Below are 144,179 nucleotides of genomic sequence, written 5' to 3' on the forward strand. Positions count from 1 at the left end.
ATTAATCCAAATTACCCAAATTCTGTGCTGATTCCTTTCTATATATATTTGTATAGGGGTTAAAGCTCCAGTTTTCTGATACAGAGCTCCGAATCTCCTGCATAGCCATAACAAACTTTTGTCTGCCTGCTGCCCCCGCTCAAAGATGACTGCATACATGTATACATTGTAGTCAATAGTAAAACAGTATGCGGTGAGCTCATAAGCTCCCTCTAGTGGTGGCTTCAAGCACATGCTTTACAACACATGATGGGTATGCTAGTCATGAGCCGCAGGATGTTGCCGCATCATGATGAGCATACTCCATGCTGATCGAGTGAGCACAGCAAGTGTACCCGTGCGAACAGGAGCGGGACAACAACTGTAATACACAGCCACAGCCTCCTCTAATGGTGGAGATCAGAGAAACCGCTGATCTCTACCGTTAACCCCTTGAATGCTGTGATCAAAGCTAGTCGCAGTATTCAGTTGAAAGATGAGAAGGGTGCAGTCACATATATCAGTTGCATCAGCATCAGTTATTTTTTGTCTCTCAAGTGATTACAATTGATGCAAAAACTGATGCAAAAATGTATCAGTTGCCATTAGGCTTTTTCACAATTTTCAACAAAACCATCAGTTGTCATCAGTTGTTACCATCCATTTTTAACATCAGTTTTTACCACAATGGTCCACCAAAAAGGTTGTATAGGGTCTTAAAATGTGCCAATTTTATCAGAGTGGTGCATAGCTTGTGATGGATTGGATACATGATAGATTAGATACTTGTTGTGTACCTTTGGGTTCCTAGAGCACTGGGCTGACTTTTCATTGGGGTACAAACTGTATTCTGCAGATGATTTGCACCTAAATGGAAGGGGGTCCGCTGTGCTTGGGGAGAGAATTCTAGCTGGGGTGGTGGAGTATTTAAACTAGGGCTGAGGAGGGAGGTCAATGTAGAAAATAAAGGGGTAATTAGGTTAGAGAGCGGTCAGACTATATTGGTGGGGGGAGAAACAGACTGTGGGGAGAGGACTAGACAACAGGATAAGGAGATCCTTTTGTTACAAAACAGCAGTTTAAATAAAAAAAGCCCAAATGTCAAATCACATTTCTGATAATAAAAGTGAAAACTGAAAGGCAAGTTAAAGTGTATGTTCACAAATGCCAGACGTCCAGAAAGCAAAATGGGGGAACTGGAGGCCTTGATACTGGAAGAAAATATAGATATAGTTGGTGTTGCTGAAACATGGCTGAACTCTTCACATGACTGGGCTGTAAATCTACAGGGTTTTACACTGTATCGGAAAGACAGGACAAATAGGAAAGGTGGTGGTGTATGTCTGTATGTGAGAAGTGATATGAAGGTGGTGGTGTATGTCTGTATGTGAGAAGTGATATGAAGGTGGTGGTGTATGTCTGTATGTGAGTAGTGATATGAAGGCAAGTGTGAAAGAGACAATAGTGGGTGAATACTGTGAGGAGTTTGAAATCTTGTGGGTGGAACTAGAAAGGGAGGTAAACACTGAAAAAATTACTGTAATGACAGGGATAGGGAAACAGACAAGTGCGCCCTAAACTACCCGCCACTCAGTCCCTGCCTACTTGCAACGACCCGCCCTAGGCGACGGGGTACAACTGGGCGACGAACCTTACACTCAATAAGTGCACGACAGACAACCAGACAAGGAAACACAGAACAAAGGGAAACGGGGCAGTTGCCCACGGCAACACCGTGAGCAACAAGAGTAGTAAACGAGCCGAGTCAAACCAGGAGAGTACGAGGTGCCAAACGCAGAGCAGGAGAGTAGTGAACAAGCCGAGTCAAACCAGGAGTGTACGAGGTACCAAACGCAGAGCAGAAGAGTAGTCAGTAAGCCAGGGTCAATACGAAGCAGGGACAAGTAATTCAAGAAGCTGCAGCAGGGCCAGGAAACCAACAGAGAAGAATCACAAAAAAAGGAGGAACAGGAAAGGCAGGTATAAATAGACAGAGGGCGGGAGCTAGCTCCGTCTGGCCAGGCTGCGATAGGCTCTCCCACTCCAAAGCCTGCCAACCTGAGTGGTGGAAGATGGAGTCAGTCTCACAGACATAGAAGCAGGTGCAGACTGATTACCTATGGGCGTGGATACAGAAACTGTGCCTGGCAGATCCTTAAAGGAACAGTGTCACCACAATTTTTTTTTTAATATGTTAAAGATGTTAGTGCTTTATTAAAAACGTTTGGATTCATTTGTGTGTTTGTGTGTTACTTTTTCTTATTTTTACACTTTTTCTTCCCTATGGGGGCTGCCATTTTTTTTTCCATTTCTGTATGTGTCGATTAACGACACATACAGACATGGAATATGGCAGCTCCAGTCCCATAGGGACTGCGAACGGGGCCCGTTCCATCACCTAACATGTACGCCGCTGTGTGAGAATGGCGCATGCGCCGCTCCCACACAGTTCAATTTGAAATGCGCGCCGTCTGGCGCCATTTTCCTGTGGACCGGAAGTCGCGGCCGGACAGTAAGATTACTACTTCCGGTCGCGGCTTCCGGACTTGTGCACATGGAGCAGCGGCAGCAGACGGAGCGGATGGACCGGAGGGAGCGGCGGCGACTGGAGCAGGTAAGGGATTTCTATGTATGTTTGTGTTTCAGTGTGTGTTTACTACTGTATGTAAACCTTCTACACTGTGTGTTAGCTCAAAAAATGGCGACACACAGTGTAGGAGGTTAGATCGTTCAAACCCCTCGTTTCTCCCGGCACTAGCCAGGATAAAGGAGGGGGGATGCTGAGAGCTCACTAGAGCGAGGGCTTTTTACCCAATTTTGCAGCATAAAGCAATGTGGTTGCTTTACCACATGCAATGCTGCAATTTTGGGAATGGCTCCATCTAGTGACCAGCAATGGGAAATATTATAAATTAGAATCCAATTGAATCCAATTTATAATATTTCCTGACTCGTGAAAAAAAAAAAAAAATTAGAACAATGTTTAATCACCTATACACTAATTGTTTAACTAAAAAAAAAAAAAACATGTTTTGCTGGCAACACATTCCCTTTAACAGTACCCCCCCCTTTTATGAGGGGCCACCGGACCCTTTCTAGATGGACCTGGTTTATTGGGGAAACGAAGGTGGAACCTCCTGACCAATACCCCAGCGTGAACATCCCGGGCGGGTACCTAAGTCCTCTCCTCAGGCCCGTATCCTCTCCAATGGACCAGGTACTGGAGGGAGCCTTGGACCATCCTGCTGTCCACAATCTTGGCCACCTCGAATTCTACCCCCTCAGGGGTGAGAACGGGGACAGGAGGTTTCCTCGAGGGAGCCAAGGACGGGGAGCAGCGTTTAAGGAGGGAGGCATGAAACACATTGTGTACTCGAAAAGATGGGGGCAACTCCAGTCGGAAGGAGACAGGATTGAGGACTTCAATGACCTTGTACGGCCCTATAAACCGGGGAGCAAACTTCTTGGACGGGACTTTAAGGCGCAAGTTCTTTGACGATAGCCACACCAGATCCCCGACCATAAACAAGGGGTTAGCAGAACGTCTTCTATCTGCCTGAGTTTTTTGTATGCTCTGGGACGCCTCACAGTTCCCGATGAACGACCTCTACCTCAGGATTGTTGGAACTACCAGGTGAAACGGAGGAGAACCGTGGATTAAACCCAAAATTATAGAAAAAGGGGGAGACCCCTGACGAGTTACTGACCCGGTTATTAAGGGAAAATTCGGCGAGGGGAATGACTGAGACCCAATCATATTGACAGTCAGAGATAAAACACCTTAAATATTGTTCTAGAGACTGATTAGTTCTCTCGGTTTGGCCATTAGTTTCAGGATGGAAGGCAGAGGAGAAGGACAGATCAATCTCCAACTTTTTACAGAAGGCTCTCCAAAACAAAGAAACAAATTGTACCCCTCTGTCAGAAACAATATTGACAGGGACCCCATGGAGACGCAGGATGTGTTTGACAAACAAGGTAGCTAACGTCTTAGCATTGGGTAGTTTTTTGAGGGGCACAAAGTGGCACATCTTACTGAAGCGGTCTACTACAACCCACACCACCGACTTGCCTTGAGATGGAGGCAAATCGGTGATAAAATCCATGGAGATATGGGTCCAAGGTCTCTGGGGAATGGGCAAAGAACGTAGTAAGCCCGCTGGTCGGGACCTGGGAGTCTTGGACCTAGCACAAACCTCACAAGCGGCGACGTAGGCCTTAACGTCTTTAGGCAACCCAGGCCACCAATAGTTTCTGGCAATGAGGTGCTTGGTACCCAGGATGCCTGGATGACCAGATAGTGCGGAGTCATGATTTTCCCTAAGTACCCTTAGCCGGAATTGCAGGGGAACAAACAGCTTGTTCTCAGGAAGGTTCCCGGGAGTTGAACCTTGATCAGCAGCAATTTCAGAGCCTAAATCAGAATCAATAGAGGAAATGATTATACCTGGAGGCAAAATACAAGCAGGATCTTCCTCCGAAGGAGGGCTGGCCATGAAGCTATGCGACAGTGCATCAGCCTTAATATTTTTAGACCCAACCCTATAGGTAACCAAAAAATTGAATCTGGTAAAAAATAACGCCCATCGAGCTTGTCTCGGGTTTAGCCCCCGGGCCGATTCTAGGAAAACCAGATTCTTGTGGTCGGTAAGGACCGTTACCTGGTGCCTAGCCCCCTCCAGGAAGTGGCGCCACTCTTCAAATGCCCATTTAATGGCTAAGAGTTCGCGGTTGCCAATATCATAGTTACTCTCAGTGGGCGAAAACTTCCTGGAGAAGTAGGCACAGGGACGGAGATGGGTGAGGGACCTGGTACCCTGGGACAAGACAGCCCCCACTCCCACCTCGGACGCGTCAACCTCCACGATAAATGGCTCCATTTGGTTGGGCTGAACCAACACCGGGGCCGAGATAAAGCACTTCTTAAGGACCTCAAAAGCCTGGACAGCCTCAGGAGGCCAGCGGAGGAGATCAGCACCCTTGCGAGTGAACTCCGTAAGAGGCTTAGCGATGACCGAGAAGTTAGCAATAAATCTCCTGTAATAATTAGCGAACCCCAAGAAGCACTGTAACGCCTTCAGGGAGGCAGGTTGGACCCATTCCGCCACAGCCTGGACCTTGGCGGGGTCCATGCGGAATTCATGAGGAGTGAGGATTTGACCCAAAAATTGTATCTCCTGCACCCCAAACACACATTTTTCGGTCTTCGCAAACAGTTTGTTTACCCAAAGGACCCGGAGCACCTTCCTGACATGTTCAATGTGGGAGGACCAGTCCTTGGAAAACACAAGTATGTCATCAAGGTACACTATAAGAAATACCCCCAGGTAATGTCTTAAAATCTAATTTATGAAATTCTGGAAGACCGCGGGAGCATTACACAACCCAAAGGGCATGACGAGGTATTATAAATGACCTTCGGGTGTGTTAAACGCAGTCTTCCACTCATCCCCCTCTTTGATGCGGATAAGGTTATACGCCCCCCGTAGATCAAACTTAGAGAACCATTGGGCCCCCTGAACCTGATTAAAGAGATAAGGAATCAAAGGAAGGGGATACTGGTTCCTTACAGTGACCTTATTCAAGTTATGGTAGTCAATGCATGGCCTAAGACCACCATCCTTCTTCCCTACGAAGAAGAAGCCAGCACCTACCGGAGAAGTAGAGGGGCGAATGTAACCCTTGGTCAGGCATTCCTGGATATACTCTCTCATGGCTTCACGTTCGGGACAAGAGAGATTAAATATCCTACCCTTAGGGAGCTTAGCTCCTGGTACCAAATCGATAGCGCTATCGTATTCTCTATGAGGAGGCAACACTTCGGAGGCCTACTTAGAGAAAACATCAGCGAAGTCCTGAACAAACTCAGGTAGCGTGTTCACCTCCTCAGGGGGAGAAATAGAATTAACAGAAAAACATGACGTCAAGCATTCATTACCCCATTTGGTAAGATCCCCAGTATTCCAGTCAAACGTGGGATTATGCAACTGCAACCAGGGAAGGCCTAAAACCAAATCGGACGATAATCCCTGCATTAACAGTACAGAGCACTGCTCCAAATGCATGGAGCCAACAAGGAGTTCAAAAACAGGGGTATGCTGGGTAAAATAACCATTAGCAAGAGGAGTGGAGTCGATACCCACTACCGGGACAGGTTTAGGCAACTCAATCAAAGGCATAGCTAGAGACATAGCAAATTCCACAGACATGATATTAGCAGAAGACCCTGAATCCACGAAGGCACTGCCGGTAGCAGATCTACCACCAAAAGAGACCTGAAAGGGAAGCAAGATTTTATTACGTTTCATATTTACGGGAAATACCTGTGCGCCCAAGTGACCTCCCCGATGATCACTTAGGCGCGGAAGTGTTCCGGCTGCTTATTCTTACGCCTAGGACAGGTATTCACTTGATGCTTGTCGTCCCCACAATAGAAAAAGAGACCATTCTTCCTGCGGAACTCTCTACGTTGTTGGGGGGACACGGAGGGCCCGAGTTGCATAGGTACCTCCGAGTCTTCCGTGGAAGAACGAAGCAACGGAACCTCGGGAGGCATCATGGGGAAGTCAGAGGAGAAAACACAAAAACGTTCACTTGGTCGTTCCCTGAGACGTCGGTCAAGTCGTACCGCTAAAGCCATAACCTGGTCTAGGGAGTCAGAAGAGGGATAGCTAACTAGCAGGTCTTTCAGGGCGTTCGACAGACCCAACCTAAACTGGCACCTTAAGGCAGGGTCATTCCACCGAGAAGCTACGCACCACTTCCTAAAGTCAGAGCAATACTCCTCAACAGGTCTCTTACCCTGACGTAAGGTCACCAGCTGACTCTCGGCAAAGGCAGTCCTGTCAGTCTCGTCATAAATGAGTCCGAGAGCAGAAAAGAAAAGATCAACGGAGGGAAGTTCAGGGGCGTCAGAAGCCAAGGAGAAGGCCCATTCTTGGGGCCCTTCCTGGAGCCGGGACATAATTATACCCACCCGCTGGCTCTCAGAACCTGAGGAGTGGGGCTTTAAACGAAAATAGAGCCTACAACTCTCCCGAAAGGAGAGAAAAGTCTTCCGGTCCCCTGAGAACCGGTCAGGCAACTTGAGGTGGGGTTCAAGAGGTGAGGTGAGGGGCACTACCATGGTAGCATCAGGCTGGTTGACCCTCTGAGCCAGGGCCAGGACCTGTAGGGAGAGACCCTGCATTTGCTGAACCAGGGTCTCAAGGGGGTCCATAGTGGTGTGAGGGACCAGGGTAGAGTAGGTATATGGGCTTGTGACTATGTAATGACAGGGATAGGGAAACAGACAAGTGCGCCCTAAACTACCCGCCACTCAGTCCCTGCCTACTTGCAACGACCCGCCCTAGGCGACGGGGTACAACTGGGCGACGGTCCCTACACTCAATATGTGCACGACAGACAACCAGACAAGGAAACACAGAACAAAGGGAAACGGGGCAGTTGCCCACGGCAACACCGTGAGCAACAAGAGTAGTAAATGAGCTGAGTCAAACCAAGAGAGTACGAGGTGCCAAACGCAGAGCAGGAGAGTAGTGAACAAGCCGAGTCAAACCAGGAGTGTACGAGGTACCAAACGCAGAGCAGAAGAGTAGTCAGTAAGCCAGGGTCAATACGAAGCAGGGACAAGTAGTTCAAGAAGCTGCAGCAGGGCCAGGAAACCAACAGAGAAGAATCACAAGCAAGGAGGAACAGGTAAGGTAGGTATAAATAGACAGAGGGCGGGAGCTAGCTCCGTCTGGCCAGGCTGTGATAGGCTCTCCCACTCCTAAGCCTGCCATCCTGAGTGGTGGAAGATGGAGTCAGTCTCACAGACATAGAAGCAGGGGCAGACTGATTACCTATGGGCTTGGATACAGAAGCTGTGCCTGGCAGATCCTTAACAATTACTTTTGGTGTAATCTATAGACCCCGCAATATAACTGAGGAGATGGAAGGTTAGCTATATAAACAGATGGAGCGGGCTGCACAGGCTGGTACTGTAGTAATAATGAGAGATTTTAATTTCTGAGATATTAATTGGTGTCATGGTTCGGCTTCAACTGCAAAGGGGAGACATTTCCTCAACCTGTTGCAGGAAAAATTTATGGGCCAGTTTGTGGAAGACCTGACTAGAGGTGAAGCTCTGTTGGATCTGGTCATTTCTAATAATGCAGAGCTTGTTGGGAATGTCAATGTTCGTGAAATCCTCGGTAACAGTGATCACAATATAGTTATATTTTACCTATACTGTAAAAAACAAACGCAGGCTGGGAGGGCAAAAACACTTAATTTTAAGAAAGCCAATTTCCCCAGGATGAGGGCCGCAATTCAGGATATAGACTGGGAAGAACTAATGTCAAATAATGGAACAAATGATAAATGGGAGATTTTCAAATCTACTTTGGGTAATTGTAATGCAAAATTTATTCCTATAGGTAACAAGTATAAACGACTAAAATGAAACCCCACATGGCTTACACCTTCTGTAAAAGGGGCAATACATGACAAAAAAAGGGCATTTAAAAAATACAAATCTGAGGGTACAGCTGTAGCCTTTGTAAAATATAAAGAGCTTAATAAAATCTGTAAAAATGTAATAAAATTAGCAAAAATACAAAATGAAAGGCAGGCGGCCAAGGATAGTAAAACAAATCCCCCAAAAAATCTTGAAGTATATAAATGCAAAAAAGCCAAGGTCTGAACATGTAGGACCCCTAGATAATGGTAATGGGGAGTTGGTCACAGGCGATCAAGAGAAGGCAGAGTTACTAAATGGGTTCTTTAGCTCTGTATATACAACAGAAGAAAGAGCAGCTGATGTAGCCGGTGCCAGTGCTGTTAATATATCAGTTGATATACTGAATTGGATGAATGTAGATATGGTCCAAGCTAAATTAAATAAAATAAATGTGCACAAGGCCCCGGGACCAGATGGGATACACCCTAGAATTCTTAAAGAGCTTAGTTCAGTTATTTCTGTCCCCCTTTTCATAATATTCAGAGATTCTCTAGTGACTGGTATAGTGCCAAGGGACTGGCGCAGCGCAAATGTGGTGCCTATTTTCAAAAAGGGCTCTAGGTCTTCCCCGAGTAATTATAGTCCAGTAAGCTTAACATCCATCGTGGGGAAAATGTTTGAGGGGCTATTGAGGGACTATATACAGGATTATGTGACAATAAATAGCATTATAAGTGACAGCCAGCACGGTTTTACTAAGGACAGAAGTTGTCAAACTTGCCTAATCTGTTTTTATGAAGAGGTGAGCAGAAGTCTAGACAGAGGGGCCGCTGTGGATTTAGTGTTTTTGGACTTTGCAAAGACATTTGACACTGTCCACTATAGACGTCTAATGGGTAAATTAAGGACTATAGGTTTGGAAAGTATCGTTTGTAATTGTATTGAGAATTGGCTCAAGGACCGTATCCAGAGAGTTGTGGTCAATGATTCCTACTCTGAATGGTCCCCGGTTATAAGTGGTGTACCCCAGGGTTCAGTGCTGGGACCATTATTATTCAACTTATTTATTAATGATATAGAGGATGGGATTAATAGCACTATTTCTATTTTTGCAGATGACACCAAGCTATGTAATATAGTTCAGTCTATGGAAGATGTTCGTGAATTGCAAGCGGATTTAAACAAACTAAGTGTTTGGGCTTCCAGTTGGCAAATGAAGTTTAATGTAGATAAATGTAAAGTTATGCATCTGGGTACCAACAACCTGCAACCTGCAAGCATCATATGTCCTAGGGTCTCAAGCTACACTGGGGGAGTCACTTGTTGAGAAGGATCTGGGTGTACTTGTAAATCATATACTAAATAACAGCATGAAATGTCAATCAGCTGCTTCAAAGGCCAGCAGGATATTGTCGTGTATTAAAAGAGGCATGGACTCGCGGGACAGGGATGTAATATTGCCACTTTACAAAGCATTAGTGAGGCCTCATCTAGAATATGCAGTTCAGTTCTGGGCTCCAGTTCATAGAAAGGATGCCCTGGAGTTTGAAAAAATACAAAGAAGAGCAACAAAGCTAATAAGGGGCATGGAGAATGTAAGTTATGAGGAAAGATTAAAAGAATTAAACATATTTAGCCTTGAAAAAAGACGACTAAGGGGGGACATGATTAACTTATATAAATATATTAATGGCACATACAAAAAATATGGTGAAATCCTGTTCCATGTAAAACTCCCTCAATAAACAAGGGGGCACTCCCTCCCCGCAGGAGCTGGTCACAGCAGGAAAAGTAGATGGCTTTAAAAAAGGGTTAGATAATTTCCTAGAAGAAAAAAGTATTAGCTCCTATGTGTAGAAATTTTTCCCTTCCCTTTTGCCGTCCCTTGGTTGCACTTGATGGACATGTGTCTTTTTTCAGCTGCACTAACTATGTAACTATGTAACTATGTAACTATGTCAGGGCTCTCCTTCTCTGCTCTGGCCTTGGCGCTACACTGAAGTCTGACACACACATTGTAATGTTACGTGTGTCATATTCAGTGCAGCACCAAGGCCTGCACCAAGAGGGAGAGCCCAAAAGGCAGTTGCTGTCCACTGACCTCAGATCAAAACTTCGAAGCAGCCATGTGAGCCTGAAAAGACGTCAAACACTAGTCAAAAGTTCAGGTAGTTGCTAGTTTTTGGCGCCTTTACAGCTACACAATCCCACCCCACATCTGCTACCCACCCAACACCATGCATGGATTGCTGTTGTTTCTATTCACACAACATGGTTCGGGTGTTGGCCATTAAAAACAGCCATGTAGGTCTGTTTTTGACGGCCGTTTTGCATCTGTTTTGTAACCGTATATAGTGCTACCCCACTTCCCCTGTAGATAGCGCCACTGAAGCTCCCTCTAGCAGCGGAATCCACGGCCTGAGCATTGCCGACGCTGTGGCCGGCGAATCCTTCCGCGAGGTGCCCCTGACGCCACTGTCCATATATGGACAATGACGTCAGGGGTTACTTCCTGAACAGAATCCCCGGCCACAGCATTGCCGACGCTGTGTCCGGGGATTCCCTTACGGAGAACCCCCTGACGCCACTGTCCATATATGGACAGTGACGTCAAGGGTCACTCTCTGAACGGAATCCCCAGCCACAGCATTGCCGATACTGTGGTCGGGGATTCCCTCATGGAGGACCCCCTGGCGCCACTGTGCTTATATAGACAGTGACGTGAGTGGCTACTCCTTGAGCGAAATCCCCGTTGCCGACTCTGGCCGGGGATTCCGCTCCAGCAGGATCCCCTGACATCAATGTCCATATATGAACAGTAACCTCAGGGATTATCGTCAATAGGGTTTCCGCTCAATCAGTAGCCACTGACATCACTGTCCATATATGGACAGTGATGTCAAGGGCATGCCCGAGCAAAGCGCTTAAAGTAGCGCTGTGCCCGGGGAATCCTCGGCGAGTGGAGGAGCTCCCTCTGCTCCTCCGCTCTGAACTCATTCTGAAGCTGGGACCTGATGGTTTTCCTGCTTCAGTATTAAGTTCAACTGCGTCTGCGTCCTGAGGACGCAGACACATTTTGAATACTTTTAGGGGTGCACTTTCTAAAATGGGGTATTTTATAAGGGTTTCAAATATATGGGCCCCTCAAAGCCACTTCAGTACTGAACTGGTCCTTGACAAAATAGCCTTTTAAAGTTTTTTTGAAAATTTGAGAATTTGCTGCTAAAGTTCTAAGCCTTGTAACGTCCTAGAAAAACAAAGGACGTTCAAGAAAGGATGTAAACATAAAGTAGACATATGGGAAATATAAACTAGTAAGTATTTTATGTGGTATTACTATCTGTTTTACAAGCAGATTCATTTAAATTTAGAAAAATCATAATTTTTGCAAATTTTCTCTAAATTTTGGTGTTTTTCACAAATAAGCAATGAATTTATCGACCACATTTTCCCACTAACATAAAGTACAATATGTCACGAGAAAACAATCTCCGAATCGCTTGGATAGGTAAAAGCATTCCGAAGTTATTACCACATAAAGTGACACATGTCCGATTTTAAAAATATGGGGCTGGTCCTGAAGACCAAAATGAGCTTGGTCCTGAAGTGGTTAACTTGGTTGGGTTACTACAAATTCACGTAACGTCAGTATTGTATTTTGTACAGTTGTATTTATTATGCCACTATTATTAATAAGTTGTAATATATTTAGTATAGAAGCTAATTGTGACATTTCAGCAACGAAAAGGTTAACTTTGCCCTCAGTGTGGGCACGCATCAGTATCCGTTCTCTGATTGGCTGGTTGGTTGCTCCCGTCTATCGCATACTATGTTCCTATTGGTCTGTAGACTTGTCCATCTTTGGTACGCTCCTCCCTCTCTGTTAGCGTTATGAATGATTTTTACCACGGACATCACACAGGACGGAACATGGAGCTCTCCTATCAGACGATAAAGACTGCGTCCCAGGCCAGAGAGGCGGTAAGACGCCATACTGTAACATAGGCTATGACTAGCCGGCTGCTCAGAATGTCCGCTTCTGATATAAACCAGAGGACTGCTGGAATAGGCTGGGACTTGTAGTCTCATAAGTGCTGCAGCGTTGTAGGTTTTTTTTTTCAAGTCTTACATAATATTACCGTGTTTCTGTAAAGTTTCCCCTGGTTCTCATGGTAACAGAACAGGTGTTTGCAGCGCTTCCGGTTGTAGCTGTACGCATGCGCAGTGAGGTCACGGCTGGAGGCGTCGCCACCTTGTGGCTCAATAACATAGCGGTTCTGTAGTCATCCGGTTTTTTACATTAATAACTTGGATAAAAGTCATTTTTTGCCGTTTTTTTTTTCTTCCACCATTTCTCTTATTCTCTAAATATTACGTCTGAGTAAATGTTCTGATATTGTTTTAACCCCTTCCTACCGCAGTCAGTTTTATTTATTTCTCTTTTTTTTCTCTTGCGTTTCCAGAGAGACTTTTTTTTTTTTTGAGGGACCAGTTGTAGTTCTATTGTACCATATAAAGTACTGCGAAAGTTTTAAAAATAATTTGTGGAGTGGAATGAGGAATACAGCAGCAATTCCTCCGTTGTATTTTACCGGATTCAGGCCAGATTCAGACGAACGTGAGCGTCTTGCGCACTCAAAAACCGCGGCGTTTTGCGTGCGCAAAAGGCACTTGACAGCTCCGTGTGTCAGCCCAGTATGATGTGTGGCTGCGTGATTTTCGCGCAGCCGCCATCATTATGACAATCCGTTTGGATGTTTGTAAACAAAAGCACGTGGTGCTTTTCTGTTTACATTCATTCTTTTACTGTTATTGCGCGAATAACGCTCGTCCCACGGAAGTGCTTCCGTCGGTCATGTGTGATTTTCACGCACCCGTTGACTTTAATGGGTGCGTGATGCGCCAAAAATGCCTAAATATAGAACATGTCGTGAGTTTTACACAGCGGACTAACGCTGCGCAAAAAAACACGGACTGTCTGCACTGCCTCATAGACTTGTATTGGTCGGCGCGAGCCGCGTGAAAACCACGCGGGCTGCACGGACGCAAATCACGCTCGTCTGAATCCGGCCTCATCCTGTGGTAAAAATGACGTGTTGTTCTGCGGGTCAATGTGATTATTGCGATACCAAACTTATATCGTGTTTTTTTAAAAAAAAAAGCTTTTTTGTTTTTCTGTCGATAGAGCGGTGTAAGGCCCTGTTTACACGGAAACCGCGCCAAAAAACGGCTGAAAATGCCTCCCAATGATTTCAATGGGAGGTGGAGGTGTTTTTTTTTTTTTCCCGTCATGAGGGAAAAAGAAGCGTCATGCCCTTTCTTCGGGCGTTTACGTCTGTGACCTCCCATTGACATCAATGGGAGGCAGAGAAAGCGTTTTTTTGGCAGTGTTTTTGGCCGTGGGCGAGAAAGGCCGTGAAAAACGCGGCAAGTGGTGTGCAGGCAGAGCAAAATCCACATCAAAATTCCATATTGAATTTTGAGACTGAACTTTCTGGCTACAAAAAAACTGTGTGAACAGGGCCTTAGGCAGTGTCATTTTTATTGGCGCTACTTTGGGGTACGTCCAGACTTTTTCAGCACTTTTTATTCCATTTTTGTGGAAGACGAGTTGACCGCTTTTTTTTTTAGAGCGTTCACAGTGTGGGGTAATTAACATTAGTATTGTATTAGTTGCGATTGTTACGGACGCGGTGATACCAATTATGTTTCTTTTTTTATTGTTTACATTATTTTATGGAACAAAAATGGGAAAAGCTTTTATTTTTTTGTACATTCTTAAAAACTTTTTTGAACTTATTACGTTTTTGTTTTTTTTTCCGTCCCACTTGGGGGATTTGAACACATGATTAAGTTGGATCGCTTGCACCGTATTGTGCATTTTGCCTCTGGTAAAGCCTAATCGGAGGACCAAGATGGCAGAGCTGGGGGCCTACAATAGGCCTCCAGCTGCCATGACAACCCAACAGCACCATGCTATAGTGATACGGGGGGAAGGGGTTGAGACAGAGGGGACCTTCCCGGTCTAACGTCTTAGATGTCACGGATGCTATTGACCATGGCATGTAAGTGGTTAAAAGGCTGTGATCGGAGAGAGTTGTCGGCTTACGTTTATGGCCTATTGATCTCTTTGAGGAACCCTCTATCGCTGCTTCCCTTCCACACATACGCGCGCAGACAGCTTTCGGCTCACATCCTTATTAATGGGCCTCTCGGGGTCTTTGTCATTTTGATGACAAGAATAGCGCTGCATACTGTAATATTCTCGCATCAAAAGTGACCGAAACCCCAACAGATGCTCTGGTTACATATATAAACAGCCTTATCGATTCACAAATTATTTAGTCATTTCATAGCCAAATCCTGCTCTCACAGCTGCAGTTTGTTACAATGTATCCTTGTAGGCCAGAGCTTTTATCCTGGAGTCCTGGACAGGAGATTTGTGGTGCTGCTATCACATACCTGCTCTAATACATTGTAACCAACCTTCTACTTTGTGCCGATGACTAGACTCGAACAGGTTTTCAGCATCTGAATGTTTCCATTCACTGAAGCAAGCAGAGACGTATATTAGACATTTTCAGAACTTTCGTTATACTACGATTAAAGCGTCAGTTACATAAGTATTATTTCTATACATTGTTTATCATTTTTTTAAATGTATTTTATGTCCCTTTTGGAGAGACGGATGTTTTATAGAAAAGTCACTGCAAGTGTCATGATAGCCTCGCCCCGTTAAACCCCCACCTTACAGCGAAGGTGCAAATTGAAATGACTGAGGATGCAATACAGCCACTGACCTATAGGGGGCAGCTCACCATTCTGTCCTACAGTCAGAATGACACAGGTTTTGTTGCCACTTTACATGGGGTCGGGTTCTTTGTATTCATGTTAGGACCGTAGCCTGGCTACAAGAACGTGGCCTCCATTGTGTGCTGACAAACCTCCCCGGCCTCTGGTAATCCCTGATATTTGCAAGTGTTTCTTTTATTTATTCTGTCACAAGAGACTGTAGCGAAGTTATAGACGGAGATGACTGAAACGCTAGACCGTCATCTGCTTTTAAGCCGTTACATGGAGAACAAGGATAATAACTTGTTCAGTAAACACCCTGTAGGTACAACGGACAATGGCGGCCATGTCAGTAGGAAACGAAACATATACACGAGACTGTGCCTGAACTAGGGGCACTGTTCACATCTGCATTGCGGCTTCTATTTACACAGAAGTCACGACCAGATCCATCCATTGACGTAGAATGGGTTCCGTCTCGGTGTCTGTCAGTTTTGCGGAAAGAATAGCACTGTATGTAACGCGATTCTTCTCCTTAAAGGGGTTATGTGGGGACCGAAAATTGTTATCAGTGTACTCACTGCAGTATGTGCGTATACTGCTAATATACATTCCGGTCCCCCATCACGCTGGTTCTGAGATTTGAAATAGGTTTTTACGGCACTTCCTGGGGATCGGAAGTCTAGTGGCACAGTCTAACTTCATGATGACACGACTGGTCGTCATGTGACCGGCCCCGCTGTACCTTATGTAATTGCTTTACTACTGCTACAGCGCGACGGGGGACCGGAATGTATATTAGCAGTGTACTCGCGTAGTGCAGGTAGTACACTGCTAATAATTTTCAGTCCCCACATAACGCGTTTAGGCCGGATTTACACGAGCGTGTGCGTTTTGCGCGCGCAAAAGGTACTTAACAGCTCGGTGTGTCAGCAGCGTATGATGCGCGGCTGCGTGCTTTTCGCGCAGCCGCCATCATTATGACACTGTATGTTTGTAAACAGAACAGCACGTGGTGCTTTTCTGTTTTCATTCATAATTGTAACTGCTGTTGCGCGAATCACGCGCATCACAGAGAAGTGCTTCCGTGTGCTGCGCGTGATTTTCACGCACCCATTGACTTCAATGGGTGCGTGATGCGCGAACAACGCACAAATATAGGACATGTCGTGAGTTTTACGCCGCGTGAAACTCGCGGACAGTCTGTACGGCCCCATAGACTAACATAGGTCCGTGCGAGGCGCGTGAAAATCACGCGCGTTGCAAGGACGTATTACACGTTCGTCTAAAGCCTTAGGGCTTATTTAGAAGTGCCCTCTGTAGATGCTGCCACAGTTGCCCTCTGTAGATGCTGCCACAGTTGCCCTCTGTAGATGCTGCCACAGTTGCCCTCTGTAGATGCTGCCACAGTTGCCCTCTGTAGATGCTGCCACAGTTGCCCTCTGTAGATGCTGCCACAGTTGCCCTCTGTAGATGCTGCCACAGTTGCCCTCTGTAGATGCTGCCACAGTTGCCCTCTGTAGATGCTGCCACAGTTGCCCTCTGTAGATGCTGCCACAGTTGCCCTCTGTAGATGCTGCCACAGTTGCCCTCTGTAGATGCTGCCACAGTTGCCCTCTGTAGATGCTGCCACAGTTGCCCTCTGTAGATGCTGCCACAGTTGCCCTCTGTAGATGCTGCCACAGTTGCCCTCTGTAGATGCTGCCACAGTTGCCCTCTGTAGATGCTGCCACAGTTGCCCTCTGTAGATGCTGCCACAGTGCCCTCTGTAGATGCTGCCTCCGCAGATGCTGCCACAGTGCCCTCTGTAGATGCTGCCTCCGCAGATGCTGCCACAGTGCCCCTCGCAGATGCTGCCACAGTGATGTCAGGGGCTTGCCCAGAGCTGGAGTCCCGGAGTAGAGCCGCTTCTAGCACTCTGCCCGGGATTCCAGCTCTGCTCCTGACATCACTGTCCATATATGGACAGAGATGTCAGGGGCAACCCCAGAGCTGGAGTCCCGGTCAGAGCGCTAGTAGGCTCTTCCTGGGACTCCAGCTGTGCTCCTGACATCACTGGGACTCCTGCTCTGGGGAAGCCCCTGACATCATTGTCGATGTATGGACAGCGATGTCAGAGGCTGTCCCAGAGCAGAGCCTATACTAGCGCTCTGCCTGGGACTCCGGCTCTGGAGAAGTCCCAGACATCGTGTGTCCAAACATGGACAGTGATGTCAGGGAATTCCACAGAGTCCCAGAGGAGAGCCTATACTAGCGCTCTGCATGGGACTCCGGCTCTGGGGAAGCCCCAGACATCGCTGTTAATATGTGGACAGCGATGTCAGGGAACTCCAGGGTCTCGGAGCAGAGCCTGTACTAGCGGCTCTGTGTCTCGCGGGCCGCAGATGAGAGCCCCAGGGGCCGCGTGCTTGAGACCCCTGCTCTAGCATGTTGCCCAGGCATAAACTTTTTTTCGATTCTTTCTCCCATAATAATACTTACTGATATGCACCCCAAAATGGGGTAGAGAGCCCTTCAACTTGCCCTGTAAAAAACGAGGCTTGATTAGAAATCCCATACGGTTTTACGGTCTCATATGCAGACGTGTGTCTTTCTCTTCTATTGTCCGTAGGTTATAAATCAGAGGGAGTGGAGTAACATTATTGCGGTATCCGACTACATACAGGGTTTGTTTGTAGTCTGTAACCATGGAGACACCTAGGTCTACATAGGATCTGTATACACAAAACAGTAGAAGATTTCTAATTAACACGATTTGCAAAGTTGCTTTATTTTTATTTTAGATGCATTGGAGACTCCGAAGTGTCTCCTCACTCCATTTACTTATCCAGTTAATAAACACTGCTCAATGACTACCGCACTTAACGTCTGTAATTGCTTATTGATTTTTTTTTTTGATTTTTTTTGTCCCTTTCTGCCTTTTTCTTTTTTCGTGCGCTAATTATTTGCAGTCGTTTTTGTTTAATGGCTTCATTCTCCGTCATTAGTTTTTATACATTTTATCTTAGTTAACAGTCACGCGTTTTAACATCCATTTGCAGAGTAATAATTGCAGCTCTCGTCATGCTCATTAAACTCTCTGATTATACAGTAGCCCAAATTGGTTCCTTACAGTCAAGAACGGAGATCCCGAGCAGAACGCAATGAATTCCTGCCTCCAAAAACCCCTCGTAAATACACCACTGCTCATTCATTTCAATACACCACCCAAATCATTGATTTTTTGAAATTGAACAAAATAAGCTAGTTTGTGATGAATGTGGATTTACTGTATTTAGTAAATTTTGTACTCCTGAACATTGTTTACAAATGAATTTAGTTTTTTGATTTCCTTAAAATTTTCTCTCATCAAAGTATTCACCGTTAGCAGTGATCACAGCCAGGGCCGATTCTAGCTTTTCTGCTGCCTGAGGCGAAAGTTTAAAGAGGCTCTGTCACCAGATTATAAGTGGCCTATATTGTACATGATGTGATTGGCGCTCCTAATGTAGATTACAGCAGTGGTTTTTATTTAGAAAAACTATCATTTTTGACGGAGTTATGACCTATATTAGCTTTATGCTAATGAGTTTCTTAATGGACAACTGGGCGTGTTTTACTTTTTGACCAAGTGGGCGTTGTACAGAGGAGTGTATGACGCTGACCAATCAGCGTTATACACTTCTCTCCATTCATTTACACAGCACATAGCGATATAGCTATATCGCTATGTGCAGCCACATAAACACACTATAACGTTACTGCAGTGCCCTGATAATGAATATACATTACCTCCAGCTAGGACGTCATGTGTATTCAGAATCCTGTCACTTCTGTAGCGTCTCTGTGAGATTTACAGCAGGGCAAGCGTAATCTCGTGAGATTACGCTGTAAACTGTCATTTAAAACGAGATTACGCCTGCCTTGCTGTAAATCTGACACAAACGTTAGCGGAGTGTCAGGATTGTGAATAGACATCCCGTCCTGGCTGGAGGTAATGTATATTCACTGTCAGGACACTTGAGTAAAGTTAGTGTGTGTGTATGTGGCTGCACGTAGTGATCTAGATTACTATGTGCTGTGTAAATGAATGGAGAGAAGTGTATGACACTGATTGGTCAGCGTCATACACTTCTCTCCACAACGCCCACTTGGCCATATAGTAAAACACGCCCAGTTGTCCATTAAGAAAGTCATTAGCATAAAGCTAAAATAGGTCATAACTCCGTCAAAAATGATCGTTTTTCTAAACAAAAAACACTGCTGTAATCTACATTACAGCGCTGATCACATTATATACAAGATAGGTCAATTGTATGTGGTGACAGAGCCTCTTTAAATGGTGCCCCCCAGATTTTGATTGACATCCCCCTGGCTGTTCTACATCGCTACCAGCCTCCTCCAACTCTTGCGGATGCGCCGTTGCCTTGTACTCCCCTGGCATGCGCGATTCAGTGATAAAGCCGGGCAAAGTACACCTGGCAATGGCGCATCCGAGAAAGATGGAGGAGACTACTAGTGATAACAGCCAGGGGGATGTCAATCAAGCATGGAAACATGGGTTTGGAGGCCGGACTATGTGACTCTTCAGGATAGCGGCACCGCCCCATGACCCTTAAATGAGTAATTAGCATATAGTGTGCGCCGTTTTAAAAGTTGATTTTATATATTTTGCTGCGTCTGAAAAAAATATACAGGGGAATGTTTGGAAATATTGTCAGGTCATGTATTACCATGCGGTTCAAGGGGTTAAAACGGCCTTATTATAAATATATCCTATATAATTACAGCTTCAGGACCAAGCTCATACATATATACATCCCCAGAACCAAACTCAATACATTCTAGTCCTTGTCAATGAATTAGAATATCATCCAAAAGTTAATTTATTTCAGTAATTCAATTCAAGAAGTGTCTCTCATATATTCTATAGGTTCATTACACACAGAGAGATCTATTTCCAGCATTTTTTTCTTTTAATGTTGATGATTATGGTAACCGTTAATGAAAACCCCAAATTTAGTATCTCCGAAAATATGAATATTATATAAGCCCAATTTAAAAAAATTATTTTTAATACCGAATTGTTGACCTACTGAAAAGTATGTACTGTATCTGCCCTCAATACTTGGTCGGGGCTCCTTTTGCATGAATTACTGCATCAATGCGGCGTGGCATGGAGGCGATCAGCTCCCATGCCACGCTCAGAACCGTGTGGCCGTTCCGCAAAGAATAGAACGGGTCCTATTCCTGTCTGTTTTTGCGGATCAGTGTCGACCATTCTATTCATTGGTCCGTTAAAACTACGGACCGCACACGGAGGCCATCCATGTGTGGTCAGTGTTTTGCGGCTGTATAAATGGCAACGGATGTGTGATGAGGCCTTATGGGATTTATTGCCTTCCTCTGGATCAATAAAGGGAAACCAAGTCCCCCACCTCTCCTATCATCCAGTGCCCTCCCTTCCCCTGGTTGAATGTGATGGACATTTGTCTTTTTTCAGATGAACTAACTTACTCAGCTTTGCATCTATGGCTTGTTCTTCCAGGATGAACAGAGGACGGAGGCTCGGAGGAAGAACCTGCTCATACTCATCATGCATTACATGCTGCAGGAGGGGTGAGGATTGCAGGGCATCCACATATAAAGGTTTCTGCTTCATTCGCTAGAGCGGTATTTCATGTGGAAAAAAAAATTGCAGCAGATATTTTGAACAAAGTAGTAATAGGTTATTTTAGTATATAATGCGTTTGTTGAAATCAAAGCAGGGATTCCCCACATTTTTGTGTTCCTCAATTTTCTGAATATGAATGATAATAGTTTGTTACAATGTATCAGTGCAGGTAAAATGCATCTGTCTGGAGTCCAGGGTGACAACCAATATGGCCGCCATTACAGGAGGTGTCACCCAGCTTTCCTTCAGGTCTGAACAGAAAATTTTCAGTTATAGCAATACATTTCTGTCTCCTATATCATCACATAAATCGTCAGATCTGCCTTGACAACTATTTTATAATATAAAACTCTATCCTTTGATTTTGTTCCAGTTACGTAGACTCGGCGAATGCTCTCGAACAGGAAACCAAATTAAACCTGAGAAAATTTGAAGTCTGCGATAACATCGACCTGGAAACCGTTCTCATGGAGTATGAGAGTTACTATTATATTAAATTCCAGAAATACCCAAAAATCACCAAGAAAGTTGTAGATAATGGTAAGTTGTGTGGAGGAGGGGCACAATAGCGGGACTCATGTCCTTTAAATGGCATATCTTAAAGTGAATGTTCACCCTTGAACACTACTTTTTTTTTTTTTTCTTTTTTTTTTTTAAATCCTTGTAGTTCCAAAATTCTGTGCTGATTTAATATCTTTATATATCATTAAAGCGGTCACAGCTCCAAATCCTCCGCATAGCCATAGAGATAAATTATAAAATGCTGCCTCCACTAGGGGGAGCTTACTGCATACTATATTAATATTGAGTTTAAAGGGTAACTAAACATTCAACAAACTTCTGACGTGTCATATTGAGATGTCAGAAGTTTTGATTGGTGGGGGTCCGAGCACAGAAGTACTCATGTGTGAGCGCTCAGCTGCTTCGTTTATGTTTGACTTTTTCTGGAAATAAATGTATCAGTGTACGGACTCCATAGAAAGTCTATGAGCCCGTACTCCGATACGTCGACTTTCCGGAAAAAGCCGTACAGAAACGAAGCGGCTGAGTGCTCGCACGAGCGATTCTGCCGCTTTGTTTTAGCGATCGGTGGGGGACTCAGTGCTCGGACTCCCACCAATCAAAACTTCTGACATGTCACTATGACATGTCAGAAGTTTGAACGTTTTAGTTACCCTTTAATGTATAGATAGTATTCAGTAAACTACATTTTTAATTTGGGAAAAATGCAGAAAAAAAGGCAGTTCCAGTTATATCAATATTAGCCTATGTACCAATAGCACAGGCAGTTTTTAGGCCATACTTCAGTGTGCCCTAATAGGAAATATGGCCAGACAGTCTTGGGGCCTTCAATAGACCCTGGGCTGTCTGTCTATATTAAGTATGGGCCTCAATCACCTCACATGGAATCCCTGTGACGCAATCAAAGGGGAGTCACCCCTCGCTATTGCCCTTTGCCACGATTAACGCTGATCTAAGTATTCAAAGAAAGGGTTATCTCTGTATTACATCTGTTGCCCCTCCCCTGATCACATGGGCACACTTGCTGTGTATGTGTCATCCGCAGGACCAGTATGCGACAACGTCCTGCTGCTCATGATGAGCATACTCATCAAGCGCTATCAACAGGTTAAAAAGCGAGGAGGATGGGCTGTGTACTTCCTAACCCTTGAAGATGAGAAAGAGAAGGCGTAACTGTATGTGTGCCACAGTGCCCACATTACAGCAGCAGATATAGTGCCCCCATGAGGGCAGCTAACCACATTACCCCGTAATACATGTGGTTGCAGTTCCCCCGATAATGTAGCTAGCCAAAGTGCCCCTCAAGAAAGCCAATCACAGTAAGAATTCTTCAATGCTTCTCCCCTCCTCCACTGTTATTGGCAGGAGTATACAGCAGTGGAGGACGCGTGTCCTGCAGAATTGATCTGTGGCCATATATGCTTCTGTCTTGTAAAGATGTTTCTTTAAATTGATTTCCATATTAATTTGTTTTCTTTCTACTCGTTTCCATCTCATTCTTTTCTTGTAGATAGTAAAGTGTATGCAAAGCCCCGAAGTGGTGGAAAACTCAGAAGGTAAATCTACTTGTTAATCGGACTGTATGTCAGTTATGTCTTCTCGTCCTGTATTGCTCATGGACTGTATATTATATATAATGTGTGTGAATAGACATCAAGCAGCACAGAGTATTTCAGCAAATGAGTGTGTTGATCTTGTTGGAAGCAGTGACCTATCCACTTGTGATTATGTTATTGACGACAGGACTGCATGTGACAGGGGCAGGGTCCCCCATATCGGCACAAAGTATTTTAGGAGAGGATTATGCTGATCCCTCAACACCACCTGATACCACCTGATACAAACCTGTCAAAGTGTAAATCTAAATGGATAGAAAAATATTTATCCAAATAGCCCACATGAAACCTTTTGTGTTACGGATGGGATAAATGTACAGACATATTACATTCGTCTCCTTTCTATCCTCAGAACAGCCAGTAATTCTTCCCAGGGTCTTCCAAGAATCACCAACCATAATATCGTCCAGCGCCCAGTGTCCAGAACATACCCAAGAACGGCAGAGAGAACTTCAAACCGAGAGATCTCCAGACAGGTGTGGAAATGTAAATTCATGAGGGGGCGCTCCGTAGACCAGGGCCTGCTGGGATGCGTTGATCACCCTGTGTATTTTCTAGGTCTGACATTTATTGCTCTGATGCATAAAACTGCTGGTTCAAAGGGGACTTCTGACTAATGACATTTATGGCATATACTGGATTAAAGGGGTTTTCCCATAATCAATATTTATCACCTATCCACAGTGTAGGTCATAAATATCTGATCAGAGGGGGGCCGACTGCGAGGACCCCCAACGATCCCAAGAACGCAGCTCTGGAGTTTAATACAGGCTGTTACTCAGGATCAGTACAAGATAAGTAACGTAATATATGTACACAGTGACTCCACCAGCAGAATAGTGAGTTCAGCTCTGCAGTATAACACAGGATGTAACTCAGGATCAGTACAGGATAAGTAGTGTAAAGTATGTGCACAGTGTCTCCACCAGCAGAATAGTGAGTGTAGCTCTGGAGTATAATACAGGATGTAACTCAGGATCAGTACAGGATATGTAATGTATGTACCCAGTGACTCCACCAGCAGAATAGCGAGTGTAGCTCTGGAGTATAATACAGGATGTAACTCAGGACCAGTACAGGATAAGTAATGTAATGTATGTACACAGTGACTCCACCAGCAGAATAGTGAGTGCAGCTCTGGAGTATAATACAGGATGTAACTCAGGACCAGTACAGGATATGTAATGTAATGTATGTACACAGTGACTCCACCAGCAGAATAGTGAGTGCAGTTCTGGAGTAGAATAGAGGATGTAACTCAGGATCAGTACAGGATAAGTAATGTAATGTATGTACACAGTGACTCCACCAGCAGAATAGTGAGTGCAGCTCTGGAGTATAATACAGGATGTAACTCAGGACCAGTACAGGATATGTAATGTATGTACCCAGTGACTCCACCAGCAGAATAGTGAGTGCAGCTCTGGAGTATAATACAGGATATAACTCAGGACCAGTACAAGATAAGTAATGTAATGTATGTACAAAGGTAGTCCACTTTTCATGTGGGTTATAAGTATAAACTTTATGTAAATATGAAATTATGTTCAAAGGTGGACAATCAATTAACTAACACACACACACACACACACACACACACACACACACTAGTGTTAAAAAAAAATAGTAAGTTTATAAAAGCAAACAAAGAGCAAGATCATTGTAATAACTTTTATTTGCCTAAATGCACTGGAAATACGACACATTTAACTCCAAATCAAAACCATACCAATATTTATCCAGTTTGTGTACATTCTTTACAGAAAGTAAAGAAAAAGGAATATTCGGCTGTTCAAAAAAAATAGCAGCGCCGGCATTTTTCTTTAAAAACTCAAAATTGTAATGTATAAACTGATAAAATGTTTCAGATTTCACTTTACTGAACTGATATTTCGTGGCATAACCATTGTTTCCAAGAACTGCTTGACATTTGTGTTACATGGAGTCGACCAACTTCTTCCACCTCCGAACAAGTGTCCAGTCCAGGAAGATTGGACGACATTCCACAGTTCTTCTGCATTTTGTCTCATAAACCACATTTTTTATGTCACCCCACAAGTTTTCTAAGGGATTGGGGTCAGGGGATTGGACTGGCCACTCCATTACCTCAATACTGTTTGTCTGCAACCAAGATGTTGTTCTCTTACTGGTGTGTTTTGGATCATTGTCGTGTCGAAACACCCATTTCAAGGGCATTTCTTCTTCGGCATAGGGCAACATGGTCTCCTCAAGTATTTTGATATATTCAACCTGATCCATGATCCCTTGTATGCGATAAATAGGCCCAACACCAAGGTATGAGAAACATCCCCATATCATAATTTTTGCAGCACCTTGCTTTACTGTCTTCAGTGTACTGCGGCTTGAATTCAGTTCTCGGGGGTCGTCTGACATACTGTTTGCGGCCACTAGACCCAAAAAGAACAATTTTGCTTTCATCGGTCCACAAAACGTGTGTGTTCCTTGGCAAATTTTAGTATATTCAGGACATGTGTTTTTTTGTTTTTTTTTAAATAACGGGACTTTGCGGTCAGTTCTTGCTGGTAACTTGGCTTCACTTACCGTATTTTTCGGACTATAAGACGCAATTTTTAGCAAGAATAAATATTGTTAAAAAGTCACTGCGTCTTATAATCCGCATTGCCGGCCTCCTGACCGCTTCGTTACTTAACCCCTTCCCGACCCATGACGTGCCGGCACATCATGGGGCGGGGATGATGTATGGAGCGGGCTCACGCACTGAGTCTAAAGGGGTTGTGCCATAAAACACATGTATAACCTATCCACAGGATAGGGGATACATGTGTGATCGATAAGGAGAACGGGGACCAAAATAACCAAGAGCGCTGCATGAGAAGATTTGACTTCCGCGTTCTGTGTCCGGCTTTTTAGAGATCAATGGGATTCTTCTGGGCATGCGCGAGCGGCTCTCCATTGATCTCTATGGAGCTGCGGAACATATAAGCCGGACACAGAACACGGAAGTCCAGGCTTCTCATGTAGCGCTTTGGGTGACTTTCGGTCCCCTGTTCTCCTTATCGCTGGGGTTCCCAGTGGTCGGACCCCCAGCGATCTCACATGTAGCCCCTATCCTGTGGATAGGGGATACATGTGTTTTATGGCAAACCCCTTTAACTAGTTAAATGCCGCGACCGCGGCATTTATAGGGGTTTTTCTATAAAGGACATTTATGACATATCCGCAGGATATAATCCAAAAAAAAAGTATTTGAAGCAGCACAAATCCCGATATCAGGAGCGGTGTCACGCTGTAAGATCCGACAAACCCAGTCTGACGTAATGTAATCCTCAGAAAAAGCATGGTTGAACAGCAGCACACGTCTCCCAAATTTCAATCAATATGTTCTTTTATTGGTCAAACATCCAGTAGAAAATGGCAACGTTTCAACCCGTGACAAGTGGAGGGTCTTTGTCAAGCCTTGAGAAAGACCCTCCACTTGTCACGGGTCGAAACGTTGCCATTTTCTACTGGATGTTTGACCAATAAAAGAACATATCGATTGAGATTTGGGAGACGTGTGTTGCTGTTCAACCATGCTTTTACTGAGGATATCCGCAGGATATGTCATAAATGTCAGATAGATGCAGGTCCCACCTCTGGGACCCGCACATATTTCTAGAACAGGCCCCCTAAACCCCGTTCTAGCTCTCTGTTCTCTCCCGGCCACTTGATTACATGTCGAGTTACTGAAACAGCGTAACTCACTGAGCTACTCTGTTTCCGTAACTCCCATAGAACTGTATAGTAGTTACGGAAACAGCGTAGCTCGCATGCTACGCTGCTTCTGTAACTGCCATTCACTACTATGGGAGTTAGGGAAACCGTGCAGCTCAGCGAGTTACGCTGTTTCAGCAACTCCACATGCAACGAAGTGGCCGCTGGTTCAAGTCCCCTAGGGGAACTAATAAAATGTGTAAAAAACAAACAAAAAAAACGTTAGATAAATGTTCAGGTGTGTAAAAAAAGAAAATATTAAAAGTCCAGAAAAAAAAAACCTTTTCCCATTTTACCCCAAGCACAATGTAAAAAATAAAATAATTTGGTATTGCTACATCCATAAAAGTCCGATCTATTACAATATACCATTATTTAACTCTCACGGTGAGTTTAAAAATGTAAAACTTCAAAATAGTTTTTGGGTCACCTTAGCGCTTAAAAAAAAAATGAAATAAAAAAAATTGTATGTACCAAAAAATGGTGCCAATAAAACGACAGCTCGTCCCGCAGAAAATAAGCCCTCACACCGCTCAATCGATGAAAAAAATATAAAAAAAATGTATGGCTCTCAGAATGTGGTGAAACAGAATAAATTTATTTTTTAACAAATAATTTTTGACCTATTTTCTGTTGTTTAAAACCTGGCTGCGTCTTATAGTCTGAAAAATACGGTAAGGCTGGGTTCAGACACCCTATTTACGGACGTAATTCGGGTGTTTTAATCTCGAATTACGTCCGAAAATACGGCACCAAAGCGTCAGCAAACATCTGCCTATTCATTTGAATGGGCTTTACGATGTTCTGTGCCGACGGTCATATTTTTTACGCGCCGCTGTCAAAAGACGGCGCGTAAAAGACGCCCGCGTCAAAGAAGAGCCTGTCACTTCTTGGGACGTAATTGGAGCCGTTTTCCATTGGCACCATAGAAAAACAGCTCCAATTACGTCTGTAATGGACGCAGCGAAAAACGCCGGCAACATGCCATTACGTCTGAAATTCAGGAGCTGTTTTCTCCTGAAAACAGCTCCGTAATTTCAGGCGTATCGGACATGTACGTGTGAACATACCCTAATAGTCTTCTCATTGTAGCAGTACTCACTGGTAACTTCAGATCTTCTTTGATCTTTCCGGGGGCGATCATTGGCTGAGCCTTTGCCATTTTGGCTATTTTTCGATCCATTCGCACAGTAGTTCCCCCGCCGCCTTCCGCGTCTTTCAGGTTTTGTTTGCCACTTCACTTCATGATTTTTTCAGGTTGTCATTTTAATGCTTGTCCCGCTTTGCAGGAGAATGGTAATATCAGTCCTCCGGAGGTCTCAGAATTTGGATTGAATGTTTCTGCTATAAGCAAAAATGGAGGAGGAGGAGAAGGTGTTCCACAAAGACGGGTCTGTAAGATTCACTGTAACATTGGAGCAGATTTATTATTTTTGTCTTAAACGTAGATAGCTTAAAACTAGAACAGACAGCCAGAAGATGTGCCAAATTTATCACAGTGGTGCACCTTGTTAGACACTTTTCTCTTCCTTATGCCACCTCTTGGTTGTCCTTATTTAGACCAATATTTTGTGGCCAAATTTTTTTCTAGATGGTTTTCAAAACTGTCTAGTGTGGTGCAAAAAGTGTCTAAAACACGTAAAAAATGGGGCTTAAAGAGGCTCTGTCACCAGATTCTCAAATCCCTATCTCCTATTGCATGTGATCGGCGCTGCAATGTAGATAACAGTAACTTTTTTTTAACTTCATTTTTGGCCAAGTTATGAGCTATTTTATATTTATGCAAATGAGCTTTGAAATGGACAACTGGGCGTGTTTTTATTCGTTATGTCCAACTGGGCGTGTATTGTGTTTTTAACTGGGCGTGTTTACTTGTTTTACTAACTGGGCGTTGTGGAGAGAAGTGTATGATGCTGACCAATCAGTGACCAATCAGCATCATACACTCCTCTCCATTCATTTACACAGCAGCATCGTTCTTACTAGAACGATGTGCAGCCACATACACAAGTGTCCTGATAATGAATACACATGACATCCAGCCTGGACGTCATGTGTACTCAGAATTCTGACACTTCTGAATCTTTTCTGTGAGATTTCCAGCAAGGGAAACGAAATCTCGTTTACCTCGTAATCTCGCGAGATTACGTGCGGCTTGCTGGAATCTCACAGAAAAGATTCAGAAGTGTCAGGATTCTGAGTACACATGACGTCCAGGCTGGAGGTAATGTATATTCATTATCAGGACACTTGTGTATGTGGCTGCACATCGTTCTAGTAAGAACACTATGTGCTGTGTAAATGAATGGAGAGGAGTGCATGATGATGATTGGTCACTGATTCGTCAGCATCATACACTTCTATTCACAACGCCCAGTTAGTAAAACAAGTAAACACGCCCAGTTAAAAACACAATACACGCCCAGTTGGACATACGAAAAAAAACACGCCCAGTTGTGCATTTCAAAGCTCATTTGCATATATATAAAATAGCTCATAACTTGGCCAAAAATGAAAGTTTTTCAAAAAGAAACACGTTACTGTTCTCTACATTGCAGCGCTGATCACATGCAATAGGCGATAGGGATTTGAGAATCTGGTGACAGTGCCTCTTTAAGGCATGTATGGCAATTATTTTAGCGCGAATTGCGTTTGCTAGAATGAACTGACATGGCCAGTCTGAGAGCGTCAATGCCCTGATTATATGGTCTCAGATATTTTACGTTGAATTAAAAGAGAACTAAAATCTAACCCATAAGAAAAGAGCTAATTTTGGCTTTCAGGACACAGTGTTTTTTCCTCCCTGCCTTCCGAAATTTCCACTAATGTTCCTATATGAGGTCCTTTTTTTTGTGTCTTGGGTTATTTATTTTTTTGGGGGAAAATTTTTATTTGTATATGACATTGTGTTTAATATATATATATATATAGATATTAAATGTATGTATGTTTTTATTTTATTTCATAAAAACTGTTTTGCATCAGATCATCTAATCATATAAAATGCACAGACTATTGCGGCGGCTGATGTTGGGGCACTAAGGGGGCTGCTTCCCTTTCCTAATGTGTGTGTAGGTATCACAAGGGTTTTTGTTAGCCGTTGCCGCAGGGCCACATTCCCGTAAAATGATGGCACAGGGTGCGAAGTCACAGCTGCCAGCGCCTACATTTTCGAGGGAATGGGTTAAAGACCAGTTCTTGTAAAATAACAATAATAAAAAATGGCCAGCAAATATAAGTCCTTGAGGACTGTCTTGTGGAGTTTGTGTATTTTCTTTTGCACTGGAGTAGCCATTCATCTTTTCTAGACTTCTGAAAGGAAACGTGAAAACCTGGCGAGTCACCATAAGGGCGATCATTAGCGTGAACTGTCAGTCTCGGGACTGCTCTCCTTCCCTCTGTTATTGCAATCAGATTAAGATCCTGTAATAACTGTCCGAATGCCTTGTCACAGTATTAAAGGAGACTTCTAGTTTCATGAAAATATCCAGGTTCTGAAGACTTTGTAGAGACCTTCTCACAGCTGAGCGTCTGCTACAGTTGTATCCAGTGTAGGCAGTCTATAGTGACACCAGGATGATACATTGCACCCTCACTGATACATTGTAGCAAACTATCAGGACAGGGTGTATTTAGGAATATATTTTTAAAAAAAATGACACCTAATAAAAATATAAATAGTTGTTCCACAATTTAAACCCAACCCCCGTCAGGAAAGGTTTATAGCCTCTGGATGTAGCTATTTCATGTTTCCATTCACTGACCTGCAAACCGAGATCTTGATAATGATGACAAATTTAAACACCAAATATATTAAAAGGTCACAAAACTTTTATTCATACAATGATTCTACCCATTGAAAAAGCCTCTAAATAGATAGAGATGAAACAATTCGTTTTTTTTTTACTGTTTTTCTTTTAGAGGTTTTTGTTTATTTGCACAGGGCCAGATAATTGACTTTCGTGGAATGATCCAAGATGCAATAAAGGGAGCGTCCAATGAAATTGCTATGAATACTCTCAACTACAATCCTGACCCTTCAGTAAGGACGATGGTCTATTCGAGGAAGAAGTAGTAAAACAGTTTTATATCATCAGATTATGGATTATATATATTATATTATATGGGACTTGTGCTCTGGACATCCTTTCTGTAATGTGTCATTTATAGACTTTTCTTATGGTGGTCCATAAAAGCCCCCTGGATGTCCAGTGTATGTGTGTTCACTCCGCTCCCCATAGAGTTCAATGACCTCTTGCACATGGGGCTCGCAGTCTTATTTCCAAGACCTTTCATAGCAAGTACTATGGCTTAGATACGCCATCACTTTCTGATTGCCGGGACCCCCACCAATCCTCAGAATAAGGGGGTTGCAGTTCTTTTACAGTTTTCTCCCTGCATAGCGGCGCTTCCGGCCACCCACTGTTCAGGAAACTACAGCGCACCCAGAAACCGAAACTTTGACCCCCACAGATCAGAAAGTGATGGCATATCCTAGCAATATGACATCACTTTATCTGATGGAAATAACCCTTTAATTATATTTATTGATGATTGATGGTGTTGTCCGGTTTTCACAAATAAATGTTATTCTTTGTATAATGAAGTTATACAATTTTCCAATATATTTTCTTTCTCGATTCCTGATGGTTTTTAAGAACTCTGCTTTCTGTCATTAAATAGAAACCTTCCTTGTTTACTTCCAGTGGTAATATATCTGTCCATGGTCATGTGATGGATACGCAGGTGCACGGCTTTGTTACAAGATACATCTCTGATACACATACTGTAACTGTAACCAGTCCTACACCTGTGTGATCATCACATGAACAGGACAGGCTTTTATCCACTGGAAGTAAACAATGATGGTCTTCATTGAATGACAGCAAGCAGAGATTATAAAACCGGTGAGGAATTGAGTGTATTGAAAATTTTTATAACTTCATTATACAGAGAATAACATTTGTTTGCGCAAACTATAATGCCCCTTTAATTATTATTGTTATTATTATTTTAATTAAAAAATTCAGATGAATTATTGCTAGTAACTCTTTGTTTCCCAGGAAAGATTACTCAAGCCAGTCAGCGCTTTTCTTGGTACCAACAGTGAGATGAGAGAACTGGCTGCGGTGATAAGTCGGGTGAGATTATACTTTATCCCTGTTCTTATAGTAGAAGATACTAGTGTATATGTTTTGATATAATGTATATAGTGTAGATACGGAATATAATAAGCTCATCCAACAGACATTCATATATAAAAGTGAAATCGCAAATCTGTGGAATTATTCAGGCTTGTGTCATCCTATATGTCATCAGCTGAATCAGGGCAGGTACCTTTAAACTGGAACATTGCTCTATTCAGTGACAGGGAAATAGCCTGCTACACATGCTCATGATTACTTCTCCCTAAGGATATATGTGTCCGCTCCCTTGAGGAAGCACCAGGGGCTCCATAGGTGGTTTAGAGGTAGAAGTCACACCTAGCCCATGTGCCTGAGGAGGTCCATCGACCAGTATTATAAATAGCACATGGTAGGTGGGGGGGCCCTGTGATAAATCTTGCATTGGGGCCCAGAAGCTACACCTCTGGACATTACTCTTCCTGGGGATGGGGTGTTGCACCCATGAGTTTAGCCTTGTTAGGGCCTAACTCCAATTCCACAACCGTTTCTGAATTCATAGAAGTTACGTACTGTCAGGGTCCTATTACACCGGCAGATAAACTGCCTGTAATGAGCGCTGATCTACAAAATAGAAAGTGGATCGGCGCTCGTTACTTTCATTTTGACGGGGCATTGATAGATAGGGGGGTTCATACGAACGATTGTTCATACAAACCACTTCTCATAGACTTTGTATTATTGTTGGCAGCCATTCACCTGTTTACATGTTGGCCTGCAGATACAAAATATATTTTATTCCCACATAAGAGATGTGATCAACATCAAGCGTTTTCTCGTTTGTCATTTGATTGGCGGGCATGTTTACAGTGGGCAATGATTGGGAACGAACATTCGCGTGAACGATTGTTCAGATGATCGTCGCCCCGTCTAAAAAGGCCCATTAGTGTTACATACTGTTTTTTTTTCTCTTAAACGGGTGTGTATGGCCGGGATTAGAGGCGTGGCTTAAAAGGAAAAAAAAAATGCTGCACTATGCGCTCCGAATCGGTTGTCCCCCTCTGGGATACTTGAAAGTTGGAAGGTATGAAATCTGTTTTGTTTTTTTCTTTTTAGGACATTTACCTTCAGAACCCCAATGTAAGGTGGGATGACATCATTGGGCTTGACGCAGCAAAGCGGTTAGTGAAGGAGGCAGTGGTGTATCCTATCAGGGTGAGACAATGACATGATTCCCTTTATTGGTTCAAAGCAATTACAATATCATTTAGTTAAGATGTTCACGTGGTGTTTCATTTTATTTTTTTGTTCTCGTTTGTAGTACCCACAGCTCTTCACTGGAATTCTGTCTCCTTGGAAGGGGCTCTTGTTGTACGGCCCGCCGGGTAAAGTATAAGTTGAACACCTTACAGCGCCCCTAGAGGGAACATTGAGAATAGCCGGCTATCCATAAACGCAAAATATAACTGCATGGAGCGAGTCTGAGAGTTCGGACAAAGCTGTCTGGTTTTTCCATAGACCATACTTTGGTGGGATCTGTCGGTTTATGGCTCCTTACAGACAGTAGATTGACTGGAGCTGCCCAAAGACATTTCTAATTTAGGGGCAGCAGACCCTGTGGGTACCTGGCCTTTTAGGAAAAAATAATAAGCTGACCCCTTCCCCCACATCCAACCCTGTTGTCTTATAATATGATTTTGCCCCTAAAGGTTATTTGACATTGGAATAACCTATGCTGGAATTTTATCTTGAATTATAGATAATAGTTTTGCATTATTAAATTTGATGACATGTGCAATATCATTTTTTTTGTCATGTTTTATATGTTGTGTTCTAGGCACTGGAAAGACGTTGCTGGCTAAAGCCGTGGCCACAGAATGTAACACCACATTTTTCAATATTTCTGCCTCTACAATTGTCAGCAAGTGGAGAGGGGATTCGGAGAAACTTGTGCGGGTAGGAATATTGCTGACCCCATTATCATTGGCGCACTCTGTAAATGTTCCTCTAAATATATGCTAATAAATAAGTATATATTACTGCGGCAGAGGCATACACGATAGAGAAGGGGCCCAATAGCGAAGATAAAAATGCCGAAAAATAAAATGTATCAATTTGGCAGAAAATACTCTAGTCTTCGTAAATGTGCGCCATTGTCTATATACTTCAATTAACTTGTCATCTAGGACATTAGCTACATTAATAGTATTTACTATAATTCAGGTTTTTTTATTTCAGGTTTTATTTGAGCTTGCCCGATACCATGCTCCTTCCACTATTTTCCTCGATGAACTTGAATCTGTGATGAGTCAGAGAGGAGCAGGACCAGGGTATGTAGAATCTTTTTCCCACCATAGGAATGATGGCATCTCTTGGATATGCAATCACTTCTTCAACATCGCCACACTAATCCTCTGAATCTTCACTTGAATGGAGCTGTGTTCTCTTGACAGCGGTTGGACGGGAGCACCGCTCTGCAGGAACAATGACTGAGTTACTTTGGTCCTTTGTTTTCAGGATTGGCAGGGGTTGGACCCCAACCAATCAAAATATAGCCTATTCTAGTGATTTGCCATAAGATGCTAAAATGTTTAGTCCTTTAAGGCTCTGATCACATGTGCTGGTTTTGACGCATTTATTATACGACCGTAGACAAATGTTATATTGTAGTGAACAGGATTTAGAAAAAAATCCACACAGTTCAGGATAGCGCTCCATGATGACTTAGGCGTGCTGCAGGGGCAAGGCCATGCATTGTGGCGGCCAAAAACGGCACCGCCATGCGTGTTAATCTTCTGTTTACCCACAAAACCGTGCGGCCGTTAACCATCAATTTGAAAACCGTATAATTTTCAGTAAAACCGCATGTCAGAATGTTTTTTTATATTCCGGTTTCAATAAATACATGTTGTTCTTTGTATCAGGAAAAGATATACAATTTTCCGATATACTTTCTGTATTGATTACTTATGGTTTTCAAGATCTGATTCCTGTCATCCAATGGGAACATTCATTGTTTACTGCCAAGGAATACAAATCTGTCACAGTCATGTGATGGACACACAGGTGCACAGCTCGTTACAGTACAGTTATCATAGTATATTGTAAATAGGTTCCCATTGAATGACAGCAAACAGAGATCTTGAAAACCAAGTATTTTATACAGAAAGTATATTGGAAAATTGTATAACTTTTTATTATACGATGAATAGGTTGTATTTGCAGAAATACTCCGGCTGTGGGGCTCAGTTAGGTCAATGACCACTTCAGTGCTAGATTTGTGGTATCTGGATATTAGGAAACCCGTACAGGCCCCAAATAAAAGAAATGGAAAAAGTCAAATAGAATTCTTGCATGTTGCAGTCACATTTATGGTCGTTTGCAAGTCAGTGCTTGTAACTATAACTTTTTAGTGGGGACCAGAATGGGGCCCCACTGATCCAGAGAACTGGGGTATGGGCTTGAGCGATGTTAACATGCAGTGGCGCTCATGTCAGCAGGTGCCGTAAGGAGGGCATATTTTTTAAGACATATGGGAGTAAGAGGGCTAGGCTGAAAAAAAATCCCTAAAACCCAGATACACCTTTTAAGGTAGCCATAGACATCATATCGTTTCCAGCTGAGTATCTGGCATATATTCCGCTTGGGAAAAAAAAAGTTGTTTCAATAGAGCAGGAAGGGATGAGCAGCTGCCTCATAGACCTGTTGCCGCTGATTTATGTTTCTTCTAACATGCAGATGTTTGGGTTCTGTCAGGTAGGCGCCATAGATACTGAAATCTATAGGACGCGGGGAGCTTTGATATATAGAACTAGACACTGGAACCATTTGTGCTATACTTTTATAAAATATTTGACGTCTTCCATCATCACGTTCATTCACGACAGAGGCGAGCACGAGGGAAGTCGCAGGATGAAAACAGAATTGTTGGTTCAGATGGACGGCTTGTCCCGATCGGATGACCTGGTATTCGTTCTCGCCGCTTCCAATCTCCCTTGGTAAGATATGAAGACATGGAGCTGTGTGACCGCAGATCCGCAGCTTCTCAGATCAGCAGAAAGGGCCTTAGTTTTGCTTAAAACCTTTAAAGATTAATTGTGAGCTCTTCCCTCTAATGTTTATTTCTCAGAATAAAAAATAATCTTTAATAACCTCGGGACGGCCATATGCCAGTATTTACAGAGCCTCCTCTGACTTTACAGCCAAGTTATTTACTACGGTTTAGCTGTGAAGGGTCTTAACTTCCAAGTGTAAAGTACTTAAAGCTGCAGAAGTACAGGCTAAATGTGGCCGAGGGCGGCGGGCATTGTAATCTGATTTATAGCTATGTACATAAGTGAGATCTGATCTTCTACTGCCAGCGGGGGAGGGGTTCTCATCTGCTGTACCACCCTGATCATCTCTATATAATCTTATGTGACAAATATACTTCCTATAAGCAGCAGCGAGGGGGGACGACAACATCACAAGGGTTTTACATCAATGTCATTTCTAAACACAAACTATTGTTCAGTTCCTTCTTGTTAGAACTTTACAGGCTGTTAGCTAGGAGGACCAGTGCTATAAAAAGTATAAGTTTACTTTGAGACCCCATGATTTGTCATGGAATTGAAGGGAACTAGGCAACCCCATTTTATGTGCCCTAATAGAGCATATGGATGTAATAGTGGGAACCCCCAACCGCCCTTGTAGGACTTTGCTCCATGCATTATATGGACGCCCTGTTGACTGCCAACTACTACCCCCATCATAACAGCTGATCATAGAAGTTTCCAGCAACGGACCCTTGCCTTAAGCACATCGTCAGGTTACCTATCCGATAGGTAAGGGTTGTCCAAACCAGACAACCCCTTTAAGAACAATACCTTAAATGCTCGCTCTATACAAGGATTTTGTATTTAAAAATCTGATTAATACGTCAATATGAAATATAGAATAGTATCCTAGGAGTACCATTACTTCTAGAAACTCATCATAGTCGATGGGCAGTCTTGTCATACACGATGTCAGGTCCAGTAGAACAAGAGACATTCTTTTTAGCAGCTCTCTCACTGGTTAATCAACAGGAGACCCAAGTGAGAAGCCCGCTCTCTATTACCATCATATGTCCTAATAAGGAGTATGTAAAAGGGTTATTAAAGAGAACCGGTCACCTCTTCTGACATGTCTGTTTTAGTAAATAATTGTCTTGCCCATTATTTAACAAATTTTGAAGCATCTTTTTTCTTAGAACTCTACGTTGTACCGTTCCTCTGTTATTCCTCCTGGAAATGTATGCACCTTCTGCATAGAATATCATAGTGATGAGAAATCAGTTTCCACTTTACCTGTGAGGAATAATGGTCTTGTTGATACGCCACACCATTAAAATAGTATTGTTGTGTTGTCATGCACATGCCAGTAACCAGATCTTTTTGTTAGGGAGCTGGATTGTGCCATGTTAAGGCGGCTGGAAAAGAGGATCCTGGTGGAATTACCCAGTAAAGAAGCACGAGAGTCCATGATCCAGCACTGGCTGCCACCAGTGAGTAATAGCGGAGGAGTGGAACTGAGAACGGAGTTGGAATACAGCACACTGGGAGAGGTAAATATATATCTTTGACTCCTGTAGATTTAGTAGAACTAGAGATCATTTAAAAGGACTGTACAGTCCTGGCCAAAAGTTTTGAGACTGACACAAATTTTAGTTTTCACAAAGTTTGCTGCTTGTGTTTTTAGATCTTGAGGTTTCTATGGTTACTGAAGTACAATTATAAGTATTTCATAAGTTTTTAAACTTTTATCGACAAATACATCAAGTTTATGCAAAGACTCAATGCTTACAGGGTTGACCTTTTCTTTTCCAAGACTTCTGCAATTCCCCGACGTGCGGAATATCCGCTTCTGGGCCAGATCCGGTCTGATGGTAGCCCATTCTTGTCACATCAGTTCTCGGAGTTTATCACAATTTAGGTGTTTTGGTTTGTCCTGCCGCTTTTTGAGGATTGACCACAGATTCTCATTGTGATTGAGATCTGGGGAGTTTCCTGGCCATGGACCCGAAATGTCAATGTTTTATTCACCGAGCCACTTAGTGATCACTTTTTCCTTGTGACATGGTTCTCCATCATGCTGGAAAAAGCATTGATCATCACCAAATTGCTCCTGGACGGTGGGGAGAAGTCGCTCTTGGGGGATGTTTTGATCCCATTCTATATTCATGGAAGTGTTCTTAGGCAAAATGGTGAGTGAGCCCCCTCCCTTGGATGAAAAGCAACCCCACACATAAATGGTGTCCGGATGCTTTACTGCTGGCATGACACAGGACTCATGGTAGCGCTCACCTTTTCTTCTCCGAACAATCATTCTTCCAGATGTCCCAGTCTGAAGGGGGCTTCATCAGAGAAAATAACTTTACCCCAGTCCTCTGCAGTCCAATCCCTGTACTTCCTGCAGAATGTCAGTCTGTCCTTGATGTGTTCCTTGGAGAAGTGGCTTCTTTGCTGCCCTTCTTGACACCAGGCCAGCCTCCAAAAGCCTTCACCTCGCTGTGCGTGCAGATGCACTGACACCTGCGTGCTGCCATTACTGGGTAAGCTCTGCACTGGTGTTGAACTGATCCTGTAGCTGAATCCTCTTCAGGAGACGGTCCTGGCACTTGCTGGACTTTCTTGGGCACCCTGAAGCCTTCACAGCAATTGAACCTCTTCCCTTGAAGTTCTTGATGATCCGATGAATGGTTGATTTAGGGGCAATCTTACAAGCAGCAATGTCCTTACCTGTAAAGCCCTTTTGATGCAAAGCAATGATGACTGCATGTGTTTCCTTGGAGGTAACCATGGTTAACAGAAGAAGACAATGATTTCAATCACATCTCCCTTTTAAAGCCACCAGTCTGCTCTTATAATTCAATCAGCATGGTGGAGTGATATCCGCTGCCTTGTCCTCGTTCACACTTTCACCTGAGATAATGAGAACATCATGGACATGATGTCAGCAAGTCATTTGTGGCAGGGCTGAAATGCAGTGGAAATGGAGTTTTTGTGATCAAGTTATTTTCAGGGCAAGGAATGACTTTGCAATTAATTTAAATTCATCTGATCACTCTTCATAGTCTAGCGTTAATGCAAATTGTCACTATAAAAACTGAAGCAGAAAACTTTGTGAAAATCAAAATTTGTGTCGGTCTCAAAACTTTTGGCCAGGACTGTAGTCCTAATGAAGAATTCTAACCCAAAAAAATATTTTTGTTTTAAATAAGAAACTCCACTTTTGATGAAAAAAAGTATTTGGAGGGTTCCTTCTTGGTATCTGTATGTGACATGTGACCTAACAGCTGAGCTCCCACAATGCACTGCTGTCTGGGCACAGAAAACTAGCAGATTTCTAAATGTTTGCTTTCTGTCTGAACAGAGAATAAAACATCATATAATTAAAAAGCAGCACAAGATAAGAAAAGCAAAGTATTTACGTTATTCAACATTTATCCAGCTGTAAACTAAAAAAAAGTCAGAAATACGTCGGGCAAAAGTGGGATCTGATCACGGACTATTTACATATGCAGAGATTATTAAGCCAATTTTATGTCAATCAAAGATGAATCCTTTTATAATGAAACTTGCGAATATTCTGTTTTTTTAGATCTCTACTTGCTTTCAGTGAATGTTATGCGTTCTTGTTTAAATCCCAAAACGGAAAACCTGTCCTGATCATGTCCAAGTCACACAAGTGCAATGGATCAGAGCTATGAGTGATAACGAGCCGTGCAGCTGTGTCAGTTGGACATGATCAGGATGCATTTTTAGCCCCTGGATGCAAACATTCACTGACAGCAAGCACAAAATCTTAAAAATGATGAAGAATTGATCCACAAAGTATACTAAAAAGGTGCAGAACTGTCAATAGACTTTATTTACAAGACTGGACAACCCCTGTAGAAAATCCACTGTACATGGGACAGTTTTCTGGCTCATCTAGGCACATTACTGCAGCAATCCAGCAGCTTCAGTAATGTGCACAGTGAAGAGCAGGGGATTATTACTTTACTCTTCTGTCCTGTGTAGGAGACTGTAGGTTACTCCGGATCAGATATTAAACTGGTGTGTAAAGAAGCTGCCATGAGGCCGGTGAGGAAAGTGTTCCACGCGCTAGAAAATCACCAACAAGGTAAGGAAGAGGGGGAGGGGGTATCATTGATAAAATGACTTAGAGGCTTTCCCAGATCCAGGTGAATTTCAGAAAGCCCTTTTAGGCCATGTTCACACGACCGTAAAGAAAAACAAAAACCGTAGTTTAAAACAGATCTTTTCATGGCCATCGGTGTGTCTCCAAATGTTCATCCATTTCCCGCTCATCAGGGTATTTTTTTTTTGTCCCAACCCCCTGAAAATACCACAGTGCCCAAGTAGATAGTGCCACAACGCCCCTGTAGATGGTACCCTCATGGATAGTGCCCACTGTAAATAGCACCACTACCCTTTATCCATTCCCGCTGCCTCCTCTTTTCCAGTGATGCAGGCCTGGTCTCTTCTGACCAGACCTGCTCCAGCGGAGCGACCCAGGCAGCGCGATAACGTCATTGCAAAAGTGTCGAATGGTGAGGAAGGGAACAGTTTTGTCCTAGGGATGCGAGTACAATGGAGTTCCCTTGTGACTGATCAGTTTTTAATCAGCTGTCACATGGATTGGTTTATAAAAAATGGATCCATTGACTTCTATGGGAACCGTAGGGCTGTGAAAACGGCTACAAATAGAACATGCTCTATTTTTTTTGAAGGGCCGTGATCACGCGCAGTTAAAAAAAACTGCCATGTGAATACACCCATAGAACCTCAATATTCTCAAAACGGCCATGTGAATATAGCCTTACTGTGCTGGATGTAGGAATATTAACATATTTTGAACTATACTCACGCTCTTAAAGAGGTTCTGTCACCACATCAGCGTCATACACTTCTCTCCATTCATGAGCTCACACACACACACACCGTGATCTCGCGAGATCATGCATGCTGTCACTTAATCACGCATTAACGTTACTGAAGTGTCCTGACAGTGAATAGACATTGCTTCCAGCCGGGACGCAATGTCTATTCACAATCCCGACACTTTGGTAACGTTTGTGTGGGACTTACAGCAGAGCACATCGAGATCACGCTGTCCTGTCATTTACAGCGTGATCTCACGAGATCACACTTCCTGTCTTTAAGTCCCACACAAACGTTACCGAAGTGTTGAGATTGTGAATAGATATCGCGTCCTGGCTGGAGGTGATGTCTATTCACTTTCAAGACACTTCAGTAACGTTAATGTGTGAGTAAGTGACAGCAAGTGTGATCTCGCGAGATCACGCTGTGTGTGAGTACATGAATGGAGAGAAGTGTATGACGCTGATTGGTCAGTGTCATACACTTCTTTACAACGCCCACTTGGTCAAAAAGTAAAAACACGCCCAGTTGACTATTAAGAAATACATTAGCATAAATCTTCAATAGGTCATAACTCCGTCAAAATTGATAGTTTTTCGAAATAAAAACCACTGCAGTGATCTACATTACAGCGCCAATCACATTATTGTAGGAGATTGGGCACTTATAATGTGGTGACAGAGCCTCTTTAAAGCCTTTGCAGCCCTCTACTTTACCCGCTGCTGGTCTTCCGGGTAGTAATGACCCATTCAATGAGATCAAGTTACACCTCTAAATTGAAAACTCAAAGCCATGAGGAATAGAAACTAAAATGGCGGCCAGACACTAAATAGGGTGAATACACATGTGCAATATCCAACTCTTCTCTTATACTAGATGGTGGTCACAACCTAGCAGTGGTGAAACTTGGAGGATAGGGTCCCCCCCCCCCCAGATATCTTCCATTTATAGTACTGCGGTCTTGTTGTGGGCCATATTGCCTATGCCACATGAGTGACTGCAACTTTTGCACCTCCATCTCCCCCCTTCGCTACACCCTTGTTGCTCAGTGTGTCCAAAAACAAATACATGTGTAAGCCTGGCATTACTTCTTTCAGGGAGCCAGGACCTGCCCATCATCCGTCTGGACACGGTGACCACATCTGATTTTCAGGAAGTTTTAGCGCACACAAAGCCCTCCGCCAAAAATCTGGCTGGGAAATATAGCGCCTGGCAGAAAGAGTTTGAGTCTGTGTGAGACGGAGAAGCTGGCGGACACCATAACCACTGCTCCTGCACCACACAGGGAACACACTGCCCTCAGTCTGACCAGCTCCGTGACATGCACGTGAGGCACGAGGCTTCTTACTATGGCACACTTTGCACTGTATGAACTATTTGTAAAAAAATAAAATGTGATTATTTTCCTGTTGCATCAGGATTGGATCTACGAGCAGGAAAGTGGTTGGCAGCAGATTTGTTCTCCTGATGCCACTGCTGATAAATGCCGGGACTTGGTGGTAGATGAGAGGGACTGTTATGTGGCTGTACTGACAAGGGAGCACCCAAAAGCAATTCAGAGGCATCTTTTGTTTAAGAAGATCTGTGGTTGGGGCCAACAACCTCTGCATCTATCATCACCATACACTTATGGTAAATAAGCCATAAAAGTCTAATTAATGGGGGTTGTGGGCCACTGGGACCCCCACAATCCCTAGATTGGAGGGTCTAATACAGACGAGAGAAGCAGCTACCTACAGGGTCAAGCTCTATTCATGTAAATTGTAGATATGGAAACAGCTGAAAGCACTTTTAGTCTATATGCAATATAAATCCATTGCGTGAAAACTGCTTTAGAGGGTACCAGCCATTTCCAAAAACGTCTGAAATGTCATAGTGACAAGGCAGAAGTTTTGATCTGCGGGGGTCTGTGTGCCGAAACCCCACCAATCGTTGAAATTCAGGGGAAGAAGCGCTCAGCCGAGCACTGTGTTCTTTCATCTCTGAGCATATTTCTTTTGGGCTCTCCTGGGAGTGTATGTCTATGGCCCCTACATCGCTAACCCCACCTCATCTAAGCCTAAAAAAGTGGATCAGTTCCAAAGGGGCACGGTGCTCAGTTGAGCGTTTCTGTCTCATTGTTCCAGCAATCGTTGGAGGCCTTAGTCCTTGGATCCCACAAATCTTCAAAAGACAAGTCAAAAGTTATGTGATACTTTATTGTACAATTGTAGCCGGCTGAGTTAAAAACCAGGAAGCAGATCAGTCCCGGACTGGTCTACTACAAACCGGGCTGATCTATGAAATCTACTAGACCCTACTATTAAATCAATGTTTTGTTTTTTTATTCTAAGGCCCTGTAAACATCTGCGTTGGGGCCTCAGTCGCAGATCTGGCCGATTACTAAAAACAATAGCGCATCATGTCGGTAAAACCACGGACACCCTGACGGAATCCATTAAAGTCAATGGGTTCCGTCAGCCTCCGGTGGTATCCATTGTGCAACGTAACCCTCTCCTTGTTTTCCCTTGTTCTACTCCTTGTTTTCCCATTGTTTTACAATGGAAAGCTCCAACGCAGGTGTGAACATAGCCTAAGCATTAAAAAAAAAATGTTTTACTTTTTACTATACAGCCTCTACGTATCCTGTATACATAATGTTCAATCATTTTCTCTCAGCCGATCCTGTCAGCTCCGCTGAACCGACAGCTCAGCCGAGAGCGGGACCTGCATGTCTAATATTGAACACATCTAAGTTGATGAACTAAGATGTGATTTATCATAACGGTTTCACAGAAAGAGTGGAGAAGTTGCCCAAAGCAACAAATCGGATCGCTTCTTTTATTTACAAAAGCGCGACTTCTCTGCTTTTCCTTTGCGCCAGTTTTGATACATTTGCCCCACTGCACGGCATTGAGGGCGCAGTACGTGACACAGGGATTCTCTCTATGGCGCTTCCTCCGCACAGTGCTCCTGTTTTTCCAGGCGTTGTCCTCCCCCTAAATCACTATGCTTTGTGCTGTGTAGTGTTCACTTGTCAAACAGCCTCTCCCATTTTGCATTTTTATTGATTTATTTCACATTTATGACAATTAAAAAAAAACAGAAACAAAAAAATCTATTGAAAGGAAGTCATGTCTCTGTGCTGAATTTGTTGTTTCTAGAAGACGCCGATCACATCCTCACAGCAGATTCTTCAGTATGTGATCCACAGCCTGAGGAAAACTGTCACAGGTCAAATGAGGCGCGGGGTTGATTTTGGCCTCATCGCCTGCCCTGTACTTCCCTGTTTAAGATAGTTACATAGATAGTGCGGTTGGAAAAAAGACACATGTCCATCAAGGATAGAAGACACACAATGTTGAAATTACTCCACATGGAGTCCCCAACCTGTGTCACCCCAAATGTTGCCAAACGTCAACTTCCAGCAGGTTGGAGACCACTGCTTTACATAAATAGAGGACTTCAAACGACTTCTGTTCTACACAGGTTCATTATCTGGAAGGATGAAGTAAATAGGGCAGCTCCCCCTGGTGGATAAGTTATAAAGAAGCGAAGGACTGATGTAAATACGTTCCACCAACCCTTTTTCAATATAGTATGAGAGACTGCTGGATCGGCACAGAAGGTTGGAGCTCTAGTGGTGTCACGCTGTCTAAAGGCGTCTGTCATTATGCAGTGGTCCTAGTAAAAATCTGCTGCTCAGTAAAAAAAATAAAAAAATTATAAACCCCCTTCCCTGTAAGTGTAGTTTATAATCACTGTTCTTGCTGTAATGGAAATCAGCTCCCTATAGGAGAACTTCCTGCTGGGCTTCAGCTGGCAAAAATCATAACAAACGGCTGCAGTGTAAAGAATGGGGGATGAGGTGGATTTCATACAGCTAATCTGGAGTCACATCATAGATGTGTCGCCATGGAGCAGACCTAAAAAGCAGTCAATAATACGTACCAGTTTTTACTAGTATCCCCAACATGCCAGTGTCTTGTGCGCCCCCAATATCATCCCTGCAGTCCTGTAGGAAAAGAAAAACAATCCAAATATATGAACATGAATAAAGCAAAGCTATAAAATATATCTAGAATCATAGTATGCAACTCTCGGCCCACCAGTAGCCAAGCTGCAAAACCAGTACAAGTCAGTATGTTGTGTCATCACGCTCCGATGTAGGTCCAGTGTATAGATGCTAAATCTTAAACCAGTCATACATTCAGCTTGCATAGGGATCTGGAAATAAGCCGCTGAATCTGAGATCACTTGGCTCTGTCTTGACAAAAGCTTGCGAAACGGAAATTTCTGCCCACCCTTGGTGTAAAATATACAGATCTATGGTATGGATATATGTTGGCAAAGAGGTAATTACCAGGTGTGTCCACAAGAGGGCAGTGCTACACATCAAATACTCTGATAAGAAAATACACCGTGTATACACAAATGTAGCAGTAGGATTACCAGTGGTTTTACATAGGACTGCAGGTCAATCTACTACACTTCTTCACCCAGTAAGTTATCAGAGTGAAGAAAAGTGAGAGTTAAATGACAAATTCAGGTCTGCTACATCGGTGACAGATGGATCTCATACAAGGCACGTTACTCAGCAGGGGATTACTGTATCATATATACGGTAATACCACTTACATCCCCTATCATGACAGCTTCCTCCGGGCAGCAGTCTGTACTCCTTAGGGCTTCAAGAAAGAAAGTCTTCTCAGGCTTTCCCACCACCGTGGCTTTTGTGCCTGTTGCATATTCCAAGGCTGTAACAAATGGGCCAGGACCCAGCGCTAAGCCGTCTTTCTTTTTGTAATACCTGGCCTTGTGTATAGCTATGATGGGAGCGCCATCCAGCGCCAGTCTGGAAATAAATGACGGAGAAGGTTAAAAGGTGCTGCAAATTTCTACAGATATTAAAGCAATCAAGACTTTACTGGCGGGGGTCTACTGCACTTTTTAATGAAAGTTGCGCTATAAACAACATCTTCTGCTCTGGAGGACATCCATGCATTACATAGACTGCACAGTCATTTTAAAAGAATCCGTGTAATGCTTTATTCCCCCTGTGGTGGCGCTGCAGGGGAATTTAACACTTTCTGCCAGTTGCCCACACCGATTATAGCCGATCACTGGGGGTCCTAGCATTGGGACTTATTGTTAGGGACCCTTCTATAAAAAAGGGATTGTCCAAAGCAGACAAATTTGTAGTTTGGAGATCACTAGTGTTAAGGTACAACTACACGGCCAGACATGGGCCATGTAAACGAGCGCCGATCAACAATACAGCTCGTTGATCGGCGCTTGTTTGCTCCTATCACACAGAGCAATGATTGGATATGTATGGGGACGAGTGATCATTACTACGACCGCTTGTCCCCATACATTTTCATCATGTCGGCAGCGCATCTCTCTGATTACACAAGGAGATGTGCTGCCGACAACGATGATTTTTAATTCTGCATAAAAGAGCAAATCAGCCGATGAACGACCGTTTTCTTGTTCATCGGCTGATCGTTGCCCTGATGCGTTCATATGAACACTCGTTTGCCAGATCATTGGCCTGTAGAGTATAGGGTTAACTCCAGGATGAAGCAGAAGCACTGATAAGATGGCCGTGTCCGTAATTACAAACACCGTACACACAGATCTTTATGATCCGAGCTCAGACCAGATCTTGTGATACAGTTGTGATAAGAACCATGTGCCGCTCTGCTCAGTTCCGTTCAGAAATTCACATATATCCATAGCTACTAATTCTCTATATACCGGGAGGGGGTGGTAGTGCCACGCGAGGGTCAGTGCAGGATACAGAATGACAGATGAAACATAATATACATATAAATTAGACATAGATTCACCTTTACCTAATGGGCCACATTTACTACCAAGACTAGGCCAGGTTTTAGTGTTAAATATGTTGTATAAGTGAAGTGCGACAAATTTTCGACCTCTCTCGTCACATTTTAAAGGGGACTAGAAAAGTGGGTGTGGTCTCCAAGGAGACAAACTGTATTTTAGGCCATATTTATTAAGTAAAATAAGTGGTAAGGGAACAAATTTCTGGCTCATAGCAGGCGTAGATTTGATTTTCTGGCTGTTCCACAGGTCAAAATTGCCCCACATTTGAGGCATACGACTGTTAGGGTATGTGCACACACACTAATTACGTCCGTAATTTACGGACGTATTGCGGCCGCAAGTAGTGGACCGAACACAGTGCAGGGAGCCGGGCTCCTAGCATCATACTTATGTACGATGCTAGGAGTCCCTGCCTCTCCGTGGAACTACTGTCCCGTACTGAAAACATGATTACAGTACGGGACAGTTGTCCTGCAGCGAGGCAGGGACTCCTAGCGTCGTACATAACTATGATGCTAGGAGCCCGGCTCCCTGCACTGAGTTCGGTCCGGAACTTGCGGCCGAAATACGTCCGTAAATTACGGACGTAATTAGTGTGTGTGCACATACCCTTAATATGTTTGCTGTAAATTACTCCAACTTCCTCCTCCACTTTGGCATGAAATACAAGAAGTCGCCGTCTGATATCTGAAGGTGAAGAGAAAAAATGCAGTGTAATTACGGGTATCGGCGCCAGGCTGAAGAGGATCAGGAACGGAGTCAAGTGATTAGGATCTAGATCTTTTATTGAGAAGACGACACGTTTCTAGACCGGACTGGTCCCTTTGTCAGGTCAGTATATAATAGTTGCACGTGTAGTGTGCACATATATATGTAGTAAAAAGACCGGGAACACACCGGTGCACAAAACTTCAATTTACATACAAATTATCAAGAGCCGTTACAGGATGACAGATCCTTCGTGGCTTCAAAGTGTAAAAAATCATGGTTTATACAGATAATATATGTTATTCACATGTGTTCTTATACATTTATTCATAATTGTGTATATTCTGTTCTAGCATCATGTTTTTCACATAGATTTAATCTATTGTGAAATAAGGAATGCTGGGAAGTATAGCTCACTGGTGTCTTCAGTGAGGGAGGATGTTGTTCACTTCTGCTTGGGTTTCAATAGGAATAACTATAGCTGCTGTCTTAGTGATAACTGCATGCAAAGAAAGGTAAGACATGCAGCAGTTTTATTGACCACCAAGAGATACAGACTCTGGAGTTTAACTCATTAGTGACCGCCAATACACCTTTTAACGGCAGCCACTAATGGGCTTTATTCTGATGCATATGCCTTTTTACGGCCCTGCATCAGGATAACGTAAACAGAGCAGGGAGCGTCAAATCTCCCTGCTAGAGGCAGCTGAGGGCTGGGAGCGTCCCGGCTCTGCCGTGTGAGATCGATATAAGTATCGATCTCACCCGTTTAACCCCTCAGATGCGGTGCACAATAGCGTGCACCGCATCTGAGTGGTTTTGGAGAGAGGGAGGGAGCTCCCTCTCTCTCCCACCGACACCCGGCGATACGATCGCCGAGTGTCAGTGTCTTCTATGGCAGCCTGGGGCCTAATAAAGGCCCGCAGGTCTGCCTGTTATGAATGCCTGCTAGATCATGCCTCTGGCATGACCTAGCAGATGCCTGTCCGTTTTAAACGGACAGGCAGTAATACACTGCAATACAGAAGTATTGCAGTGTATTATAATAGCGATCGGAGAATTGAAAAGTGAAGTCCCCTAGTGGGACTAGTAAAAAAAGAAAAAAAAAAAGTTTAATAAAGTTAATTTAAAAAAAATGTGAAAGAAAATGAAAAACCCAGCTTTTCCCCTTACAAAATGCTTTACTATTAAAAAAAACTAAATAAAGTAAAAAAGTTACACATATTTGGTATCGCCGCGTCCGTAACGACCCCGACTATAAATCTATTACATTATTTAACCCGCACGGTGAACGCCGTAAAAAATGTAATAAAAAAACTATGGAAAAATTGCTGTTTTCTGTGAATCCTGACTTAAAAAAAATGTGATAAAAAGAGATCAAAAAGTCGCATCTACTCCAAAATGGTACCAATAAAAACTACAAGTCGTCCCGCAAAAAAAAAGTCCTCATACAACCGCATCGGCAAAAAAATAAAAACGTTACGGCTCTTCAAACATGGAGACACAAAAACAAATAATTTTGAAAAAAAAGTGTTTTCACTGTGTAAAACTAGTAAAACATACAAAAACTATACAAATTTGGTATCGTTGCAATCGTAACAAAGCGCTGAATAAAGTTATTGTGTTATTTATATCACACGGTAAATGGCATAGATTTAAGACGCGAAAAAGAGTGGCGAAATTTCAGCTTTTTTTCTATTCCCCCCCAAAAAAAAGTTGTTAAAAGTTAATCAATAAATAATATGTACCTCAAAATGGTGCTATTAAAAAATACAACTTGTCCCGCAAAAAACAAGACCTTATACAGCTATGTCGATGCAAAAATAAAAAGGCTATAGCTCTTGGAAGGCGACGATGGAAAAACATAAAAAATGGCTTAGTCATTAAGGTTTAAAATAGGCTGGTCATTAAGGGGTTAATCCAAACTGTTTAGCTTTAATAATTTTCTCCTGCTTCCTGGACACACACACAGTAATAGTGTTTGCCTGCAGCCACCACTAGGGGGAGCTCACTGCATTGAGTTTCATACAAAGTTATAAAGCTATGCAAACCTTTGTGGGGCATTTTTTTTTAATTTTAATTTTTTTAAATAAACAGGTCAGTCAGTGTGTTTTGTGTAAATTTGTACAGGGGGGCTGTAATAATAATAATAATCTTTATATATATATATATATATATATATATATATATAGAGCCAACATATTACGCTGCACTTTACAATTTAGAGGGAACATAAACAGACAATATCAGACATTACATAGTGCCAAAGTTAATGTACAAATTCAGACAGGAGGATTTAGGACCCTGCTCGCAAGTGCTTACAATCGGTGGGTTGTGTGGCGTTATGTACAAGAGAGGGGCTGTGTGTGGCGCTTTCTACAAGGGGGCTGTGTGTGGCGCTATCTACAAGGGGGCTGTGTGTGGCGCTATCTACAAGGGGGATGTGTGTGGCGCTTTCTACAAGGGAGATGTGTGTGGCGCTATTTACAAGGGGGCTGTGTGTGCCGCTTTCTACAAGGGGGCTGTGTGTGGCGCTTTCTACAAGGGGGATGTGTGTGGCGCTTTATACAAGGGGGCTGTGTGTGGCGCTTTCTACAAGGGGGCTGTGTGTGGCGCTTTCTACAAGGGGGCTGTGTGTGGCGCTATCTACAAGGGGGCTGTGTGTGGCGCTTTCTACAAGGGGGCTGTGTGTGGCGCTTTCTACAAGGGGGATGTGTGTGGCGCTATCTACAAGGGGGCTGTGGGTGGCGCTTTCTACAAGGGGGATGTGTGTGGCGCTATCTACAAGGGGGCTGTGTGTGGCGCTTTCTACAAGGGGGATGTGTGTGGCGCTATCTACAAGGGGGCTGTGTGTGGTGCTTTCTACAAGGGGGATGTGTTTGCCGCTATCTACAAGGGGGCTGTGTGTGGCGCTTTCTACAAGGGGGATGTGTGTGGCGCTATCTACAAGGGGGCTGTGTGTGGTCTCTAATTTTTTTTTTTTTTTACTTATTGTTATGGTAACTCCCTTATAGAACTATATTGCTTGTAAAATGTAGAAATGGTTTTATGCTAGAGTTACATTAAAAAAAATTATGATAAAAAATGATACCTCATGGATTGGTAGAGAAAGCAAACATAGCGAGGGGGAAGGAGATGTCGGGAAATAAGTGGGGGGAGCAATCTGAATCTTTGCCTCGGGTGCTGGAGAACCTAGCTACACCTCTGCATTGTAATTAGTTTTTATTAAAAATTAGTTTTACTTGTTGAGATACAGCTGCTCTGTATTCTCTATACACAGCAGCTGCATATAGCGCTAAATCCTGCTCCCATCTAGTCTGCGGGACTGACGGGTTCGGTGACAGCAGGTCCTGCATATTTTTGACACACATGACCGAGCTGTTATCCATCACATCTAAGTTCATAACCTAGATGTGATGGATAACAGGTAGATCCTGCGTGTCAGAGACACGCAGGACCGGCTGACAATGAAACCTTCTGGTCTGCTGGACTTACGGATTCAGGTCATAGCGAAAGATACAGCTGTTGCGTATAGAGAATACAGAGCAGCTGTATCTACAAAAGTAAAGCGAATTTTTAATAAAAACTAATTAAAAAGTTACACAAACCACACTGACTGATCTATTTATTTAAAAAAATAAAAAAAGGTTTACATAGCCTTTAACCCCTTCCCTCTTTGGCCACTTTTGACCTTCCTGACAGAGCCTCATTTTTCAAATCTGACATGTTTCACTTTATGTGGTAATAACTTCGGAATGCTTTTACCTATCCAAGCGATTCTGAGGCAGTTTTCTCGTGACACATTGGACTTTGTTACTGGCAAAATTTGCTCGAAATTTTCAGTATTTAATTGTGAAAAACACCAAAATTTAGCGAAAAATTAGCATTTTTCTTAATTTAAATGTATCTGCTTGTAAGACAGGCAGTTATAACACACAATATTGTTGCTAATTAACATCCGCCACATGTCTAAGTTTAGATTGGTATCATTTTTTGAACATCCTTTTATTTTTCTAGGACGTTACAAGGCTTTGAACTTTAGCAGCAATTTCTCAAATTTTCAAGAAAATTTCAAAAGGCTATTTTTACAGGGACCAGTTCAGTGGCTTTGAGGGCCTTATATATTAGAAACCTCAAAAAAGTCACACCATTTTAAAATCTTCACCCCTCAAAGTATTCAAAATAGCATTTAGAAAATGTCTTAACCCTTTAGACATTTCACAGGAATTAAAGCAAAGTAGAGGGGAAATTTACAAATTTCATATTTTTTTGCAGAAATAAATTTTTAATCAAATTTTTTTTTTATAATACAGAAGATTTTACCAGAGAAATGCAACTCAATATTTTTTGCCCAGGTTCTGCAGTTTTAGGAAATATCCCACATGTGGCCGTAGCGTGCTACTGGAATGAAGCACCGGCCTCAGAAGCAAAGGTGAACCTAGAGGATTTTGGGGCCTTATTTTTATTACAATATATTTTAGGCACCATGTCAGGTTTGAAGGGCTCTTGCGGTGCCAAAACAGTGAAAATTGCCCAAAAGTGACCCCATTTGGGAAACTACACACCTCAAGGAAATTATATAGGGGTATAGTGAGCATTTTGACCGCACAGCTTTTTACAGAAATTATTGGAATTAAGCCGTGAAAATTAAAATCTACATTTTTTCAAAGAAAATGTAGGTTTAGCAATTTTTTTTCTAATTTCCACAAGGACTAAAGGAGAAAAAGCACCGCAAAATTTGTAAAGCAATTTCTCCCGAGTAAAACAATACCCCACATTTTGGAGTTCAAATTTAGCAGGAATGGTTTGCGGAGGCCATGTCACATTTACAAAGCCCCTGGGGACAAAACAGTGGAAACCCCCCACAAGTGACCCAATTTTGGAGACTACACCCATTGAGGAAATTATCTAAGGGTATAGTGAGCGTTTTGACCCCACAGGTTTTTTGCAGAAATTATTGGAAGTAGGCCCTGAAAATAAAAATCTAATTTTTTTTCAAAGAAAATGTAGGTTTAGCTAATTTGTTCTAATTTCCACAGTGCCTGATGGAGAAAAAAGCAGCGCAAAATTTGTAAAGCAATTTTCTCCCGAATAAAACCGTCCCCATATGTGGTAATAAACAGCTGTTTGGACACACGGCAGGGCTTAGAAGGGAAAGAGCGCTATTTGGCTTTTGGACATCACATTTAGCAGGAATGGTTTGCGGAGGCCATGTCGCATTTGCAAAGCCCCTGAGGGGACAAAACAATGAAAACACCCAAAAAGTGACTCCATTTAGGAAACTACACCTCTTGAGGAATTCATTTAGGGGTGTAGGGAGCATTTTGACCCCACAGATGTTTCATAGCATTTATTAGAATTGGGCAATGAAAATAAAAACAATCCTTTTTCTTCAATAAGACGTAGCTTTAGCACAACATTTTTCATTTTCTCAACAAATAAAGGAAAAAAAGAACCCAACATTTGTAAAGCAATTTCTCCCGAGTACGGCAACACCCCAGATGTGGTCATAAACTGCTATTTGGGCACACGGCAGGGCTCAGAAGGGAAGGAGCGCCATTTGGAGTGCAGATGTTGCTGGATTGGTTTCTGGGCGCCTGTGGGCCCAAAACAGTGGAAACCCCCCAGAAGTGACCCCATTTTGGAAACTACACCCCTCAATGCATTTACCTAGGGGTGTAGTAAGCATTTTAACCCTGCAGGTGTTTTGTAGAAATTTGTAAATGGGATTTTTCCATGGATATGCGGATATGTGGTGCCCAGCTTGTGTCACCATAACAAGACAGCTCTCTAATTATTATGCAGTGTTTCCCGGTTTTAGAAACACGCTACATGGGGCACTAATCTTTTGCCTGGACATTCGACCAGGCTCAGGAGTGAGAGAGTACCATGTAAAATTGAGGCCTAATTTGGCGATCTACAAACTATTGGTTCACAATTGCAGAGGCTCAGATGTGAAATAATAAAAAGAAACCCCTGAGAAGTGACCCTATTTGGAAACTACACCCCTCAAGGCATTTATTAAGGGGTGTAGTGAGCATTTTGACCCTACAGGTCTTTTCCATAAATGATTGCACTGCGGATGGTGCAAATAAAAATTTATATTTTTCCCTAGATATGCCATTTCAGTGGCAAATATGTCATGCCCAGCTTATGAAGCTGGAGACACACACCCCAAAAATTGTTAAAAAGGGTTCTCCCGGGTATGACGATGCCATATATGTGGAAGGAAACTGCTGTTTGGGCACATTGTAGGGTTCAGAGCGGAGGGAGCGCCATTTGGCTTTTGGAGAGCGGATTTTGCTTGGTAGTAGATTTGTTTGAGTATTGCTGGTGTTTCCATTTATAATGTGGGGGTACATGTAAGCTGGGCAGAGTACATCAGGGGCATAGTCAGGTGGCATAATAATGGGGTAAAAAAACAATAAAATGATCCATAGATGTGCGTTACGCTGTGAAGCAATCCTTTCTGCACAGGCCGGTGTCGCACTGATATATGGCGTCTTTTCTTATGCCGCTTTAGGTCCACACTCCGCACCTTTGCAGTTTGGGGAATTTTGCTGGGAAAGGGTTGTCCTAGTATAATACGGGCACCCTCGCTTCTAGCAGATATGTTGGAGTCCTCCCCTTCCTGGTGCCCTAATTTTAGGTCCTTGATAAATCGCCTCTTGAAACAGAAGAAATGTTCCCCTCGGGCCGGCACAACTGCATATTTTTTTATTTCCTGACTTATTGGAGCCATAACTAATTTTATTTTATTTTTTCATAGACGTAGTGGTATGAGGGCTTTCTTTTGCTGGACGAGCTGTAGTTATTATTGGTACCATTTTGGGGTACATGCGACTTTTTGATCACCTTTTATCCTATTTTTTGGGAGGCCAGGTAAACAAAAAAAACGCAATTCTGGCATCGTTTTTTGAGGTTTTTTTTTTTATACAGCGTTCACCACGTGTTATAAATTACATGTTAACCTTATTCTGCGGGTCAGTACGATTCCGGCGATACCTCATTTATGGCATTTTTTTATGTTTTACAACTTTTTGCACAATAAAATTACTTTTGTAAAAAGAATGTATTTTTTCTGTCGTCAAGTTGTGAGAATCATAACTTTTTTGTCGACGGAGCTGTATGAGGGCTTGTTTTTGCGAGACGAGCTATAGTTTTTATTTCAATATTTGTAGGGCAAAGTGACCAAAAAACAGAACCTCTGGTGAAGTCTTTTACAGGTTTTTTTTTTACGCTGTTCACCGCGTGCAATAAATAATATAATATTTTGATACCTCAGGTCGTTACGATCGTGGTGATATCAAATATGTATGGTTTATTATTATTTTTCAATAATAAAGGACTTGATAAGAGAAAAAGGGGGATTGTGTTTTATTTTATTAATTGAAACTTTTATTGTTTTCAAACTTTGATTTTTTTTCACCTTTTTTTACACTTTTTCTCAAGTCCCACTAGGGGACTTTACGGTCCAACTGTCAGATTTATTTTTATCTAATACATTGCACTACCTACGTAGTGCTATGTATTAGATCTGTCAGTTATTCACTGACAGCAAGCCGATGAGGCTTCGTCTCCCGGCAGGGCCTAATCAGCTTCCGTAATGGCAGAGCAGGAGGCCATTGTGTCTCCTGTTGCCATAGCAGCAGTCGCCAGTCCTGAATGCCTGTCAGGGCTGGCGATCTGCTAGCAACCGCTAAGATGTAGCAATCGCTTTCGATTGCTGCATCGAAGGGGTTAATAGCAGGGATCGGAGCTAGCTCTGGTTCCTGCCATTACAGGTGGATGTCAGCTGTAACATACAGCTGACTTCCACCGCTGATGACGCCGGATCGGCTCCTGAGCCGGCGGCTGCGGAAGCCGATCAGGCTCCGCCGCCTTGCGGATCTTGACCGGCTTCTGTGCTAGGCAGACCGGGAGGCCAGTATTAGGCCTCCGGTTGCCATTGCAGCCACCAGAACCCTGGCAATTTCATTGCTGGGGTTCCGATGAGCTGCAAACACCTTAAATGTAGCGATCACGTTTGAACACTGCATTGAAGGGGTTAAAGGCGGGGATCGAAGCTAATATCGGTCCCCGCCATTACAGCCGGATGTCAGCTGTAAGATACCGCTGAGATCCGGCGATGATGGCACCGACTCAGCTTGTGAGCCGGTGCCAAGCATTTGGCGGGAAGCACTGGCTTTCCATGTTGTATACTTACGACAAATGTCGGGAAGGGGTTAATAGTAGCTGTATGACTCTATATGCAGTGAGCTGCCCCTAGTGGTGGCTGCAGGCAGGCAGCGTTTTAGAATTTAGGCCTTAGGCTGGGTTCACACGACCTATTTTCAGGCGTAAACGAGGCGTATTATGTCTCGATTTACGCCTGAAAATAGGGCTACAATACGTCGGCAAACATCTGCCCATTCATTTGAATGGGTTTGCTGACGTACTGTGCAGACAACCTGTCATTTACGCATCGTCGTTTGACAGCTGTCAAACGACGACGCGTAAATTGACTGCCTCGGCAAAGAAGTGCAGGGCACTTCTTTGCAACGTAATTTGAGCCGCTCTTCATTGAACTCAATGAAGAGCAGCTCAAGATTTACGAGCGTCAAAGACGCCTCACATAATACGAGGAGGAGCATTTACGTCTGAAACGACGCAGCTGTTTTCTCCTGAAATCAGTCTGTCTTTTCAGACGTAAAAGCCTCTCATCGTGTGCAGATACCCTAAAGCACATGTCGGTATTCTGGTCAGTATTTTGCTTCAGTATTTGGAAGCCAAAATCAGGAGTAGGTCCAAAACACGGAAGAGGTGCAAATCTTTCCATTATAGGTTCTCTGTTTATGTTCCACTCCTGGTTTCGGCTTCCAAATACTGAAGCAAAATACTGACCAGAATACAGACGTGTGCATGAGGCTTTACTGTGTGCATGGAAGAAGTGGATTTGGAGCTCAATGTGCGAAAACCGGAGCTCTGACTCCTATAAAGTAATGTTCCGAAATTATGTTACTAAATTATTGTGTTAATAAAAACAGAAGTACATTTGTTGGCGCGGTCAGTGGGGAGCTTATCCCATTCTAACTTTTTCTCTGTGATTTCTGTGTACACCCGAGAGAAGGTAAATTTTCATAGGGAATTCCAGGGAAACACCTTTATGGTATATCCTTATCTGATCAGAGGGTCCCGTGTTCCCCCAAAAATGTCTTGCATTGGAATACCCTGCCAAGGGGTTGTCCACTTCAGACAATAACTTTCTTAGAAGGGTCCTTGATAATAAGCTGATCAGAAGGTATTCCGCTGCTGGACCCCTAGAATTCAGCTGTAATCTGTGGGGGCACCTGGCTCAAGTGTTCAATTCCCCTGCTGTGCCACCATAGGGTAAATGAGACAGTGCCCCTTAAAATTAATGGTCTGTCTGTGTAACGAATGGATGTTCCAGGTCCCCCAGAAAGAGGGACGCTCTTTGTAGCCACTCTCTGCTCTGCTTAATTTAGAGGAGTCATGATCGGAGGACCACCTCTATTAAATTTCCTAATCGGGTATGTGAAAATGGGTTTATTACAAGCCCTTTTAAGTTTAGTATCCTTTTAATGGAGTTGCCCTTAAAATCACTTTTGTGACATCAAGCAGCAGGGGACTCCCCTGAACTGGAGAATGAGATGGTGCCAGTCTCAGCTGTGAATGGAGAATGACTTTTCCGAAGCACTGGTTAGCCATTGAAGTCAATGGAAGATACAAAACTTTGCAAGAAAAGGGACTGTGGCGGAAGATCCTACCAAAAAGACAGCAGCATTCTCAATATTTAACAATCAAAAAAATTAAATGAACAAACAAAAAAATTATATTTTAATGTGGACTGCATGCTAATTTGCATGTCCCTCTGGATAATGTCAATCAGGAAATCTTCTCTATATCAGACCTATTAACTGTAACATTTGATCATCTGTCAGATATTCTGGTATCCGATTTATTTATTTTTCCCCCTATTCAGATTGATTAAAATTTTTTACGTTTGTATAAAGTGTCAAGCGGTTCTTAGGGGCCAGTGTAGTCGTGCCATTCTTCTGGTAATATGGCTTTAGTCATGATAAAGGGCACATGGCAGTAAAACCATTGACCTGGGTAAGACTGGGGTTCACTCCACCCTCCGCATTTTCTTCCAGAGAAGAGATGTGAATGATGCAGCATAAGTTATAGAGCGCGGCAATGTAACCGAGAACACGGCTTTATATCACCTGCAGATGCAGGGGGTGATAAGATAAGAGCAGCTTAAAGATTAGATAGAACTGGGCCTGATGTCGCTGCCCTGCACCCTGATGACCTCCCTCTATTCTGCACGGATGCACCAGGGAGCGTGTTCAGAGAGAAAGTGTCAGCGGTCATGAAAGAGAACGTTTTTTTTTTTTACTTTTCCATTTTTGGCCAAATTTTGGACTACAAGAAAAATACAATAACATATGAAAATGCTGAAGTAGCACGAATAAACAATAAACCGAATAAAAAAATATTGTAAAAAAATTTAAATAATTTCAATTTACCTGTAGGAGCTATTATGGCTGCCATATGATAGATAGACAGACAGACAGATCAGATCAGAGCAGTCCTGGTAGCAGTAGGTGGGTGCACGCCCCAGGGACTTGACTATCATCCCTTCTCTAAAAATATCAGAAACTAGGCAGCACTCCAAAGGAAGTAAAAAAAGAGCTACTTTATTAGCCCTGAGCTTGAGGAAGCCTCTAGTGTGGAGCCAAAACGTTGCACCAGGGCTAATAAAGTAGCTCTTTATTCACTTACTTTTTTTAGATAGATCAATTTTATATATATATATATATATATATATATATATATATAATTATAAATAGATCGATACAGTGGAATGGTCGTTACTCCCGTGACGTACTATTAGGTCATGGAGCGCGAACGATACAGCTACCATGACCTAATAGTACGTCCAGGAGCGGGAAGGGGTTAATCGTCAATATTTCTGCAGTGTTGCTCTTGTATGCCTTAATTCACACTTTTGGTGTAAATTACGGCAAAAGAGTAACCAATAGATCATGGGGTGAAAAAACGCAGCAAGCCGAGAACACAGCACAGATTTTCAACTACACTACGTGAATGCGGTGTAGCTGGGGTGGGGGTGATAGACATGTTGGTGGGGGGGAAAGAGGAAACAATGGCCCCCACAGCATGAGTTAGGGTATGTTCACACGGCAGCGTCCGTAACGGCTGAAATTACGGGGCTGTTTTCAGGAGAAAACAGCACTGTAATTTCAGCCGTAAAGGCATGTTGAGGCGCTATTTCCCTGCGTCCATTAGGGACGTAATTGGAGCTGTTTTTCCATGGAGTCAATGGAAAACGGCTCCATTTACGTCTGAGGAAGTGACAGGCACTTCTTTGACGCGGGCGTCTTTTTTACATAGCCCGAATTATGTCCGTAAATAGTGACAGGCACTTCTTTGACGCGGGCGTCTTTTTTACATAGCCCGAATTATGTCCGTAAATAGTGTGTGTGAACATACCCTCAGAATAAACAATTTAACAATAATAGGGATACATAGTATTTTTTAGCAGACCCGCTTTGTATGGTGGATGAGAGCGAGACCACCCCCCAGCAGGAGGGAGCTGCACATAATCAATAGCATATTTTCGGATATACAGATGAAGCAGTGCCGAGTTTATGAGTGCAGCAGAAGTGAATTTGTCTTTGGGCACAATACACTACAAAATGATGTATTATCTGTAGGCCGCAGCTAAATATACGCCATTCTCTCAAGGCTGGAACTACACGACGGAATGAAGCTGCACGTGACTCGCTGTAAAATCACAACGAATCAGAATTGTAATTTAACCGCGATTCTCGTGTGACTTTAAGTCACCCTGTTGTCCCAGCCCTAATCGTCTACTTAACCCAGAGCTCAAAAGAAACAGCTCAATGACAAACCCAGCTCTGCTACATCTGTCCCCTTTAATTTGAAAAATGAAGTCGAATGTCTGTGCAGCTGACAGATAATTGGGGCATGGCCGTGCACGTCTTTATGTGTGTTCCTTATTAAAGTCGCGGCGCGGATGGAGCTGCTTTCCTCACGTTAGCGAGTCCCTCTGGAGCTAGAAGAATTAATCCGTCTGTTAAAAAGTAACCAGCCAATTACACAAGCCATAAAACGCAATCAGGCCAGGACTCACCTGAAGGCCTCATTCATGCTTTGGTAGTTGAAGTGTTCTGGAGCTAATCCTATCAGCACTGCGTTGGGACTGTCGGTGGCGATTCCTGCGAGCGGAGAAGAGAGAGGTCACAGCCGGAAGACTCTGCCATAATTGAATTGTATGTTGCGTCTATAATTTAGTCATGCTTCAATACAAAGCCCAAGGAGAAAATTCTCATCAATGCAAAACCTTTAATTCTCACGCCGGTATTAAAATATCTGTCCTCTGTTCCATTATATCTATACGGCGGCCATTATATTACCGGCTGCCTGATGCGCTGGACTTTCTGTAACCCCTTCCCTTCTGGAATGTATACACAGGACTGCCTAACCGCAGCCTTGACAGCACAGGGTTTGTTTCCATAGGAGTATAGATAGGAGATAGGCCTCATTCAGATGGCCATAATGCTGCCGCCTCTTATCGTCCATATTACGGACTGAAAGTACTTGTCTGACCATCACTCTAATAACCCGAGCTAACAGCATCATAGGGATTAGACCGATGGTCGGGCAGGGACTTGCGGCAGTCTGAACGAAGGCAAGAACATATAGTGATAGATATGAGAATATTTATACATGAGATAAATAGATATGAGATAGACTGATACATAGACAATAGATATATATGAGATAGATAGATATAAATAGAACGATAGATAGATGCGTGCTTTGGCAATGTGTATTTGGTCCTGTCAAAGCTTATTTGTATTGAATTGATAGATAATTAGATAGATCTGAGATAGCTAGATCGATCGATCGATTGACCGATCGATCGTAAATATGAGATAGATAGTAAATATGAGATAGATTTGCAAAAAAAAGTAAATTAACCCTTTGGAATTACATGGATTTCTGCATTGATTTAAAGAGCGCCTGTCATCTGCCCAAAAAACAGCAGCTGACATCTCAGTTAGATCGCCGGCACAGATTTTGTTGCTTTTTTTTTTTCCTCTTCCAGCCCTCACTGTTCCTGAGATATCGATGGTGCCATTAGTTTTGGCGCCCGATTTGGAGATGAGGCTTTTGACTGTCAAGTGGGCAGTTAATACCACTCACTTGCCTAGAGGAAGTGAACCTCGCCACACTGACGCCAATCAGAGCAGATAGTGTCAGAGTGGCTCGTGTACTCACTGCCGCCCATGATGATCATAGCCACTCTGACACTGTCCCCTCCTGTGGATTTATGTACACCCAGGTGTTTAGCAATGCTTTTCCAGCTTCATGTATCCCTATAACACTTCTTCTAAAAGTAGTTTGTCTCGAGGAATGGCTAACCCTAACTAATCGCTCTTGAGAAGAACAAATTTGTCAGTAACCGGGCTTTGGGTGCTTTTATTTCATCAGAAAAGCACCTGTGAAACCCACACTTCCAATTTCCTTAATTGAAAGACTTTGTAGAAGTCATTAACGCAGAGGTTCACTTACTTTTTCTCCCTGCACTGTGGATATTTACTAAGTGTGCTCAATAAAACACACCAGCAGCTATTTGTGTATTAGTTTAGTTAAGATTGTGTTTGTCTATAATTGTGACTTCAAAATAAAATCAGACCACATTTTATTAGTAATCAATGCCAAAATTCAGGTACCGTAATTTAAACGATAGATAGATAGATAGATAGATAGATAGAATGGATATAAAATAGTAGTTTAATGCTGGTTCCTACAATCCCCATATATATATATACACACTACCGTTCAAAAGTTTAGGGTCACTTAGAAATTTCCTTATTTTTGCAAGAAAAGCACAGTTTTTTTTCAATGAAGATAACATTAAATTAATGAGAAATACACTCTATACATTGTTAATGTGCTAAATGACTATTCTAGCTGCAAACGTCTGGTTTTTAATGCAATATCTACATAGGTGTACAGAGGCCCATTTCCAGCAACCATCACTCCAGTGTTCTAATGGTACATTGTGTTTGCTAACTGTGTTAGAAGGCTAATGGATGATTAGAAAACACTTGAAAACCCTTGTGCAATTATGTTAGCACCGCTGTAAATAGTTTTGCTGTTTAGAGGAGCTATAAAACTGACCTTCCTTTGAGCTAGTTGAGAATCTGGAGCATTACATTTGTGGGTTCGATAAAACTCTCAAAATGGCTAGAAAAAGAGAGCTTTCATGTGAAACTCGACAGTCTATTCTTGTTCTTAGAAATGAAGGCTATTCCATGCGAGAAATTGCCAAGAAACTGAAGATTTCCTACAACGGTGCGTACTACTCCCTTCAGAGGACAGCACACACAGGCTCTAACCAGAGTAGAAAGAGAAGTGGGAGGCCCCGCTGCACAACTGAGCAACAAGACAAGTACATTAGAGTCTCTAGTTTGAGAAATAGACGCCTCACAGGTCCTCAACTGGCAGCTTCATTAAATAGTACCCGCAAAACACCAGTGTCAACGTCTACAGTGAAGAGGCGACTCCGGGATGCTGGCCTTCAGGGCAGAGTGGCAAAGAAAAAGCCATATCTGAGACTGGCTAATAAAAGGAAAAGATTAATATGGGCAAAAGCACACAGGCATTGGACAGAGGAAGATTGGAAAAAAGTGTTATGGACAGACGAATCGAAGTTTGAGGTGTTTGGATCACACAGAAGAACATTTGTGAGACGCAGAACAACTGAAAAGATGCTGGAAGAGTGCCTGACGCAATCTGTCAAGCATGGTGGAGGTAATGTGATGGTCTGGGGTTGCTTTGGTGCTGGTAAAGTGGGAGATTTTTACAAGGTAAAAGGGATTTTGAATAAGGAAGGCTATCACTCCATTTTGCAACGCCATGCCATACCCTGTGGACAGCGCTTGATTGGAGCCAATTTCATCCTACAACAGGACAATGACCCAGAGCACACATCCAAATTATGCAAGAACTATTTAGGGAAGAAGCCGGCAGCTGGTATTCTATCTGTAATGGAGTAGCCAGCGCAGTCACCAGATCTCAACCCCATAGAGCTGTTGTGGGAGCAGCTTGACCGTATGGTACGCAAGAAGTGCCCATCAAGCCAATCCAACTTGTGGGAGGGCCTTCTGGAAGCATGGGGTGAAATTTCTCCCGATTACCTCAGCAAATTAACAGCTAGAATGCCAAAGGTCTGCAATGTTGTAATTGCTGCAAATGGAGCATTCTTTGACGAATGCAAAGTTTGAAGGAGAAAATTATTATTTCAAATAAAAATCATTATTTCTAACCTTGTCAATGTCTTGACTATATTTTCTAGTCATTTTGCAACTCATTTGATAAATATAAGTGTGAGTTCCATGGAAAACACAAAATTGTCTGGGTGACCCCAAACTTTTGAACGGTAGTGTAGGTTTATTCCCATTTCTGGGTGTATGAGCAGCGTTAGGGACCCACCTTATAGAGGTCGCCTTGTCGTGGCAGGTGGGCTCACACAATTTGATCAAAATGTGTGCTAAGAATCTCCCTATTTAACCCCTTAACGACCAAGGACGAAAATGAACGTCATGGTCGGCTGCTAGTTCCCGCACCATGACGTTCATTTTCGTCCGCATTTCAAACTGTCACTCTGTGTAAACACAGAGTGACAGACCCGCGCTGACAGCTGTCCTAGACAGCTGAGACATCAGTCTCGCCGGATAGCGGACCATCGCCGCTGCTTTCGGCAGTTAACCCCTTAAGTGCGGCGACGGATTTCTGTCGCCGCATTTAAGTGGTTTGAAGCACATCAGCAGCCCCCACGAAGTGATCGTGGGGGCTACCGATGCTTGTCACGGCAATCGGAGGTCAGATAATGACCTCCGGGTTGCCATGTACGGAAGCCTCGGAGGAACAGCCTCCGGCCGTTCCTCCTCTGCTTCCTGTCAGTGTGACAGTCACGTCACAATGACAGTTAGAGTACATTACACTACGTGTGTAGTGTAATGTACTCTAGCAGCGATCAAAGCTGCAAGACTAAGTGTCCCCTAGTGGGACAAGTTAAAAAAGTAATAAAAATGTTTTAAAAAAAGTGTAAAAATAAAAGTTATAAGTTCTATAAACACTGCATTTTTTTCCTATAATAAGACTTTTATTATAGAAAAAAAATGAACACGTTAAAAAAGTACACATATTTGGTATCACCGCGTTCGTAACGACCCCAACTATAAAACTATAATGTTATTTTTCCCGCATGATGAACACCCCAAAAAAAATCAATAAAAAACTACGACAGAATCACAATTTTTTTGGTCACCACTGCTCCCTAAATAAAGAATAAAAAGTGATCAAAAAGTCGCATGTACCCAAAAATAGTACCAATAAAAACTTCAATCCGTCCCGCAAAAAACAAGCCCTTACACCGCTTTTTTGACTAAAAAATAAAAAAATTACGGCTCTCAGAATATGGTGACACAGACATTTTTTTTTTATAAATAAGTGAGTTTATTGTGCAAACGCTAAAAAAAAGGACCAAACCTATATACATCTGGTATCGCCGTAATCGTACCGACCCGCAGAATAAAGTAAAAATTTAATTTATAGCGTACGGTGAGCGCCGCAAAAAGAAAACCTAAAAAACGGTGTCAGAATTCCTGTTTTTTGCTCAGGATTGCAAAAAATTTGAATAAAAAGTGATAAAAAAAAAAATGGCATGTACCCCAAAATGGTACCAATGAAAACGACAGATTGTCCCACAACAAATAAGCCCTCACACAGCTCCGGTGGTGAAAAAATAAAAAAGTTCTGGCTTTCAGAATATGGCGATGCAAAATGTGCAGAGTGTCCAAAAGCGGATAAGATCGGGCGCCATTTTTCAGTGCGACACCGGCCACATATCTATGAAATATTATTTATTTACCCCATTATCATACCCTCTTATTATACCCTGATGTACCCCGCACAGCTCACATATGCCCTCACATTATAAACTGAAATACCAGCGAAACCCAAAACAGAAAAACTACCAAGCAAAATCTGCGCTCCAAAAGCAAAATGGCGCTCCCTCCCTTCTGAGCCCTGCAGCATGCCCAAGCAGCAGTTTGCGCCCACACATATGGCGTCGCCATACCTGAGAACCCGCTTAACGTTTTATGAGGTATTTGTCTTCTGTGGCACAAACTGGGCACAACATATTATGCACTAAAATGGCATATCAGTGGAAAATTGCAATTTTCACTTTGAACCATCCGCTGCGCATTAACCCCTTTGTGCACTATGACTTAATTGCCCGTCATGATGCGGCGGTTGATGTATGGAGCCGGCTCACGTGCTGAGCCCGCTCCATACGCTGCGGGTGTCGGCTGTGTATTACAGCAGGCCCCCTCGGTACTAACGGACAGGTACAGCGATCGCTCTGTTGTTACAGAAGCCTGTAAGAATAACAATATACTGCAATACATTAGTATTGCAGTATATTGTACCAGTGATCCAATGATCGCTGGATCAAGTCCCCTAAGGGGATTGATTAATAAAATGTGTAGAAGAATTATAGTTATTAGTAGTGAGAATTTTTTTTTTTAAAGTTAAAAAAACAAAACACCTTTTCGCATTTTTCTTCTAAAGTAATGTAAAAAAATGAACAAAATTGGTATCGCTACGTCCGTAAAAGTCTGAACTATTACAATATACCATTATTTAATTTGCACAGTGAACACCTTAAAAAAATTTAATAATTGAAACCGCCAAAATCGCAATTTTTTTTTTTTTGTCACCTTCGCTCTAAAAAAAAATATGTAATACAACTTTTGAATTACTTTTTATGTACCAAAAAATGGTACCAATAAAAACTGCAGCTCCTCCCGCAAGAAATAAGCCCGCACACCACTCTATTGATGGAAAAATAAAAAAGCTATGGCTCTTGGAAAGCGGGGAGTGAAAATCTAAAATATGAAAGCAAAAAATGGATCAGTCCTGAAAGGGTTAATTCATTTCTAATGAAAAAACGTATGACCACATGTGGGGTATTTCCGTACTCGGGAGAAATTGCTTTATAAAAAATTGTTGCTTTTTTCCTCCTTTTATCCCTTGTGAAAATGAGAAAATGCAACATTTTAGTGGAAAAAATGTTGATATTCATTTTCGCGCCCTAATTCCAATAAACTCTGCAAAAGACCCGTGGGGTGTAAACGCTCACTATACCCCTAGAAAAATTCCTTGAAGGTTTTTCCAAAATGGGGTCACTTTTGGGGGGTTTCCACTGTTTTGGTCCCTCCAGTGCATTGCAAATGCGACATGGCACCGAAAACCATTCCAGCAAAATCATAAATCCAAATGGCGCTCCTTCCCTTCTGAGCCCTGCTGTGGGTCCAAACAGCAGTTTATTACCACATATGGGGTATCGTCCTAATCGGGAGACATTGCTTTACAAATGTTGGGGTGCATTTTCTTCGTTATTCCTTGTAAATAATAAAAATTTCTATGTTGTTTCAGAAAAAAAGTACATTTTAATTTTTACAGACTAATTCCAATATATTTAGCGAAAAACCTGTGTGGTCAAAATGCTAACTATACCCCTAGATAAATACCTTAAGGGGTCTAGTTTTCGAAATGGGGTAGTTTATGGGGAGTTTCTATCGTTCTGGCAGCTCAAATCTTCTCCAAATGTACAGTGGGGCCTAAAACATTTTCAAGCAAAATATGTCCTGAAAGCCTCCGGGTGTTCCCTTCCTTAGGGGCCCTGCCGTGTGTCCAAACAACGAATTAGGGCCACAATGTGGGTATTTTTGAAAACAGGAGAAAGAGGGTGATAGATTTTGTGGTGTGTTTCTTCATTTTCATGTTCGCTTTACAAAGAAATCGGTCTTCAAACAAATACTTTTATGAAAAAAGTGAAATTATTATTTTTTTCACCTGATATGCATTAAATTTAGCAAAGAACTGTGGGGTCAAAATAATTACTATACTCCTAAATAAATACCTTATGGGGTCTAGTTTTCTAAATGGGGTAGTTTATGGGGAGTTTCTATCGTTCTGGCAGCTCAAAGCCTCTCCAAATGTACAGTGGGGCCTAAAACATTTTCAAGCAAAATAGGAGTCCTGAAAGCCTCCGGGTGCTCCCTTCCTTTTGGGTCCTGCCGTGTGTCCAGGCAGCGTATTAGGGCCACAATGTGGGTATTTTTGAAAACAGGAGAAACAGGGTGATAGATTTTGGGGTGTGTTTCTTCATTCTCATGGTCGCTTTACAAAGAAATTGGTCTTCAAACTGATACTTTTATTCACCTGCTATGTATTAAATTTAGCAAAAAACTGTGGGGTCAAAATACTTACTATACCCTTAGGTAAATACCTTAAGGGGTCTAGTTTTCTAAATGGGGTCATTTTTGGGGTTTTCCATCACTCTGAGACCTATGAGCCTCTGAAAACCTGGCTTGGTGCAGGAAAACAAAATGTACTTCAAAATGTATAAAATTATTATTCGATTTGTAAGTCTTCTAAATTGCTGAAAATTTATTTTATTTTTTCAAAAGTGCTGCCAAAATAGAGTAAAGAGATAGAAATATATATTTAATTAAAAAAATTGTACAGTATGTATGTACATATGTGACATATTGCAGTTAAAAATAGGGGAAAATGGTAATTTTTACAAAATTTCTTCAATTTTTCTATTTTTTTATTAATTTCTGCAAATCGTATCCGTCTACTTTTACCACTAAAATAAAGTACAACATGTGACGAAAAAACAATGTCAGAATTACTTGGATATTCAAAACTTTCACAGAGTTACTCTCTGATAAAGTCAGACATACCAGATTTGACAAATCTGGCTTGGTCATTAAGGTACAAACATGCCCGGTCATTAAGGGGTTAAAGTAGATTCAGCAGTAATGCATATTTATTTATTTATTTATAATGTTTAAGTGGCGTTGGTGTTTGCAGTGTTCTGTCGCCATTTTCTTGTATGCTGTAGATAGGAGATAGATAAATATGAGATAGATGATAGATAGATAGATAGATAGATAGATAGATAGATAGATAGATAGATAGATAGATAGATAGATAGATAGATAGATAGATAGATAGATCCAAGAATCAGGCAGCACTCCAAGGTATAGGCAAAATAGTAAAGGTGCTTTATTGGTCCACAGAAAAACACAACGTTTAAGCTCAACACAGGAGCCTTTCTCCGGTGTTGAGCTGAAACGTCGTGTTTTTCTATGGACCAATAAATCACCTTTACTATTTTGCCTATACCTTGGAGTGCTGCCTGATTCTTGGATCTACTTGCATCAGTTCCACTAGCCTTGACCTGGGCGGGCTTGCACCCACATACGATTGAGGCTGTACGGCTGACATCTTGTTTGGATTTGTAGACAGACAGACAGACAGATAGATATGGAATAGATAGATAAATAATAGATTACCTTCAAAATCCGGCAGAGCGCTTTCATCCACCAGCAGCATGGGGCGGACATTTTTCTGCGCCAGCAAGTTCCTCGCCGCAGTCAGAGATGTAAAGATCTCGTCCTCACTGATATCAAACTGCAGCCTCCTCAGTCTCTCCAGCAGCGTCCTCTTACACTCCTTGGTCGTATTGGTGACAAATCGTATGGTAACCGAAGCATTGCGTAATCTAGCGTGAGGAACACGAAGGGAAGTGCCCATCACCCAGCAGCACCTGCAGACTCCCTGATGATTCCCTTCAACATATACACAATGTAAATCTACATAGGATGTTGAGCAAATTTTGCTTCACTAGTTTTGTACCGGATTTTGAGTTTTATCAATTCTCTATTCACATCCAAAACTGTGCTGGGTGCCCATGACCGATCATCTTAGCTGTAACTGTGCAGAGATCATCTAAGCTCTTCCTATACACTGCTACAATGTCGTTTACATATGAAGAGAAGAAAACTTAATTTAACTAAAAATCAGGTTGGGTTCCCTTTAACATATCACAATGTAAATCTACATGGGTTCTTGAGTAACTGTGCAAAAACTTTGCTGTACTTATCTTGCACCGGTTTTACGTTAAACAACAGACCAGGCAATAAGAAAATGCGCCAAATCTATCAAAGTGGTGCATGCTGTATGATACATTTGGCATGTTAGACACTTATCTTCCTTATACCACCTTTTGGTTGGCATTTTAAGCCACACCTTTTTCTGCTTTCTTTTGGAAAGTGTCTCGTGAGGTGGAAATTTCTGTTCGTTTCGGTGCAAATCCTAATAAATTTGTCTAAACTCATTTGCGCAAAACAAACGTGACACTTACACAATAGTAAATCTACCCCAATGTTTTCTCCATTCACATCCAAAGCTGCTTTCAAAAGTCTGCAGACTGCTCTTGGTTTATCTGCATTCCACAGTCATGTGACCTAACAGCTCAGCTCTGTCATCCGAGCTCCCACAATACACTGCAAACCAGCACAATTCTGAATGTCGCTTTAGATATAAACGGAGAAGAAAACATCATGTAACTCGATACAAGATCAGTAAAGCAAAGGATTTACAGAAGTGACTCAACCTTTAAGGTAGTTTTATAATGAAATGATCTCTTACCTCTTCAGAGCCTCCTGAGCTCCAGGTATAGCAGTGTCCTCAATATGGAGTGTGCCACTTAGATCCACCAGCACAGCTTTGAGGGCACGTCGAGCAGCCATTCTACAAAGATTAAGATAAACCTTACAATAATATAATCGTGCCATACATTGCCCACATAATACCAAATAATACTACGATAGTGTTGCACAGAACTACAAATAATTCAGTGCCCAAATATAAAGTACCAACCAATCCTGTATAATAGTGTCAGTCTTTATTCAGTGGCAGATTTATTCAGTATCGAGTATGAGCGCCACGTGCAGAAATACACGCACTTACACGTCTTGGCATGCTATCAATGAGGTTATTAACCCCTTCAGGACTGAGCCTGGTTTGGCCTTCAGGACTGAGCCTGTTTTGGCCTTCAGGACGAAGCCGATTTTTTCAAATCTGACATGTGTCACTTTATGTGGTAATAACTCCGGAATGCTTTTGCCTATCCAACTGATTCTGAGATTGTTTTCTCGTGACATATTGTACTTTATGTTAGTGAATAAATTTGGTTGATAAATTCAATATTTATTTGTAAAAAACACCAAGATTTGGAGAAAATTTGCAAAAATTTGCATTTTTCTAAATTTAAATGTATCTGCTTGTAAAACGGATAGTAATACCACACAAAATAGTCACTAGTTAACATCCCCCATATGTCTACTTTAGTTTGGCTTCGTTTTTTGAACATTCTTTTATTTTTCTAGGACGTTACAAGACTTAGAACTTTAGCAGCGATTTCTCATATTTTCAAGAAAATTTCAAAAGCCTATTTTTTCATGGACCAGTTCAGTTCTGAAGTGGCTTTGAGGGCCTTATATATTAGAAAGTCCCCATAAATCACCCCATTTTGAAAACTGCACCCCTCAAGTTATTCAAAACAGCATTCAGAAAGTGTTTTAACCCTTTAGGCGTTTCACAGGAATGAAAGCAAAGTAGAGGTGAAAGTTGCAAATTTCATTTTACAAAATTCATTTGTAATACATTTTTTTCTGTACCACAGAAGGTTTTACCCGAGAAATGTAACTTATTATTTATTGCCCAGATTCTGCAGTTTTTAGAAATATCTCACATGTGGCCCTAGTGCGCTAATTTACTGAAACACAGGCCTCAGAAGCAAAGGAGCACCTAGTGGATTTTGAGGCCTCCTTTTTTTTTTTAAGCATATATTTTAGGTACCATATCAGGTTTGAAGAGGTCTTGTGGGGCCAAAACAATAAAGACCCACAAAAGTGACCTCATTTTGGAAACTACACCCCTCAGGGAATTTATCTAGAGGTATAGTTAGCATTTTGAACCCACAGTTTTTTTGCTAAATTTATTTGAATTAGTATGTGAAGATGAAAATCTACTTTTTTTCTGAAAAAACGTAGAAATTTTTGCTTTTTTCAAGGAATAAAAGAGAAAAAACACCCCAACATATGTAAAGCAATTTCTCCCGATTATAGCAATACCCGATATGTGGTAATAAACTGCTGTTTGGACCCACAGCAGGACTCAGAAGGGAAGGAGCACCATTTGGATTTTGAAATTCTGATTTTGCTGGAATAGTTTTCAGTGCCGTGTCGCGTTTGAAATGCACTGGAGGGAACAAAATAGTGGAAACCCCCGGAAAGTGACCCCATTTTGGAAACTACACTCATCAAGGAATTTTTCTAGGAGTAAAGTTAGCATTTTGACCCCACAGTTGTTTTGCTGAATTCATTGGAATTATTCTGTAAAGGTAAAAATCTACTTTTTTTCTGAAAAAAGGTAGCCATTTTTAATTTTTACAAGGAATAAAGGAGAAAAAGCACCCCAACATTTGTAAAACCATTTCTCCCGATTACGGAAATATGCCATATGTGGTAATAAACTGCTGTTTGGACCCACAGCAAGGCTCAGAAGGGAAGGAGCGCTATTTGGCTTTTGGAGCTCAAATTTAGCTGAAATGGTTTTTGGGTGCCATGTCGCATTTGCAAAGCCCCTGAGAGGCCAAAACAGTGGAAACCCCCCAAAAGTGGAAATTACACCACTTAAAGAATCTGACTAGGGATATAGTGGGCATTTAGACCCCACAAGTCTTTTGCAGGATTTATTAGAATTAGGCCGTGAAAATGAATATCGACATTTCTTCCACTAAAATGTTGCATTTTTTCAATTTCACAAAGGATAAAGGGGGTAAAAGCACCCCAACATTTGTAAAGCAATTTCTGCCGAGTACGGCAATACCCCACGTGTGGTCATAAATGGTTTTTCATTAGAAAGTAATTAACCCTTTCTGGACTGGTCCATTTTTTTCTTTTCCTTTTTAGTTTTTTCCTCCCCGCGTTCCAAGAACCACAACTTTTTTATTTTTCAGTCAATAGAGCGGTATGAGGGCTTATTTATTGAGGGACGAGCGGTCGTTTTTATTGGTACCATATTTTGGTACATACAACTTTTTGAGCACTTTTTATTACATTTTTAGGTAGAGCCAAGGTGACCAAAAAACAGCGATTTTGCCGTTTTAAATTCTTTATTTTTCACGTGAGACGCTCCATACATCACCCCCCACACTAAGACATGCTATGTCGTCGTGCGCGAAGGGGTTAATGTGCAGCGGATGGTGCAGAGTGAAAATTTAAATTTTCCACTCATATGCCATTTTAGTGCACTATATGTTATGCCCAGTTTGTGCCACTGAAGACAAATACCTCATTAAATATTAACTAGGTTCTCCCGGGTATGGCGATGCCATATCTGTGGACGTAAACTGGTGTTTAGGCACGCTGCAGGGCTCAGAAGGGAGGGCCATTTGGCTTTTGGGGCGCAGATGTAGCTTGGTAGTAGTTCTGTTTGGGGTTTTACTGGTGTTTCAGTTTATAATGTGGCGGCACATGTTATCTGTGCGGGGTACATCAGGGTATATGTTATCTGTGCGGGGTACATCAGGGTATAATAAGAGGGTATAATAATGCAGTAAATAAATAATAATCCGCAGATATGTGGCCGGTGTCACACTGATAAATAGCGCCCGATCTTATCCGCTTTTGGAACACTGCACATTTTGCATCGCCATATTCTGAGAGCCAGAACTGTTTTCTTTTTTCTCCACCGGAGCTGTGTGAGGGTTTATTCGTTGCAGGACAATCTGTAGTTTTCATTGGTAACATTTTAGGGTACCAGAAATTTTTTGGATCACTTTTTATTCAATTTTTTGGCAAGCCAGGTGACCAAAAACTATCAATTCTGACAATGTTTTTATTCATTTTTTTATGGCGTTCACCCTGGGCTATAAATGATCATTGTACTTTATTCTGCGGGTCGATACGATTACAGCGATACCAGATGTATATCATTTTTTTATGTTTTGCAGCGTTTGTGCAATAAAATCACTTATTTATAAAATAGATTATTTTTTGTCTCACCATATTCTGAGAGCGATAACTTTTTTATTTTTCAGTCAAAAAAGCGGAGTAAGGGCTTGTTTTTTGCGGGACGGGTTGTAGTTTGTATTGGTACCATTTTGGCGTACATGCGACTTTTTGATCACTTTTTATTGTATATTTTGGGAGGGTTGGTAACTAAAAAAATTGTGATTCGGGCACTGTTTTTCATAAAAATTTTTTGCAGTGTTCACCGTGCGGGAAAAATAATACTACAGTTTTATAGTTGGGGTCGTTACGAACGCGGTGATACCAAATATGTGTACTTTTTTTAACGTGTTAATTTTTTTCCTATAATAAAATACTTATTATAGGATAAAAAACATTCTTTGTTTATGTCACTTCTAACTTTTATTTTTACACTTTTTAAAAACATTTTTATCATCTTTTTTTTACTTTTTTTTACTTGTCCCACTAGGGGACACTTAGACTTGCAGGTCTGATCGCTGCTAGAACACATTACACTACACACATAGTGTAATGTGTTCTAACTGTCATTGTGACGTGACAGTCACACTGACAGGAAGCATCGGAGGACCGGCTGGAGGCTGCTCCTCCGAGGCTTCCGTACATGGCAACCCGGAGGTCATTGTCTGGCCTCTGGTTGCCATGATAAGGATCGCCAGCCCCCGCAAATGCATGTGGGGGGCTGCCGATCCGCTGTAAACCTCTTCAATGTGGTGATCACAATCGACCACCGCATCGAAGGGGTTAATTGCCGATTTCAGCGGCGACAGGCCGCTGATCGGCAACGGGGAGAGCAGGGTAGACACCCTGCACAGTTAACTGCCGCTGCGGTGTAGCGCCGCGCGGCGGTTAACTGTTAAAGCGCGGACGTAACTGCACACCCAGGTGCGCGAAGTTACTGCTCACCTGGACGTGCATTTACGCCAAGGTGCGGGAAGGGGTTAATGGTTGTCTAAAGGAATGTTATGCCACGCTGAATATACTAGGGCACGCAAATCATCAATATTAGCTGCTGGCAGCTCCCTTTGCAATTTCTGACCAATGACCTCCCAGACGTGCTCAATGGGAGACAAGTTTGGAGACGCTGCAGGTCATGGTAACACGTCTAGGCCATGCAGGCTGCTCACAGTAGCACAAGCAACACGCGGCCTGGTGTTGTCCCAGAAGCCGTTTTTCAACAGGACACTTTGGAGAAATGGCTGTACCACTGGTTCCACGACCAAATCAATGTAATACCGAGCTGTTAGTGTACCTGAAGTGAAGACTAGAGGGGTCCGGCTACAGTACATCATGCCACCCCTCACCATAATCCCGGAAGTATGACCGGTGTGACCTTCCCTTGTGAAGGCAACTTCATGGCGTTGCCCACGTGGTCTCCGGACGCGGAGCAATCTGCCGGAGTGTTAAACCAAGGTCTCTCAGTTCAAGGATTCTGTCCCTCTCCGTTCGCGAGAGGTGGAGATAACTGGCACATTGACGAACAGGAGGCCTCGCACAATCATTCCACACCACTTGAACCGATTTTTGAGGTTTCATGTGGCTAAAAAAACTTTGCCTTCAATCTGTCTTTTATGCCCCCCACATGCCACAGATTGGAGCTAGGTGCTTGAAAATTTGATCATCTGCAGATCTCAGTATCACCTGCTACTTCCTCGATTTGTATAACCTTACGGCTTGTCCTTACTGGTATTGCAATTTCAATGTTGAGGAGTGTGTATAATGGTGCCACCAAGACACACAAATAACCTAAACTATCATGGCCATGTAATAGTAACCAAGTAATACCTTATCCACATCATACTACCATATCATACTGGAAAATGGCCCCAAATATAAGTTCCAACCATATAACTGCCCATACAATAGTGCCAGTCCCAGTGCCCCTAAAACATTGCCACCCACAGTGCCCCTAAATAGTGGCAGCAGCAGATTGTAATTTAGTGTCAGCCACAGTGCTCCTATAATAGTACCAGCCACCATTTACAAAAATTAGTGCCAGTCACAGAGCCCCCAAACTAGTACTAGCTAGGGATGCACGATGCATCAAAACTTCAATGCTGTTTCGATACCGTGCACCCCCAAACGGTTCAATACCATTATTTCATGTATTTCGATACTAAGCTGTGCGGCCGCACGGCTTAGAATTGTAACACATGAATGTATAAGAGCAGGGCTGCGGCTGTGTAATGCAGCCATTGCCCCGCTCCTGAGTCCTGACAAGTGCGTGCCGTCAGGATGATGCGATGCGGCCATCGCTGCACTAATGATCTGCGGCACTGAAGACAGAACATGGCGGGCGCACTACAACACACCCCCATGTTCTGTCTTCAGTGCCTGAACCGCCGCTCATTAGTGAGGCGCCGGCCGCGTCTCCTCATGCGCTTACTTATTGTCAGGAGCGTGGCAATGGCCATATTACACAGCTGCAGCCCCGCTCTATAACGGCGATGAGAGAAACCTCTTATCTCCGCCGTTATTCCCCTGAATGCTGCGTTTAACAGCTCAGTGTGTCATCACCATATGATGCGCGGCTGCGTGATTTTCGCGCAGTCGCCATCATTATGACACTCCGTTTGGATGTTTGTAAACAGAAAATCACGTGGTGCTTTTCTGTTTGCATTCATAGTTTGACAGCTGTTGCGCGAATCACGCTCGTCCCACGGAAGTGCTTCCGTGAGGCATGCGTGATTTTCACGCACCCATTGACTTCAATGGGTGCGTGATGCGCGAACAGCGCACAAATATACAGGTCGTGAGTTTTTTGCAACGGACTCACGTTGCACAAAATTCACGGACTGTTTGCACGGCCCCATAAACTATTATAGGTCCGTACGACACGCGTGAAAATCACGCGCTTCGCACGGACGAATAACACGCTCGTGTAAACGAGGCCTAATAGTAATTAACCCCATCATGTACCTTACACATTAACCCAATGTTGTCCATTATGACTGTGAAACATGATGGGGTTAATTACTATTAATGTGAGGAACATTCAAAATTCATCACACCTCGTGCCTCACATCAGAAAATGGAAGAACTTTTTTTTTTTTTTATTACTGTTGGCAAAGTATAGTTTTGGTATCGAAATCGCAATACTACACGAAGTATAGGTGTCCGAATTCTGGTATCATGACATCCCTAGTACTAGCGACAATGCCCGTATAATACTTTTAGCTACAATGCCTCTATAATAGTGGTAGCCATAGAGCCCTTAAATTATTGCCAGTCACAGTCGCCCGATGATAGTGCTAGACACAGAGCCCCTGAGTTAGTGCCAGCCACAATGCAGATTTAATAGTGTCAGCCACAGAGCCCCTATAATGTTCACAAGGGCGGATACGCTGCATAAAAGCACACAGTGTATCCGCCCTCGTCGCCGCAGGGAATACCGTCCGAAAAACCGCACCAAATTGTGGTACAGTTTTTCGGCCGGAACGTCCGCTGTGGAAATCCTGCACTGAAACAAATAACGACTTGACTTTCTGCAGCCCTGGGATCACATTTAATCCTGTGATTGGCTGCAGCAGTCACATGGGATAAAACGTCATCCCAGGAGGCCGGCCACGAAGTGGAAACACAGAATTCTGGGTAGATATAAGATTGTTTTTCTTCTGAGTTTAGTTTTTTGCGGCAGAATCGCTGCTTTTCTGCCACACAAACCGCAACATCGGCTATTTGTTGCATGTTTTACCTCCCAATTGAATTCAGTGGAGAAAACCCGCAACAAATAAGCAGCGTTTACGTAAATACAATTGACATGCTGCGGATTTAAAAAAATGCACTGCAGGTCAATTTCTGAGAGTTTTTTTCCGCTCATCATTTACACAGCGTTTGGATGAGATTTGTTCAAATCTCATCCACTCTGCTACTACTGTATTTATGAAATCAATTGCTGAAAACCCACAGTTTTTATGCTAAGTGGAAGCTTTCCTTTAGGCCTGGTTTACACGAGCGTGTGAGTTTTGCGCACGGAAAAAACGCGGCAAAAGGCACTTAACAGCTCCGTGTGTCATCAGCGTATGTTGCGAGGCTGCGAGATTTTCGCGCAGCCGCCATCATTATGACACTCTGTTTGGATGTTTGTAAACAGAATAGCACGTGGTGCTTTTCTGTTTACATCCAGAGTTTGACAGCTGTTGCGCGAATCACGCTGTTCGCACGGAAGTGCTTCCGTGTGACCTGCGTGATTTTCACGCACCCATTGACTTCAATGGGTGCGTGATGCGCAAACAGCGCACAAATATAGGACATGTCGTGAGTTTTTTTTCAGCGGACTCACGCGGAGCAAAACTCACGGACTGTCTGCATGCCCCTATAGACTTACATAGGTCCGTAAGACACGCGTGAAAAGCACGCGCGTCGCACGGACGTATATCACGCTCGTGTAAACGAGGCCTTACAGTGCCCATGGAGGTTGTCACTATCCTCCAGCTCCCCAAGGACCCTGAATAACAGGAATCTGCATTCTTATCCAGACTTTAGATTGCTGAGCCTTTCAGAGCTAAGTGAGAACCGCCATGGGCACTACAATGGCCCCTACTATTTTTGTCTCCAGAAATGACTCATTACATTCAGGTCATTTTTTGTTTTACTTTATAGAAAAATGATCTTAAAGGATCCTTCCGTTTTGACAAGGAGGACGGGACTGAACCTGATTCATCCCCCCTCCCTCCACTGGATCGTAATGACTGGATTTTTTTTTGTGACAAGATATTGATATAAAATATCAGTGTGATTGTTGCATTGTTTCTTCACCTGTTGCTGCAAGTAATTTTACATTCCATTGTCCAAAGAGGAAACATTTCCCTGTAATTTCCCATGTGAGATTCCTGTCCTGTGATTATCTTATCAGCATGGATTATAGCGCCCCAGTTATCGGTCTGTGTCATCTCACTATCTCCAGTATAATTCCAGTATGACCTTGGGAGGCTGCGCTGGTTTACATGGATCATGAGGAGCACGCAGGGTTAAGTTATGAGCCATCGTCCGTCATGACAAGTACACACAATATTGGGCCTTATCACCAAGACATCAGCAACAATTTCAAGGTGAAGGCGGCGTTCTTGTCCTTGAGAACATGTGAAAGCCGATAATAAATTGACAGCACCTGCAGCGCACTGAGACTCCCATCCTCCTGCTATCTGGAGGATGGTCAGAAAAGTTTAACCCTAAGGCCTTCTTTACACACTGAATTTTCAATCAAAAACGCTAGTTATCAAAATGTAACGCTTTTTTATGGAGTTTTTGGTGGCGTCTTTTATGTGGTGTATTTTTCAGTCCGGTTGTGGTAAGACAAAAAAACAGCATTCTATTCCGCTAAAAATGTATGCGGTTTCAGATGCGTTTTTTCTATGCGTTCTTACCTCACCTCAACGTGTGAATGCAGCCTAAGGGCTGGGCCGGTTTTAGACAGTGTGGCCCTGGGCAAAGTTAAAAGCGGGGCCCCAAATACTGTATCAATAATGCAGTCAATTCAGAAGGTAGTGTGCAGAGAACCTCACAACTGAAATTAAAGAGGCTCTGTCACCAGATTTTGCAACCCCTATCTGCTATTGCAGCAGATCGGTGCTGCAATGTAGATTACAGTAACGTTTTTATTTTTAAAAAACGAGCATTTTTGGCCAAGTTATGACCATTTTTGTAGTTATGCAAATGAGGCTTGCAAAAATCCAAGTGGGTGTGTTTAAAAGTAAAAGTCCAAGTGGGCGTGTATTAGGTGCGTACATCGGGGCGTTTTTAATACTTTTACTAGCTGGGCGCTGTGAAGAGAAGTAACATCCTCTTCTCTTCAGAACGCCCAGCTTCTGACAGTGCAGATCTGTGACGTCACTCACAGGTCCTGCATCGTGACGGCCACATCGGCACCAGAGGCTACAGTTGATTCTGCAGCAGCATCAGCGTTTGCAGGTAAGATCGACTTACCTGCAAACGCTGATGCTGCTGCAGAATCAACTGTAGCCTCTGGTGCCGATGTGGCCGTCACGATGCAGGACCTGTGAGTGACGTCACAGATCTGCACTGTCAGAAGCTGGGCGTTCTGAAGAGAAGTGGATGATACTTCTCGTCAGAGCGCCCAGCTAGTAAAAGTATTAAAAACGCCCCGATGTACGCACATAATACACGCCCACTTGGACTTTTACACACACCCACTTGGACTTTTGCAAGCCTCATTTGCATAATTACAAAAATGGTCATAACTTGGCCAAAAATGCTCGTTTTTTAAAAATAAAAACGTTACTGTAATCTACATTGCAGCGCCTATCTGCTGCAATGGCAGATAGGGGTTGCAAAATCTGGTGACAGAGCCTCTTTAAGCACCTCCAGGAGTGTTGCAAGACTCAAAGCCCCCTGTCACACAAAAAGATTATCTATATACATATAGTTATTAAAACACAACACTATACCAGATGAAATATTACCTGCATACTGTTACTAAACACAACTCACTATTATAAGACCAATAATAATACATTATAAGGTCCAAATACCGCCACACCATAACCACATAGTGACTGAATAATACCGCCATACTGTTACTGAATAATACCGCCACACCATAACCACATAGTGACTGATTACCCCCATACTGTTACTGAATAATACCTCCACACCATAACCACACAGGGACTGAATAATACCCCCATACTGTTACTGAATAATACCACCACACCACAACCACAGTGACTGAATAATACCCCCATGCTGTTACTGAATACCTCCACACCACAACCACAGTGACTGAATAATACCCCCATGCTGTTACTGAATACCTCCACACCACAACCACATAGTGACTGAATAATACCTCCACACCATAACAACAGTGACTGAATAATACCGCCACACCATAACCACATAGTGACTGAATAATACCCCCATACTGTTACTGGATAATACAGACACACCATAACCACAGTGACTGAATAATACCCCCATGCTGTTACTGAATAATACTGCCACACTATAACAACATAGTGACTGAATAATACCTCCACACCATAACCACATAGTGAATTATACCCCCATACGGTTACTGAATAAAAACCTGTATACAAAGACAAACATTACCACCATATAGTGACCATATAGTGTGGTAGATGATAGTTATACACAGGAGCTCTGTAGACCATATAAGTGATTACAGCACATTTATATCCAGTGACTTACAGGTGATGTTCTCTCTAATTAGAGTCGTTCACTTTCTCTTTTTTTTCTCCATCCGGCCCAGACCATTGTGATGACTTATTCCACCCATGACCCGTCTCTGCAGAATTCGACACACAGACATGTTGGTTTCTCTCTTTTCCAGCACCCTCCTCACCTATACCCCATCCTCTAAACAAACTCGTAATCCACAGAGACCCAGATGGTAATACTGACCCCTTAGTGCTCGACACAATAAAAGTACCCCCTCAGTAAGTGCCCCCTTTGTGCCCCGACACAGTAATAATGCCCTTTGTGCCCCCTGTATTGTGCCACTTCGTCCCTTGTAGATAGCGCCACAGCATCCCCTGTAGAAAGCACCACAGCCCCCTGTAGATAGCTCCGCACACACAGCCCCCTGTGGATAATGCCACACACACAGCCCGATGTAGATAGCGCCAACAGCCCCCCTTGTAGATAGCGCCACACTGCCCCCTCTTGTAGATAGCGCCACACTGCCCCCTCTTGTAGATAGCGCCACACAGTCCCCCTCTTGTAGATAGCGCCACACAGTCCCCCTCTTGTAGATAGCACCACACAGTCCCCCTCTTATACACAGTGCCACACAGCCCCCCCCTTGTAAACAATGCCACACAGCAACCCCTCCCCCCCTTTAGATATGCAGCCCCCAAAAAAATTATTTCAAATATTATACTTACCTAGCCCCGTTCCTGCGACGGACAGAGCGCCCCAGAGCTTCCAGATGGGACTATTGCGTTGGCCGGCGTGATCCAGCGACGTCATCACGCCGGCCTGCGCATTGACTCTGTCCCAGCGTTTTACAGGCTGAAGGCCTAACGTGGCCTGCAGCCTATAGTATTTAATTTTATCTGCGTCCTGAGGACGCAGATACAATTGAATGTGGCAGTTGCAAGCACCATGGCCCTTCAGGTGCTAGCGATACCACCAGGCATGAGGGGGCCCATCTTAGCCTGGCCCATAAATGTTATGTCCCGGTCGGCGCAGGTCTCCCCTCATACAGCGGGCACTGCAGCAGCCGCCATGGCTGCTATAGCGGGCAGGGGGCCCTGAGAGGTTGGGGGCCCTGGGCAATTGCCCAGTTCCCCCCCCCCCCCTAACGCCAGCTCTGCCTAAGGGTATGTTCACATAAATCGTTTACATCAGCCTGAGGGTATATTCGCATGTGACAGATTAGTTGCAGAAATTTCAGTGACGGTCCCATGTTAGCGGGGCTTGCAGAAATCCATGCACACGCTGCAGAAATAAATGTAATGTCAGCCAGATCGACCTCGTGGAACTTTGTTGCAGTCCATGTGATAAGGAAAATTGCGGCAAAGAAAACGCAACGTAACCACGCAAGAAAATATGTAGATATAGGGCCTATTCAGACGAGCGTTGTTCACGTCAGTGTTCTGTCCAAGTGTAGCACAGACAGAACACTGACTGAAAACTGGCACATTAAAATCAATGGGCCAATTCCCATGTCCGATTTTTCGCACAGACTATCGGTCCGTGCGGACAAAATGGCAGCATGCACTACTTTGGTCCAATTCTTGCACTAGAACACTGAAAATAATTGGCCAGCACATGGACATTTTGCAACTCTCGTCTGAATACAGCCCAGGGTAAACGGTTTTAATTCTTTGTCGACACCAGGGATGGCAAACACATGCGACTTTGTGCGCTCCACCAAATTTTCCTAGCAAAGAAGCTGCGGCGGATCATGTGATGATTCGTCACACATATAATGCAATAAGGGTGTATTCACACTGCGTTTGCAGTGTATGTCAGAAGTATGTCCTGATGTGTACCTCCGACGTGTACTGGTGTATAGACATTCAGGGTCATACGTTACCCATAGGCTCCCATCTTAAAAACGTAAGCTGCGCGGTGTACTTTTTTTTGTGGGAAGCAGAATTCAGTATGGAATAGCGTAGTCGAATGTGTGACTCCATACAGTTGAAAAAAAGGTATTCCCACATATATTACCTCCCCGATGGATACCAGGACACTATGGAAAGGTATATATACACATGTATATACATGTGACTCCACGATGGACACCAAAAGGACACTATTTTGGCATCCATCAAAAGAATGGGGCCTAGGGATACATTCGGCAAATGCGCCAAGAGCTTTCCCGGCGCATACGCCAAACGTACATTGCATGCACAGTGTGAATACATCCTCAGGCTCCACCTTCAGCCCGCCCACTCCTTTTGCTCCTGTAGTTCTGGGTGACCTGTAGCGGTCACCGTAAACACTGCGGCGGACGCTGGTAATACAAGTAGAAATTTTTTTGCAAGATAATTGAAAAACTGATCCATGTTTCCTTTATTTTTTCCACGCTCTCCTGTAAGCCTCTGTTCACACTTCAACTGCTCTTACATTGTAGCATGCTGCGATATTCCATCCAGTAAACGAAATTAAATTAATTAGAAACCAGACAGAGTGCAGGATAAGATTAGGCATCTGTACCTATAGGGACACATAATTCCGCATTGGAGCTAAATACACAAAACGGTTTAAGATTTTTAATCAAAACTATTTGCAAAGTTGTTTCATTTTTTATTTTAGAGGTATTGGAGCAATAAGTTGCATAATGGATTGTGGAAGCTTCTTGCAGACTATGAATCTAACAGGATGGTAGAACTACAAGTCCCAGCATGCCGTCAACCCTTTAATTCTGTAATTATTGCACTTGAGAATTTGCATTTCTTGCCTATCCCTTCCAATTTCTCCTATTTTTAATGCAAACTGTAAATGCAAATGAACTAATGCTGCTAAAAATGAAAATCACACGGATGAGACATTATGGATGTCACTGCTGTCTGAGGAGCACGTCTCAATCACCTCTACCTTACCTCCTAACCAGCAGCACTGTAGTCCTTCCACTGACAGTACAGAGGTGTCTTCAATATAGCCTGTGCTATTGTAGCGGCAGTTTACCATTTCCTACAGTCAGGCAATTCTTAGGGCAGCCTATTTTGAAGAGGCCCCCTGGCCTTGCATACAGGAAGGTAAAGTGTGCGTTCCACGCCTCAATGCTACTGTCATTGCTGTACCTGAATATGCGGAAGTGAACCGTGGAACGCTTAAAAGAGTTGCCTATGCAGTATCGCTCCAGTAAGTGTAGAACTACAATTACCAGCATGTCCTGCATAGAAATCTGGGTATTGTAGTTTCACTTTTCTTGGAGAGGCATAGATTTTGCAGCATTGCTACAGATTGCTTGTATGAACCAGTGCGCTATTGATTTTCTGAATATCAGTGGGGAATAAAGTTCCCTCATTTACTACCAAAAAATAGTGGCCTGATGACGAGGTGATTTTGGCGACATAGCTTCAAACGAACTACTATTTGTTATCTAATACCCATGGGGTCTCGATGATAGTAAAAGGGTTAAACTAACATCCTCAGTGGTCCAGGGTAGTTAAGGGGTTATCCCACCACAACAACTTATAACCAATGCACAGTATAGGTGATAAGTGTTTGATCGCTGGGGGCCCACTTCTGGGACCCCCACTGAACGAGAGAACCGATGTCTCGAGTCTCCGGAATGGAGCGGCGGTCGCCATTTATTCTCTGGAAGTGCCGGAGATAGCGGCGTACAGTGCTCGATTATCTCTGGCACTCCCAAAGAGAATGAATGGCGACCACTGCTCTGTTTATACAGGGGGCTCAGGAGCCCCGTTCTCGATCAGTTGGCATCCCAGCGGTGGGACCCCAGCAATCAAACACAAAGCACCTATCCTGTGGATAGCTAATAAATTGTTGTGGTGGGATAACCACACTAAGAAGTTAATCCCAGCTTCTCTTGTGGTCTAGGTGCTGAAGGGGTCAATGCCGACATTCTTGGTAGTCTAGTGTATTGAAGAGGTCAATGGCAAAATCCATGGTGGTCTAGGGCAGTGAGGGGTTTAATGCAAGCATGGTGGTCTAGTGTGGTTTAAAGGCTAATGCCAATATCCATTTTGATCTAGGGCAGTAAGGGGTTAATGTAATCCACTCTAGTGGTCTAGGTCAGGGTTTAAAGGGGTTTTCCCATCAGGGACATTTATGACATATCTACAGGATATGTCATAAATGTCAGATAGATTCGGGAACCACCTGGTCCACTCCTGAGCCGGCACGCACTGACCTCACTCAGACCACCGCATACTCAGTACTTGCCTCCATCTCCCCTCTTTCTTACCTAAAATTTTCAAACTTAGCTGAGGCCTAAATGTAGAAATGTAGCTGTAGTGTAGACATAGGATAGGACCTTCCCTAAAAGCAGAAAGTGAGGTCAGGTGACTAAAGGTTTTTTTTTTTTTCCATCAAGGACATTTATATATCCACAGGATATGTCATAAATGTCCGATAGATGCGGGTCCCACTTCTCAGACCCACACCTATGTGAAGGATGGTTTATTTGCTTATATTCTCTGTATGAAACTACATTGTGAAATATCAAGCAGGATGCCGAATTACTAAGATATGTAATATGTGAAAGTGATTATAATAATGTTTTAGTTTTGTGCAGCAGCCATCTTGTCTGGAGTTCCCATCTTGTCTGGAGTTCCCATCTTGTCTGGAGTTCCCATCTTGTCTGGAGTTCCCATCTTGGTTCTTTTGTAGTGAATAGGAAAGTCATTGTTCCTTTAATACAAGTAATGTTGATTTCGTATGTTTTATGTTTGACCTTGGTTCCCATGCGAAGATGGACAGGGAGGGAGATGGGAGGGTATAAAGTATGCGTGAAGGAAGGTCTCCCCCCCCCCCCCCATCTCCACGGGAATATTCTGTCCAAGAGAGATAAGGCCACCTGCAAATCTAATGTGTGAAGAATTATAATGATGTATCTGGGATGTATTTTATTGTATGCTTTTTACTGAATAACAAATATTGTTACATTGTCTCTGATTGGTTTACCTCAAGCCGACACCCCTTCTGAATTTCAGTATTACAGTTTGAGTCTGGTAATAAATCCTTCAGAGGAGTATTTTGAGCATATCAGCAGCGTCTGTGTGTTTTCTTCTATCTCGATATATATCGGTGAAATATCCTAATTAGGATACTGAATAATGGGGTCTGGCCTTGAGAGTCTGTTTGGACTCGTATAAATTTCAGTCTAATATATTTTGAGCCATTGATTTCCACGACACCTATCTCTAGAACGGGCCCCCTAAACCCCATTCTACCTCTCTGGGCTCCAGCTGACTCGTGTGATTTGGGGAAACCCTTTTAATGTCAGCATCCCTTAGGTCTTCTGCAGGGAAGGGGTTAATTTCAGCATCCCTGGTGGTCTAGTGCAGGGAAGGGGTTAATGTCAGCATCCCTGGTGGTCTAGTGTGATTAATCATACCTGGTGGTCTAGTGGATGATTCACCTCTCCATGCTTGGGTCAGCTACTACCCTGCATTGATAACAGAGATCACAGCAAGGAGGGTGCTACAGAGAGGACTGTGGCTGTGCTTGAACAGCTGCAGGATTCTCCCTTTGTTCGGGCACAGCACTGTACCTGATGACAATGAAGGGAGTAGAAATGTAATACTGGCACAACCTCCTGGTATCAATTACTGGGCAGGTCATTCAGTTTACTGGTTGGGTGGCAAAAATAGTGAGGAATGGACTTCTCTAAATCAAATTGCCTAAGACGTTAAAGAGGCTTTGCTAGCACATTCTAAGTGTATCTCCTACATAATCTGAGCGGCGCTGTAATGTAGAGAACAGTGGTTTTTATTTTGAAAAACAATCAATTTTGAGCAAGTTATAAACAATTTTAGATTTATGCTCATTTGTTTCTTAATAGACAACTAGGCACGTTTTTACTTTTTTATGACCAATCAGGGTCATACACTTCTCTCCATTCATTTTTAGCAGTACTCGCAACACAGCGTGATCTCGCGAGATCACGCTGTGTTGTCACATACTCCCACATTAACTTTTCCGAAGTGTCTTGAGAGTGAATAGACGTTGCCTCCAGCCAGGACGCGATGTCTATTCACACTCCTGACACTTCGGTAAAGTTTCTGTGAATGACAGCACACGTGATCTCGCGAGATGACGCCGTGCTGTGTGAGTAAGTCCCCAAGAAACTTTACTGAAGTGTCAGGAGTGTGAATGGACATCACATCCTGGCTGAAAGCGATGTCTATTCACTCTCAAGACACTTCGGTAAAGTTAATGTGGGAGTATGTGACTGCACAGCGTGATCTCGCGAGATCACGCTGTGTTGCGAGTATTGCTAAAAATGAATGGAGAGAAGTGTATGACGCTGATTGGTCAGCATCATACACTTCTCTTTACAACGCCCAGTTGGTAAAAAAAGGAAAAACACGCCCAGTTGTCTATTCAGAAACAAAATAAAAAATTTAGCATAACTTGCTCAAAATTTATATTTTTTCAAAATAAAAACCACTGCTGTTATCTACATTACAGCGCTGATCAGATTATGTAGGAGACAGGGCACTTATAATCTGGTGACAGAGCCTCTTTAAAATAATTTAATTCTTAATATACAGGAGCCCCAGTCTATATCATATTGCCATTTTAAAAATTAACAAAATAAATACATTATGAATAATTTAATATGTAATAAAATAAATGTTCTAAAATATTTACCTATAGAATTCCTTACGTTCCCAGCCAATCACAGCCCGCAGCAATGATGTGTCTTCCCTATAGACAACACCTAGGGTACGGCGGTGGGGAGAGAACAGTCAACTACTGTTCTTTTGATTAAAAAAAATAAAGTGTTCATAATCATTTAAATTCCCAGGGTGTTTTCCCCTTTATTAGGTCTTGGCAACACAATCCCTATAATGCTGTAAGGCTTCATACACACGACTGTAGCCAGGTACACGGTCCGTGATTACGGCACATACAGCCCAAGGAGTGTCATCCGTGGACTGTCCACCATCACAGAACGCGCGCGCGCACACACAATATTTGCATTGCCTCTAAGGAGCCCGCACCGCAAACTTGTCCTTTTTTTGCGCTCCGGGCTCCCGAATCAAACAGTGCAGGGAGCCGGGCTCCTAGCATCATAGTTATGTACGATGCTAGGAGTCCCTGCCTCGCTGCGGGACCACTGTCCTGTACTGTAATCATGTTTTCAGTACGGGACAGTAGTTCCATGGAGAGGCAGGGACTCCTAGCGTCGTACATAACTATGATGCTAGGAGCCCGGCTCCCTGCAGTGTGTTCGGTCCGGGACTCACGGCTGAAATATGTTCCGTCCATTACGGACGTAACATGCTCGTGTGAACCCAGCCTAACTGCCTCACCCCAGTGCTGGATTTACAGCTATACTGCTCATTAGTATTGTATAATGTCCTCTATGCTGAAGATTCTATGTATGTGTAAGGGTATGTTCACACGCTTAACAAAAAACATCCTCTGATTTTTAGGTGTTTTTGAAGCTGAAAATGAAGCTTCTTTTAATTTGGAGCTTCTTTTGAGGCATTTTTCATAGCAGACCTCAGGGAAAACTGACAATTAGGCCTCATTTACACGAGCGTAATATACGCGCGTGCTTTTCACGCGTGTCGTACGCACCTATATTACTCTATGGGGCAGTGCAGACGATGCGTGAATTTTGCGCTGCGCGAGTGCGTGGCGTAAAACTCACGACATGTTCTATAATCGTGCGTTTTTCGCGCATCACGCACCCATTGAAGTCAATGGGTGCGTGAAAACCACGCATGCCGCACGGAAGCACTTCCGTGCGAACTGCGTGATTCGCGCAAGAGCTGTCAAACTGAATGTAAACAGAAAAGCACCACGTGCTTTTCTGTTTACAAACATCCGAACGGAGTGTCTTAGACATGAGCGAGCCGAACTTTACCGGGTTCGGCCGAAATCATTTTGACCGAACCCGGCAGGAGACAGTCACTGTGCAGGGTGCTGAAAGAGTTAAACTGGTTCAGCACCCTGGACAGTGACTTCCGATTCCAATATACGTGAACGTGTCAAAAAAAAAAGTTCTGACTTACCGATAACTCCCGGCTTCTTCCTCCAGTCTGACCTCCCGGGATGACAATTCAGTCCAAGTGACAGCTGCAGCCAATCACAAGCCAACCACAGGCTGCAGCGGTCACATGGACTGCTGCGTCATCCAGGGAGGTGGGGCCCGATGTCGAGAGGCGCGTCACCAAGGACGCGTCACCAAGGCAACGGCCGGGAAGTTCTCGGTAAGTACGAACCTCTTTTTTTTTAAACAGGTTACGCGATATGGTGATCGGAATGCACTGTCGAGGGTGCTGAAAGAGTTACTGCCGATCAGTTAACTCTTTCAGCACCATTGACAGTGACTGACGTCGACTAGCCTCATCTCTATGATGGCGGCTGTGCGAAAATCACGCAGCCGCGCGTCATACACGGATGACACACGGAGCTGTCAAGTGCCTTTTGCGCACGCAAAACGCTGCGTTTTATGCGCGCGCAAAACGCACACGCTCGTGTAAATGAGGTTTTAGGGTATGCTCACACGGCAGCGTCCGTAACGGCCGAAATTACGGTGCTGTTTCCAGGAGAAAACAGCCCCGTCATTTCAGCCGTAACGGCATGTGCAGGCGCTTGAACGCCGCGTCCATTACGGACGTAACTGGGGCTGGTTTTCCATGGAAAACGGCTCCATATACATCTGAAGAAGTGACATGACACTTCTTTGGCGCGGGCGTCTATTTACGCGCCGTCTTTTGACAGCAACGCGTAAATATACGCCTCGTGTGAACAGACAAACGTCAGCCCATTGCTTTCAATGGGCAGATGTTTGTCAACGCTTTCAAGCCGTAATTTCGGACGTAATTCGGGGGTTAAACCGCCCGAATTACGTCTGTAAATAGGCCGTGTGAACATACCCTTAGAAATAGAGCTCGCAGATGGGGAAAATTGGTGATAAATGCAGGATGCAAGTCATATGATGGTGAGGTATAGCATTATTTATTATAGAAATAATTTAAGCATATTATATTTAACCCCTTCAGGACTGAGCCTGTTTTGGCCTTGTGGACACAGATGATTTTTTAAAATCTGACATGTGACACTTTATGTGGTAATAACTTGGGAATGCTCTTACCTATCCAAGCGATTCTGAGACTGTTTTCTCGTGTCATATTTTACTTTATGTTAGTGGAAAAATTTGATCAATAAATTCAGTATTTGTTTGTGAAAAACACCAAACTTTAGAGAAAATGTGCAAAAATTAGCATTTTTCTAAATTTAAATATATCTGCTTGTAAAACCGATCGTAATACCACACAAAATAGTTACTAATTAACATCCCCCATATGTCTACTTTATGTTTGCAGTTTTTTGAACGTCCATTTTTCTAGGATGTTACAAGACTTAGAACTTTAGCTGCAATTTCTCATATTTTCAAGAAAATTTCCAAAACCTATTTTTATAGGTACCAGTTCAGAAGTGACTTTGAGGGCCCTATATACTAGAAACCCCCATAAGTCGCCCAATTTTAAAAAACAGCACCCCTCAAAATTTTCAGCATTTAGAAAGTTTCTTAACCCTTTAGGTGTTTCACAGGAATTAAAGCAAAGTGGAAATTTATCAATTTCTTTTGTCAGCAAATCCATTTTTTTCTGTAACAGAAGGTTTTACCAGAGAAACGCAACTCAATATTTATTGCCCAGAATCTGCACTTTTTAGAAATATCCCACATGTGGCCCTAATGCGGTAATGGACTGAAGCACCAGCCTCCGAAGCAAAGGAGCACCTAGAGGATTTTGGGGCCTCCTTTTTATTAGAATATATTTTAGGCACCATGTCAGCTTTGAAGAGGTCTTGGTGTCTAAACAGTGGAAACACCCCCAAAAAGACACCATTTGGCAAACAACACCCCTCAAGGAACTTATCACAGGGTATAGTGAGCATTTTAACCCCGCAGGTTTTTTGCTGAATTTAGTGGAATTAGTCAGTAAAAATCGAATTTTTATTCCAATAAAACTAGAAATTATCAATTTTTACAAGGAATAAAGAAGAAGCACCCCAACATTCGTAAAGCAATTTCTCCTGATTACGGCAATACCCCAAATGTGGTAATAAACAGCTATTTGGATACATGTCAGGTGAGGGAGCGCCATTTGGCTTTTGGAGTTCAAGTTTGCTGGATTGGTTTTCGGGTGTCATGTTGTATTTGCAAAGCCCCTGCGGGACTAAATCAGTGGACACCCCCCAGAAGTGACGCCATTTGTGAAACTACAGCCCTAGGGATATAGTGAGCATTTTGATCCCATCAGTTTTTTTGCTGAATTTAGTGTAATTAGGCCATGAAAACTTCTATTGTTTTGGTTTTCTTTTTTTTATATACGGTGTTCACTGTGCATTATAAATGACATTTAATTTATTCTGTGGGTCGATGCGATTATGGCGATACATGTATATAGGTTTTTTTATGGTTTTACGGTGTTTGCGCAACAAAATCACGGTTTTAAAAAAATTTCATTTTTGCGTCGCCATATTCTAAGAGCCACAACTTTTTTATTTTCCCATCAAGAAAGTTGTGTGAGGGATTGTTTTTTGCGGAACTGTACTTTTTATTGGTACATGTGACTTTTGATCCCTATTTATTCCATTTTTTTGGCGCTGAAGTGACTAAAAACAGCGATTCTGGAATTGTATTTTTTTTTTTTTATGGCGGTCACCATGCGAGATAAATTACATTATATTTTTATAGGTCAGGCCGTTACGGACGTGGCGTTACCAATTATGCATAGTTTATTAATTTTTTTTCTAATAAAGGACTTTAAGGGAAAAAGGTCAATTTTTTATTTTATTATTTAGAAATGTAACTTTTTTACTTCATATATTTTTTTGTAACTTTTTTTTTTTTAGTCCCACTAGGGACTTGAAGATCCAACTGTTGGATCGTTGTTATAATACTTATGTATTGCCGGGTATTATAGCTGTCAGTTTCACACTGAAAGGGGGTATATTAGGTCCTCTGGCAGGACCTAATTTCCTTCAATAGATGCAGACCGGAGGCCTTTGTTAGGCTTCTGGTTGCCATAGCAACAATCTGCCCCCGTAATCGCGTAGCGGGGTGCCACTGTGGTTATAACAACTTAAATGCGGCGTTCGCTATTGACCGCCGGATTTAAGGGGTTAATCGGCAGGGGATCACCGCTGTGATTCGACCCAATGTTTTCCTCCAGTACTAAGGCTGCTAGTAGCAGCCTATACTGGGAGATGCCGGGCTGTGGGGAATAACTGTGTGCTCTGTTAGGAGCACGCGTAGATTAACGGGCTGCAGGCACAAGGACCAATGCTTTCAGTCAACAGATACACTAATTCGCGCTGTAGACAGTCTATGGACATCTATATTTGAAGCAGCAGATAGTTACATAGTTACATAGTTACATAGTTAGTACGGCTGAAAAAAGACACATGTCCATCAAGTTCAACCAAGGGAAGGGAAAAGGGAAGGAAAAATTTCTACACATAGGAGCTAATATTTTTTTGTTCTAGGAAATTATCTAACCCTTTTTTAAAGCCATCTACTGTCCCTGCTGTGACCAGCTCCTGCGGTAGGCTATTCCATAAATTCACAGTTCTCACTGTAAAGAAGCCTTGTCGCCTCTGCAGCTTGAACCTTTTTTTCTCCAGACGGAGGGAGTGCCCCCTTGTTTTTTGAGGGGGTTTTACAAGGAACAGGATTTCACCATATTTTTTGTATGTGCCATTAATATATTTATATAAGTTAATCATGTCCCCCCTTAGTCGTCTTTTTTCAAGGCTAAATAGGTTTAATTCTTTCAATCTTTCCTCATAACTTAAATTCTCCATGCCCCTTATTAGCTTCGTTGCTCTTCTTTGTATTTTTTCCAACTCCAGGGCATCCTTTCTATGAACTGGAGCCCAGAACTGAACTGCATATTCTAGATGAGGCCTCACTAATGCTTTGTAAAGTGGCATTATTACATCCCTGTCCCGCGAGTCCATGCCTCTTTTAATACACGACAATATCCTGCTGGCCTTTGAAGCAGCTGATTGACACTGCATGCTGTTATTGAGTTTATGATTTACAAGTACACCCAGATCCTTCTCAACAAGTGAATCCGCCAGTGTAGCGCCCCCTAGGACATATGATGCATGCAGGTTGTTGGTACCAAGATGCATAACTTTACATTTATCTACATTAAACTTCATTTGCCAAGTGGACGCCCAAACACTTAGTTTGTTTAAATCTGCCTGTAATTCATGAACATCTTCCATAGTCTGAACTATATTACATAGCTTGGTGTCATCTGCAAAAATAGAAATAGTGCTATTAATCCCTTCCTCTATATCATTAATAAATAAGTTGAATAATAGTGGTCCCAGCACTGAACCCTGGGGTACACCACTTATAACCGGGGACCATTCAGAGAAGGAATCATTGACCACAACCCTCTGGATACGGTCCTTGAGCCAATTCTCAATCCAATTACAAACTATATTTTCTAAACCTATAGTCCTTAATTTACCCATTAGGCGTCTATGGGGGACAGTGTCAAATGCCTTTGCAAAGTCCAAAAACACTAAATCCACAGCGGCCCCTCTGTCTAGACTTCTGCTCACCTCTTCATAAAAACAGATTAGGTTAGTTTGACAACTTCTGTCCTTAGTAAAACCGTGCTGGCTGTCACTTATAATGCTATTTATTGTCACATAATCCTGTATATAGTCCCTCAATAGCCCCTCAAACATTTTCCCCACGATGGATGTTAAGCTTACTGGTCTATAATTACCCGGGGAAGACCTAGAGCCCTTTTTGAAAATAGGCACCACATTTGCCCTGCGCCAGTCCCTTGGCACTATACCAGTCACTAGAGATTCTCTGAATATTATGAAAAGGGGGACAGAAATAACTGAACTAAGCTCTTTAAGAATTCTAGGGTGTAACCCATCTGGTCCCGGAGCCTTGTGCACATTTATTTTATTTAATTTAGCTTGGACCATCTCTACATTCATCCAATTCAGTATATCAACTGATATATTAACAGCACTGGCACCGGCTACATCAGCTGCTCTTTCTTCTGTTGTATATACAGAGCTAAAGAACCCATTTAGTAACTCTGCCTTCTCTTGATCCCCTGTGATCAACTCCCCATTACCATTATCTAGGGGTCCTACATGTTCAGACCTTGGCTTTTTTGCATTTATATGCTTGAAGAATTTTTTAGGATTTGTTTTACTATCCTTGGCCACCTGCCTTTCATTTTGTATTTTTGCTAATTTTATTACATTTTTACAGATTTTATTAAGCTCTTTATATTTTACAAAGGCTACAGCTGTACCCTCAGATTTGTATTTTTTAAATGCCCTTTTTTTGTCATGTATTGCCCCTTTCACAGAAGGTGTAAGCCATGTGGGGTTTAATTTGAGTCGTTTATACTTATTACCTGTAGGAATAAATTTTGCACTATAATAACTCAAAGTAGATTTGAAAATCTCCCATTTATCATTTGTTCCATTATTTGACATTAGTTCTTCCCAGTCTATATCCTGAATTGCAGCCCTCATCCTGGGGAAATTGACTTTCTTAAAATTAAATGTTTTTGCCCTCCCAGCCTGCGTTTGTTTTTTACAGTATAGGTAAAATGTAACTATATTATGATCACTGTTACCGAGGTTTTCACAAACATTGACATTCCCAACAAGATCTGCATTATTAGAAATGACCAGATCCAACAGAGCTTCACCTCTAGTCGGGTCTTCCACAAACTGGCCCATAAAATTTTCCTGCAATAGGTTGAGGAAATGTCTCCCCTTTGCAGTTGAAGCCGAACCATGACACCAATTAATATCCCGGAAATTAAAATCTCCCATTATCACTACAGTACCCGCCTGTGCAGCCTGCTCCATCTGTTTATATATCTGACCTTCCATCTCCTCAGTTATATTGGGGGGTCTATAGATTACACCAAAAGTAATTTTTTCAGTGTTTACCTCCCTTTCTAGTTCCACCCACAAGGTTTCAACCTCCTCACAGTCTTGACCCACTATTGTCTCTTTCACACTCGCCTTCATATCACTTCTCACATACAGACATACACCACCACCTTTCCTATTTGTCCTGTCTTTACGAAAGGATTTTTTATTTTTTTTAAATAACCCAATATATTTCAGTTTTGTGAGACATTTTTATTTTTCTTCCCCCAAGTTCTACAAATAAAAACAGGATAAAATACAAAAAAGACGTTCTGCTGCTGCAGTCTGAACAGAGCAATATACTGTACTGATCGATCTGTACCCATTATATGCAATTCACAGGCCGCATGCTGTGGTTTCTATAGGGTGGCCATCTTTAACACTCCCATATCGGGGACCATCATCTGAGAGGTTATCTGTGAGGGTATGTGCACACGTAGTGACCAAAAACGTCTGAAAATACAGAGCTGTTTTCAAGGGAAAACAGCCTCTGATTTTCAGACGTTTTTTGAGCAACTCGCATTTTTCGATGCGTTTTTCGTGCCGTTTTTTACGTCCGTTTTTGGAGCTGTTTTCATTGGAGTCTATGAGAAAACAGCTCCAAAAACGTCCAAAGAAGTGTCCTGCACTTCTTTTGACGAGGCTGTAATTTTACGTGTCGTCTTTTGACAGCTGTCAAACGACGACGCGTAAATTACAGGTCGTCGGCACAGTACGTCGGCAAACCCATTCAAATGAATGGGCAGATGTTTGCCGACGTATTGGAGCCGTATTTTCAGGCGTAAAATGAGGCATAATACGCCTCGTTTACGCCTGAAAATAGGTCGTGTGAACCCAGCCTGAAGGAATTTACAGGCCAGGGAACCGCACAATGAATGCTGAAAACCCACAAAAGGATGGATAGAAATGGGCCATATTCAATGAATCTATAGTGTGCTCCACATGATAACATTAGATTGGAAATCTGAGGATCTTTGCGGAATACTGTGTCCTTTAAGCTTAGATTACCAGGACCCTGGCTCATGGGCCCCCACATTATCATCATCTGATATGTCAAAAGACAGCTAAAACTAGAGGCGCTCTAAAATCAGGCAGAGCTGTCCAAGACAGACGAGACATATATACTGCAGGTCCTTTAGTCACTTTCCTCGTATACATTGTGTTTATGGAAGATGCAGTAAATCGAAGCCTGATCAACCATAGTGTAGACAAGCACAGCTAGGAAAGCTCTACCCAATTTTAGCTTTCCTGAGGTCTCTTTATTATTAAGGCTGCGTTGGACACTTAATGGTGGTTGACTTGGTGGCAACCTGTAACATGCCCCAACCAAGAGAAGATACTTGACCCAGAATAGAACCTGTACACATACAATCTTCTTTTACCTCAGACTCTACTGGATGCCAGTCTAAGTCACCCAAATATTCAAAGGCTGGAGACCAACTGCACACGTCCATTGTGTTCTCGAGTAGGATGAAAAAAAACCAAAAAACCTAAATAAACCAGTGGCGTGCAACCTGCGGCTTCTTCCAGCATGCTCAGCGCTATCATTTTGCAACAGCTAGAGAGCCACAGGTTGCACGCCACCGCCATAGAGGACAGAAAACGATGGAGAGATTAGCCAATGATTTGGTCAAGGTCATAAGAAGACATTTATTATGATCAGTCTGGACTCCGGTGCTCGGTCCCATAGGAGTGTACATATTTTGAGCGTGTACATGCCCAGTGAGAATAGTGGCGGATGTAGATCTCAGTAATACTCAGTCTTCAGGTTAGGTGTATATTGGCGACAGAATTTACCAATATACATCAGATTCGTTTTCAGAATCTCTCTCCACAGAGCGTTCAGAGTTTAGCATCCGGGTTGGGGGGGATATTTAGTCTGAGATGGTGGGGTCATCAGTCCAGTTGGCCTTCCCAAGAGTTGACAACGGATCTTCATCCGAATAAGAGGAGTAGCACGATAGTTACCGCGTTGACGATTATCAGGGGAACTGCGGGATAAAAAAAGAAGCACAAATAAGGAACTATTACGAACTACAGTGGAGGAAATAAGTATTTGATCCCTTGCTGATTTTGTAAGTTTGTCCACTGTCAAAGACATGAACAGTCTAGAATTTTTAGGCTAGGTTAATTTTACCAGTAAGAGATAGATTATATAAAAAAAGAAAAAAAAAAAAAAGAAAATCACGTAGTCAAAATTATATATATTTATTTGCATTGTGCACAGAGAAATAAGTATTTGATCCCTTTGGCAAACAAGACTTAATACTTGGTGGCAAAACCCTTGTTGGCAAGCACAGCAGTCAGACGTTTTTAGTAGTTGATGATGAGGTTTGCACACATGTTAGATGGAATTTTGGCCCACTCCTCTTTGCAGATCATCTGTAAATCATTAAGATTTCGAGGCTGTCGCTTGGCAACTCGGATCTTCAGCTCCCTCCATAAGTTTTCGATGGGATTAAGGTCTGGAGAGTGGCTAGGCCACTCCATGACCTTAATGTGCTTCTTTTTGAACCACTCCTTTGTTGCCTTGGCTGTATGTTTCGGGTCATTGTCATGCTGGAAGACCCAGCCACGAGCCATTTTTAATGTCCTGGTGGAGGAAAGGAGGTTGTCACTCAGGATTTGACGGTACATGGCTCCATCCATTCTCCCATTGATGCGGTGAAGTAGTCCTGTGCCCTTAGCAGAGAAACACCCCCAAAACATAATGTTTCCACCTTCATGCTTGTAGTGGGGACGGTGTTCTTTGGGTCATATGCAGCATTTCTCTTCCTCCAAACACGGCGAGTTGAGTTAATGCCAAAGAGCTCAATTTTAGTCTCATCTGACCACAGCACCTTCTCCCAATCACTCTCAGAATCATCCAGATGTTCATTTGCAAACTTCAGACGGGCCTGTACATGTGCCTTCTTGAGCAGGGGGACCTTGCGGGCACCGCAGGATTTTAATCCATTACGGCATAATGTGTTACCAATGGTTTTCTTGGTGACTGTGGTCCCAGCTGCCTTGAGATCATTAACAAGTTCCCCCCGTGTAGTTTTCGGCTGAGCTCTCACCTTCCTCAGGATCAAGGATACCCCACGAGGTGAGATTTTGCATGGAGCCCCAGATCGATGTCGATTGACAGTTATTTTGTATGTCTTCCATTTTCTTACTATTGCACCAACAGTTGTCCCCTTCTCACCCAGCGTCTTACTTATGGTTTTGTAGCCCATTCCAGCCTTGTGCAGGTCTATGATCTTGTCCCTGACATCCTTAGAAAGCTCTTTGGTCTTGCCCATGTTGTAGAGGTTAGAGTCAGACTGATTAATTGAGTCTGTGGACAGGGGTCTTTTATACGGGTGACCATGTAAGACAGCTGTCTTTAATGCAGGCACCAAGTTGATTTGGAGCGTGTAACTGGTCTGGAGGAGGCTGAACTCTTAATGGTTGGTAGGGGATCAAATACTTATTTCTCTGTGCACAATGCAAATAAATATATATCATTTTCACAATGTGATTTTCTGTTGTTTTTTTTTAAATATAATCTATCTCTCACTGGCAAGATTAACCTAGCCTAAAAATTCTAGACTGTTCATGTCTTTGACAGTGGGCAAACTTACAAAATCAGCAAGGGATCAAATACTTATTTCCTCCACTGTATGAGGGTACAGTTCCACGTAGCGACATACGCACGCAGCTAAACCCAGTTCACTTTCAGTGGCCACACGATTTTACTGGCAAAATCTTGCGGCCATTGCAAGGGAGTGGAGTTTTGGCCACACGTGGACACTGCTACGTAGGACCGTACTCTGAATCTACTGTTAATGTAGCAGATGGGCAGCATGACCTTAGATCTTCCTGCCAGCATTCTCAGTATATGGCAGCCAATGTGAGCAAGACTTGAATGGGTGATGGGTCATGCAGAACTGGCTTTAAAGGGGTTTTCTGCTTTTTGAAAAGCCCTCTTTGTTAGAAGGGTCCCCAAAAACGTAACTTATCATAAGGAGGCCCTCTGCTAGGACGCCAAGGAGCATCTTTAATCTGCAGTAGACCACGGCAGCACGTGTCCAAGTCCCCTGCAGCATCCTATTACAGGAGAGGTGAATCATTACACAGTGCACATTAAACTCAAAGGGCTATCTGTATAATGCCCCGACGTGCCGGGACCTTCAGAGCGGGAAACACACTTTGTAGCCAACCTAGTTAATTGATGGAGGTAGTAAACAAGGGATTCCTCTCTATCACATCAGAATGCCATAATAGGGTAGAATATAATATGGGCTCCTTTATTGACATGCAGTTACTTGCCCAGTGGCTGTATGTAAACAATATTGCGGTAGGTCGTCCATACTGACTTCATGACACAGCATCATCCAATAACCAGCAACGTACATTAATGCATAGAGTATGTTTTTACGTAAAGGGAGCGTTACAGACTCAGGAGTCTCATTTCAGACTCAGGAGAAAACAGGCTTCAGTAGCTGTGGCCCTCAAGAGGACTGTGGGGGATCAAATCAAGCTTGAGATTAATGGAGATGTAGAGCACTATATAGACGCTCTCATTAAGACAACCCCTTTTTTAAAAGAAGCCGGAGGGGACCCTCCTCTATGGGGTGTTGTGGTTAAACTACCAACACTGAAAATTCACGTAACCCCAATATCCCCCTCGCTCTAGGTAACACTTATAGGGGTTAAAAAAACTGAGATACGGCGTGTGGTTTGGTGAGATCCTAACTCTGTAGAGCGGTCTCTACGCTGCCAAAAACACGGGAGCCAGGGGGTCACTTGGGATTTTATTTTCGTGAATAACAAAATAGAAGTCCCTGGTGACCACCTGCCGCCTTATATCAGTGGCGTATCTAATATCCAAAAAAAGGAACGGGCATGTGGAAATTCAACATTTACGACCCTTCTGTCAGGGGAGAGTCTGGATGCCGCCATACACATTAGATAGTCATCTAACATGTACTGCTAGCCTAAGGGTTCTATATTCTCATCCAGGATGTGCACTCCTATGTCCAGAAATGCCTCTTCTAGAACTTAAAGAACATAAGAAAATAGGGTCTGCTTTTCCACCCAGATACAGCCCCACTCCTGTCCATGGCCTCTGTCTAATAACGAAGCTTAGGTCCATTTATTGGAATAAGGATGAGTTGCAATACCAGACACAACCATAGACTAGAGTGGCGCTGTTTCTAGAAAAAAAAACTAAGACCCTTTTCTAATTTCATACGATCCCATTAAGCCTTCCGCATGTAGAAAACGTAATTGACAGGAAACCCAGAAAAAGCTTTTAGGCCTCATGCACACGACCGTATTTTTGTCCACCCGTAAATACTGGCGTAAATACGGGTCCTTGGTCACACGTATTCGACCCGTATTTACGGGCAGGTTTTTGGCTGCAAAATGACACTGCAGTAATCGGCAGCCCCTTCTCCCTATCAGTGCAGTATAGAGAGAAGGGGCAGCCCTTGCCGTAATAAAAGTAAAAGAAATTCATACTTACCGGCCGTTGTCTTGGCGACGCGTCCCTCTCTTCACATCCAGCCCGACATCCCTGGATGACGCGGAAATCCATGTGACCGCTGCAGCCAGTGATTGGCTGCAGCGGTCACGTGGGCTGTAACGTCATCCCAGGAGGCCGGACTGGAGGAAGAAGCAGGGAGTTCTGGGTAAGTATGGACGTCTTTTTTTTTTTTACAGGTTGATCTATATTGTGATCGGTAGTCACTGTCCAGGGTGCTGAAACAGTTACTGCCGCTCGCTTAACTCTTTCAGCACCCTGGACAGTGACTATTTACTGACATCGCCTAGCAACGCTCCCGTAATTACGGGAGCCCCATACACTTCTATGGGCTGCCCGTGCCGTAATTACGGCCTAAAATAGGACATGTTCTATTTTTTTCAACGGCACGGGCACCTTCCCGTAAGCATACAGGGAGGTACCCGTGGCCAATAGAAGTCTGTGGGCCCGTGATTACGGGCGTTTTTACGGTCGTGTGCATGGGGCCTTAGTCCTCATGCACACAGCCGTATTATGTAACAGTGTTGTGATGATCCATAATACGCCGCCCATTGACTGCTCACACTAAGGCATCATTTACACGAGCGTAATATACGAGCGTGCTTTTCATGCGTGTCGTACGCACCTATATTACTCTATGGGGCAGTGCAGACAGTCCGTGGGTTTTGCGCAGCGCGAGTCCGCTGCGTAAAACTCAAGACATGTTCTATATTTCAGCGTTTTTCGCGCATCACGCACCCATTGAAGTCAATGGGTGCGTGAAAACCACGCAGGTCGCACGGAAGCACTTCCGTGCGAACTGCGTGATTCGCGCAACAGCTGTCAAATTCTCTGAATGTAAACAGAAAAGCACCACGCGCTTTCCTGTTTACAAACATCCAAACGGAGTGTCATAATGATGGCAGCTGCGCGAAAAGCACGCAGCCGCGCATCATACGCGTCTGACACACGCAGCTGTTAAGTGCCTTTTGCGCACGCAAAACGCTGCGTTTTTTGCGTGCGCAAAACGCACACGCTTGTTGAAATCAGGCCTAACTCTGCATGCAGCGTGGGCCCATTTTTATCATAGCACGATCCATCCAATGGCATACTATCGAGGTCCCCCTAGTAGCAGAAGATATTACAGTGGTACACGGAGTGAGTACGGGGCCAAAGAGACTCTATATATGCCAGACGAGCCCTTATTGGATGTTTTTTGTTCGTGTTTTTTTTAAATATGAGTGGAATAAAAAAAAGTAGTTTACCTCTCATCACCGTCCGTACTGAGCGCACCAGGTTCATCAGCTGTGACTTGACTCCAGGCTCTTCTCCAAAACCTCCAATCCCCTGATCAGCCCCCCAGCCGACTGCAGATCAGAGAGACATAGAAGACACAACGGTAAGTAATCAGGTCACATTACACCGAGTACAACTTCACCTGTGTGGGGATATAGCTAACTCTAACAAAAAAAGACAATGTGGGAGGGGCCTGACAACACCACCGATCCCCCCGCACTGGAACAAAAGATGGAGCAGATTTCAGGTTGCACTATGAACGACTGATTTACGATATCTTTCTACACTATAAAGTATCTGTAAACTAGTAACTGCGCCATATTCCACAAGCTCCTTGTATCATCTTCGGGAACATGGCGAAAGCTATACTGTGATTACATACGACAAGCGGCACGCCAGTATTAGTCAATGTGCCCCAGGGAGAGATTTTTAGGTTTTTATTTTGCTACAGGGAATAACGAATAAAAATTTACAAAAAACTCTTAAGGCCTCATGCACGCAACCGTAATTTTTATCCGCAATTAGGAATCCGTAATTGCGGATAAATACCGACCCACTCATTTCTGTCGGCCACAGACACCTTCCCGTATATTTACGGGTGTTTTCGGGCCATAAACGACCCGCAAAAAAAGGACATGTCCTATTTTTTTGCATTAACAGACCGTGCTCCTATAATTTATAATGCGAGCACGGCCCACAAATGCTCAGACCGTAAATGCGGCACAGTCGTGTGCATGAGGCCTAAAACAGAGATTTTTTTTCACTAAGGATTTGTAGCGATTTCAGAAAGCATGTTTTTGTGGGGGTTGCTTCTTTGCCTTTAATAAGAAAAAAATACATATAAATAAAATTTTAAAAAATATATGCAAAAAACAAAAGTGGACAAATTCATGTAAAGTCTAGACACAAACAAATCCATGCTGAAAACCACAACCTAAACCAAGGGAGCTTACAATCTAATTCCTCTTAGCCAATGGCTTGTAACCTTTGGCTGTCCAGGTATGCTGAAACTGCAACTCCCAGCATGCCCTGACAGCCTCAGATCACTGCTCTAAACCTAATGGTCTGCCAGGGCACACTGGGAGCTGTAGTTCCTCAGCAGCTTAATAGCCACAGGTAGACAACTTCTCATGTAGTGTCTATGTGGCAGTGTCTGTGGACTATGGCCTCCCCCCCGGTGTACCCTGAGGGTTCTCCGCCAGCTCCCAGTTCTACCCCCCAGTCTCTCACTCTTGCTCAGGAAGCGCTCCTCATGCAGTACGGCCACAGCGTTCACACACAGCAGCGCGGCCTGCAGTAGCGAGTATAGCGTGAACGCCATGTTGTTGGTGGAGCCCTTGTGTGACGTGGCGGCGACTAGTGAGAGCGGAGGCATCAGCTGGGACGGATCGGAGAGTGGGACAAACAGGATAAAAACGCGAAGGCGCGGAATGTATAGACGGCCGTTCTTTAGGCTTGTTTGCATGGAACATACATACAATATCTAAAAATTGTCCTATGTGACTCATGAAAATCTTTGTAATTTATAATATTCCCTAAGGGAATAAGAGAAATGGCACCCGACAGAAATGTTCCAGTATTTTCGTTATTCTGCTCTGACGGAGCCAAACAATGGTAAGACTGATGCATATGTGAACGAGGCCTAAGGCTATGCTCATGATGCGTTTCTAGTGTACATTCAGCGTATGTGCCGGGAAAGCTTCCACCGCATCTGCAAAATATAACCATAGGGCCCCATTGCCCCGACGCATGCTATGAGTGTCCTTTGGCAAACAGAGCAATACGTGTAGGCATACTTTTTTTTTTTTTAACTATTGAATTACGTAGTTGACTACGCTTTTCAGTAGAGAGGTATCCTGCAAAAAAATAACCGTATACATACGTTTTTTTTAATGGAGTCAATGGGCGTGGAGGCCTTTGTTGGAGGTATATGTTTAGGAGTATTTCCCGACATTTACTTCTGATGCATACTGCAAATGGGAGTCCTAAGTGGGGAGCTCCCCTCTATGATGTCTATATACCCTAACAGAATATAATAAGATATCCCTCAACCGGAGGAAGAAACTGCAGGTGCCCATAGATATATGTGAACCATGCCTAATACAAAGCCCACATAATGCCCTCATACCAGTCCCAGCCTTAGATGCCCTTAATAATGGAGCCCCACTTACAGTAGATGCCCCCTGTAACATTTCCAGTCAAAGATGTCCTCAATAGTTGCTGTTTTCTTCTAATATTCCTCATATGCAGTGCGGTTCATAACAGCTGATCGGACATCCTGTGAGTGGAGCGACTTCTGTGCACTGGTCAGTAAGGGGATGTGTTGACTAGTAAGGGTATGTTCACACAGCCTTTTTTTCGGACGTTTTTCGGAACGTAAACAGATGAAAAATTGGAAGCAGAGCACCTCCAAACATCTGCCCATTGATTTCAATGGGAAAAACGTTGTTCTGTTCTGATGGGCCGTTTTTTTTTACGCGGCCGTTTTGAAAAACGGCCGCGTAAGAAAACAGCCGCGAAAGAGAAGCGCATGTCGCCTTTTGGGCCGTTTTTGGAGCCGTTTTACATTGACTCTATAGAAAATCGCTCCAAAAACTGCCTTAAAAAACGCAAGTGGCTTAAAAAAAGTCTGAGAATCAGGAGCTCTTTTCCCTTGAAAACAGCTCCGTATTTTCAGGGTTTTTTGCTAAGCATGTGAACATAGCCTAAGGGCACGTTCAGACGTGGCAGAGTTTTTCCGCTGCAAATGTTGGTGCAGATTTGGGGCAATTACGCAACGAATCTTCACCAACATTTGCATATTTGACAGGTAAATCAGACGTTGCAGAAAAGACAGCGGACATGCCACAGATTTCAGTTTTTGCATTGCAAAGGCTGAAACACGCAGTGAAGTTCCGCTTCTTCTCCGCAACAGACAGTGCAGGCTGCGGAAGGGAAATTCCGCATCTCAGCCTATGGTCCGCAGCGGAGTTTTCCGCAGCGTCTGAACTAACTTGCCTAAAAATTTATTGAAACAAATGTAAAAAACGCCCGCTGGAGAATTCCACTGCGGACTGTCCGCAGCGGAAATCCACAGCAAGTCCGCCATGTGTGAATGTGCCCTAAAGGAGAACGAGCGCCATTGTTCAAGACGCTGAGTCGGAGTTCAACAGCAACGAGGACACACAAAGACCACAACCTGGACTTGTAATACACAGGAGCCGTGATTTAGCCCTGTGGCGAGACTTTCTAATGAGTTTTATTTTAAATGAAACAATAGTAGTTTACTGAATTGCCGACTGTGAGCCATGTCGATAGTGTAGTGCACCCAGAAATGTTTCCATTCAATGTCAGCAAGAAGAGATCTTAAAAATGGTGCGGAATTCAAACACAAAGTATATTAGAAAGTTACAGAACTGCAATAATCAAGCTTTGTTTACATAAAACACAAGTCCTTGCGACTATTGTACACAACATAATATGCGGTATGTCCCATCTACAATAGCTGCAGTGTATTATTTCCTCGTGTCCACAGGGAGACGACACAATCACATACTATTTTTTTGTCGTTTTGTGACATCTTTCCAGATTTTCCAAGCAATGTTCTAATAAAAGTCTGAAAACTGTATATAAGAGACACTATATATTCATATGTAGAATGTGTGCAGTGGACCAGACAGTCTAAATTACCCAGCATTCCCTCACACCAGCATCTCACCTCCCAGCACCCCCCATGGGAAATATGTCCCTTTTTTCAAAATGACATTTTCCAGTTTCAATTGTTTTCCTGACTCTTTGATTCAGTATCTTGAACAAACGTGAAATGAGTGATTTACATTCATTATTTTGGTACAATGTGCCTTAAAAGTCCAATCGAAGATTGCCCGAAGCAAGTCAGGTAAGACCTTGTGTGTCAGTGCGCCAATGGTTGTCATTGCTGTGCACCCAGGAAACCATTTATTTATTCTTAAAGGGTATGTGCACTTTTGCAATCAGTTTTCTATTGCTCCAATGCATCAACAATAAAAAAAATAATGCAACTTTTTTTTTCAATGCATATATATACACTTATGGTACAAAAGATATATACAAACAGTACAACATGAATAATACCCCATAGTCCCTCCTCCCCTAACCCACCTTCTAAGGGGGGGCCCAAGAGAAAAAAAATCTACTGTTTTGTGTATACAACTCCTATACAGACCTATGTGTCTCCGTGGTTACAGACTACAAACAAACGCTATGTAGTGTAGTCCTGCAGTCATGTGTTACTCTACTCCCTCTGACCCCTCTACTTGTTAACCTACAGAAACCTGGAAGAGAGGAACAGATGACTGCAGAATCAGACTACAAAGGGTTTGTCACTATTCTGTAACCATGGAAACACATAGGTCTACCTAGAGGCTGTATTCATAAAACAGTAGATTTTGGATCAAGACTATTTTCAAAGTTGCTTCCTTTTAATTATTTTAGATGCATTGTAGTGATAAAAAAAAATAGTTTCAATAGTACACACACTCATTATTAAATATTCACTCATTAGGTAAATATTCATTGCAGTGAAGCCAGGCCTAGATGGCAACTATAACTGCAAGATCCTGACTATAGGCCAGTAGCGGGACTCATAATGTTATAAAGTTACACAATAAAGAATTCTAGAGGATAATAGCTCTGTACATACGACACACGAGCCGCAGGGCATGGCAGGCTCCATATTAGGGATCAGTACACTGTCCGTGCAATGCTGTACTGGATTTGGTGCGCGTTTCGTTCCCACTGTGACAACTAAGATTGGAGCAACCTCCGGTCCCAACCATTTAAAAATGACAAAATGACACAGAGCATAATGTATAAGTAAACAGATGTATACTAATACATTATAGTAGGGTTTTATGAAATGTTCTTAGCCAGTTTTCTGGCGTAGAGAAGTCGCAAATGCATCAAAAGTCGCAATTTTCACAAAAAATTTGCAGCTTGGATGCATTTATGCCCCTCAAGCAATTTTAGCAAAAGGTGGGTGGGGCTTAGCCAAAGAGGGTGGGGCCGATGACATTTACTATAATTTACGCCAGCAACTGCCATAAATTATAGGGGAAATCTATGCCAGCTCGTAGCTAAAATAGATTTCCCTTTCTAACGCACAGACAGCGGACAATTCGATAAATTGATTTTTCTGCGGATTTTGCATGTATTTTTTAAGTCAAAACCAGGAAGAGAACCTAAACAGAAGAAATATATAAAGGCCTTATCGCTATGCTGTACGGGTTCCAATTCTGTGGAAAACCAGCCATGTAGTAAGAATGACATATAAAACACAAGTCTTAGTAAATCGGCCCCTAAATGTTAAAAATATAGTTAAAGATAAAATATTATTGAGTTAAAAAAAGTATCATAAAAATAAATTGTAAACAAAATCTTCAAAAGAAATAAAATAAGCGCCATTATTTTGTATCAAATAAAGTTTTTGATGCTTTTGTTACAACAATATAAACATATTTTGTATGTTCATGACCGTAATAACCCAAACAATTAAAGAGAACCTGTCACCTGCCCATACATGTGCAGCATATAATAGTCAGGGCTTCACAAACCCTGCCTCACTTTACACATTTATTTCCTAACTTCCTCCGTTATTTAGATATCGGTGCCGTTATATTTGGCGCCCAATATGTAAATAAGCCCCTGAACTATCAATGGGGCGTTTCTATCTAACTAAATGGCAAGGGGGCGTTATACTTCTTGCTCTCCAATCAGTGTCAGGGCGGCTTGCGGTGTGTTCCCTTCCGCGAGAACACACACAAACTGGTGGTTCTGCAGAGAGAGAGAGTGCGTGCGCCCTCACGCTTGCGCGCATGCTCTCTGCAGAACCACCAGTCTGTGTGTGTTCTCGCGGAAGGGAACACAGCGCAAGCCGCCCTGACACTATCCGTAGCTGATTGGACAGTGTCAGAGCGAGGACATCACGCCCCCTTGCCATTTAGTTAGATAGAAGCGCCGCATTGACAGTTCAGGGACTTATTTACATATCGGGCGCCAAATATAACGGCACTGATATATAAATAACGGAGGAAGATAGAAATGTGTAAAGTGAAACAGGGTTTGTGAAGCCCGGCCTATTACATGCTGCACTCCACTGCACATGTATGGGCAGATGAAAGGTTCTCTTTAAAGAGGCTCTGTCACCAGATTTTGCAACCCCTATCTGCTATTGCAGCAGATAGGCGCTGCAATGTAGATTACAGTAACGTTTTTATTTTAAAAAAACGAGCATTTTTGGCCAAGTTATGACCATTTTTGTAGTTATGCAAATGAGGCTTGCAAAAGTCCAAGTGGGTGTGTTTAAAAGTACAAGTCCAAGTGGGCGTGTATTATGTGCGTACATCGGGGCGTTTTTAATACTTTCACTAGCTGGGCGCTCTGATGAGAAGTAACATCCTCTTCTCTTCAGAACGCCCAGCTTGTGACAGTGCAGATCTGTGACGTCACTCACAGGTCCTGCATCGTGACGGCCACATCGGCACCAGAGGCTACAGCTGATTCTGCAGCAGCATCAGCGTTTGCAGGTAAGTCGATCTTACCTGCAAACGCTGATGCTGCTGCAGAATCGGCTGTAGCCTCTGGTGCCGATGTGGCCGTCACGATGCAGGACCTGTGAGTGACGTCACAGATCTGCACTGTCAGAAGCTGGGCGTTCTGAAGAGAAGAGGATGTTACTTCTCTTCACAGCGCCCAGCTAGTACAAGTATTAAAAACGCCCCGATGTACGCACATAATACACGCCCACTTGGACTTTTGCAAGCCTCATTTGCATAACTACAAAAATGGTCATAACTTGGCCAAAAATGCTCGTTTTTTAAAAATAAAAACGTTACTGTAATCTACATTGCAGCGCCTATCTGCTGCAATAGCAGATAGGGGTTGCAAAATCTGGTGACAGAGCCTCTTTAAGTTAGGAAACAGGTTACTAGGTGTATACAGTAAAAGCCCTAAAAAATAAAGCATAATAATAATATTAATAATAAAACCCGCTGAGTAATGATTTTATCTGTACCCACCTTTCCCAAAAAATATATAAATTACTCACTAATGTATATGACACCTCCAAATAGTGCCTAAAAGAGTACAAGTCCTCCCTCCTGTATAATACAAGGCCTCATAAATTTACCCTGATGAAAACAATCTAAAAGTTATGGTTGCTGGAATGTGTAGAGGTGAAAGCAGAAAAATTTACTGTGCCAATAATTCCAAAATATGATGCATCATTAAGGGGTTAAATGACATTATTTTATTATTATTATTATTAATTATTTTTTAGTTAGTTATTATAACTTATTTTATTAATTAAATAGCAATATATTTATTATCGGCAGCCACTTCCTCAGAAGAGACATGAAGGGGAGCAGCTGCTCGGGATCATGTGCAATCAATGGGTATTCAGCCAAATGGTTGGGATAGGCCTTTCCGGTTACGTCACTGCCTATTTTAATACAATGTGTTCCTTAATACAATGCGTTCTTTTATGTGAGTGTATTGGGACAATAATCACAGTTTACAACATTATTATGAATTAGACTGTAATAAAACATCTTGGTGCAGATCCTTCGCTTCCTGATGTCCACATGGTTACACATGGAGGTGGCGCAACCCATGCAGAGTAATATACTCCACTATTATAACAACGGTGGAAATGATCACAATGACTCACAGCCATCTGAACACATGTTGCATGATGAACCAGTTCTGAATGGACTTTATACTGATTGACATTTGCCGGATTCCCAGCCCAGCTAATACCAGGCCTTCCCGGCAGAGTGACCCTGACCACTCTGTGCCATCATTGCTGCGGCACTTAGGCTGCATGCACACTTCTGTCGGCTGTTGTACGGCCGCTAATGACGGTTCCGTGAATCACGGGCTGGACACGGAATGCTTCCGTGTGCAGTCCATTGTTTCACGGACCAAATCAATGCAAAGGCCGAGACTGTTCCGTCAAAAACGGACAGGAGTAGGACCTGTTCTATTTTTGACGGAACGACCGCCCAGTTCCGTTAAAACAACGGAAGTGTGCATGGCTCCATTGAAATGAATGTGTCAGGGTGCTATCAGTTTAAAAAACTGATAGCACCCTGACGTAAAAAACTGAAGTGGGCATGAGGCCTAAGTCCTTCAAAAAGAAGTGTGACATCAGAGCAAGTGTATGTGGGTGTCTGTGTATTTGAGTGCGTGCATGGGTGAGAGGTTGGGTTGAGAGTCACCGTGTAGCTCATTCAATCCTCCGGTCTTGGGTGTTTGGACAAGTGAGCGAGTGTCTACCTAGAGTATGAATGAGTGTCTTTACCTAGGTGAAATAGTGAGTGAGTGACTGAGCACATATACATCACTAGCACTGGTCTTCATAGACATGTTTAAAGTGTATTTTTACCTTTAAAGAGGCTCTGTCACCAGATTTTCTAACCCCTATCTCCTATTGCATGTGATCGGCGCTGCAATGTAGATAACAGTAACGTTTTTGTTTTTTTAAAACGTTCATTTTTGGCCAAGTTATGAGCTATTTTATATATATGCAAATGAGCTTTGAAATGGACAACTGGGCGTTTTTTTTTCGTTATGTCCAACTGGGCGTGTATTGTGTTTTTAACTGGGCGTGTTTACGTGTATGATGCTGACCAATCAGTGACCAGTCAGCGTCACACACTCCTCTCCATTCAGCAGCGATGTGCAGCCACATAAACAGAGATTAACGTTAATCAATTGTCCTGATAATGAATACACATGACCATCCAGCCTGGACGTCATGTGTATTCAGAATCCTGACACTTCTGAATCTTTTCTGTGAGATTTCCAGCAAGCCACTCGTAATCTCGTTTACCTCCGTAATCTCGCGAGATTACGAGTGGCTTGCTGGAAATCTCACAGAAAAGAGTCAGAAGTGTCAGGATTCTGAATACACATGACGTCCAGGCTGGATGATCATGTGTATTCATTATCAGGACACTTGATTAACCTTAATCTCTGTTTATGTGGCTGCACATCGCTGCTGTGTAAATAAATGTAGAGGAGTGTATGATGCAGACTGGTCACTGATTGGTCAGCGTCATACATGTAAACCTCTTTAAACACCATTTTACAGTTGTATAGTCTGTATTATAATGCATTGCTGCATTCTCTATTCTTCAGGCTTCAGAGCTGAAATCTCTGCTGGTTCAGTGTCTGTTCAGATTAATTGAATTCATATTTTTATTTTTTTTACACTATGCCCTGAACAGCGATCGGATAAAGAAATAAAAAATAACTGTCCACCTGCATTATGAGCTCAGCTAAGCGGATGTCTAAGGGGTAAGTTTGACAACAAAGGCTGTATAAGATAATAAGAGATTAGTACAAGATAAATAATGTAATGCATTTACAAAATGTCTCAACTCTTTATAAAGATGATATCATATCTATGTACAGTCTGTAAAATGGTGCTTAAAGACACATACCCATTAAACAATGTCTTGACCTGATTCCCTCTAGCGTCAATTTTAGATAATTTGTGTGTGCATGAGTATTGTGATGCCATTCCCCAGGACTACAGCTTTCAGAAGGCTGTGTAACATCACAAAGCCGCTGCTGATGTTAGGTCAACATATAATAGTAGGTCAGCCAAGGAGTATTTGGGACGGTGGCCGATCAGGAGTGCGATGGCTTTTCTCTGACACAAATAAAAAATTGACTAGGGACGTTTCTACATGAGATGTTCCGAAGTATTTTTTTTTTATACAATTACACCATAAAACTGCAATAAGTATATTGACCCCTTATTCATCTCAACATGTAATCTCCCTCTGTGTCTAGAGTATTAATAGGGATGTGGAATACATTATATTTTCATTCTTTACATTGCCTGAGTTACCCCTATCCATCCTTAGTCTATGTCTGGATAAAAACCATGGTTTCTAAACACTAAACCTCAACCTTGTATTCCTTCTAATCCCTTATAAATTTACCTAAATGCATATAGATAACCATCTCTTGACATTTACTGTCTTATATTCAGCATAAGGTTCAGGAAACTCACTGATTGTATACTCCAAGGCCAGGTCTATATAGAGATTACTATTTAGAGATAATTTCAATGAACTCATTTATTTTAGCATCGACGTGGTGCCCATCGCAGTACCCATGGGTGGGATCCAGCCGGTTCGCCCCAGTTCCTCTGAACTGGTTGTTAAAATTACAGCCGGTTCGCAGAGTTGGTGAAGCGGGAAACCGGAACCAGTCCCCTGCACTCAATTGTATTTGCATCCTTAGGACATGGATACAATTGAGTTCACTAGTGCTGCCCTGGTGAGTCACATGATGCCTCGCCTTTCGGTGCTTTAGTGATGATGCAGTCGGCGCAATGATGTCATCGCGCCACTGCGTCGTTCCGCTGGAGGAGGACTGCATCGCTGGAGGATGGCGCAGCAAAGGGACAGGTAAGCATATAACGTTTTGTTGTTTTTTTTGTTTTTTTTTAACCTTCTTTTTATTGAAACATTTTTTCAAACAATTAAGTTTGTTGGGTGAACAGAAGGAAAGAAGGGAGTGGGAACTATGCAATACAATCAGTAGTCTTGAGGATCATTTAAATTTCCAGTAAAGAGGATGACCTATCTGGTCAAGCAGGGTAAGTAGATGGGGGAGAGGCGGGGAATGGGGAGAGGGGGAATAAAAAAGAAAACAAAACAAAATAACTTTAATTTTTATCTCGTTGTGCTTATGAAGGAAACAATGCGGATGAAACACTCACATTTTTTTTTGTTTAAAAATTGTAAGCAATTTCCCCTACCCCATTAAATTCAAAAAGAAAACATAGATCGTGGTTGGAGGCGTCCGCAGGAACCAGCCCACCATACACCACCACCCCAACAGAACCCACCGTATCTATGCGGGGACAGGAGAGAATTAGAAGGACCTGTAGAATAAGTATGGCCCTCGCCCACACCAGAAAACCACCAGGATCCTGACAACATCTTATACGAGTCTATTCCCCAGGAGCACCTGTTTGTTCTTGGAACCAGACCGTTGGTTCAAAGCATTGCCTAATTTGCATTTGAATGTTTTGTGGGAGTAGGGAGTAATGCAATGAGTGTTTCCCATGTTTAAAAAAATTGTTGGATCTGTAATTCCGTATGGAGAGAGACCTCTACCCAGTCCATTTTTAGTAGATAGGATAATTTATCCAAGAATAATTTGAAAGGTGGGGGCTGATTAGTAAGCCAGGTTTGTAATATGGCTTTCGTACCTGCCGCCGCCACATAATGCAACAATTTCCGTGTTCCGGGGGACATCTGTGAAGTTCAGGGTCCATGTACCCAAACACTGCCCACAGTATCATATCAGGGACAATATTTGTGAGGTGAGTAGTAGTGAATGTGCGTATGCGAGACCAAAATGCACGAATGTGCGGGCAGGACCATAAACAATGGTAGAAGTTGGCTGCAGGTGCTTGACATTTGAAGCAACATGACGATTCGTAGACACCAATTTTATGCCCCACACTTGGGGTCAAATACGACCTGTGGGCAATTTTAGAAAACGAGCAGAGGGAAGAAATTTATGTGCCTGCTCTAGAGCCGCCAGTATTGTATGAGTCCGATCGTCACCCTGCCATTTAGTTAGAGGAGTCTGGGACTGTGAGTAATCAAGGGGAACATGAAGGAATTGGTAGTTTCTAGATATTTGGAACTTCGGGGGAGTTGGGACTGGAGAATTTTAGGAGCAAATAAGGATTCCATTCCAGGTCTGACAGTTGCGGTAAAACCTTTTTAATATAGCTGCCGACTTAAAGAAAACTGAAGTGGTCGATGGGTAACTCGGGATATTTAGAGCGGAGTTCAGAAAGTGTAAGAGTCCAACGGTCTACCTTATGTACAAGCTGTTTTAGGGAGGTGATTCCTAACGTGTGCCATCTGTGGAAAATTGCCCGGGGATTCCCATCATGAAAATGATTATTACAAATTAGCGATAAGTGGAGAGATAACAGAGGAGAAAGCTGGTGATGTCGCCTGATTTTCTACCATGCTTTCCAAGTGGCAAAAAGTAGTGGGTTAGCTCTAGTCTCAACAAATAAACCCTCATATGGAAGGTGCAGGAGACCCGACAAACCAGAAAATAATCTGGAATCCAGAGTATACGAGTTATGAGAGATGCTCCCAAGACAGTTCGAGACATAACGGAACAAGGCTGCCAGGTTATACTGTCTAATGTTGGGGAAATGAATGCCCCCCTTGGCTCTTGGTTGTTGTAAAATCTGGTACGCTATGCGGGATCCCCCCCCCCCCACACGAATGTCCTGTATAGGTAGTTAATACGTTTTTCATCTTTTGGGGTGAGATATATTGGGAGGGTGTGGAAAATATATAGGAGACGAGGGAATTCCGTCATCTTAAGAAGATTGGCCTACCCTAGGTATGAAATGGTTAAATGTTTCCAATTTGAGAGAGTCTTTTCTAATTCCTCTATATAACGTGCTATATTAAGTCTGTAAAGCTTAGCAGGGTGTCTAGAGATTTGGACTCCTAAGTATTTAATCGTCTGAGTGTTCCATCGAAATGGAAAGATGGATGCCCAAAGGGGTTTAAAAGGACCTCTCAGCAATAATGTCTCTGTTTTGTCCCTATTAAGACAATATCCCGATAATCGGCCCACCCGGTTTAGCTCTTCAAGGAGGGGAGTTAGTGTCCGCTTAGGGTACGTGACTACAAACAGGATATCATCCGCAAAAGCAGCTACTTTTAGTTCTAGGTCCCGCATAGTAAGGCCCTGAAAAGTTGAGGTCTTGGAAAGGTGACGTAGGAAGGGGTCTATGGAAAGATTAAACAGAAGGGGGGAGAGGGGGTATCCCTGCTTGGTACCTCTAAAAATATCTATAGGGGTAGAGTTATGCCCATTGACCGCCACACAGGTCTCCGCCACCACACGAAGGGACTGGATGAAACGGGTAAAAACATAACCCAACCCCGTACAGACCAGCACCTCATCCAAAAACGGCCATGCCACCATATCAAACACTTTCTCATCGTCAAGACTCATTAACATAGTCACTGATGTGTAGAGTCCTGCGCCAAGACCGTAGCGGCTATGGTAGATCTTTTTTTATTTATACAAGTCCTACCCCGTGTAAAACCAGTTTGAGCATAGGACAAAAGGTCAGGAAGGAAGCATTGCAACCTATCCGCCAGTATTCTGGCCAGCAGCTTGTAGTCATGGTTTAGTAACGAGATAGGATGGTATGATTGAGTCAGGGAAAGATCTTTGTCCGGTTTTGGTAAAAGCACTAGTCGTGATTCCGTGAAACGGTCAATGGGCATGGGATGCAAAAACGCTTCATTGTATAAATTGGTCAGAACGGGAACCAGCTGAGGCGCCAAGATTTTATAATATTCTGATGAAAATCCGTCTGGACCCGGAGTTTTCCCATTGGAGGCTGTCGAAATAACTCGTCTCACCTCTTCCTCCTGTATTTCTGCATTCAAGAAAGCTTGTTGCTCTACCGAGAGGGAGGGCAATTCAACCGTGTCCAGAAAGGAGTTAATGTCTGGGGGAGAGGCCGGGGCTGCCCAATTAAGATCTTCATAGGAATCAGTCAAAATGTTTGCTATTTCTATTGGGTCATTAGAGACAATTTCTGTAAGGGGATTACGTAAGGGCAAAATAGCTTTATAGGGATGCTTTTGTTTTCCGAGTGTCGCCAGTAGTTTACCGGTTTTATTCCCCCATCTGTAAAATCTGTTATCCGTGGATTTAACCTGCCAATGTGATTCATTATGGATAAAAGCGTCTAGCAAATGTTTTGCAGTTTGGTAAATCTGTTGATTGAGTGGGGTGGAATCATCTATGTAGGTTCTTTGGGCCACTAGTACATCCTTATACAGGGCATCAAAACGGGTTTTCCGTATTTTCCGCTTACGGGACAGATATCCTATAATATGCCCTCTCATCACTGCCTTGGACGTTGCCCACAAGAGCGGTATGTTTTCCACATGGGGGGAGTTATCATCTAGGTAGTTGCCCCAATGCAGGCAGAGATATTGTTTGAATTCCTCGGATTATGCCAAGTAAGCGGGAAACCGCCATATTCTAGTTTTTGGTGAGGAGTGTGAGATTGATAGTGTCATAGTGATCGGGGCATGATCCAATATGTTGATGGGGCAAATCCGGGAGGAAGAATGGGAGTCGAACAAGGACGTTGATATCAGAAAATAATCAATGCGCGAGAATGAATTGTGAGCAACCGAGTGGCAGGTGTATTCATGTGCCCCTTCATCCAGTACCCTCCAGGGACTGCATACATTGAGCAAATCCATGATGAGTGCAAGAGAGGAAGTGGCAGCCTGAGACTGAGGGGTAGGGGGGGACCTATCCATAGTGGGACATTGGACCAAGTTGAGGTCACCCCCGATAATTAGGCTATATCTAGGGAGACACAATATTAGTTGAAGAATTTCTGGATAGAATGCCTGCTGGTCATGATTTAGAGCATAGAAATTGACCAACAAATAAGGGACATCATCTTTCTTTACATGTAAAATGAGGTATCTACCCTGTGTGTCACTTAGTGAACTTTCCAGTGTGTACCGTAGGCCCTTTTTAAAAAGGATCGCCACCCCCTTCGAAGAGGAAGAATGCGAAGCTGAATAGCAATCAGATAACCAAGTGGCCATCAATCTGGTCTGTGTGCCCGATCTATAAGGGGTCTCCTGTACAAAGGGAATATCGGGTGAGAGCCTTTTAAGGTGATTGAGTACTTTCTTCCTCTTCAAGGGCGTGTTTAAGCATCCACATTCCAGGAGAGGAATGGGATATGTGGAGAAGTGTGATATGTGTCAGGAAGGTGAATATGTGGAGTACTCATCCCGTGTCACGCAGCTGGATCCAGATCAGATTACGAAACATGCGGCTGCACCCCTGCGGTCCCAGAAAGCTGCGTGCCCAGCCTAATCCCAGTGGTGTGTGTAGTGGCGAGAACCATGACCCCATTCATCTGCAAGAGAAAGAAGTTTAGCACAAGCGAGAATGGTAAATAAAAAATAAACATGTAAACAGCGTCGATGGCGATCCCGGGTGTGAGTAACAACATATTGGCCATCAAAGAGATAGAACTGCTATAAGTAACAATTTTAAACTATATGAATAGTAAGCACATGTCTATATGCCAAGTATGCGAGCATTCCCCTTCCAGAGGTGTGAGTTACTCTGCACCATTCTCTTCCAGGCAAAGTCTTCTTCTGGCCTGTGCGGGATCCTCAAAGATGAGTGTGCGGTCACCATCCTGTACCTTCAATTTGGCTGGGAACAGGAGTTGGAACCGAGTGTTCCTGTCATACAGTATACGGCAGATTGGGGCAAAAGCTTTGCGTTTCTGAGTGACCACTGCCGAGTAGTCCTGGAAGATTAGGATCTTAGAGTCATGGATGAGTAAGTCCCTCTGTTGTCTGTAGACCCTTAGGACTATCTCCTTTATCGCCCAGTGAAAGTATTTGGCGATCACCGGACGAGGTCTGTTATCCCCCGCGTTTTGCCCAGTTCGTGGAGGGCCCAATCTGTGTGCCCTTTCTATCATGAGTGGGTCACCGCCAAGCTCGATGTTCAGAGCATTAGGGAGGTCTTTACAAAGATAATCCAGCAGTTGTTCACCAGTCACCTTCTCCGGGATGCCCACGAAACGCAAGTTGTTACGTCTATCCCTGTTCTCCAGGTCGTCCAACTTGTCTCTTAAATCTTAATTAGAGGCTTGGATTTGCCGTACATTTTCCCCCAGTGCTGACATTGAGGTGTCTGATGTTACAAACCTCGTCTCCAAGTCTGCAATCTTTTGGGAATGCGATGTAATTTGTGCCAGAGCTGCATTAATAGAAGTGTACAATACCTCCAGTCTTTTGTCAAAAAGTGGCAACAATATTTTAGAAAACTCTTGAGCTACCATTGTGGCTTGGTGGTTGTCCATCTTGCCGCTGTGCTGTGGACTATATTGTGGAGACAACCTTGGTGGCGTAATGTCCCCTCCCGTCAACATTTCTGGTGAGAACTGTGGTCTTGATGAAGATGCTTTGGTAGACGAGCATTTGGGAGCCTGTTTGTCCCCTTTGGTGCTGCTTTTGGACTTTTGCATGTCGAGAGGATGTGGGGAGTCAGACGACAGGGAAAGCTGAGATCAGATGTGTCTCGCTTCTGTATGTTTCGTTAGGAATTTGTCCATGACACAGTCCCCAAACCGTGGGTAGAAGTGAGTGCGCCTAAGGAGCGCTGTAGGTGCAAGCCGAGGGCTATGATGGGGAAGCAATCCAGTGATGTGTCACATATTCATTGTGGCATTAGCAACAGAGTGCTGCGGTCCTAAGCATGTGAAATCATGGTGAATACAGGAGGGCTGCGCAGATCCACCAGCGAGTTGTAGTAATAAAAATAAGCATACTTTCAGCGGCGTCCCACGCTTTTAGATAGTCACAAGACTGTCCAGCCTCTATGTGTGTGTTGCTTTAAGTCAAGATCTTTAGAATGTCTCAGCACGAGTATAGTATGGACCGTGAGAGGCAGGCAAAGGTGTAGGCTTCTGCAGTGTAGGCTGACACAAGGGTGAAATGGCAGGTCCCCGCATCCACTATATTTGGCCCAGAATGTGGCTAGGCAAGGTATCGGTGACAGCAGGGATCTCAGAGGATCTGATCCTGCGGCCTTCAGGCCTGAGAACAATATACTCCGGGGGGTGGAGTTGAGCGTCACGCTCAACTGCAGGCCGGTCTACACCTTGAGAGTACAGGCCAAATCTGTGTCTGTGGCCATCTGAGGTTCACCGAGATGGCTGTAGCGGCGAGCAGGCTATAGGGGACAATAACTACAGAGTAGGACTATATAGGGGATAATAACTACAGGGGAGCACTATATAGGGGGCACTAACTACAGCGGAGAAGTATATAGGGGGCACAAACTAAAAGGGGAGGACTATATAGGAGGCACCAACTACAGGGGTGGACTAAGAGAAGTTGATCCAGCGCTGTGTCGGGGTAAAAAGGATACGTAGATCTCACTTTTATTGATAGTAGAAATATTTAAAATAGAGAAGGAGACGCAGTCCAAGGATGGTTAATGGTGCGGGCAAGTGCCCGAGCCTACGCGTTTCGAGCACGAACCGTGCTCTTAATCATGGCAACTACATTTCTTGCCATGATTAAGAGCTTTGTTCTGGTGCACTTTATATGTACTGAGCTTTGTTCTGGTGTTGTATATATGTACTGAGCTTTGTTCTGGTGTTAATACCTATACCAGACTGTGAAGACTACTAGTATATCCAGAAAATGAAACACACATAGCACAAGTCATGTACCATGACAATATAAAATAAACTTTATTGAAATATACATAACACATTGGCCATCAAAATATAAAAACAATATAGCACACAGTTAAAAAGGAGAGTATGGAGGAGCTGCGTGAATAATCCAATATATATGCTACCATACTAAAAACATCCTGTGATGTGGTAACAAATGCAGATATCTATAGAAAAGATAATCATATAGATCAAGTATTTGGACAACAGAAGCACATAAATATATTTAGCACCTGACAGAAGAGCACACAATTGTGCATGCATATAAAAGTATACAGCTAGAGCTCCAAGTTGCACCCAAAACAAAGACCATGCTTTATAAATAAAGGATATTGCACAAACCCATGGACTGCATGATAGGAAGCACGCAGGAACACTCCACACTGACCGCCCCCGACGCACGTTTCGCCGTCAGCTTTCTCAAGGGGTACTGACTGATGGGATAGTGGTTGTTTTAAATATAAAATGCAGAGGGAGGGGACTACACGAATAGCCAAACACTAAGCAGTGTTCGCAGCATATGGAGATCTGCAATCACAGATCAAATTACACCTACCATGCTGCAGGCACCATTAGGCTATGTTCACACAGGGCACTTTTGCAGGAGGAACATCCGCCTCAAAATTCTGTTAGGAAGTCCGAGGCAGATATTCCTCTCCCTGCACGCCGATTTACGCTGCAATTCTCGCGCCGCTCTTCGCCCGCGGCCATTGAGCGCCGCGGGCAAAAAACAGCGCGAGACACGCTTTCTCTGCCTCCCATTGAAGTCAATGGGAGGTCAGAGGCGGAAGCGCCCGAGGATAGGGCATGCCGCTTCCACTTCCCGCGAGGCAGTTTTACTGCTCGCGGGAAAAAGACGCCGACGCCTCCCATTGAAATCAATGGGAGGCGTTTTCGGGCCGTTTTTGCAGAGTCTTGCGACGCGGTTACCGCGTCAAAAAACTCGCCAAAATACTCTGTGCGAATACAGCCTCAATGTGCACGGACGACGGAAGCCACATTCGTCTCTGCGGACGCCATCATACCTGCTTGGCGCATGCGCACCGGCACTGATCCGGATGTCGGAAACTGTGCCATGGACTTAAACTACAAACTGCGCATGCACGCTGCAAAAAGACTAAAGGGAGGGGCTGGCATTATACAGGGAAGGGTTAGTGGCCATTTTAGAGCCTGGCAGTTATGCCAGAAACCCAAACACGGGATAAAGGTTTGTTCTGGTGTTGTATATATGTACTGAGCTTTGTTCTGGTACTGTCTTTATATTCTGAGCTTGGCTCCGATGCACTTTATATGTACTGAGCTTTGTTCTGGTGTTGTATATATGTACTGAGCATGGTTCTGGGGCTGTATATATGTACTGAGCTTTGTTCTGGTGAGCATATGTACTGAGCTTTGTTCTGGTGCTGTATATATGTACTGAGCTTTGTTCTGGTGCTGTATATATGTACTGAGCTTTGTTCTGGTGTTGTATATATGTACTTGGCTTTGTTCTGGTGCTGTATATATGTACTGAGCTTGGTTCTGGTGAGTATATATGTACTGAGCTTTGTTCTGGTGCTGTATATATGTACTGATGTAAAGGATCTGCCAGGCACAGCTTCTTTATCAACGCCCATAGGTAATCAGTCTGCACCTGCTTCTTGGTCTGTGAGACTGACTCCATCTTCCACCACTCAGGATGGCAGGCTTAGGAGTGGGAGAGCCTATCACAGCCTGGCCAGACGGAGCTAGCTCCCGCCCTCTGTCTATTTATACCTGCCTTTCCTGTTCCTCCTTGCTTGTGAATCTTCTCTGTTGGTTTCCTGGCCCTGCTGCAGCTTCTTGTACTATTTGTCCCTGCTTCGTATTGACCCTGGCTTGCTGACTACTCTCCTGCTCTGCGTTTGGTACCTCGTGCTCTCCTGGTTTGACTCGGCTTGTTCACTACTCTCCTGCTCTGCGTTTGTCACCTCGTACTCTCCTGGTTTGACTCGGCTCGTTTACTACTCTTGTTGCTCACGGTGTTGCCGTGGGCAACTTCCCCGTTTCCCTTAGGTTCTGTGTTCCCTTGTCTGTTTGTCTGTCGTGCACTTATTGAGTGTAGGGACCGTCGCCCAGTTGTACCCCGTCGCCTAGGGCGGGTCGTTGCAAGTAGGCAGGGACTGAGTGGCGGGTAGATTAGGGCTCACTTGTCTGTTTCCCTACCCCCATCATTACAACTGAGCTTTGTTCTGGTGCTGTATATATGTACTGAGCTTTGTTCTGGTGTTGTATATATGTACTTGGCTTTGTTCTGGTGCTGTATATATGTACTGAGCTTGGTTCTGGTGAGTATATATGTACTGAGCTTGGTTTTGGTGTTGTATTTATGTACTTGGCTTTGTTCTGGTGCTGTATATTTGAACTTAGCTTTGTTCTGGTGCTTTATATATGTACTGAGCTTTGTTCTGGTGTTGTATTTATCTACTATGCTTTGTTCTGGTGCTGTATATATGTACTGAGCTTGGTTCTGGTGCTGTATATATGCACCATATCTGTGCATTAGTCGGGAGAGTTGTCACGGCTTACTGCACATGCCGCACTCTCCTCCACCCTTCTCACAGTGCACACCCTAAGTAAATGGGCTGAGCACGCTTAGGATATTGAATGTGTGCATAAAGGTCTATACGTAATGGGTGAGTTTAATATAATGAGCGTCGGTAGGTAGGTATGTATGTACGCTTATGTAATTATATACATAGTGTGGAAATCGACACTAAAACATTATGGACAGGGAATTTATTTATCTAGAGGCCATTTTAATATAGGGCGTATTTGGAATATCGTAATTGTTTTATTTTATTATTAGAATAATTTTCCGTGGCGTGATGCACCGCTAAACACTGTGACCCCCCCCCCATGCGTATATCTTTGTCCACAAAACAGGGAACCTGTTGTTGAAAATTTGAATCCCACCCCTGGCAGTACCCCACTGCACTTATTATAATCAGAGTAAATAAAATTCTGTCTATTACAAACTTGAACTCGTAGAATGCCTTCTAGATTAGGGTTTACCCTAACCCTAAATCCTACAGCAGATGTAAAATATGGGCAGAATCTTTTATATAGATAGATCCGTCTGTTATATCCTTCTCCTGACACAATGATAATTTCAAGAACAGTTTCACTTGCTTCGAACCTGTTATTGTACCTACGCTACTAATTTTAGGAATATGCACTTGGCTGGAAGTGTTCTCATATGTGTGGTAGCCACTATAAGGGCAGATAGATCCAGTACTGTGAATAAGACAATAATATAATAAAACTCTAATAAATAATAATAAAATAAATCCATTAAAGGGAAGCTGTCAGCAGGTTCATATGGTCCTAACCACAGGCAGCATGATATAGTGGCAGGCGCATTTACTAAACTGAACTATGTTTTACTTTGAAGTGCTACGACTTTTCAGAGGAAACTTCGTTTTAATAAGTTTCTGGTTCATGGAGGAGTGACTGATGGGCGCTTTTGTCTGGTTTTTACCACCTGATCGACAGGTCTCTCTACCTTATTGCATCGGAATTATATCCAAAGTGTAAGCCATGTTATATATCAAAATAATTGAACTTAAAAAAATATTTTTTGTTACTATTTTAAAAATAAATAAATTACTATGTTATTGTTCGTTCATATATAAAAATATTATGGACCAACACTTGCATAAAACTGCTAAGAACTGTCAGGTCACTAAGGCTCAAAATAGGACAGGCGTTATAGGGTTATGGAATTTCAGTTTCTGTGGCTCACTAATATTTTATCTAAGGGTGGGACAAGCATTTTTGATGCCAAAAATGCACCACACTCCTGGTCCCTGAAGCTCAGTATGATAGCTGTTGGATGGACAATCATGTCACCCACAGCATCAGCCCAGATTCACCCAGTAACATGCATGTTTGGCTCTGCTGAACATGAATGTTGTTTGTGCATGCATGTGCATGTACATCATGTATGTATGTATGTATGTATGTATGTATGTATGTATGTATGTATGTATGTACCCTCATTTTGTCCTAAGAGGTCGCCTACTCCGCTTAGCCATATTTTTACGAAACCAATATATATGAGTTTCTGATCCAAGGTGTTGCCCCCTAAAAAACACTTTTACATGTCTGTCAGAAATGCAATAAAAGTCAGACTAGCTGGAGTCCGGTGGGTAGGATGTCCACTGATCCTGAAAAGGTACTGGTTCTGTTCTCAGCCTTCATACATGTCAGTCTCCATTGAAATGAATGGGAGTTATGGAAAACTATGTGGAGAACAGCGGTAGGTTTCCAAAACCCCGTTTTCAATGGAGATTAACTAATCTGTAGTCACCACTTCGTCAGGACCAGAGTCAGTCCTATCTACTAGACAACTAACTGTCTGACTTTTATTACAAAGTATTATCTTGTGAGTATGTTTTTTTGGGATAAACCTGTTTAAATGTTTTGTTTAGGAAGTGGCTAAAAGTTGAAACTTTCTTTGTGATCGGAATAAAAAACATTTGTGTTCCCACCTTAGCAAAACAACTAATAAAATAACCTATATAAAATTAATAGAGGGGAGGGGACAGTTCAGGACTCCACCCCCCCCCCCCCCCCAGAGCCTCTGGTGTAACCAAAGCATTTGTGTGACTTCAATGGACATCATATTATACCAGGGGTAGGATTCTAATTTTTAACAACAGGTTCCCTGTTTTGTGGACAAAGATGTTCAGGGGGGGAGGGGGGGGGGAGGGGGATCGCAATGTTTTGCTGTGTATCGTCCCATGGAAAATTATTCTAATAATAAAATACAACAATTACAATATTCCAAATACACCCTAGATTGAAGTGGGCTCTGAATAATGAAATTCCCTGTCCAGAATGTTTAACTGGATTTCCACACTATGAATATAATTACATACGCATACCTACCTACCTACACACACATTATATTAAACTCACCCATTATGTATACACGTATATGCGTACATTCAATATCCTAAGCGTGCTCAGCCCATTTAGTTAGGCTGTGCACTGTCAGAAGAGTGGAGGACAGTGTGGTGTGCGCAGTAAGCCGCGACCAATCTCCCGGCTAATGCACACATACGGTGCCAGAACCAAGCTCAGTACATATATACAGCGCTATAACAAAACTCAGTACATATATACAACACCAGAACCAATCCAGGTACATAAATACAACACCAGAACCAAGCTCGGTACATATATACAACACCAGAACAAAGCTCAGTACATAAATACAACACCAGAACCAAGCTCAATACATAAATACAGCAGCGGAACAAAGATTTGTACGTATATACAGCACCAGAACAAAGCTCAGTACATATATACAGTACGAGAACCAAGCTCAGTACATATATACTGCACCAGAACAAAGCGCAGTACATAAATACAGCCCCAGAACCAAGCTCAGTACATAAATACAGCACCACAACCAAACTCAGTACATATATACAGCACCAGAAAGTCGCGACAAATCTTCCGGCTAATGCACAGATACGTTGCCAGAACCATGCTCAGTACATATATACAGCACCAGAACAAAACTCAGTACATATATACAGTGCCAGAACCAAACTCAGTACATATATACAGAGGCAGAACAAAACTCAGTACATGTATACAGCACCAGAACAAAGCTCTGTACATAAATACAGCACCAGAACCAAGCGCAGTACATAAATACAACACCAGAACCAAGCAAGCTCAGTACATATATACAACACCAGAACCAAGCTCCGTACATAAATACAGCACCAGAACAAAGCTCAGTACATATATACAGCACCAGAACAAAGCTCAGTACATATATACAGCACCAGAACCAAGCTCAGTACATATATACAGTACCAGGACAAAGCTCAGTACACATATACAGCACCAGAACAAATTCAGTACATAAATACAAAACAAAAAGAACCAAGCTCAGTACATAAATACAACACAAGAACCAAGCGCAGTACATAAATACAACACCAGAACCAAGCAAGCTCAGTACATATATACAACACCAGAACCAAGCTCCGTACATAAATACAGCACCAGAACAAAGCTCAGTACATATATACAGCACCAGAACCAAGCTCAGTACATATATAAGGCACCAGAACCAAGCTCAGTACATATATACAGTACCAGGACAAAGCTCAGTACACATATACAGCACCAGAACCAAATTCAGTACATAAATACAGCACCAGAACCAAGATCAGTACATAAATACAACACAGGAACCAAGCTCAGTACATAAATACAACACAAGAACCAAGCTCCGTACATATATGCAACACGCAAACCAAGCTCAGCACATATATACAAACACCAGAACCAAGCTCAGTACATAGATACGACACCAAAACCAAGCTCAGTATATAGCTACAACACAAGAACCAAGCGCAGTACATAAATACAACCCCAGAACCAAGCTTAGTACATATATATGTCACAATTTATTTGTATGTGGACCCACTAGGCCGCACCGCCGTAGTGGAGTAGCAGCTGGCCAAACAACACTGTACCAAGTCTATACAAAGTCCAAGCACATGGTTACCTGTAATAGTCCAGACAGTAGCAGCGGCTTAGGCACAGATGGTACTTTGAAGGCAGGTGATGCAAAACGTGGCAGGAGGTACCAGGCGTGGCAGATGACACCAGACGTGGTGTACGTCAACAGGCGTAACAGATGGAACAACACGACTCCAATACTAGAGAAGGCACAGGAACAAATACAGCACGGGATACAGGATAGAATTAGCAGGGCACGGAAACACTGGGAACAGGATACGACTAAGGGACCATTTGCAAGTCTAACAAAGAAATACAAACAACGCTCAGACAAGGAGTGGAAGGGCAGAGGCCCTCTTATAGTCCAGAGCGATTAGGGCTAATTCGTAACTCTATTCATGTGCGCTCGCTGGCCCTTTAAGGCCGGGTACGAGCGCGCACGCCAAAAGCCGCTGCAGAGCGGAGCGGCAGTGAGTGCTGGCGTCTCCTAGGAAGGAGACGCCGGCATCACTAGGAAGTCTGCGGTCGCGGCCGTCGGGGGGTAAGTAGGAACGATGAGCCACCGACATTGCAATATACAACAGATGTAGATAGGAAGTCCCTATAGAGTCCCCTGTGGATTTAGTGCCCCCTGTAGGGTCCCCTGTAGATTTAGTGCCCCTTGTAGATTTGGTCCCTAGTGGATATGACCCCTATAGAGTCCCCCATAGATTTAATTCCCCCTGTAGATTTGGTCCCTAGTGGATATGACCCCTATAGAGTCCCCCATAGATTTATTGCCCCCTGTATATAGGGGCCCCTATTGAGACCCTTGTAGATTTAGAGCCCCCTGTAGGGTCCCATGTAGATTTAGTGCCCCCTGTAGATAATGCCCCTTATAGATATGGTCCATATAGAGTCCCCTGTAGATTTAGTACCCCCTGTAGATGTAGTGCCCCCTATGTTGCCCACTATTCCTGTGGAACGAAGCATTACGTCATCGCACCGACTGCATTATTGCTAAAGCGCCAAATATCCGAATGGCGAGGCGTCCTGTGCCTCACCAGACAGCACTAGGCAAATCAATTGTATCCGTGTCCTAAGGACGCGGATACAATTGAGTTCAGGGACCGGTTCAGGGCTCCGGCTTCATCCCAGTTCTGGCAGAACTGGCAGAAATGTTAACAACTGGTTCGGGAGAACTGGGGCGAACTTGCCTTATCCCACCCCTGTTTAATACTCATTGTATTTTCTACATCTCCCTTCAATAACAGCTGATTATCGAAAGTCCTGGCAGCGGATACCCCTGTGATTAGCTCAGGAACCAGAGTGGATAACCCCTTTAAATATAGGGGTGTTGGTCGGATTGAGATCAGCTCATGTCATGTAGGTTCAGAAAACAAACTAGTTGAGGAGAGTTATATAAAACACTGGAGTTATGGGAATAATAAAATCAAGATATGAGGATCTTATCTGATGCAGAATCTGTTTATTATCTACATGAACTGAAGATGATTCAAAGATAAAATATGTTACAAATTGTTCCAAATCCATGACCTCACAACCTGTTTACATTTAACGTTTTATTACATGTCAATTGTGCAAAGGGTTTCGGCTGCTTGTTTTATTTTATTTTCATTTGATATTTTATTCCTTTGATACTGAAGTGTCAGTCACCTAAGCTGTGAAGGAAACATAAAGTCACATCACCCTCCAGCTCGCTCCAAATACACAGTGATACTAAGAAGCACCGTATGGGCTCACATGACCTTATATCATGGGCGTTGCTAGGGTCTTAAAAGATCAGGGGCACAAGCCCCAAGACATAAATTTACCTCCCCGATTATATTTTTTTTTTTACATATATATCGTAGATAGCATATCTATAAGCAGGGACGTAACTAGGAAACACTGGGCCCCATCGCAAACTTTTGACTGGTCCCCCCTCCCCTGGTTGCCACACACAGTCCGCCCTTGTAGATAGGTCCCCCCTGTAGATTGTGCCATATAGCCCCCCTGAAGACAGTGCTATACCGACACCCCTGTAAAGAGTACTATACAGCCCTCCCTGTAGACAGTACTATACAGCCCACCCTGTAGACAGTACTATACAGCCTACCCTGTAGACAGTGCTATACAGCGCCCCTTGTAGATAGTGCTATACAGTCTCCCTATACAGTGCTATACAGCCACCCCTGTAGACAGTGATATAAAGCCCCTCCTGTAGACAGTGCTATACAGCCCCCCTGTAGAATGTGCTATAAAGCCTCTCCTGTAGACAGCACTATTCAGCGCCCCTGTCGACATGGCTATACAGTCTCCGCATACAGTGCTATACAGCCCCCCTGTAGACAGTGCTATACTTTCAAGCATCACAAAGATGGACAACCACTGCGGTGCGCAGCGCGGCAATGTTTTCTTTTAAGCCACGCCTCTAATCCCTCCAAATCCCCGCCCACACAGTATCATGCTCCCATAGTGCCTACCACACAGTATAATACAAAATAGCTGCCCCCACACAGTATAATGCCCTCTAGCTGCCACCATACAGTATAATGCCCCCATAGCTGCCACTATACAGTACACTGACCCACAAGGTAGGCTTAGATACAGGACCCCAGCAGACAGTAATCTTATACTGTATAAGATTAGTGTCTGCTGGTGCCCTGTATCTAAGCTTAAAAAGCAGTAGGCTTAGATACAGGGTCCATGTGTGATACCGTTTGTTAGACCCTGTATCTAAGCCTACCACAAGGTAGGCTAAGATACATGACTCCAGCAGACCACAACGTTACACTTACCCTCTCTCTTCGGCTCCAGGTGCAGCGGATGTCCCAGCACCATCTAGGGTCGTGATGTCATCCATGGGACACAGTGTCGTGATGTCATGGCGCGGGAAGTTGTCAAAACTTCCACTGCGCTCGGGAAGGAAGATGGGTAAGTATGTGTCGTTACTATAGTAACAGGGGCCCGTTTATTTTATTACATAGGCCCAAATTGCGACCACTGCGACCCGAATGTGGCAGTCGTCAGGGATTCGGGGCACCGGGCCAAAGATACGGGTTTGGGCCCCGAAGGCCCGGTGCTAGCAACACCCCTGCCTTATATGCATTTGGCGTGGGGAATTTTTCAACCCCATTATTCTGTTTAGTGGGTGATGGTTGTTACTTAGTACTGCTCAAAGAGCTGCTAGTCTTGCTAAAGTGTATTGGTCAAGTTTGTCTCCTAGCCTTACGTAGACTGATACATTGTACCAAACTGCAGTTACGTGAGCATGACTAGGTGAGGGTAGATTTCAGCCTTAGAATGTCAACGAGACTGTTTCCATGCACTGAGAACAAGCTGAGATTTGGAATAGGCCGAGGAATTGAAGCATAAATTACATTGGAAAGTTGCAGAACTTTTCTTTATACAAAGAAATGTATATACATAAAATTGGACAACTCCTTTCAAATATAACATCATAAAACTCAACAATAAAAAGAAGTTCGAGTGGAAAACGCATTCTGACGGTTTATCTTAACAGATCAGTATTTGTAGATTTATTGAACTGATAGTATTGATGAGCAATACAGATAACAGGAGACCTTTGGTATAAGATTTTTTTTTTTTTAATGTGTTCTCTTATATAGACACACCAATGTATTTGCACACATGAAGGTAGCCAAATTGTTAACTCTTTTGAGAAAATAGGATCTATCAGAAAAAAGTCACGAATTAATGTGGGCTGGGATTCGATTTGTAACATTCATTTTGGTTGTTCTGCCAATATACATAGTAATGCTGCCTAAAAAATCTGTGCATTTTTGCAGGCATTTTGATGAAAATGTCCCACAGTTTTGTGTATACAGCTCCATTGCAGAAATATGTGCACCAGGTTGATGGAGTGCATAATCTGTAGCATGCAGTTATGTATTACTTCCCTGCTTCTTGCTGATCTCGTCCTGACTGTAGAGTCTGTGGTCAGACCATATTAGTGTTATTCTCACACAGCAGATTATTTACCTCTGAGAACAATTCTCAGCTACATTTTCTCTCTAAAATCACAGCTTGTCAGCCATGTCAGCCTGAGAGACGAAGGGGAAAGGAGACGCAGGCACACAGGTTAAAGCACTTACTAAATGGAGGGAGTGGAAGAGAGCAGCTTCACAGGGAACACCAACTGAGCTCTGAACTTGCAGGTCAACAAGCAAACATGTCAGAGAAAACAGCTCTTGAAGAAGAAGCCATGCAGAAATCAGTCAACAGCACAGATAAACTTCAACCTTTCCAGTTACAAATATCCGTGTATAAAAATTATTCTTACCCATTACTAATGTGCACATACCTTATAATATTAACTTCAGCGAATTATAATCATTCCTGGTTGGGTATATTCTCTTGACGTCACAATATGGCTGTCTTCACTTTGGCAAGGCCACCTAAAGGTTTAGAGGCTACCTTAACTGCAGAACGTGTCTTTGAATGATTACGCATATATATCTAAGATCAAAATACAATGTAACTTTTTTTATTTTCACAATCTTTATTCTTACAAAAGACAACATCCATTAAAAAATTAACATAATAATCACATAAATTTACATTTTACCCTCCCTATATACCCTCACCCCTCCACAAGCCTGACACAGCAATATGATTCAACGTGGCTAACCATGGGCTCCAAATGGCTAAAAATGTGTCCATGTTATTTAAAGAGGCAAACTACAATTTTTCAATTTGGGCTTAGTTGGTACCTAGTGAGAGAGCCAAACTTGCAAAATTGTCTTCCTAGCCACTAATAATGAAATACCTACACCACGTTATACTTTCACTATGGGTAGAAGTATAACCAGGAATACAAAATGTGATATTAAATAACATATCTGTATTATAAATTTCTTTAATCTTCTGAATAACGAAAGAGAAGTAACATCTTAATTTTGTTCAATTCCAAAATATATGAAAAAGTGTTTCGGTGTAAATTTGACATTTACGCCACAGGCAAAACTCTGGGCCCAAATTTAGCCAGTACCGGAAAGTATAGCTTGATACGGCAGAACTAAATTTGAGAATCCATAAGAATCTATTAGGGATGAAGAGTAGGACATCCTCAAAATCCTTTACCATTCTTCTTCCAAAATGGTACCACAATCACCTTTTTATTTTATTTTCAGTTCTAGAAGATTTTCTTCATTACTTTATTGAATTAGATAATTATAAAATGTTAAAATGCCCCCTCTCTGATTTTGACTTTTAAAAATTATGTTTAAGTATTAAAATGTATAAAAAAAAAATGTTGGTAAAATATTGTTGACCTCAATAGCAGATATTTACAGAAAGATTTATTTTTCAAATTCAATTCTACCTTATGACTTTCAAAAGATTTAAAAGAATGTCCAATATACAATTGACATACTACAAATATGACACTTATGGACTCCCATTCATCAAAACAAGTGCGTTTTCTCCATTGTGAAATCACAACAATCACCAATGTGACATCATCACAACAATCACCATAGTGACATCATAACGGGCACCACTGTGATATTGTCACAAAAATCACACAACATTCATGATTGTAACATCACAACAATCACTATTGCGACTTAAAAATAATCACAATTGGGACATCATCACAACAATTACCATTCTGAAAAAATCACAATAATCACCGCTGTGACATCAACACAAAATATCACAATTGTCATGATCACAACAATCACCAATGGGACATGTCACACAATAATAACCATTATGACATCATCACAACAATCACCATTGCGACATCACTACAATCATCATTGTGACATCGCAACAATCACGATTGTTGCATCACCACAGCAATCACCATTGTGACATCACCACAATCACCATAGTGACATCAACACAATCACTATTGCGACTTAAAAATAATCACCATTGGGACATCATCACAACAATCACCATTCTGAAAAAATCACAATAATCACCGCTGTGACATCAACACAAAATATCACCATTGTGACATGTCACACAATAATATCCATTATGACATCATCACTACAATCACCATTGTGACATCACTACAATCATAATTGTGACATTGGAACAATCACGATTGTTCCATCACCACAGCAATCACTATTGTGAGATAATAAAAACAGTCACCATTGTGACATCATCACAACAATCAACACTGACATTATCACAGCAATCACCATTGTGACATTATCAAAACAGTAACCATTGTGACATCACCACAACAATCACCATTGTGAAATCATCAAAACAATTACCATTTTGACATCACAGCAATCACCATTGTGATATCATCACAAAATATCACAATTGTCATGATTACAACAATCACCATTGTGACATCACAACAAATATCATTGTGACATCATCACAATAATCATCATCTTGACCTCATCACAACAATAATCTTGGGGACATCATAATAGCAATCACCATTGCGACATCACAGCAATCACTATTGTGACATTATCAAAACAATTAACATTGTGACATCACAGCAATCACCATTGTGACAGCACAACATTTACATTTGTGACATCATCACAACAATAACCATTGTGAATCACTATTTTGATATCCTAATGTAAAGGATCTGCCAGACACAGCTTCTGTGTCGACGCCCATGGTTAATCAGTCTGCATCTGCTCCTAGGTCTGATAGAGTGAATCGATCTGCTACCACTCAGGCTGGTAGGCTGAGGAGTGGGAGAACCTATCACAGGCTAGCCAGACGGAGCTAGCTCCCGCCCTCGGTCTATTTATACTTTCATTTCCTGTTCTTCCTTTGCCTGTGATTCTGTCTGGTTTCCTGGCTCTGCTGTTCCTGCTAGTACTATTGACCTCTGCTTCAAATTGACCCTGGCTTTACTGACTACTCTCCTGCTCTGCGTTTGGTACCTCGTACACTCCTGGTTTGACTCGGCTCGTTCACTACTCTTGTTGCTCAAGGTGTTGCCGTGGGCAGCTGCCCCATTTCCCTTAGCTTCTGTGTACCCTTGTATGTTTGTCTGTCGTGCACTTATTGAGCGTAGGGACCGTCGCCCAGTTGTACGCCGTCGCCTAGGACGGGCCGTGCAAGTAGGCAGGGACTGAGTGGCGGGTAGATTAGGGCTCACTTGTCTGTCTCCCTACCCCGACATTATATAATCACAGGCCCATATACCTTTTCTACCCTGGTTCCTACACAACTATGGACCCCCTTGAGACCCTGACTCAGCAAATTCAGGGTCTCTCCCTACAGGTCCAAGCCCTGGCTCAGAGGTGCAACCAGCGTGATGCTAACCAGGTAGTGCCCTCCACCTCACCTCTTGAACCCCACCTCAAGTTGCCTGACCGGTTCTCAGGGGACCGGAAGACTTTTTTCTCCTTTCGGGAGAGTTGTAGGCTCTATTTCCGATTAAGACCCCACTCCTCAGGTTCTGAGAGCCAGCGAGTGGGTATAATTATGTCCCGGCTCCAGGACGGCCCCCAAGAATGGGCCTTCTCCTTGGCTCCTGACGCCCCTGAACGTTCCTCTGGTGACCTTTTTTTTCTGCTATCGGGCTCATCTATGACAAGACTGATAAGACTGCCTTTGCCGAGAGTCAGCTGGTGACCTTACGTTGAGGAGTACTGTTCTGACTTTGGGAAGTGGTGCATAGCTTCTCGGTGGAATGACCCTGCCTTGAGGTGCCAGTTTAGATTGGGTCTGACTCTCTAGATCAGGTTATGGCTTTAGCGGTACGTCTTGACCGACGTCTCAGGGAACGACGACTTGAATGTTTTTGTGCCTTCTCCTCTGGCTCCCCCATGATGGCTTCAGAGGTTCCGTTGCTTCGTTCTTCCACGGGAATCTCGGATGAACCAATGCAACTCGGGGCCTCCTTGTCTCCCCAACAACGTAGAGAGCTCCGCAGGAAGAATGGTCTCTGCTTCTACTGTGGGGATGACAAGCATCAAGTGAACAACTGTCCAAGGCGTAAGAATAAGCAGCCAGAAAACTTCCGTGCCTAAGTGACCATCGGGGAGGTCGCTTGGGCGCACATTATTTCCTGTAAATATGAAACCTAATAAGATCTTGCTTCCCTTTCAGGGCTCTTTTGAGGGTAGGTCTGCCACCGGCAGTGCCTTCGTGGATTCAGGGTCTTCTGCTAATATTATGTCTGTGGAATTTGCTATGTCTCTAGTTATGCCATTGATTGATTTGCCTAAACCTGTCCCGGTAGTGGGTATCGACTCCACTCCTCTTGCTAATGGTTATTTTACGCAGCATACCCCTGTTTTTGAACTCATTGTTGGCTCCATTCATTTGGAGCAGTACTCTGTACTGGTGATGCAGGGATTATCGTCCAATTTGGTTTTAGGCCTTCCCTGGTTGCAGATGCATAATCCCACATTTAACTGGAATACTGGGGATCTTACCAAATGGGGTAATGAATGCATGACGTTCTGTTTTTCTGTTAATTTTATTTCTCTCCCTGAGGAGGTGAACACTCTACCTGAGTTTATTCAGGACTTCGCTGATGTTTTTTCTAAAAAGGCCTCCGAAGTGTTACCTCCTCATAGAGAATACGATTGCGCAATCGATTTGGTACCAGGAGCTAAGCTCCCTAAGGGTAGGATATTTAATCTCTCTTGTCCCGAACGTGAAGCCATGAGAGAGTATATCCAGGAATGCCTGGCCAAGGGTTACATTCGCCCCTCTTCGTCTCCGGTAGGTGCTGGCTTCTTCTTCGCAGAGAAGAAGGATGGTGGTCTTAGGCCGTGCATCGATTACCGAAACTTGAATAAGGTCTCTTCAATCAGGTTCAGGGGGCCCAATGGTTCTCTAAGTTTGATCTTCAGGGGGCTTATAACCTTATCCGCATCAGAGAGGGGGATGAGTGGAAGACTGTGTTTAACATACCCGAAGGTCATTTAGTATACCTCGTTATGCCCTTTGGGTTGTGTAATGCTCCCGCGGTCTTCCAGAATTTCATAAATGAGATTTTGAGAGACTACCTGGGGGTATTTCTTGCAGTGTACCTTGATGACATACTTGTGTTTTCCAAGAACTGGTCCTCCCACATTGAGCATGTCAGGAAGGTGCTCCAGGCCCTACGGAAAACAAACTCTTTGCTAAAACCGAAAAATATGTGTTTGGGGTGCAGGAGATTCAAATTTTTGGTCAAATTCTCACTCCTAATGTATTCCGCATGGACCCTGCCAAGGTTCAGGCTGTGGCTGAATGGCTCCAACCTGCCTCCCTGAAGGCGTAACAGTGCTTCCTGGGGTTTGCTAATTATTACAGGAGATTTATTGCTAACTTCTCGGTCATCGCTAAGCCTCTTACGGATCTTACTCGCAAAGGTGCTGATCTCCTCCACTGGCCTCCGGAGGCGGTCCAGGCTTTTGAGGTCCTTAAGAAGTGCTTTATCCCGGCCCCAGTGCTGATTCAGCCTAACCAAATGGAGCCATTCATTGTGGAGGTTGACGCCTCCGAGGTGGGAGTGGGTGCTGTCTTGTCCCAGGGTACCAGGTCCCTCACCCATCTCCGTCACTGTGCCTACTTCTCCAGGAAGTTCTCGCCCACTGAGAGTAACTATGACATTGGCAACCGCGAACTCTTAGCCATTAAATGGGCATTTGAATCGTGGCGCCACTTCCTGGAGGGGGCTAGGCACTAGGTAACGGTCCTTACCGACTACAAGAATCTGGTTTTCCTAGAATCTTCTAGGAGGCTATACCCGAGACAAGCTCGATGGGCTTTGTTTTTTTACTAGATTCAACTTTTTGGTCACCTATAGGGCTGGGTGTAAAAATATTAAAGCTGATGCGTATCTTCATGGCCAGCCCTCCTTCGGAGGAAGATCCTGCTTGTGTTTTGCCCCCAGGTATAATCATTTCCTCTGTTGATTCTGACTTAGTCTCCGAAATTGCGGCTGATCAAGGTTCAGCTCCCGGGAACCTTCCTGAGAACAAGCTGTTTGTTCCCCTACAATTCTGGCTAAGGGTACTCAGGGAAAATCATGACTATGCACTATCTGGCCATCCAGGCATCCTGGGTACCAAGCACCTCATTGCCAGAAACTATTGGTGGCCTGGGTTGCCTAAAGACGTTAAGGCCTACGTCGCCGCTTGTGAAATTTGTGCTAGGTCCAAGACTCCCAGGTCCCGACCAGCGGGCTTACTATGTTCCTTGCCCCTTCCCCAGAGACCTTGGACCCATATCTCCATGGATTTTATCACCGATTTGCCTCCATCTCAAGGCAAGTCGGTGGTGTGGGTTGTAGTAGACCGCTTCAGTAAGATGTGCCACTTCAAGAAACTACCCAATGCTAAGACGTTAGCTACCTTGTTTGTCAAACACATCCTGCGTCTCCATGGGGTTCCTGTCAATATTGTTTCTGACAGAGGGGTACAATTTGTTTCATTGTTTTGGAGAGCTTTCTGTAAAAAGTTGGAGATTGATCTGTCCTTCTCCTCCGCCTTCCATCCTGAAACTTATGGCCAAACCGAGAGGACTAATCAGTCTCTAGAACAATATTTAAGGTGTTTTATCTCTGACTGTCAATATGATTGGGCCTCCTTCATTTCCCTCGCCGAATTTTCCCTTAATAACCGGGTCAGTAACTCGTCAGGGGTCTCCCCCTTTTTCTGTAATTTTGGGTTTAATCCACGGTTCTCCTACATTTCACCTGGTGGTTCCAACAATCCCGAGGTAGATGTCGCTTATCGGGAACTGTGCACAGTCTGGGCCCAGGTTCAGAAGAACCTAGAGGCATCCCAGAGCTTACAAAAGACTCAGGCAGATAGAAGATGTTCTGCTAACCCCTTGTTTGTGGTCGGGGATCTGGGGTGGCTGTCTTCAAAAAATTTGCATCTTAAAGTTCCGTCCAAAAAATGTGCTCTCCGGTATATAGGGCCGTACAAGGTCATTGAGGTCCTTAACCCTTTCTCCTTCAGGCTGGAGTTACCCCCGTGTTTTCAAATACACAACGTGTTTCATTCCTCCCTCCTGAAACGCTGCTCCCCGTCCTTGGCTACCTCGAGGAAACCTCCGGTCCCTGTTCTCACCCCTGAAGGGGTAGAATTCGAGGTGGCCAAGATTGTGGATAGCAGGATGGTCCAAGGCTCCCTCCAGTACCTGGCCCATTGGAGAGGATACGGGCCTGAGGAGAGGACTTGGGTACCCGTCTGGGATGTTCATGCTGGGGTATTGCTCAGGAGGTTCCATCTTCGGTTCCCCAATAAGCCAGTTCCACCTAGGAAGGGTCCAGTGGCTCCTCATAAAAGGGGGGGCGGGTACTGTAAAGGATCTGCCAGACACCGCTTCTGTGTCGGCGCCCGTGGTTAATCAGTCTGCATCTGCTCCTAGGTCTGGTGACTCGATCTGCTACCACTCAGGCTGGTAGGCTGAGGAGTGGGAGAACCTATCACAGCCTGGCCAGACGGTTCTAGCTCCCGCCCTCGGTCTATTTATACAGTAGGCAGGGACTGAGTGGCGGGTAGATTAGGGCTCACCTGTCTGTTTCCCTACCCCGACATTACACCTAATTGTTGTGATGTTGTGATTGTTGTGATACTGTCCCAATGGTATTTGTTGTGGTGATGATTGTCACGGTTTGTGGGTTAGTGGACCCACTAGGCCGTACCGCCGTAGCGGGGAGGAAGCTGGCCAAACAACAGGGAACCCCAGCAATACAAAGTCCCATCACAAGGGTACCTGGATAGTCCAGACAGTGGTCGCAGCTCTGGCTCTGATGGAGATGGGTGCAGCCGGTAACGCCAGACGTGGCGGATGACAGCAGGTGCCGCAAGTTGCGCCAGATGTGGCGAATCCCTCTGGACGTGGCAGATGACACAGGACGTGGCAGATGACACAGATGCCGCAGGTTGCGCCAGACATGGCGAATCCCTCTGGACGTGGCAGATGACACAGGACATGGCGGACAAGACTCTAACTAGTAGGCACAGGAACAAGAACACAGCACGGGATACAGGAACAGGTAACAGGGCACGGGTAACAACTGGAACGGGAAACACTAAGGGACCGTTTGCAAGACAGACTTAGGAATAACTAACAACGCTCAGGCAAGAATCAGACGGGCTGGGGCCCTCTTATAGTCCAGGAAATTATGTGTGTTGATGATGATGATTTCCTACATGTGCGCGCGCTGGCCCTTTAAGAGCGGGCACGAGTGTGCGTGCGCACCCTACGGGATACAGCGGACCGGAGCGGCAGTGAGCGCTGGCGTCTCCTGGGAAGGAGATGGGGACCAGCGCTCACAGATCCATGGCTGCGGGCATCAGGAGGTGAGTGGACCCGACGGCCCGCGGCCATGGACGCTACAATCATGATGTCACAATGGTTATAGTTGTGATAATGTCCATTGTGGAGAACGGTCTCATCTTGTAACATCATGAGAAAAATAACCATTGTGACATCATCACAACAATCACCATTGTGACATTACAACAATTACCATTGTGACATCACAACGATCACTATTATGACATCATCAGGACAATCACCATTACAACATCACTACAACAATCCCCATTGTGCTTTTTATGGCAATCATTAAGCTAGAGTGAAAATAGGTGTGTTTATGAAACCAGAGAAGGATGTCCTTGTTCTAGCAGGCCGCTACGCTGGCCGCAAATCCATCATTGTAAAGAACATTATTGATAGCACCCTTAGAGTGTCAGTACAGTCACACCATGGTTGTTGTTATTGACCGCTATGCCCACAAGGTGACTGCTACCAACTGGACAATAAGTGAATTGGAAAAGAAGTGAATTGACAAGCAGTCCAAGATCAAGTCTTTTTTTAAGGTTTACAACTGCAACCACCTCATGCTTACCAGATACTGTGTTGATATCCCCCTTGACACAGCTGTGGTGAACAAGATGTCTTCAGGGACCTAGCACTGAAGTGTAAAGACAGAAGAGAGTCCAAAGTAAATTTTGAGGAGAGGTATTTGAAGGCAAAAAATAAGTGGTTCTTCCAGAAGCTGAGGTTCTAGATCACTGTTCATTTGGACCAACATTAAAGTTGATAAAAAAAACTGTGAAAAAAAACAATCACCATTTTGACAGTACTACAACAATTACCATTGTGACATCATCACAACAATCACCATTTTAACATGATCACAACAGTCACTATTATGATATCACAACAGTCAACATTGTAACATCACCACAACAATCACTATTATAAAAAAAATACCCCAACAATCATCATTGTGACATCATCACAACAATCATTATTGTAACATCATCACAACAATACGCATTGTGACATCACAACAGTCACCATTGTAACATAACAACAATCTTCATTGTGACATCATCACAAAAATCACCATTGAGCCATCTCAACTATCACCATTGTGACATCACAACAATCAAAATGTGACATCATCCCAACATTCACCATTGTGTCATCATCACAACAATCACCGTTGTGACATCACTGCAATCAACATTGTAACAAATACATTTGTGACATCATTACAACATTAACTATTGGGAATTACTATTATGACATCATCACAATTGTTGTGATCTTATAATGGTGATTGTTATGATGCTGTCATAATGCTGAGTGCTGTAATTTTGACACAATGATATTTATTGTGATGATGTCCATTGTGGAAAACAGTCTCTATTGTAACAGCATCAGATAAATCACCTTTGTTATCATTACAAAAATCACCCTTGTGACATCATCACAACAATCACTATTGTGACATCATCCCAACAATCACCTTGCAACATCACTACAATAATCACCATTGTTCTTTCTTTTCACGGCGGCCATTGAGCTAGAGTTAAAATGGGCACGTTTTTGTTCTAGCAGGGGGCTACGCTGGCCACAAAACCATCATTGTAAAGAATATTGATGATGCCAATGTTCTTTACAAGGTGACTGCTACCATGGGCAAGAAGTGAATTGCCAAGAAGTCCAAGATCAAGTCTTTTGTGAAAGTGGACTACAACCACCTCATTCCTACCAGATTCTCTGTTGACATCTCCCTTGACAAGGTTGTGGTAAACAAGGATGTTTTTAGGGACCCAGCTCTGAAATGTAAAGCCGGAAGGAAGACCGAAGGAAAAGGTGAGGAGATGTACAAGTCTTGTAAAAACTAGTGGTCTTTCAAGAAGCTTAGTTTCTAGATCATTGTTCATTTGATATAGCATTAAAGTTAAGAAAAACTGGAAAAAAAAACAATCACCATTGTGACATTACTACAACAAACAACATTGTTACATCATCACAACAATCATCATTGTGATATCATCACAATCACCAGTATGACATCATCACAACAACCATCATTGTGATATCATCACAATAATCACCATTACGACATTATCACAACAATCACCATTGTGACATAATCACCACAATCATTATTGTGACATTATCACAAAAAGGCTAGCCGGCAGAAGCAGTGTAAAGCTCTGGGCAATGTTCTGCTGGGAATCCCTGGGTCCTGGCATTCATGTGGATGTTACTTTGACACGTACCAACATTGTTCCAGACAGGGTATACCCCTTTATAACAATGGTATTCCCTAATGGCAGTGGTCTAGTCCAGCAGGATAATGCTCCCTGCGACACTTCAAAAATTGTTCAGGAATGGTTTGAGGAACATGTGAAAAAGATCAATGCGTTGATTTGGCCCCAAAATTCTCCAGATCACAATCTGATCTGTGGGATGTGCTTGAAAAACAAATCTGATCCATGGAGGCTCCACCTCGAAACTTACAGGACTTAAAGTATCTGCTTTGAACGTCTTGGTGCCAAATACCAGACGACACCATCAGATGTTTTGTGGAGACCATGCCTCAATGGGTCAAAGCTGTTTTGGTGGCTCGAGGGGGAGCTACACAATATTTGGCAGGTGGTTTAAATGTTATGGCTGAACAGTGAGTACCTCACTGGGAATTTAACTGGGGACCTAGTATTTCTGTAAGTGTGTGTTTCCACCTGAAACCCAATTCCTTATACCTTATCAGTCTCCCATAACTTGTGAAACACCCTTTCGATCTGTCTGTGCTGATTTTCTTTCCACTGGTGTTTGTTATAAAAGAGGACACTTTTACAGAAGGGATTGTTTCCAAGTCCAATACCCAGCTAAAATATAATAGAAAACCGGATCGACCCAGCTGGATTTTTTTTCCATATTTATAGGCTATTATCAGCTGTTCTTGGGCTAGCCGGCCAATGATGCACATCCTATAGTGAAACAGAGCACGATCATATGATCGGTTGCCATGAGCAATTTTCCACAGTGCAAAATTGTATTCGATTATTCAATGTCTGGCCTAGTGCAAAGCGTTTATATATTTTTGTGATTTCGTATAATATCATGAAGGCACCATCATATTTAATGTACACATCAGATATTTTATTTTGAACACATATATACATTAATACCTTTATGCTGTGAGTACAACATAAGTGATACAATCTATAGGACAGAATATACATGTGTGCAGTATACAATTATGTTATATGCTATTGGTGGTTGCCAGTCTATTGCAGGGACCTGCGCTCTTAATGATGTGATTTATCCCCACTTTATCAGAGAATATTCATTCTATTCTATAAGGAATGAGTATTAGGTGACTGCCCAATCATAGTCCCATACATCTCAATAGACTCCTATGGAACATCTTTGTCTAAATCAGGGTACACAATGTTTTCCGGTCCGAGGGCTACATTGTCAGATGGCACCACACCCAAGGGCCACCAGAGGTACTCCCATCTGAGACATTTATAGCATATTGACAGTCTATGTCATAAATGTTTGATAGATGGGGGTTCTATGGTCCCGGACTGTGCTGCTCATGCACAAGTATTTCCATAGTAGATTATAGAATTTGACAGCTGAGCATTTCACATCTCCCATAAACTACAATATAGGGAGCCACACACATTCGCAGCCACCTCTCCATCTCGTCTCTTAATTTCTGGTGGGCTAAATCTGTAGATATGCCATAAATGTCTGATATGGGAATACCCCTTTAAATGTAGCACTCTGGGTAAAACTGATGCACTATGTTACACTTCATACAGGTCCATAAGGGGGCGGTGCATGACACAGTGATTCAAAGACCACCAAAGAGAGATTAGCAGTCATGTCTGCACTAGATATAACACAGTAACAGTTTTGCCTGGATTGCTCCTTTAAGCTGCTTAGAATAGAATTCATACAGCCCCACAGTTTCCCTATAACAGTGCTAGCCAAATAGTACCCCATAACTTTGCCAGTCACACAGTGCTATCCATAAAAGTTCCAGCAACACTGTGCCCCAATAACTGTTCTGTCCACACAGTGCCCTCCATAATAGTGCCAGTCACACAGTAAATGCCATTATGCTATCCAACTAAACCACGGGTAAACATACTGCCTATGCAAATGGATCATATGCTTAAGGGCCCAAAATGCCACAGCAGAGATACCAGCAGGAGTGGACTGTTGCTGCAGGAGGTAACTGTGGCGGTGGAAGTAATGTGACTTACTGGGGGTCTTGCTTTCAAGTATCATGCTGTGGCTTACCAATATAGAGGGTGTTGCTGACTAGTATTGGGTGTTGTTTTCTCTCCTTGGGAGATGTTTCTCTCCTGCCTGAAAGGATTTTACCATGTCCCAGCAATGGTCAAAAGAAATCTGGTAAGTGACTGGTGTGTAGTGAGACAGAGTGTGATAGGTGCATGTCCGACATGCATTCTATGTGTGAGTGGTGGGTGTGCGACATGCATTCTATGTGTGAGTGGTGGGTGTGTGACATGCTTCCTATGTGTGAGTGGCGTGTGTGCGACATGCTTCCTATGTGTGAGTGGCGTGTGTGCGACATGCTTCCTATGTGTGAGTGGCGTGTGTGCGACATTCTTCCTATGTGTGAGTGGCGGGTGTGCGACATGCATCCTATGTGTGAGTGGCGTGTGTGCGACAAGCTTCCTATGTGTGAGTGGCGGGTGTGCGAAATGCATCCTATGCGTGCGTGATGCGTGTGCGACATACATCCTATGTGTGAGTGGCATGTGTGCGACATGCATTCATTGTGTGAGTGGCGTGTGTGCAACATTCATCCAGTGTGTGTGGTGCCTGTACGACATGCATCCCATGTGTGAGTGGTGGGTGTACAATATGCACCCTTTATGTGACTGGTGTGTGCGTCATGCATCCTATGTGTGAGAGGCGCGTGTGCGACATGCTTCCTATGTGTGAGTGGCACGTGTGTAGCATGTGTCTAGTGTGTGAGCAGTGTGTGCGTGGCATGTGCCCACAAATAGTGGCTGAGCGTGGGCCCACACACACTTCTTGCAGAGGGACCCTGTGGAGTTAGCGTCTTCCCCTGAACAAAACATCAAAGAACTTTTTTTTGGTTTTTTTGATCGAGCCCCCATTTAATATCTTCCAGTGTTAAGGTGGGGGTGGGGTTTTTTCATCTAAAGAGCGACCTATTGTTAATGTACATCTGTTACATCTTTTTTAAGTACCCTCTCCTTCCTCGTGAGTAAAACCTTTTTGACCTAGTCCCAAGTTTATGTCATGTTTTGTTCATTTCTGTGAACACCAACCATAATCTTACAGTATTGACAACAGAATTTTCCATTAATGTATCTCCTCTTAAAAACTTAGCATCTGCTCCACGTCAGGTGTGGATCAAACCCTTCTTCTGCTCTTAACGTATGGCTTTTGGTTGTAGAGGTGATTATTTATGAATGATTAAATAGGTCGATGATTCATTCTAATTTTTGGGATGAACAGTTCAGTTATATGTTGATGCCAATGAATCAAATACTATTAATGTTATTTCCCAATGAGGTCTTCAGAGACTTTCTTCTGAGGTTATGTCGTCAGGAAGGTTCATGCATGTGATGAGGGAGATGTAGAGCAGAGCATCTCTTGATAGGTTCACTTTGCCGATCGGGATCTCTGAAGATGTTTTTCCCTTCTCACTAATATAACTAACGTAAACTGGTCCTTGGAGGTCAGCCGTGGAGATGTTGGCATTGGAGGTCTGGCTTAGGTTGATACTAGACACTGTGCCTTCTTCAGTGTGGTGATCATAAGAGACTCCACCAAGAGTCCATCGCCTGACCAAGGAAAAATATAAAGTTTAGACAATGTTGGTCATGAAAACTATATTTGTTTCTTTGTATTAGTCGTTCACATATCTTGAGCTGTTACAATAGTACACTGTCCCACAGTATGTTTAATGATCAAAAGGACCAGTCCAGACTTCAAAATGTCTTGTTCTGAGCCAAACCTTGGAAAACAAGACTACCTATGGTCCTTCAAAATCATTTTAAAGCAAATCACTGTAATGGTTGTACTTAGTAATGGTCACCCAAGATCACTCAGAAAAAGCTAAATGCAATATTTGAGGTGTTTACTTTGATGAACTGTCCTTAGGAGAAGCCGAAAATGTTGGTTTTGACTCCTAGGACCCCAAAGCAGAACTTAGGGGATTTGAAGAGCCCTGCAGTCACTTCATTGTCACACAATACAATCCATGTCCATATGGCTGTGTCTAGTACTGAAGCTCAACCCCATTTATGTGAATGGTTCTGAGCTGCAGTACCAGTCAAAGTCGCATGGATGAGAGCAGTGCTGTGTTGGGTACTGCAGTACGGGGGTCAGTGAGCAATGGTAACCCTTCTTTTTGCTGATCGGTCGGAAATTCACTTCTGATCACTCATTTCTGGCCTAATCTAGGGATAGGCCATCAATGTCATTTTTTGGAAAACCACTTTAAGGCTAGGATCACACATACAGTTTTGATGCGGTTATTTGTCCATTTGTGGCTCAGTTTTTTTAATCAAAGCGAGAAGTGGATTCAAAAGGAAGGAAAGGTATAAAGAAAAGACTGATGCATCTCCTTTCTTTTGTGTCCACTACTGTCTTTGGGTCAAAAAAATGAGTCAAAATCCGCCACAAAAACTGCATTAAAACAGTGTGTGTGATCTTGGCCTAAAAGTCATCACAAAGAGGAGACAGAAATTAGGAAAACTCTTACCTCGCTATTTTGCCCTTAATTCATTCCCACCTACACTAACCAATTCACTTCTATTGACCACAGACACCTTCCCGTATATTTGCGGGAAGGTGTCCGGGCCGTAGAAAGCCTCCTCAAAAGATAGGGCCGGCCAAAAATGCGACTGGCTGTCCGAGGCCGTCAGCCGCTGACCGTGCCCGTAATTGCGGACCGCCGTGATTAGGGGCACGGCCGTGTGCATGAGGCCTTACAGACTGGTCCCTGTGCCAGAAGCCGGTTAATTTCCATTCTTAGTTTGACGCCACTGTGCTCTCCTGCACAGTGCCATAGGATCAGGTCGTCAGTGTGACAGTCTGATCCTGTGCTGTGACAGGGAACCGAAATAATCAGTTTCCTATCACAAAAAAAACCCTAAACAGAGCGCTTCTTTTGAGTGCTGTGTTCCCGAATGCTGAAACCGCAGCTTCTGCATCTCAACCCAGCGTTGTCAGTAATGATGTCACAGGGATCCCCTGTGCAGAGAGGGCTTTAAGGCATGCAGAGAAGATGTGTTCTGCGTGTGCTCTCCATGTCTGGCAATACAGGTCACTAGAAACGTGATTAAATGGGTTGTTACCATTAGATCACTGTTAACAGAGATTTGTACATAGGGACAGAAGGGAACACATAGAAACGGTGTTCCCTGTTAGCCCTTGTCCCTATAGTAAAAAAAAAAAAAAATGAATAAATAAATAAATACAGTAAAATGTAAAAAAAAATAAAAGTAATAAAGAAAATAAGAAAAAAAAGAGTAAAAATATTAAAACTCTTCTCTGCACGCACCAATTTTTAACATTCTGCGTGACACGAACGCGTTTTGCATGGGTGTCAGGTGCTCAGGCATAAATAAGTTTCTGTCAGGCAGAATGTATGTTATGTCAAACATAAAATAATTATCCCCGGTCACCAATTTGAGTTTGTTCTACCCCGGCCCTATCTACAGTACATTTGTGCCTTTACTTAAAGTATCATTCATGTGCAGGTACTGCGTCTCAAGCTAAGGGAGGGGGATACATTTAGCTCTAAAGTGACGTCATACATTACAATGTACACATATATTATATCACTATGCACGGCAGAATTAGAGGCACTCTGGCGCTCAGATGCACCATTTCACCCTCTCACAACA

At 43.2% G+C, this 144,179-nt stretch overlaps 3 protein-coding genes and 1 pseudogene across 6 annotated transcripts; 2 read left to right on the forward strand and 2 right to left on the reverse strand.

Moving 5' to 3' along the window:
• Nucleotides 1-12,272: 12,272 nt before the first annotated feature.
• On the forward strand, nt 12,273-42,180 carry KATNAL2 (katanin catalytic subunit A1 like 2). Of its 2 annotated transcripts, XM_075840796.1 has the most exons (16): nt 12,274-12,403; nt 20,742-20,812; nt 21,241-21,407; nt 22,900-22,945; nt 23,358-23,481; nt 28,030-28,131; nt 30,684-30,782; nt 31,804-31,881; nt 32,980-33,078; nt 33,185-33,248; nt 33,701-33,819; nt 34,102-34,193; nt 35,751-35,861; nt 37,285-37,447; nt 39,906-40,008; nt 41,867-42,180. In XM_075840796.1, exons 1-16 carry the CDS (start codon nt 12,314-12,316, stop codon nt 42,004-42,006), a joined length of 1,668 nt encoding a protein of 555 aa, XP_075696911.1. In that variant the 5' UTR covers nt 12,274-12,313; the 3' UTR covers nt 42,007-42,180. The 2 variants fall into 2 exon arrangements, with proteins under 2 accessions (XP_075696916.1, XP_075696911.1); XM_075840801.1 differs by lacking the exon at nt 28,030-28,131 and having other exon boundaries at nt 12,273-12,403.
• HDHD2 (haloacid dehalogenase like hydrolase domain containing 2) lies at nt 34,152-82,437 on the reverse strand. 3 transcript variants are annotated; one of them, XM_075840814.1, is made up of 7 exons: nt 82,378-82,437; nt 68,940-69,041; nt 67,802-68,010; nt 59,488-59,572; nt 45,387-45,603; nt 44,700-44,763; nt 34,152-34,337 (listed from the first exon to the last, which is right to left on the reverse strand). In XM_075840814.1, the coding sequence occupies exons 2-7, from the start codon at nt 69,038-69,040 to the stop codon at nt 34,270-34,272; spliced, it is 744 nt and encodes a 247-aa protein (XP_075696929.1). In that variant the 5' UTR covers nt 69,041; nt 82,378-82,437; the 3' UTR covers nt 34,152-34,269. The 3 variants fall into 3 exon arrangements, with proteins under 3 accessions (XP_075696929.1, XP_075696923.1, XP_075696931.1); XM_075840808.1 differs by lacking the exon at nt 34,152-34,337 and adding an exon at nt 42,949-44,034; XM_075840816.1 differs by lacking the exon at nt 34,152-34,337 and adding an exon at nt 44,041-44,278.
• A 12,612-nt stretch (nt 82,438-95,049) lies between these two features.
• Nucleotides 95,050-101,581, reverse strand: IER3IP1 (immediate early response 3 interacting protein 1). The gene is made up of 3 exons (XM_075840845.1): nt 101,439-101,581; nt 100,178-100,279; nt 95,050-95,415 (listed from the first exon to the last, which is right to left on the reverse strand). The coding sequence occupies exons 1-3, from the start codon at nt 101,527-101,529 to the stop codon at nt 95,360-95,362; spliced, it is 249 nt and encodes an 82-aa protein (XP_075696960.1). The 5' UTR covers nt 101,530-101,581; the 3' UTR covers nt 95,050-95,359.
• A 25,381-nt stretch (nt 101,582-126,962) lies between these two features.
• LOC142689577 (large ribosomal subunit protein eL27-like) lies at nt 126,963-137,017 on the forward strand (annotated as a pseudogene).
• The last annotated feature ends 7,162 nt before the right edge of the window (nt 137,018-144,179 follow it).

This window comes from Rhinoderma darwinii, chromosome 1 (genome assembly GCF_050947455.1).
Source record: "Rhinoderma darwinii isolate aRhiDar2 chromosome 1, aRhiDar2.hap1, whole genome shotgun sequence".
In the NCBI taxonomy this organism is placed as follows: domain Eukaryota; kingdom Metazoa; phylum Chordata; class Amphibia; order Anura; family Rhinodermatidae; genus Rhinoderma; species Rhinoderma darwinii.

What these genes read in the sequence shown, in the direction of transcription:
- KATNAL2 (XM_075840796.1), top strand. Translation starts at nt 12,314, where the DNA reads ATGAATGATTTTTACCACGGACATCACACAGGACGGAACATGGAGCTC. An exon ending in AGTGGTGGAAAACTCAGAAG is followed by an intron (nt 22,946 to 23,357) that starts GTAAATCTACTT and finishes TTCTATCCTCAG; the next exon opens with AACAGCCAGTAATTCTTCCC. An exon ending in ATTCGGAGAAACTTGTGCGG is followed by an intron (nt 33,820 to 34,101) that starts GTAGGAATATTG and finishes TTTTTATTTCAG; the next exon opens with GTTTTATTTGAGCTTGCCCG.
- IER3IP1 (XM_075840845.1), bottom strand. Translation starts at nt 101,529, where the DNA reads ATGGCGTTCACGCTATACTCGCTACTGCAGGCCGCGCTGCTGTGTGTG. An exon ending in GGAGCGCTTCCTGAGCAAGA is followed by an intron (nt 100,280 to 101,438) that starts GTGAGAGACTGG and finishes TCTGATCTGCAG; the next exon opens with TCGGCTGGGGGGCTGATCAG. An exon ending in AGTACGGACGGTGATGAGAG is followed by an intron (nt 95,416 to 100,177) that starts GTAAACTACTTT and finishes TTTATCCCGCAG; the next exon opens with TTCCCCTGATAATCGTCAAC.
- HDHD2 (XM_075840808.1), bottom strand. Translation starts at nt 69,040, where the DNA reads ATGGCTGCTCGACGTGCCCTCAAAGCTGTGCTGGTGGATCTAAGTGGC. An exon ending in AGCATGAATGAGGCCTTCAG is followed by an intron (nt 45,604 to 59,487) that starts GTGAGTCCTGGC and finishes ATTTATTTCCAG; the next exon opens with ACTGGCGCTGGATGGCGCTC. An exon ending in GGGGATACTAGTAAAAACTG is followed by an intron (nt 44,035 to 44,699) that starts GTACGTATTATT and finishes TATCTTAAACAG; the next exon opens with GGAAGTACAGGGCAGGCGAT.